The sequence below is a fragment of the Euleptes europaea genome, chromosome 14 (genome assembly GCF_029931775.1).
Source record: "Euleptes europaea isolate rEulEur1 chromosome 14, rEulEur1.hap1, whole genome shotgun sequence".
Lineage (NCBI taxonomy): Eukaryota > Metazoa > Chordata > Lepidosauria > Squamata > Sphaerodactylidae > Euleptes > Euleptes europaea.
The window spans coordinates 38,550,879-38,694,578 of record NC_079325.1 but is presented as its reverse complement, the minus strand read 5'-3'; the positions used below and the strand labels follow the sequence as shown (position 1 = coordinate 38,694,578).

The 143,700-nt window shown below is 45.3% G+C and overlaps 2 protein-coding genes across 10 annotated transcripts; one reads left to right on the top strand and one right to left on the bottom strand.

Moving 5' to 3' along the window:
* The first annotated feature begins 32,561 nt into the window (after positions 1–32,561).
* Positions 32,562–92,704, top strand: ZNF618 (zinc finger protein 618). 9 transcript variants are annotated; one of them, XM_056860637.1, is made up of 16 exons: positions 32,562–32,602; positions 34,933–35,052; positions 38,093–38,212; positions 42,529–42,794; positions 58,719–58,796; positions 59,883–59,921; positions 61,128–61,217; positions 64,239–64,343; positions 66,212–66,301; positions 70,378–70,566; positions 72,113–72,193; positions 76,976–77,020; positions 85,867–86,010; positions 87,735–87,812; positions 90,723–90,824; positions 91,179–92,704. In XM_056860637.1, exons 2-16 carry the CDS (start codon positions 34,994–34,996, stop codon positions 92,690–92,692), a joined length of 3,000 nt encoding a protein of 999 aa, XP_056716615.1. In that variant the 5' UTR covers positions 32,562–32,602; positions 34,933–34,993; the 3' UTR covers positions 92,693–92,704. The 9 variants fall into 9 exon arrangements, with proteins under 9 accessions (XP_056716615.1, XP_056716616.1, XP_056716617.1 ...); XM_056860638.1 differs by lacking the exon at positions 38,093–38,212 and adding an exon at positions 35,244–35,363 and having other exon boundaries at positions 42,529–42,785; XM_056860639.1 differs by lacking the exon at positions 38,093–38,212 and adding an exon at positions 35,244–35,363 and having other exon boundaries at positions 64,239–64,316.
* Positions 92,705–102,511: 9,807 nt separating this feature from the next.
* LOC130486826 (cholesterol 7-desaturase nvd-like) lies at positions 102,512–140,033 on the bottom strand. Its single transcript, XM_056860126.1, has 8 exons — positions 139,873–140,033; positions 130,755–131,371; positions 111,673–111,861; positions 110,942–111,120; positions 109,040–109,165; positions 105,449–105,568; positions 103,380–103,556; positions 102,512–102,712 (listed from the first exon to the last, which is right to left on the bottom strand). Exons 1-8 carry the CDS (start codon positions 140,031–140,033, stop codon positions 102,551–102,553), a joined length of 1,731 nt encoding a protein of 576 aa, XP_056716104.1. The 3' UTR covers positions 102,512–102,550.
* Between the last annotated feature and the right edge of the window lie 3,667 nt (positions 140,034–143,700).

The following is a 143,700-nucleotide window of genomic DNA, read 5'->3' as shown; positions in this document are numbered from 1 at the left end:
AATACACCTAAAGTGGCTTGAATGCTTATCTTAGACAGCCCTGTAAGGTAGGCCAGCATTATTTTTTGCTCGTTAAAAATTACCAGAATCAGCAATCTCTAGTCAACTAAAGTAAATGTCACATCTATTTCTTGAAAAGATTTAATTCCAAACTCTCCTTTTTTTTTTTTTTTTGCAATTAACACAGAATAATAATCTTTTGCCCAGTTGTCTGTTTTACTGGACGTTTGGATTTTGGGTGGTATTTTTATGCTTTTCTGTGATCTTCAAGCAAATGGATATTTCTGGCATTTTAGAATTCTGTTCTCCTTCCCTCCATGATAAGCAGAGCCCTGCTGGATTCAACATCCTGTTTCCCGCAGGGGCCAACCACATACCCCCAGAAGGCCTAAAACCATGGAGTTTCTTGTTGCCGAACAGCAACTGGTGTTCAGTGGTGCACTAGCACTGAGACCCAGGGTGCTTTTACACATGCCAAATAATGCACTTTCAATCCACTTTCAATGCACTTAGCAGCTGGATTTTACTGTGTGAAACGGCAAAACCCACTTGCAAATGATAGTCAAAGTGCATTGAAAGTGGATTGAAAGTGCATTATATGGCATGTGTGAAAGCGCCCCCAGTGTGGTACAGTGGTTAAAGTGTTGGTGCAGGACTTGGGAGAGCTGGGTTTGATTCCTTGCTCTGCCATGGAAGCTGACTGGGTAACCTTGGGACCATCAAAATATCTCAGCCTAGCCTGCCTCCCCAGAGGGTTGTTGGGATAAGGTGGAAGAGAATGTGATAAGCTGCATTGGGTCCCAATTAGGGAGAAAAGTGGAATGTAAATGAAATAAATAGTTCTGAACATGAGTTTCCATTTAGCCATGACAGCTACTGAAGCAATTGATGGTCCCGTCTCCTGTAAATTTGTCTAATCCCCTCACAATGCCACCTCGCTTTATTTGTCTTGGCTTCCAACACTGCTTATTTGTTCTCCTAGGAAATACTTCCCAATTTGCATGTGCAAGAGAATGGCCCCAGCACTGGCAAACGCCTTAGCCGCTGAGATCCATAACTGTTCCAAAAGAAAACCTCTGTCTCTTTACTAATGCATCAAATAGTATACTTGCCACGTGTAGGCACGTGGCGTGTTGTTTTGTTGTACTGAGGCTTGGTTTAGCTTTCCCCTTTGATGACAAAGTCTTATTGATCTGGGAGAGGAAAGGAAAACCTGTTCTGTTACCAGAATGTATGTAAATTTTGCTCCTCTGGAGTGGGCGAAATGTGTGTATTTTCCTCCTCTCTTTTAAATGTAACTTTTGTTAAAGAGTAAAAGCTGTTTGACCTTTGCGTAAGGAAAAAGACAAACCAGCTTACCCGAAGTGCTTTGAATTATTACTAGGAGGGGCAGAAAGGGGGAGATGAAGCATCTGCTTATATGCTCCATCCCCTCTTTCTGTCCCTCCCAGTAATAATTCGAGTTTAGAAAACTTGCAAATTGCAAGAAAGTTCACTAATCTATTTGCCTCATTTCTAACCAAAGAGAAGCAGGCAAGTGGCAGTTCCCATGACTGATGTCTAGAGAGTTTGTTTGGATCCTGCGAAATGTATGAAGCCGCCTTAATTAGGGTTGCCTGGGGAGAAAAGTTAAAAAGAAAACCAAGGCCTCACCAACTCACAGGAAGTTCTGACCTTAATGTTCCTGGTGATTCTTAGAGCTACCCAGAAGTGACAAAGAGTAGCTCTAGGAACTGTCTGAATTCTATGGCCATTTATGCATGGGAGGTTTTGCCCTGGATTTGCAGTTCTCTAGATGCACATTTCCCCCCATTGGAATTCTCAAAACTTTGCATGGGGGCTTATTTTTGAGTTCTGGGGATTCGGATGGGGAAAATGTGCATCTACAGAGCAGCAAATCCAAGTCAAAACCTCCCATGCAAAAATGACCTATGGTAACATTACCACTCTGGCAATTCCTAAAGCTACCCTTTGTCATTTCCAGGTAGCTCTAGGAATCACCAAGGACTCTATGGTAAGTAGATTAGGCCTTATTGTTCTTTTTAATATTTCTCCCCAGAACAATTGCACCCCACTGCTACCTGCTGACGAGGTGAGCAATGATGGGCAAAGGCTGCAATTACCTGGAGGTCTCTCCCTATAAATGCCTTGTACAGAGTTGGATCATCTAACTAAGTTTGTCTACTCTGTCTCTCAGAGGCCTTTCCTAGCTCCGCTATCAAAGGGCCAAATTAGATGTGGCTTCTGCCACTTATAGACATTACATTGGGGAGCTAGTGTTCCCAAGCACCCTGTGGCTTGATTTGGCTTGGGAGTGTGGCGTGGGGTAAGGAGGGGCTTTAGCCTCCCCCTGCATAATTTACTGAGCCAAAATGGCTGGTTGGTGGGCTTATTTGCCCCACTGTGGGGCTCCATGTGCTGCTGTCAATGCACATAGCTACCTGTGGCTACTTCAGTTTGTGAAAACAGTGCAGGGGGAAAGCCTGAAGGCCCTCCTTTCCCTGCGCTGTGGTCCTGAGCTGAATTGGACCCTGCACTTCAGAACATTAGTTCCTTGATGTAATATCTCATGGCAGACATCTCTTGTAGTTTGGCCCTAAGTTCCTTGAGCTGGAGATGCCACAGGTAGAATCTGTGTTCAAAGCATGTGCTCTAACAGGGAGCAATGCAAGTCAGACCATTTGGTCCACCTAGCTTGATATTCTTGATTCTGACCAGCTTTCCAAGTGCTGTCTTTCCCAGACCTGCAGCCTGAGGTCCGTTAACGACATGGCAGGGATTGAGCCGGAAACCTTTTTTCTTTCTAGGACAGCATGATGGTGCAGTCAGTGTGCAATGGACTTCTTGGCAGGGAGATGGTGTGAAGCCTCTAGATTGGCCTGGTCATGTATTATCTGCAGAACCTTTCCTTGTGTCCTAATCTGGTCAACGAAGCAGGACCTTCTTCCTGCAAGGGCCACCCTAGTCCTCACCTACATCTCGTGGCCATAGGGACTCATGGTTGGAGAGGACACAGTTCAAATATGGTTTGTCTGTTGCCAAAATCCAGCCTTGACCATGAGGCACTTGACCAGAGGGAACCTAAATGCAGCAGGCATCTTTCATTGTGTAAAATAACAATCAGTTGCAACATTTAATGGTTTTCAAATGGCGTCTTTGGTACAACAGAAGTGGTCATCCCAGGGCAGTTTCGATGCTTATTGGCACAATATCCTGCTATGCTAGTCTAAGGTTTTGTCTAAATCTTGCAGAGCTCCACTCTGCAAGGGGAGGGGTTGTGGCTCAGTGGTAGACCTTCTGCTTGGCATGCAGAAGGTCCCAGGTTCAATCCCCGGCATTTCCAGTTAAAGGGACCAGGCAAGTAAGTGATGTGAAGGACCTCTGCCTGAGACCCTGGAGAGCCACTGCCAGTCTGAGGAGACAATACTGACTTTGATGGATCGAGGGTCTGATTCAGTATGAGGCAGCTTCACGTGTTCATGTGTTCACTGCTGCTACGAATTAGTAGGCAGCCGATCTCCAGAAACAGCAACCAGAAGTCACGTTCAGCCCCCTTCCAGGGTCGAAGAGCCAACGATAATCTTCCGAGCTCCCAGGTCATCGCGGTTCCTCTCCGCATGCAGCTTGCAAAGGCCTTCTTCTGTCGGCCTAATGCAGCAGAAACGGATTTGCCGTTTTCCTCGTGGCGGTAATGAATAGGGAGCTGCGGCGTATTCATTAAGAGAAAGCAACTCTTCCCAAAGGTTAAGTGTTTTCATTTCAATGAGCTTAAATTAGAGTCGCTGGCAGAGGGGGGAGGAAGACGAGGCAAAGAACTCTCGCAGCAAACAAGTCAGGCTTAGATTAGGGGGCAAAGCGTTGGGAGAGGGACCCAAGGGTAGGGTGTAAAATCAGTCAACCCCAGCCGAGCCCGTCTTTGGATTTTCTGTGAGCCACAGCAGGATACTGGGATTCCTGACAAGTTAATCTTTTGGTAGTCAGGGTTTTTGGGGTGGGGTGAGGTAGGGATGAGAGGTGTATCTTCACCTGTGCAAGGTCTTCTGCGACTGAGTCTCTTCTTTCTTTGAAAGTGGCATAGTGGATAGGGCATGAGAGAGGGTTTTCTCCTTCATTCATAGGAGCTGTGTGGATGAGTACAGCCCTGAGCTTTTAAGAAATTCAAATTTTATGCACCGTGGGCAGGCAATTTCCTTACTAAGGAAACAGGTGTTTTTCTTACACAGCCTGCATGAAGGTAAAGGTGCAAGCACCGGGTCATTACTGACCCATGGGGTGACGTCGTATAATTCTGTTGTGGTTCTGCTAACCTGAAAGAGAAAAGGTTCCTTGGCATGGGGACTTGGGCACTTTTCTTTCTTGCAGGGCTGGAGGACCTTGCCAGGGAAGGTAGTTGTTGGTCTGCTCTTCAGCGCCACCACTTCAAATGGCCAGAATGTGTATTGCAGTTAATAGCTCTGCAGCAGTCAGGTGACACAGAGGCCGGTCAGGTTTCTTCGGAAGCTGCTGTTCAAATTCCAGCTTGCCTCCAGACTGCCAGTCTAACAGGGAGAGACAAGGCTCTGTAAGGGGTGTCCCACCCCCCGAGCTTTTAGTGGTGTGTAAGTTGCAGGCATTTCATTAGGCTGGGAGTGAATTGGAGCTTTATTGTTACTGAATGGCTTTTAATGATGTATTAGCCACTTTGAACCATGGGGAAAAGTTTAGTATCAATAAAATAATTTTTAAAATATTTTTATCTATTAAAAATATTTTTTATGATGCCTTTCCATGCAATTTTGTCCTTCAAAGCAGCGAACAGCTATAAAATATTACAAAACCAACTTCAAATAACAATAGGTAGGTATATATAAAGCAACAGTAAGGTGGTTCCCGAGCTCTGGAGTCCCAAACTCTTGACCCCCCCACTCCAAATTAGGCCCAACCCTATCCCTCCCCACTTCCCTTTCTATGCTCTTTGTGAACAACACATTAAGATATAAATCTGCAGTAAGGTAAGCTAAGCAAGAATTATGAAAAGTAAATTGCTGAAGATGTATACTCCGATAACAGTGAAACATCAGTACATCAGACAGCAGGAAACCAGGGGAGCCGTGGGACTTGTTCATTGCCTAAGGGGGTAAAAGAAGCAACGGGATGGGAGAGATTGGAGATGCAAAATGGATTTGTTTTGCATTGGCTGCTGCAAAACCTGTGGCAAAAGAGAGGTGATGAACCTACGAAGCAGCCTTGTTCCAGTAAGATCATTAGCCCATCGAGTCCAGCTGCTTTTCAGGATCTCAGGCAGAGAGAGGCCTTTCCCAGCAGTTGGGCCTTTAAATGGAGATGCCGGGGGTTGGGCAGGGGACCTTCTGCATGCAAAACATGCGTCCCTCTACTGAGCTACGAAGAAAGAGATGGCTTCAGAATTAATAGGCAATTAAAAATGAAAGTTCCTTAGGCTGGATGACATTTCTCTGGGAATTTGTGTGTAAAATTGCCAAACTGTTAGCCTGTAAACTCTTCCCCTTAAATTCAGCCTTCTTTCTAGAAGACTGGAAGGAGGTCACCATTTTTTTAAAAAAAGGATTCCAGTGGGGATTGCTAGGGACTCTCACGTGAGTGGAAAAAACAGCAGTTCTCTCCTTTTCCTCCCACCCTCTGACTTGCATGTTTTGTTTTATTATGGGCTGCGGTCTGCAGGGCTTGGCCCATGATCCATAATGCATGCATTCAGCATTGCTTCACAGAGGCATAGTGTGTCTGGTGTGCAAGAATATATTATTATTACTGGGGTTTTTTTTATAGTGCTGTAAACGTAACATGCCAGGCACTTTGCAGAGTACAACAAGATGAGTCCCCGCCCTGAGGAGCTTGCATTCTAAAACTTGACCCAGGGAGGCAACAGAAGGAAGGGGATGGGGATAAATGGGGGAAGAATCTGCTTTGATTCCAGCACTTAGGCTCGGGCTGCAGCCACACGATGACAGTTCTCTGTGGATTCATTGCTGCCGCAAGTGCCGAGACCTTTGTAGCAGCAGGGGAGCATCCACTGGTGTAGTGGTTAAGAGCGGTGGTTTGGAGCGGTGGACTCTAATCTGGAGAACTGGGTTTGATTTCCCACTCCTCCACATGAGCGGCAGATGCTAATCTGATGAACTGGGTTGGTTTCTGCACTCCTACGCATGAAGCCAGCTGGGTGACCTTAGGCTAGTCACAGCTCTCTTAGAGCTCTCTCAGCCTCTCCTAACTCATAGGATGTCTGTTGTGGGGAGGGGAAGGGGAGGCGATTGTAAGCTGGTTTGATTCTTCCTCAAGCGGTAGAGAAAGTTGGCATGTAAAAACCAACTCTTCTTCTAAAGGGCAACCAGGAAGGATGGGCTGAGGTATTTGAGGAAGCAGCCGAGCTGCGAATGGTAGCACTGGCAGAGGGCATTGAGACGTGAGACTGGAGAGGCAAGTGGAGGTGGGGCGTGGCAAGGACGAGGGCTTATGTGCCTCAAATTGATATGCTTGTGTTGGGTTGTCTGTGGTGTCCAGAGCTGATGTAGCATAGTGGCTCAGAGGCCTTGCTGTGAATTGGGAAAACCCTGTGTTCAAATCTTACCGCTGGTACAAGCTCGTTATAAGTGCAAGCCTTTCTCAGCCTTTCCATCTGCGCTGGCCTACCTTGCAGAGGGGTGGTTGTGAAGGTTACTGAAATAGTGTACGCGAAGCACTTTCAAATGTTCTAATGCCCTTTCCGAGTTGGTGCCATACACAACTGTGCGTGTGCATTTCTCAGCTTCTAAATGTGGTGCTTTTCTCTCCCCCCCCATCTTATCTAGGCTGCACAGGCTAGCCGATCCCCCAGATGGAAGGCTGCCTGTGGCTCTGGTTTCCAGTAGCACCCTGCATTCAGGGGTCAGGGCTAGCAACTGGAACTGGTTTCTTCTGGTGCAGAGGGCCAATATCTGGCCTCCTGTCAATTGTCAGAACATAAGAAAGGTACTGAAATTCAAGCAGCTGTTTCGTTTGAAGGAGAAATATGATTTCCCCCCCCCCTCTTTCCATCTTCTTTGGATACCTTCTGTTCTCCTGTAAAGCATTGTATTTATTTCCCCCCTCCGTTTTTGGCTTTGCTGACAACGTTCAGAGAGGGAAAAACAGGACAAACTGGTTTGTGGGGTAGAGCGTTTGTGCAACGTTTAAAGCCAAGCTAACAAAAGGTGGTTGCGCCTATTTTTTTTTTTTAATCTGTAAAAGTTGGAAGGAAATCCTCCAAAAATCATTTTAATAGCTAGTGAGAACTGGCTGGGGTAGGGAAAATAGTGTAACTGAGTTTTGTGTATCAGCTTTGTGAAGGACATAAGTTTGGAGAGCAATTTTCTTTTTTTCCTTTTTTAGGAAATAGAACTCAAATAATTACATATTGACATACCTGGTGCTTTTTATAGAGAAAGCCACAGGTTTCTGCCCCAAGGACCTTACATACTGAAGTAGACCTATAAGCAGATTATTTCTTACTCACCCGTGGGAGTTAAAGATCACCTCCAGGTGAGCAGGTAGGGAGGTTTGTATAAACTGGATGAAAATAGATTCTCCCGTGTTTGGGGGTAGGGGTGGAAGCTTAGTAAATACATTTTTTTTGTGTGGATTTGTAACTTCTATGGCGTAATCTCACTTCTATGGTGTGAATTGTTCAATTGCTGTGGAAAGGTTCAGCAAAAAGAACTCTGATCCCCCGATGAGGCTTAAATAGCAAAACGCATAGGGGCATGACAATAAAGCCATCACCAATCACCTAGCATCTTTTTCTCCTTTTTTGGTTTGTGAACCCAATGTATCTTTATTTGTGAATTAGTGAGAGTTCATAAAGGGAGGGGCCGTGGCTCAGTGGTAGAGCATCTGCTTGGCATGCAGAAGGTCCCAGGTTCAGTCCCCGGCATCTCCCATTAAAGGGACTAGGCAAGTAGATGATGTGAAAAACCTCAACCTGAGAACCGGGAGAGCTGCTGCTGGTCTGAGTACACAATACTGACTTTGATGGACCAAGGTTCTGATTCAGTATAAGGCAGCTTCTTGTGTTCATAAAGTCATACAGAAGTGACTGGGACTTTACTGTAGGAGAGCGAGGACTTTTCCCACAAGTGTCATACCTTGGAGGTAGACCACACACCTTGCATGCTGAAGGTCCCAGGTTCAGTCCCTGGTAACAGTGCTGACTCTGTCCAGTCAAAAGTAGAATGCCCTGGGCTTAATAGACCAATGATCCAACTTAGTATAAGAGAGCTTCCTGCCATCCTGTGAATGTTCTGGATTGGGTGTATGGCGTTTGCCCCACCCAGATGGTGACTTAACTCTGTAATATTGTGGGTTTACCTTTTATGAAGATTATAAAACATTTTGCATATAAAAGAACTATAAATTTGCTCTTTATAAATAGTTGTGGATAAGAACGGGTCAGTCAGGTGAGAAACCAAAGGTCTACCTAGCCCAGGGTCCTGCTTTCAGCAGTGGCCAGCCAGATGTTTCTGGGAATCTTGCAAGAAGGATATTAAGAGGGCAGCTTTCACGGAGAGCCAGTGTGGTATAGTGGTTAAAGTGCTGGACTAGGAGCTGGGAAACCTAGGTTCAAATCCCCTCTCCGCTGTGGAAACTTGCTGGGTGACCTTGGGCCAGTCACATACTCTCAGCCTAACCTACCTTACAGGGTTGTAGTGAGGATAAAACTGAGGAGAGGAGAATGATGTACGCTGCTTTGGATCCCCATTGGGGAGAAAAGTGGGATACAAATAAAGTAAATAAACTGTAGACGTATCCTGCCTCTGAATATGAAGGTTCCAGTTAGTTATCACTCATGACTGTTGATGATAGATAAGAACGTGAGTAGTCTTGCTAAATAATAGTAGAAGTCCAGCATCCTGTTTCCAACAATAGCCAGCCACTTACTTCCGAGAGAGCATGAGAGCAACAACCCCCTCCTGTTATGCTTTCCTAGCACTGTAAGATATACTTCCTCTGGAGGTGGAGGTTCTGCTCCAAGCTAACAGCCATTCACAGGCTAATTGATAATTTTGATCCTTTTAAAAGTCGATTTATTCTGGTGGCTTTTGACGTATTCCATACAAATGATATTCCATATGTTAATTATGCATTGTGTGTGTCCATCTTTAGAGAAACAATTTATTTCACATTTAGCAAATCCTTTTTTATAATGTTTTTCTTCCTTTACAATGTTTTTTTAAAGTCTGAAGCCAAAAATTGCCTCCTTTAAACAGTACCAAACTGTTTATATCAGATGCTTTGCCGTACCTAGGATATGGAGAAAAATTTGAAAACAGCATCTGCTCGCTCAGGCAATGTTTTCTTCCCACATTTCAAAAAATAATGTTTTCCTTCAAAAGGCACTCAAAATAGTCTTTATTCTTTTTTACCTAGAATTTGAGAAGATAACAAAAGATGACTTTTAATACCATTATTAACCCACTTTCCTTTGAGGAAGCCCGATTTAATAGACCCGGTTAGGATTTTGAGTAGACCTGCTAAGAATTGCTCTCTTAATTTGGTTACATACAACCTTTGGGTGCTTCTGTGTCCCCCCCCCCCCCCCCGTTCCTCGGTTTAAAGTTTTTTCTTTTTATCTGGGTAAATGACAAAAGCAAAAACATGACATTCTTCTCTGTGAGCTGGGTGGTGCTACCCTAACCACAACTTTCTGGAATTTTTCTGAGTCTTTTGCCCCCGCCCCCCATGCTGGGTCATACATACACTGCACCCTCATCAATACAATGATAAATTTCTCCCACCCCCCTCTGAATTCTGTGCCCCCAGCATGTTCTGATTCCATTGTCAATGCTAAGCAGGAAAATTGCTAAAAAACTGAAGAAACAGATTTTTTCCCAAGGCAAACATGCTAAATTTAGTTCAGGTTACTGTTCCCCCCCCCCCTTTTGCTGGCCACATATATATTTATCTGTTATAAACAGAAAAATGTGTATTGTCTAGGTTTACAGCCCTACCTGTCCAAGAACTTTCAGGCAGCTTTTAGAAATGAAAAATCTTACGGCCCATTTGTTGTCAAAAACTATGCAGGCTAGACAGTGAAACCACACAAATTAATTACACTTTCTGCTTGCTGCATATGTTTAAGAACATAAGAAGAGTTGTGCTAGATTAGACCAGTGGTCTCATCTAGTCCAGCATCCATTCTCATGCAGTGGCCAACCAGTTACTCTGTAGGGCCAACAACAGGGCATAGAGACGAAGGCCTTCCCTGATGTTGCCTCCTGGAACTGGGATTTGGAGGTTTACTGCCTCTGAATGTGGAGGTTCTCTTTAGTCACCATGGCAGACCTATGGTGACAGAAGAAGAAGAGTTGGTTTTTATATGCTGACTTTCTCTACCACTTAAGGAAGAATCAGACTGGCTTATAATCACCTTCCCTTCCCCTCCCCACAACAGACACCCTGTGAGGTAGGTAGGGCTGAGAGAGCTGTGACTAGCCCAAGGTCGGCTAGCTGGCTTCATATGTAGGAGTGGGGAAACAAATCCAGTTCACCAGATTAGCATCCACCACTCGTGGAGGAGTGGGGAATCAAACCCGGTTCTCCCAGATCAGAGTCCACCGCTCCAAACCACCGCTCTTAACCACTACACCACACTGGCAGAAATCATTGTGGACTGGAGACCACATCATTAGAAGACCCCATCAGAAATCCTTATTGAACTGAGTAGACTGTTATCCACAAAAACATCTGCTACAGTAAATGTTAGTTTTTTCAAAGTGTGTCAAAGCCCATTGCCTTTTTCTTTGTTTCCCACACTTAACAGGCAAGCACGAATCCTTCTCTGTAGATTCCTGAGGTAGATACCTGCCCTTTTCTCTGTCAAGAGCCAGGTGTGCTGTATATCATCTGTGTGCAGTGAAACTGTCATACAAAACAGTGAAAACAGCAGAGCAGCAGATTAGCACCCAGATAGTGGCAAACCACAGTTTGTCATATTGTCCCAGCTTGTTCTCTTCCCTCCAGGAACACGGTTTACTCTGGTTGGCCACAAAAGTGGAAATCTCTTATTTCCAAACCGTTGTGCGAGGGGAAGTTTTGTTTGGGAACAGGTGGAGGTGGGGAAACAGGAACACACTAAGAGCACATTCCTGAGCCTCGAGGGCGAAAGCCCTTAGGAGGCTGGGAAATGTGCTGCACCGGCGTTTGGGCCCCCTGCGCTGGCGCCTGGGCTACTTAGGCCGGCGTTAGTGGCCCCAGCACCGGCGTGGAGGCCCGGATGCCGGTCGCCACCGATCAGCGCTGCCCTGGAACGCCGTTGGGGCCTTCCACCGGCGTCCCACTGGCGTAAAGGCCCATGCCAGCGTTCCGGGGGAGTCCCGGTGTCCCGGGAGGCGTTCCCGGGGTGTTCCGGGGGGAGGAGCTGCCGTTAGGCAGCCTCCTGTCCCCTTTTGCCCCTGGGTACACCAGCGGCGAAAAGAGCGAGAGCCTCACTTTTCTCTATGGGGCAAAAAGCCCCATTTAAAATTTAAAAAGCCTTTAAAGAGCTTTTTTGGGGTTTTCGGTGCTAGGGAAATGGGTTAGGAGGCGCCACAGTGGCACTTCCTCCCTGCCATCCCCAAACACCAAACTCTCAGTAATGCTCTCTAAGCTGCCTTATATTGAGTCATATAATTGAGCTCAGTTTTGTCTACGGAGATGAGCAGTGGTTCTCCAGTATTTGGGGTAGAGAGAAGACATTCTCGTCACCTTCTGCCTGAGACCGTTTAGCTGGAGATGCCTGGGATTGAACCTGAACATTATGTATGCAAAACAGGTGCTCTGCCACGGAGTCTTTCCTCCAGCAAGATCTTATCTATTATATTTTTATCCTGCCTTTCCTCCAAGGAGTGTTTTAAGAGTTGAATGGCTTTTAATTGCCATGCAGTCACAATAAGCTCTTTACCCAGGCTTTTAATTGATGTTCCAATCGTCTTATGTGACCCGTTGTTTTTTCCTGTCATCAAACATTGCTGGTTTGATTTCTTAGATTTTTATACTTATTTGGGAGGTGCTATTTTTGTTCTGGTTGTTTGGGCTGTTATATTAGTGATGCTTTTGTATCAACTGTAATTTGATATTTTAATTGTGTATGGCATGCCACCTTGAGAGACCCCTTGGCTACGAATTCTAGAGTACAAGTTTGTTTGTTATAAATAAACAAATTAGTCTTCAGTTTCCTTTGGGAAAGGCGGGGTAAAAATCACACACACAAAGTTTGCTTTTTTTAAATAGTTAGGCAGTCTAAAAATTCATCTTTCATTCCCCCCCACTTTAACACATTTCTCATGTTTCCCCCTCATTTCACTATTAGAGGATGCAGACAAACCAGCCTTTCTTGACGTAAAAAGAATTCAGCATTTTTTTGTAAACTTGCTGTTTGTTTATTTTTATACCCGCTTGGGAAATTAATCGAGGTGTATTTATAGACTTTGTGGTTGGCCAACAGGGAATTAGTTTGCTACAAGAATTTCTAAGATTTCCACATTAAGCCTGCTTTTTTCCCCTTATTTTTTAAAAGACTGTCTTAGTCTTTCCTTCACTCTGTAATTATTGTTTCAGCTAAAAATTTAGGGGAGGAAAAAAATTGTTTTCCTTTATGGTCTGATTCGGGGATTGGTTTAATGGGTTACTCTGCCCCCTTCCTGTTAAAAAACAGAATACACACATACCAATTTATAGAATGAGCATTCTCAAGCTTCCAGTTCAACTGATTGGTCTCAAAGTAGCCCGCCCTTGGGAACATACAAGCAGGGTGAAATGGCTGTAGCTACCCCCCACCCCAATACTGTATTCACCAGTATGAAGCAGCATGCTGATCTGTACTAGACTGAAAGTGCAGCTTAGTGCCCCCCCCCCCAGCTGTGGCTGGACATCTCACCGACAAACCACCCTGCAGTTTCCCCTGTGAGGAGGAGAGAATTAGGGTGTTGGTTTTTTGTTTGTTTTTAGTTTCTCAGGCTCAAAAGAGGGGGGAAACAGGACCCACAAGAACTGTGCCTAGCTTGGGTATTGTGTCCTGCCGATCTCCTGTGGGAACTGTGAGAACTTCGTACTGTGCATGTGGAGAAAAGTCCTTGAGGGGATGCAGCCCTGGTTTAGAATAAGGTTGGATCTTCATACAGACACACATTAAAGCATTCAGTTATAATATCTTTAAAATGAATTGTGACTGTTTTATCAACCACATGGAGTTCATGGTACTTCTAATGGGGAAAACAGAGAAAGATTATTAGGCTTCTGATGTTTCACTGACACATTCGTTCATCCACTGTGTTTAACATAGTTGGATTCAAACTCTAGACCAGACTAGGAAGTCGCCAGAGGTGCTAAGATCCAGGTGATGCCATTTGGTATTTCACTGTCATCATCTCAGGATCCATGCTCTGCATTTAGTTCCCGAAGCTTGAATATTTATGGCACCACAATCAAAACAACCTAGACGTTTAACTTGCCATTTTATGGAGAAACACTCTTTGCCCAGTGACCCCCACCCTTTGCTTCTGGAACATTCTGTGCCTTTACAGCCCTGCGCGGTCCATGCTTGCTCGGAAATAAATCCCATGGACTGCTTCTGGACAAGCAGCAGTCCTTTTCAAATGTTGGCTTTCAAGTGAGTGATCTTGCTCGGTATCCATGCATGTATACAGAGACACCCAAGCAGGAATCTGTCCTTAGTCTCTAAGCAGGTAGAATTATGCATTGCATGTGGACTGCAGGACCAGGTCTTTTGGGTCACATTGCGTAAAGGCACTATTTGGCTACAATAATTTTTTATAGTGCCTGGTTCGTTTGCGTGCTTGTTCAGGAAATAATTGCATGCCAAAATGGGAAGATTTAACATTACCAAGAAGAGAGCCCAAAATTTAAATTGTGGTTTAAATTGTCCTGGTTAAGATCAGTACAGCTTGAAGAGTGTCTTATTGCAGAAGTTCCACATTTCCTTAGAAAAAGGGACTTAAAGGCTTTTTGGAAATTGGACTGTACAATGGCGTTTCTGTGATACAAGAGTTCCTTTTCGCCAAGTTCTGCTTGTTCTTCCTCAGCAAGACATTTTTTAAGTTATATTTGCCAATTCTGAACGCTCTTCTGCCAGTTTTATTTGGGAAAGAGATTAACAAGTCCAGAACTTCCTGAGTCATTTTTTTAAGTGGTGCTTAATTGGCTACCCTCCAAGTGTCTTTAATGGAGGATGGTTTTTGATGATAAGTTACATATTTTTAGTTAATAGTTCAGCAATTTCACATGGGACTTCTGTAAGAACTCCTGGGAGAATGCCACCTGGCCTCTGTGGCGTGTTACTTTTTAACTTGCCAGTTACATCGGAAACGTCATCCTTTTGTCAATTTTGTTTTGATAAAGTTTTTTTTTCTGGTGCTCTGCCAGGAAAAAGACATGGTTCGGGCGTGAATTTGCCTCCCAACATCTTGTGCAGGGAAGACAACCAGCCAAACGTTTGTTGAACTAATTTTTGTGTTCTTTTTCCATCTTCTTTTTACACCTTTGTCGTTTAATTGCTCCACTGTTTCTCTGGCACATTTCTTTTCTCTGTGTTACTTAAAAAGAAGTATTTGTTGATGGTTTGTGCATCTAGAGAAACGTGTTCCTCCAATTCTTCTTTCTCATGGTAAATTTATAGTTGAGCTGCACCGGAAGTTCTCGCTTATGTTCACATGGGAGAGCCAGCGTGGTGTAGTGGTTAAGAGTGGTGGACTCTAATCTGGAGGACTGGGTTGGTTTCCCCACTGCAATACATTTAGGCAGCGGGGTGTCCTTGGGCTAGTCACAGTTCTTTCAGAGCTCTCTCAGCCCCACCTGCCTCGCAGGGTGTCTGTTGTGAGAGGAAGGGAGAGGAAGGGAAGGAGATTGTAAGATGGTTTGATTCTCCTTAAAAGGTAGAGAAAGTTGGCATATAAAAACCATTTATTATTATTGTTATTATTATTTTCAAATTCATTTTTACACCTGCCAAATATTGATCTCTGTGTTTGGATTTGGTTGGGCAGGCAAAAAACAAACCAAAATAAAAACACCCCACCCTGCTACATTATAGGAACAGTGTGCTAAAACTGTTCCATTGAAAATAGGTGTGCCCTTACTTGGGGAGGGACTGTGACCCAGTGGTGGTGAGCTTCCATTGTGTTCAAATGAAACCTGGTTTAATCCCCAATATATCAGCTAGAATCTTGGGTGTTGTAAAAGTCTGTGTCTAAGACACTGGAGAGCTGCTGCCAGTCAGGGTAGACTGTTCTGAGCTAAATGGGTTAATGGTCTGACATAGTATAAGGCTACTTCATACATTCATGTTTAATGGTTATCTCCTGGAAAAGCACTTCTTAGCATACAGATCTAATGGGGCCAATACTCAGTGCAGCACCAATTGACATTTTGGCTTGCCAGGTTTTATGCTTATGCATTTCTTTGCTTGAGATAGACTGAGATATATTATTGCTTTTTGTCCATTTTAACCTTATAAGGATGCTGTTTAACTGCACCTTCTTGGTTCCTTTTCTAGTCCATGATATACACTTCGGTTAAGCATTTAATATGTTTTTTTAAAGATGATCTCCAAGTTCCTGAAGGAACATGGCCCTCTTAAATGGTATCTCTTAGGTTGCTTTTTGTTTGTTGCTAACCTTCTCAGTTTTCAAGATGTTCCCTGTTTGTTAATTAAATAGAACTATTAGAGTTTTGCATATATGTTGATTTTGATAAGGATGAAGTCATGGTTTCTGGCTAATTCAGCCATGTTTAAATCTTGCAGTGGATTTTTGGTGCTGTTTTAGCATTAAGCCATGTAACCTGTCCTCTTACAGTCACCCATAGTTCACTGCTCTGAGGCATGAGCATTTAATCGGACATTTTGCCTCTTCTGTGATGCAAATGTCTTTTGACCCTCAGCTAATCTGAGGATCCTTGCTTGTATTGCTTTTCTGTAGGGTTGTCACCGTAGTAAAAAAATGTCAGTTGATTTATCATGTGAATTTTAATCAAGTATATCTGCATAAATTTTCTTATGAATAAAATTGTTCTGCAAAGGAAAACATCCCTTTTTTAGGCAATATGTTTTATACTTCGAAATAGAAGTATTCCTTCTATTATTATTATGTTCTTGTGTGAGGGAAAGAAGGAATGCCTCTTCTGAGGTGGCTCAAAAGAAGCTTTCCCTGCTGTATAATAAGATATGAGGTGTCTCTTCTAAGGTGGCTTGAGCAACATGCATTATTTGTACAGATGGACTTTAACTGGAATTACTAGCATTTTAAAAAATGGCTGATTAAAAGCACATTTCAATTGTTCCTAGTTATTGAGCAGATTATAGAATCATAGAGTTGGAAGGAACCACCAGGGTCATCTGGTCTAACCCCCTGCACAATGCAGGAAATTCACAACTACCTCCCCCTACTATTGATGAGTTGTTTACATTAAATAGTACTGCTCTGCTTTGGGATTTCGATCTATCATGAATGTGTAGATTTTTAAAAAATGTAAGACTGCAAACTTTAATTGGTAGTCTAAGGAGCTATAGTTCTGGCTGATGAAAACTGGGGTCACCCTGAAGTGGTGATAGTGATTTTGCTGTTCCTGATTTTTTGAGGCTAATCTGGGTCCAGGGTGTTACTGTTACAGAAATGAAAAAGATGCACGTCCCTTGTCATACTGACGCTGGCTGAGCACAGATAGGAGCCTATTTGAGGACCTGCTATGTGGCTGTGAGGCTAGTGAAGAAATCTCCACAACACCTTCCAGCAAAACTCTGTAAAAGGCCTGTAAAACAGCCTGGCTGTAAGGATGAACTAGTTGGATCGACAGTCGCCCACTGTGTAGTATCGGACATTTGACTAGTCAGAAGAGGCTTGGTAAATCGACCAGTCAGATATGGTTAAATATCGTTGAAGTATTTTTGAAGCATTAATTTTGTTATCCCAACCAAAGAGATACTTTTAAGCATCAAGAGATTTAATATTTAGGCTCGTTACCAAAATAGATCAGATAACAGTTCTTGTGAAACATGTGTAATGAATTAGTTGTTGTTGTTGTTTTAAAGTAAATGTGTCCGACTGACTGTTCTCTTTGGCTGTTCTCCGGAAACACCCGGGTCACTGTGGTTGAAGAAAGGCAGTCTGTAAGGATTTTAATACATTTAATTATCTTACAGCTGCAAATTTTAAAAACTGAAATGAAGCAAAAGTAACTTCAGGTATTTTAAACAGTCAGTTTTTAAGTTCTAAGTAGGCCGTGTGCTAGTTCATCCTGGTTTGCTATGCAGCTAGGTTTGTTCCCTACTACTGCAGGGCTGAGAGCAAACACCCTTAACTCCTGGTGCTGGCATTGTTAGACAACAGAATGAAATTAACCAGGGGTACTGCCCCTGACTGCAACATTCTTGGCTTTAGAGAATATTTAACTGCAATCAAATAATGGGTGGTCAGCTGACAATATTTGATGTGTCTGTTGGTTGGTGTGCCAACCCTTTCTGTTACAGCACCTTTGCAGATAAAATTGCTCCCATTCATTCTGACATGCATGCGTCATTGAGTGTAGATTTTTTTGGCTGCAGTTGAATAGAAGGGTTAATTTTCATCTGAGGGTGTGGAGAGAGAACTTGGTTGACTACTTGTGCCCTTGATTCTTCCCTCAGAGGCTAGCTTTATGCAACCAGGTTGCTGCAGGAGGTGGTCAGGCTTAGTTCCTGTGCCCTTGAAGGAACCCTTTTTGGATCTCTTGAATCTGAGTAGTGTGGTGTAGTGGTTAAAGTGTTGCACTAGGATCTGAAAGGGCCCAAGTTCAAGCTCCCACTCTGCCATGGGTCTCACTGAGCGACTTTGGACCAGCCACTGTTATCTCAGCCTAACGTACCTAGCAGAGTGGTTGTGAGGATAAAATGAGGAAACGAGAACCATGAATGCCGCTCTGAATTCCTTGGAGCAAGAATAGGATAAAAAAAATTAGTAGGTAGAATAGGGCTGGCTTACCTATGAGGCAAGGTGAGATGTTCACCTCAGGCAGCAGATGATTGTGGGAAGGGTAACAACCTCCTTCACCACCACACCAGCCTTTATTCCTACTTTGCCTCTGTCTCAGTCAGGAGATGGAGGAGCTAATGCCTCTTCACTCGTGCACAGTTGCCAGGGTAGTTCAAGTGTTGGCTGAACTCTTTCAAGAATCTATGAGGATCTGGAATGTCTAGTAGGGTTTCACTTCTTGTTGTGCTGGTTTTAAAGGCTTGGGGGAACGAAGAGGCAAGAAACATCAGTTCATGAGGTAGAGGAGGAAGCTACAGCTGGGTTGAGGAGCAGGATGTTTCGAGCCACCAATGTGAATAATTATCCCCTAGACCAGTGGTCTCCATCCTGGTATCTGTTGGTTCCATGGTGACCGCTAGCACCCCTCTTGATGCCCACAAACTGTTTTTAGAAAGTGGGTGGGGCCAGCAGTGCTTTTGAGTGGCCACCAAAGACCTGATTGGCTGTGTAGATTAAAATAATGGCGCTTCAGCAGCAGCTGTCACCACAATTTGGGTCTTATTCTCTCTCACTCCTCTTTCCTAGTATATTTTAAAAATATCCCCTCTTCCCACCTGCACTTGGACTTCCTCTGCATGTGTAGCTCCACCTCTTGCAGCAGCCATTTTGTGGCTGGGCCTACCTCCTGAAGCAGTTGTTTTGTGGTTGCGCCCACCACCCTGTGTCAGAATTCCAGAGATGCTCACAGGCTCAAAAAGATTGGGAACCCGTGCCCTAGGCCCTGTCCTCAAACATTCCTGTGTAAGGTCAGACTGGCATGGTCACGAAGCAGTGCTTCTCCGGCTGAAGTTCTCTCCCACCTTCTTGGCTTTGTTCTCTTCTTCCAGAGGACAGTTAAAAACTTTCTGTTTTTCTGCAAATAAACTGTCGGTCCTTTTTAATGGATTGTTAGTTTCTGCTCCTCTTTGAGGTTATGCTATATGTTAGATTACCAGTCTGATTTTAGAGCCTGAGCTGTTACTGATAGTGTTTTAATTGAATGAATTGGTTTTAGCCAAGGCCGTCAGTGAACTGTGCTAGAGCACGTGCTTTGCAAGCAGAAGGTCCTGAGTTTAATCCTGGAGAAGGAACCCGTGCTGTGACTTTAGAGAGCTGTTGCCAGTCAGAGTTGACAGTACAAGGCTAGATGGGCCAGTGGTGTCTCTCTTAGGGGAAGGCAGTTTGATGTGTTTGTCAGCTGCGCAGAGGGGCCTGTGTGCACCGTATGATGGGGTATGCGCAAAAAAAAAAAAAAAGCATGATTGGATCGATCTGCCTTTTTGCAAACTAGCCAGTGTTCTTTAGTTGGTTGACAGACCTACATTCAAGGTTTTGGTCTTATTGGAATGTATGCCCTGTTTGTGCAATGGGGCTGTTCCTCTGGAATGCCTTTCCCTTGGCTGTTTTATGGATTTTTCTACCCAAAGGCAGCTGTATCCCATTGATTATGCAGTTGTGGAATGGATGGGGCAAAGGGGCTGCCTTTACAACAAGCGGGACCTCAGATGCAAGCTGTATTCATGCCTTGGGCCCGCTTAATAAGTGTGTAAAATAAATGCCTTGAAGCTGGCCCAGAATTTCAGACAATGGTACAAAATTAATTATTGCGACAGAAGTCTGGGATTCCCCCTCCACAATCCCTCCCACGAAATTCCTCACTGCAGTAAAACAGTCAATGTCAGCTCACTTTTACCCTTAACCCAGGGTGTGGATGAAGGGCAATGGACATTGTAGCCTTGCTGAAGGCAAACAGGGTTGGAGCTGGTCAGTGTGTTGCAAAGGAGGTGTCTGGCGAATCCTGAGCACACCACTGAAAAGGAATGATTATAAAAACAGTGAATAAAAATAAAGTTCGGTAATTAAACTACATGCAGAATGTCCTAGGTTCAATCTCTGGGTAAAAGGACCTTTTCATTTTGCTGGACATGTATACTAGACCTCTGTTAATACTTGGGTGTTCAGGGATAAAGTTGCCAGCTTTTGGTTTCAAAAACACCCGCCCCTGTGAGTTAGGGGGAACAGCCAAGGCAGAAGCTGGTAGGTCAGGGATGTAACTAGGACAGAATCCAGCTGAACAGGAGGCGGAGCCAGCAGGCATTGCCACAGGTCAGGAGGTGGAGTTTAGTGGATTATAGCAGGTCACGGGCCAAGTTTTGCAGTCATTGCCTTGCTTTTCAGCCCTTATATCTCATGGAGATTGCCTGGTTTTATTGGTCTAAGGCAATCTTATTCTGGGCAGATTTGTGCTGCTCCGGTGCAGGGGATCAGAGGTACCACAGCTTCTTTACGTCAGACCTTCTTAGGGTGTTCTTGCAACATGCTGGTGTGTCCAGTTGAGAATCTGCTGCCTTTGTTAGGTGTTCCACCAAATGAGAATGGTGGTGGAGTCGGGAAAACAATTGCTGCACCTTTAAGGAGCCAGCTTTGCCTCTGATCCAGCAGCCTATATGTTCCGGCTTGGCTTAGCAGCCGGCTTTTAATGGCTGCCTTCTGAATCTTTCGGCATGCTTAAGGAGATGGGCAGAGCCAATCTTTCAGTTCATACTGGACTTCAGAGGAAGACAACAGGAGCCTGAGTCCTTTTCTGTGTCCTCGCCAATGCCTGGTGCAAATATCCCCCACCCCCCACACTTCTGGCACAATGAAGCACATCTCTCTCCACTCTCTGGACATTGTGGAGGGGAAGGGATTTTGCGCTGTGTACTCAGGGCAGAGTAGAGTTGCCGACTCTGGGTTGGGAAATACCAGGAGACTTTGGGGGTGGAGCCTGAGGAGGGCGGGGTTTGGAGATGGGAGGCACTTCAATGCCATAGAGTCCAGTGGGCAAAGTGGCCATTTTCTTCAGGTGAACTGATCTCTATCAACTGGAGATCAGCTGTAATAGCGGGAGATCTCCAGCCGCCACCTGGAGGTTGGCAACCCGAGGGCAGAGGCATTCATCCTTGACTGGATCTATGGCAGGGTGGATAAAAATAAATGATTCTCCCCTGAGGCAAGGGCATCCTGAGCTGCGGGTTGTTTTCCCTCTCCATCCGGGTAGGCAGGACTAAAAGATTCTGACTTCCTGTGATACTTGGCGGGAAAACAGCCTGAGGAAGCCAGTTTCCGTCCTGCCTATCCGGGTGGAGCAGGCAACTCCGCATAGCTCTGTGCCTTTAGGCTTCATTTCTTTAGCTAGGAGTAGTTTCTTTCCCTTTCGTGTTACAGCTTACCTCTCAGTGTTCCGTGAGTCCTTAATCTTCGCCTTGATCCTTGTTTTTTGAGTGTTGGTCTGTCTTCTACCCCCCCCCTCCGTTTTTTCTTCCCTCCTTATTTCCTTAGCCAAGATGGCCGACGCCATTTTAGTTATGGAAGACGACCTTCTCTCTGAGAAGGACTATCAAAGGGGGTTGGTGCAGAGCAACCCCAAGGGCTCCGGTTCTCCCAACGGCCGCCCAGGCGGACCATTAGGGAGCAAAGAGGAACCGGGAGAGACCCAGACGCCTGATCCGGAGGCGCCTTTAGAAAAGCCTAAAAAGGCGCGCAAAATAGCGCCGCAGCTACCGGGCGCCCGGAGAAAAAGGCGCGGCGTTAAAGTTGGAGCAGGGGCGAAAGCCGGGCGCAAGTCACCCGCCTCTTCCCCAAAACCGGCTAAACCGCTCAACAAGCATCAGGGACGTTCGGATCCGATGGCAGCTGCATCCTCTGGTAACCCTGCGCAAACGGGAACGTTCCCGCCGGGAGTTGGCAGCCCCCCCCCCCTCCCAGGAGGTGGCAGGCGCACAATTTATTTCATGGCAAAATGCTGATGACCTTATTAATTATGCCCTCCAGCGTCAGTGGATGGCCTTTCAATCCTTTCAAACTCGCCTCCCTCCCCCTATGGGATTGGACCCCTCCCTTCCCCCTCCCAATCTCCCGCCTAATCCTTCCTTTTCCAACTGCACTTCTGCTGTAAATGAGGCAAAATCAAAGGTCGATGCTCCCTCTGCTGGCAGGAGTGGGTCATGGCCTACAAAAGCAGCAATGAAGGCTAAGCCATGTGAAACCAGGGAGAATCAAATGGATCTCTCTAAGTCTCCCATTTCTTCTGTAGATTATGAGGAGGAGGAGGAGTTAGAGGAGGGGGAATTCGATTCCGACGAAGACCCACCTCAACAAGTAGAACAGCATAACAGACTTTTTTCTGGGGAGGATTATCAGGCCCTTTTGGCAAAGGCTATCCTCGCCCTTGATCTCAATGAGGAATCAGATCAATCTGAAGAGCCAAAGTCTAAGTTAAAAAAAGGGGTCAAGGAATGCTTTCCAAGACCTAAGACAACAACCAATTCAGTACCCTTCCCAGAATTTTTCATTAACGCGGTCAGAGACGAATGGGAGCACCCAACTCCCAATAAACAACTCCCCACTAGTATTAAAAAATTATACAATCTGGCTCCACATGCCATGGAAATGCTTAAGGTTCCCTTAGTAGACGCCCCTGTGTTGGACCTCCAATCACCAGGTTTGATCCCAGAAGACGGGGTGGGCTCCCTGAGGGACCAGTTAGACAGAAAGTCAGACTACCTGGCGAGGAAGGCGCACGAGGCCTCAGCCATGGCCATTCAGACCAGCGCTACCACTTCCATCTTTGCTAGGGCCGCTTATTTATGGGTCAAGAAAATTATACAACTTGTACCAGATGATAGCCTCAGAGTTCTTGGTGGTCTTGACAGAGTACAAACTGCGTTGACCGTGATGGCGGATGCCTCACTAGATACCATGTCCTCAGTAGCGAGGTCAATGGCATCAGTCACCTCCATTAGAAGGGGTCTATGGCTCAGGTCCTGGCCAGCTGATTTTAAGGCCAAAGCTACACTGATGGCCTACCCAGTCAAAGAGGGGAGGCTTTTCGGAGAAAAGCTGGACAGTATCCTTGTTGAAACAAAGGATAAAAAACAGGTCCTTCCCATGCAGATCAAAAAAGACCAACGTTCTCCTCTGTATCATTCCTTTCGTTCCCCCAAATTCACTCCCAGATTCAGAACAGACTTCAGGAGAGGCTCTTGGGTGTCAAACCGGGGATCATGGAACAATACCAGATCCTTTCGCAGAGGGGGGAGATTCTCTAGGCCCCAAAACTTCCAGGCCAGGTCAGATAAGGGCGACCGATTACCCAAACACCCCCCTCAGTGACGCCGATCACACCTACGTGGGGGGGAGGTTACAAATGTTCACAGCAAGGTGGGCCTTGTCCAACCCGGACAAATGGGTCTCTCAGATCCTATCAAATGGATACCTACTGGAATTCACCTCCCGACCCCGGGATCTCTTCCTAAATTCCCCTATATCACTCAAAACAGAGAAACATTCAAGGACAATAACAGCAATTCAACACCTGCTATTCATCAAAGCCATAGAGCCAGTCCCCAGCTCTCAGAAGGGCCAGGGAGTATATTCCATATTTTTTACGGTGCCAAAGAAAAACGGCGACTGGAGGGCCATCCTCGACTTGAAGTACATCAACAAGAGGATGGCTCGAAGACACTTCCGCATGGAAACAGTCAAGTCAATAGTGGAATCTCTACTCCCTGGCACCTTTATGACGGCTGTGGATCTGACGGAGGCCTACCTCCATATTCCTATACATCCACTACACAGACCATTCCTCAGGTTCGCCTATGGACCCAACCATTACCAATTCAGAGCCCTCCCCTTCGGGTTGACATCCGCCCCGAGGGTCTTCACGAAGGTACTGGTAACAGTCATTGCTACACTCAGACAGGAAGGAGTCCAGGTACACCCGTACCTGGACGATATTCTGATCTGTGCTCCAACACCAAATCTCTCCCGCACCCATACAGATCACGTTATCCAGGTCCTCCAGGAACATGGATATCTCATAAATTTCGGCAAGAGTTCCTTACAACCTTCCCAAGTTATGACACACCTGGGAACCAGAATCAACTCAAAGACCAACTCTTTATCTCTATCCCAGGAGAGAATAAGCAAACTGAAAACCTTTGCTACCAAACTGACCAAATCAAAGTCCGCTATGCTAATGTCCCTTGCGGCTCTACTGGGCCTGATGGTGTCGTGCATAGCGATTGTCCCATGGGCACGCTTTCACTCACGCCCCCTTCAGTGGCTTCTACGTCCCCACCAATTAGATATAGCAAGAAAAAAGGTCAAGTCAGTGACAATCCCACACAGCGTCAGACACAGTCTTCTGTGGTGGACTGTTCCGTCGAACCTGCACAAAGCCACACAGTACATTCACGAAGACCCTGTTCAAGTCTTCACAGACGCCAGCCTTTTCGGATGGGGGGCCATATTGGGAGATCAGGTAGCCCAGGGTCGCTGGACCCACCAGGAATCACTGCTCCATATCAACCTGTTGGAGCTGAGAGCTGTCAAATTAGCTCTCTGGAAGTTCGCAGACATAATCAGGAACCATCATGTACTTATCAGAACGGACAATGTCGCTACAAAAGCGCACATCAACAAACAGGGGGGGTCCAGGTCCTCTTCCCTTCACAGAGAAGCAGTAGCAATTCTCACTTGGGCTCAAGCCAATCTTCCCTCGATCAGAGCGGAACATATCAAGGGAGACCTCAATTGCCAGGCCGACTGGTTAAGCCGGCAAAATTTAGACGAAGGAGAATGGGAGTTAGATCCAGGAACATTTCTTCAGATCACAGAAATATTTGGCACCCCCTTAGTAGATCTGTTTGCCTCCGAATCAAACCGCAAGGTACTCAGATTCTACTCCAGGTATTTTCACCCAAAGGCAGAAGGCACAGACGCCCTTCTCAGCCCGTGGCCCAGGGGACTGCTGTATGCTTTCCCCCCAATACCCATTCTACCAAAAGTCCTCCGCAAGATCCATCAATACAAAGCCAATGTGATATTAATAGCCCCTTACTGGCCTCGGAGGCCATGGTTTGTAACTCTGAAGAGCATGTCCTGCCAAGATCCATGGCAAATTCCAACGGAATCCAACACTCTCAGACAGGGAGCTATCCTTCACCCAGACCCTCATTGGTTCTGTTTGACCGCCTGGCACTTGAAAGGCGGTCACTGCTAGAGCTAGGCTATTCCGTCGAAGTGGTTAACACAATTTTGGAGGCCAGAAAGCCCTCCACTAGGCGCATTTACAACGCGTCGTGGAAGGCTTTCGTTCGCTGGGCCAGGAGAAAGCAAATGGACCCACTTCACCCTGACATTCCCGGCATCCTGGAATTTTTACAGGAAGGGGTTAGACAGAACCTGAAGGCTTCCACTTTAAGAAGACAATTGGCCGCCATTTCTACTGTTGTTCCTTTCACGGACGGACATCCCACGACACAGCATAGACACATCTCTGCCTTTCTAAAAGGGGTATCCCAAATTCAACCTCCTGCCTCTCACAGGTTCCCTACATGGAATCTTAATCTGGTTCTTAAGATTCTCATGGGTCCACCATTCGAACCTCTCAAAACGGTTCCGATGAGGTACCTTCGCATGAAGGTCCTCTTCCTTACAGCTATTACCTCAGCTAGGAGGGTATCGGAACTCAGAGCCCTTTCCATCAGAAAAGGCCTGTGTGTCTTCCATAAAGACAAGGTTGTCCTAACTCCAGACCCCACCTTCCGGCCTAAAATAAACTCCCATTTCCATAGATCTCAGGAAATAAACCTCCCATCGTTCTGCCCCAATCCATCAGGCACAACCGAAGCATTATGGCATACCTTAGACCTCAGGAGAGCCATCCGCACATTCATTAAGCGTACTGCAGAATTTAGAAAGTCAGACTTCCTATTTATAGGAATATCTAACCCCAGTAAAGGAAAAAAGATGTCAGCCGCTGCCATCAGTAACACAATCAAGGCATGCATAGCTGAAGCTTACAAGGTAGCTGGCAAGCCAGTGCCCGAGGGCATCACAGCTCATTCCCTTAGGAGTATGGCAACTACTGCCGCCTTTGACAAACAGGCCCCGCTGGAAGAAATTTGCCGGGCCGCAACCTGGTCCTCTGTTTCAACATTTATCAAGCATTATAAAATTCACACATGGTCCTCAGCGCAGGCGGCCTTCGGCCGCAGGGTCCTGCAGAATGTAGTCGAGTAAGTGTAGCTTATCCCACCCTTTTTTGGGGAGCTCTTATAAGTCCCGCAGCTCAGGATGCCCTTGCCTCAGGGGAGAATATAGCCTTGGATACTCACCGTGAGGGCTTATTCTCCTCTGAGGCGAAGGGCATCCTGCCCCTCCCTTATAACTTGTCTTACAATAAAAATTTTAACTGTTCAGTACTTGTCTCCTGCTTAGCACAGGAATGGCTCTATCTGTCTATCTGTTCATGTTGGGTTATATGCAATTGCAATTTACAGTTAGTTTATATAGCGAGTTCTTCCTACTGCTGTTAATGAAGCTAGTCTAGACGGTAACTGGCTTCCTCAGGCTGTTTTCCCGCCAAGTATCACAGGAAGTCAGAATCTTTTAGTCCTGCCTACCCGGATGGAGAGGGAAAACAACCCGCAGCTCAGGATGCCCTTCGCCTCAGAGGAGAATAAGCCCTCACAGTGAGTATCCAAGGCTATATTTTTAAAATCAAAATAATCAAATTTTATAAATTTTAATTGGATTTTTATAATTTAAATCAGATTTTTTAAAAATAATAATAAGAGTTGGTTTTTATATGCTGACTTTTTCTGCCACTTAAGGAAGAATCAAACCAGCTTACAATCACCTTCCCTTCCCCTCCCCACATTAGACACCCTATGAGGTAGGTGGGGCTGAGAGAGCTCTAAGACAGTGGTGGCGAACCTTTTAGAGACCGAGTGCCCAAACTGCAACCCAAAACCCACTTATTTATCGCAAAGTGCCAACATGGCAATTTAACCTGAATACTGAGGTTTTAGTTTAGAAAAAACAACACGTACATTAACATCTTTTGCCTTAAAAGAAAAACACAATAATAGAGCTTTCAATGATACAAACAACTTTTTATTGAAAGGTAAAAGTTTGCATTTGGCATGCTTTTGAACAATTAATGTTTGTTCAAAGCCCCTAAGCTGGGCGGCGGGGAGTCCAGGGAAGGCAGACGCGACGGCTGCTCAACTTACCCGCGCGTGCCCACAGAGAGGGTTCCGCGTGCCAAGTCCGGCACGCGTGCCATAGGTTCGCCAACACGGCTCTAAGAGAACTGTGGCTAGCCCAAGGTCACCAGCTGGCTTCGTGTGCAGGAGCGGGGAAACCCAGTTCACCAGATTAGCCTCATATGGAGGAGGGAGGAATCAAACCCAGTCCCCCAGATTAGAGTCCACCGCTCCAAAACACCGCTCTTAACCACTGCACCACGCCGGCTCTCAAAATGCTTTTTGAGAGGAAAAATCTATCTAAAGATACTTTTCTATTTAAGATACTTTTTAGCCCAAAGGTTATTCATCATGAAATAAGGATTAGTTTTTAATTACCATATTTTCCCGTCTATAAGAAACCCCCGTGTATAAGATGACCCCTATTATTTTAACCCAAGTTAAGAAAAAAATAGGGGCCGTCTTATACATGGGGGCGTGTTAGAGGGCGAAAGAGGCCCTTCGCGCTGGCCTGCCGGCGTCCGGCGTTCAAACCGGTCGCCACCCACCCGCCCGGTCGGGTGGGCGGCGACTGGTTTGAACGCTGGCCGCTGAGGGCAACAGGACTCTTTGGCCGCTCCCTCTCTTCCCCGCCCGTCAGCTGAATCTCACCATGCGGTATCTGGGTGCCCAATAGGGTTGCCAACCTCCAGGTACTAGCTGGAAATCTCCTGCTATTACAACTGATCTCTTGCCGATAGAGATCAGTTCATCTGGAGCAAATGGTCGCTTTGGCAATTGGACTCTATGGCATTGAAGTCCCTCCCCTCTCCAAACCCCGCCCTCTTCAGGTTCCACCCCAAAAACCTCCCGCTGGTGGAAAGAGGGACCTGGCAGCCCTAGTGCCCAATAATGAACCCGCATTTGCATGGCACAACTGCCAAATGTGTATGGGCCTGTTTAAGGGTGTCGTCGCCATTGATGAGCTGTGGTCTGTATCAACAGCACCAAGAACTACTCAGCAGCCATTTGGGATCCTGCCAGACTTTGTATTGCATGCTTCCTTTCTTTAATCAAAATTCTCTCCGGAATTTTAAATGCCATATTTGAACCCTTCCCCAAAATTCCTAGCTCAAAAACTGTGTTGCTAAAACCTTGGGGTTTTTTTTAGTAGCTGCTATAATTTTTATTCCTTTTTCTCCTCTTTAGAAAAGTTACTACACAGACCTTTCTCCCTCCGTTATTTAAAAAAATGTGTTCTGAATAAGAGAGTTTTCTCGAAAAACCACAATGTTATTTTGAACCCTGATTTTTTTTTTTTTTTTTCAGAATTTGCGTAAATGTACTTCAGGGGGCATCAGCTGCATTTCACATTTTTTTGCGTGAATGGCAGAAACCAGCCAATTCATGTGCTGTGGGGACTGCGGCTTCGATAAAATAAACCCCTTTTTTAATTTAAATGCTAATGCACTGAATTAAAATTTAATAACTGAGGAAATTGAAAAGCCAAGCAGGAATATTGGAAATAAATCCAAGCAGAAACAGCTGAAATTAAAAATTCTAGAGTGTAGGAAGATAGAAGCTAAGCTGTCTTATATGATTACATTTTTTTTTTTTCAGAATGAAGGGGGGGAAATCCTATCTCTGGCCAGCCTTAGGGCAGTAAATCGAAAGCTGGGTGATTTATTGTTCAATTTTCCTGAGGGAAAAAAGGCTCTCTTTCATGCTGAAATATTTCATAAATTTCAAGCCAGCATAAATTCTTAATTTAAAAGTTATGGAGGTCACATTTAGTGCGTTGGAGCAATTCTGCAATCTTAAAGGAATAGCAGCCCCAAAAACGGTGTTGGTGAGAAATTTCGGTTTTATTTATTATTTTCATTCATCACCGGAAACTTTGTGAGCAGAAATGTTTTGCTTGCAAACATCAGGGGCTGGAACATACACAGAGAAATATATTTTTTAATCACAACTTTGTTTTTCACCCCCACGGGGTTTTCCCCCCAACTTTTGTAACTCAGACGTATTTGTGAAAAAAGAAGAGCTGAAGGAGTAATTGCTTCTGTTGGTTCTCCAGTCTTTTTACAAGAGCTAATAAGTTCATTTGTTATACAGCTGTTAGGCTGCAGAAGGGCTATTGGGGTGCCCATAATTCAAATCAGTCAGTCAAAAATGAATGATTTGTTAAGCTTATACAGTGAGGATGAAGGGCTTTGGTGGGCTCGGGAAATTGGTCAGTTGCCTGTATCTCCTGGACATTCTGTGCAGTAGTAGATACCTGTAAAATAAAGCTGAGTGTATGTAATACTGGCCAGAAAACATGCAGGGGCAGAAACTGACAACAGGGAAGCAATAATGTATTCACACAGACAAAAGGAAGCTTCGTAAACGTTTGAATCTGCCTTATGCCAAGACAGATAATCTAACTCTGTATTCTCTACTCTGACTGGCAGTGGTTCTCTAGCAAAGAAACAGATTTCCCAACACCACCCCGGGGAGGGGGTTAATTCTTCTGCATGCAAAATGGCTGGTCTACCATTAGGGTTGCCAGCTCCGGGTTGGAAAATATCTGGAAATTTTGGGGGCAGAGCCTGAGGACGGTGGGGTTTGGAGAGGGGAGAGACTTCAGTGCCATAGAGTCTAATTGCCATTTTCTCCAGGTGAACTGATCTCTGTTGGCTGGATATCAGTTGTAATAGCAGGAGATCTCCAGCCGGCACCCGGAGGTTGGAAACCCTATCTACCATTGAGGCACCACCCCCTACCCATAAGAAAGCTGCCTGGCATAGACCGACCGTTGGTTCAGTATTTGCCCACCATTGGCCCAACTAGTTTAGCAAAGAAGGTGCTATAGCACTGAGCCAGTGCCCCCTTCCCAAGAACATGTTTTAAGCAATTGGCTTGGCTGCTCTGATACTGCAGAATGTTCATGAACTTGTTATATTGGGAAGGGGCAAGACTCAGTTCTGGATCGTTTGAAATTACAGCAGTGGTTTCGGTGGAATGTTAGAGAAAACCTCAGAGTAAAAGCGGTGGACTGGGGAGCAAAAGGAGGCAGAAGAGAAAAGCAAGAATTGAGGAGGCCTTTGGGGGCCTCATACAGAATCTCTGGATAGGGTAGCCAGTACACCTGGGGGGAAAGTGGGTTCGAGTCACAGGAGGAGAGTCCGCAGTGCCTTTTTCAACAGATGCCTCCACCTGGCATCTCTTTTGCCTACTAAGGAAGACAGCGCTCTGATTGCTGTGAGGAGCAAATACCAGCATTGCAAGGCTGTTGCCAAACTGCTGCTAGCAGAAATCTTGAGCCTGTCATTGCTTTTGGTACTCACTTTGACCTAAATAGCAAGCCAGGTCTGAAAGAAAATCTGCCTCACAGGTTTAGCATCATGGTGTTCAAACCCACAGCCTGGACTAAGCCAGAAAAAGGGGAGCCCTCGCTTAGTAAACTGACTGCAGGAAGAACTTTCAAAGTAGGGCAACACTGCTGGCAAGGCTGCGCTGGCGCCTGCGGTTCGCGCTGCCCCACTACTCTCCGGAGCAGACATTAGTGCCAGTTTAGCTGGCGCAAGTGGAACTAATGCTGGCGCTGGGGTCACACCAGCTCCTATCCCCTTCCCCCCACCCCACGGTTAAGATTCCACTCTCAGTGTCCCATGATATAGCTTGGGATGGTTTGTCTGCCAGCGGCTATTGTCATGATTGTTAAATGGAACCGCCATGTTCTGAGGAAGTATATCTCTGAACACCAATTGTTAGGGATAACAACAGTGGGAGGCTTTAGCCACTGTGGCCTGTTTGTAGGCTTTCTGGGAGTGTCTGGTGGACCACAATAAGAAATAGAATGGAACCATGGATACTCACCGTGATGGTTCCTTCTTCTCTGAGGTATGGAGGGCATCCCCGAGCAGTGGGCGGAAAACACCCAAGCTAGAAGATGCCCTCCTGCCTTAGAGAGTAAGATTCCTGTCTGTACCAACTGGAATCTTAGGTCTTAAAATCTCATCTCCCTTCAGTGCTTATGGATTTTGATATCTTGTGCCTGATAGTATCTGTGTGGGGTAGTGCATAGAATGCCTGTCTAGAATTGGAAGATGGGCCCTGACCTAATGTTCTCAAATAACCAAAAGGGATCTTGGTACTGTCACTCTCTGTCTGCCTAACTTACCTCAGAGGGTTTGTTGGGAGGGTAGAATGTGGGGAGGGGAAAAGGAGAACCATATATGCTCTCCTAAGCTCCTTCAAGAAAGGATAGGATAAAAACATGATAGTGGCTAGATTAATATAATTGTGTACTTTACATATTTATGCAGTATATGTATTCATAAAGAACAATGAAAATGATCGTTGTGACACTTCCTTTCATAGTTTCGGTCTCCCTTTCCCCTCCTATTTTTGGCCATTTTTCTTTGGTATCCTCAAAATACCACAAATTGGGCACGTGGGGAGTGAGCATCCTAATGGGTAATTATAATTTATTTATTTTTATCGAATATTTTGCAAATAAGTTCTGTGGAAGGCTCTGGGGAGAAACATGGCAAAAAATGATGTAACTGTATTTACTTAATTTTTTTTACACACTTCGGCAAACTGTGGAGAAGAGGGGCAAGAATGCTGAAGCCCCCCGCCCCAATATATATATATGTTTTGCTCACACCATACCATCCCCTCTTCTTCTATATGGGACTTATCCATATCTTTTCAGTAAGGCTTTGGCATGATTACAGTAGTTGGTTGGTCAGTTGAGTCTGCTTAATTTGCCTTCTGAGAAATTGGTTCGGAAGAAAAAGCATACTTTATATGTAGATGATGCATGCATGTGTTGCAGGAGGTAGCATCTTAAGAAGAGGTGTTCCCTATTCTCACATGTAGGAAGAAATAGCTTTCCTAGATGACCCTTCTCATCTACAGTATATATTAACTTTTTTTTTTAATGCTGATTGATTAACTGGAGACATCAGGTTGAATTCAACCACCTTTTCTAAAAAAAAAAAGTTAAAAAAAGGTGGGATTCCCTTTGATCACCAAAAAGGGAGATGCTTGGGACCAGTGTATACAAAATCCATGTGGGAGGAAGGCGATTATAAAGTAGGAACTTAGGCAAGATTGAATTTTAAAAGCTAGCTGGATCCCCAACCATGTTATAGTCTACCAGAATGTTTAAAGATCTATTTTAAATCTGACAAGAGATTCAGCCATAATTTTTAAACTTCTTGGCAACCAGAAGGGCTAGAACTCTGAACATATCCTAGTTCAAAATAAAAGTCAAAATCTCAAGATGGGGGATTCTGCTCTGGCTACAAGTTTCCCAGACTATATTTTTTCGTTAAAAAATAGCTTCTGTTGAGTCATATCCTGGCTTAATGACGCCTGTGCATTTAAACGTATGCTTGTGTTCTTGGTTATATTTCTAAACCTTTTTTAAAAAAGTGTTTTTAAGAGAAGGAAGCTATTAATTTTTGCACATTTGTGGCTTTATATATAGACGATGATAACAGCTCGCAAGAATTCTAATTTTTTTCTCATTCTCTCCCCTCAGACTGAAGGAGGCAGCAGTGTGGGGACGAGAGCATCCACAGGCAGGTGAGTAGCTGAGTGTCTCTGTGGTAGGTAACGCTTACTCACTCTGATACTTTAACAAATTGAGCTGAAATTTCCAATATTTGAGTCACACCAGAACAGTTTTAGAAGTGAGGAACAGGAAGGAAATCCCATGAGCTTTGCTGAGTGCCTCCGGTGTCTTGTAGAAAGTTGTTTGAAGACCGGTACTCAGCTACAAAGAGTTCTGGCCAGGCCTGTTGGGTCTCACTGAGTACTCCTGACATTCCCCTCAGGAGCTGCGTGTAGCAGATGAAAACCAATTAGTGGCAGGCAAGCTCTTGTCTTTCAAGAATTACTTTTTTCTATCAGAGTCCACAAATGTTGGATTGACTTAGTAAATAGGCATTGTTAGTAGTATAATTTATTGCGGTCCTTGACCGGTATTACAAAGTTAAAACATCATTAAAACAACAGTAGTTCAATACAACAGAAAAATAGCTACATGAACATTTGAGCTAGTCAAATGGGTTTAAAACTCTGCATCAGCTTTAATATCATTTCCCTGTTATCTTACATATCCCAAGACCGAATTTAGCTACTTGTTTGGATAACCAGTGGTTTCTATCAGACAACAGATATTCCAGTTTAGCCTCATCAGATTCATCAAGAAATCCAACTAACACTGGCTGGAGATATTTTGATCTGGCTTCCTTGTAATATGGACATCTCAGAAGCATGTGCTCTGTTGTTTACACGTCCCCCATTGAGCATAAACATAATAGGCATTATTTGCATTTGCCACTCGTTCTTCCCACAGCTCTGAGGACCAGGGAGGGAAAGGAGTATTGTCAAGTCTTTCTCAAGGGGATTAGAGAGGAGAGAGTGAGTCTCTGTGCTTCTGCTTTTTGCCATTCCTCCACAAAATGCCCCAAGAGCAGGATTGGGGGGGGGGGGTCTGAAAACGGGCACCAGTCACAGCCTCCTTTCACTCATTGTAATTTGAAGAGATAGGGGGAAAGAGAATAGGATCTTTGTGGTAGGCATCTGAGTTGAAGATGGTCGCTGGTATGAAAGTGGCAGTTACCACTGGCCATCTGGGAGCCAGATTTGCAGATCTCCATGAGCCAGCTGCTCTTAAATCAGGACCCCCTGATAAGGTTTCAAGGACCCCCTGATCTAGAGAGAGATTAGCACTTTAGTTGTGGAAGGATGGCAACTTTTCCTGTATATTCCAAAGGCTCATCTCTTGGGCTAGGCTTGGCAGTGCCCTTCGTCTTTGGCACAATGAGGGTTGGGCAAATGGAACAGCTGCCCTGGGCACGGCCTGCAAGGGTGTTCAAGCTGTGCTCCAGAGGAGCCCGAATGCCGCAGTGGCACAGCTTTAATTTGCTTTGATGTAAACATGCATGAGTCTTACTGGGCACAGAAACCAACTCACCTGGATGTACACAGAGGAAAGCCAGAAGTGACCGTGGGCTGATGTTAATAATTGGAGCGTCTTCACCACCAAACTGCAATTTGTGAAACCTGCTCTGGTGCTGCTCTTAAGTGTGAAAGGATTTAGCTGTGTTCCTGCTCCTGCTGAGTTAACTTTTAGCTCTTTTTGCATTTTTTAAATGCAAGCCTACCCGTGTGTGCGTGTGGACGTTTGGAAGCTGAAAATGGAAACTTGGAAGATTTTCTCTGTCTTTGTTTTTCCCTTGCTGTCTTTTGCCAGCTGTTTCTGCTGTTTTTCTCTGACTGGAATGCTGCTGTTTTTAGCATTTTGGGTTTTTTTTTAATTACTTGTTGGATGTTGCTGTTTTATTGCTGATAATTCTGGAAGCCTTCTCCAGAGGCAGGATAAAAATATTTCAAACGAAAAGGTTTGCCGGTACCTAGGAACCAAATTCCCCCCCCTCTCCAGCCTTGCATTTGAGCATCTATGAAATCTTAGATCTGTCAAGGAGGAAAATGATCTGTTGCTACCTCCCAAGAATTGTATGACAAATTATTCGTACCTGGAAGAAATGTCCTCTTAGAATTGGGTTCCCCCCTCTTTCATAAGGGAACAGTGTGGGATTTTAAACAGCTTTTAGTTCCTAATTTTATTATTTGTGCCATGCCGGTCTACATTTGGAAAATGCAAACTCCAGATGCGGCATTTGTTTCCAGCTACAACATGCAGTCCAGTCGGTCATTGTATCACAGTTGATTTCTGTTCCTCATTGGTGGGAGGAGCACAGAATAATTTCCAGCGAGCACTGAAACACATCTCTTAACGCTGATGCCAAGAACCGGATCTGAATTTCTTGCATCTGTAGATTAAATAAAAGAGCCGCATATATCAGTTTTTAAGAGCCTCTCTTCTGCTTCTTATATGGCTTTAATAGCATTGAGAAACAAAGCAACGGAGATGAAAAGGAGAACTTAACATCCCTTAATGCTGCCTGCATGCTTCCAACTGACTCAAGCTGTATACGTGAAAATGCATCAGATGTTACCGAAGCACCGTAAGTCTGCAGCTCAGTTTGCATTCCTCGTAGCTTGGAGGAATCCGGAATAGCTTCCGGTGAAAATTAAAGTATTTCTCTTAATGTAGGTGCTAAGAACCAGACTTTAATTTCCCATATCTGTAGATTGAATGACAGCCGCATAAATAAATATTAAAACCTTTCTTCTGCTTCTTACATGGCATTAATAGCATTCAGAAACAAAGCAACGGAGACGAAAAGGGGATCTTAGTGCCACATAGCACTACCTGCTTGCTTCCTACCTGCTCAACAGATATATCTGGAAAAACAACGGATATTACCGAAACACCGTAAGTCTCAAGTTCAATTTCCATTCCTCATAGTCAGGAGGAACCAGGAATAATTTTCCATCGAGGCTGAAATACTGATGCTAAGACACAGATCAGAGTTTTCCTCATCTTTAGTTTGAATGGGAGATCTGTAAGGAGCATTAAAAAAAAAAAAAGCTCTTCTGATTTTTTTATGGCATTAATAGCATTCACAAGTGACGCTGTTTTAGGCGTAAGCCACCTCTGATCCAGGCACAGGTAGCCTTCATAACTTGCTGCAGGATGGTAGCGATGAGTAGGTGCAAACCTGAATTAGGCACCAGATTTTATGCCCTATTCCAGAACCCTACATCACGTGCATGGGAGAAAAAAAATCTGGGATCTTACACACAAGATAATACGGATAGGCGTGTTCCTTTGACAGTTCTGTGCAGTTGCAAACATGATCTGTGCATGACAGGCTAAATGGCAAAACCTTTTAGCACTTACGAAATATAATCCACTTCTCCCCTCTCCCCTTGGCTAACCTTTTAATTGTTAGATGCATCTGTTCGTTTCCCCTTTCCACTCGGCACAGTGGCTTTCAAACTCTTGAGCTTCAAGGAACCTTTGCCATTGTCACATCTTCTGGGGAGGTCCCATAACGCTTGCTTGTGCCTTGCAGAAGATTGTGAGAGATGTTCCAGGATGCACACTCAGTCACAAAGAGTTCTGGTCAGGCCCACTGAGCTTCAATGTGTACCCCTGATATTCGTCCTAACAGCTGTATATTGTTTTTTTTAGGAAGAAAATTCTATAGGAGTCCACGAATGCTGCCTTGATTTAGCAATAAGCTATTATCTGTAATTGCCACTGACTCCTTTCCTTCCACAATTCCACTGATGTGCTTGGAAGACCAGTGAGGGAAAGGGGTATCATCAAGTCTTTCTCTAGGGGATCTGAGAGAAGCAGCATGATCCTTTGTGCTTGTGTTTTTGCTTTCTGTTGTTCCTCTACTCCATGCCCCGAGACTCGGAACACGGCAGAATTGGGGGTCTTGAAACTGGCAAAGTTCCCTTTCACTCAGTGTAATCTGAAGAGATGGCGGGAGAAGAGGGGATATGTTTGCTAGGCAGCCAAATCAATGGTGGCTGCTGATGAGAGTGGCAATTAACATTGGTGACCCAGGACCCACATGTGTGAAAACTCTATTTGTTCTTTGTTACTGACTTAATTCTCATGAAGGAACCCTGATAAGTTTTCAAGGAGCCCAGGGTTCCCCAGGAGACTCTTTGAGAAGTCCTTATCTAGAGAGAGGTTATCACTTTGGTTGTGGAAGGATCATAACTTTTCCTGTATACCCCAAAGGCCCATCTCTTGAGCCGTGCTCCATGTCTTTGGCGTAATGAGGGTTGGGCGAATGAAACAGTTGCCTTGGGTGCAGCCTGCAAGGGTGTTTCAAGCTGTACTCCAGAGGAGCCCAACTGCCACAGTGGCACAGCTTTAACTTGCTTTGATGTAAACATTTGTGAGCCTTACCGGGCACAGAAACTAACTCACCTGGATGTACACACAGGCAAGCCAGAAGCGACAGTGGGCTGATGTTATAATTGGAGCACCTTGATCACCAAACTGTAATTTGTGAAACCTGCTCTGGTGTAGCTCTAAGTGTGAAAGGATTTAGCTGTGTTCCTACTCCTGTTGAGTTAACTTTTAGCTCTCTTTTTTTTTTCATTTTTAAAATGCAAGTGTACCCGTATGTGTGTGGACATTTGGAGGCTGAAAATGGAAACATGGAAGATTTTTTGTCTCTGCTTTTCCCTTGCTGTCTTTTGCCAGCCGTTTCTGCTGTTTTTTCTCTGACTGGATCGCTGCTGTTTTTAGCATTTTGGTTTTTTAAATTATTCTTAGAGAAATGGTGTTCTGTTGTTGCTAATTCTGAAAGCCCTCTCCAGAGGCAGGATAAAAATGCAAATTCCTGTAAAATTAGATGCCAGTACCTAGGAACCTAAAATATTTTTCCCATCCAGCCTTGCATTTGAGCATCTGTGAAATCTAAGATCCATCAAGGAGGAAAATGAAGTGTGTGTACTTCTGTTGCTGTCTTTTGAGAATTGTACGACAAATTATTTCTGCCTGGGAAAAAAATGTCCTCTTATAATTGGGTTCCCCACTCTTTCATAAGGGAACAGTGTGTGTTGTTTTTAAACAGCCTTTAGTTCCTTGTTTTATTATTAATGCCTTGCTGGTCTACATCTGAAAAATGCAAACTCCAGATGCAATGCGTGTTTCCAACTGCAGTCTGGACCATTTGTTATGTCACAATTGATTTCCATTCCTCATTGGTGAGAGGAACGCAAAACCTTAACGCTGATAACGAGAACTGGATCTGAATTTCCCGCATCTGTATCAAAGAGCCACATAGATCAATTTTTAAAAGCCTCTCTTCTGCTTCTTATATGGCTTTAATAACATTGAGAAACCAAGCAAAGGATGTGAAAAGAGATTTTAGCATTACATAGTTCTATCTGCACGCTTCCTACCTGTTCAACCTGTATACGTGGAAATGCATCAGTTGTTACCAAAACACCTCAAGTCTTCAGCTCAGTTTGCATTCCTTGTAGCTTGGAAGAACCCGGAATAAGTTCCAGTGAACAATTAAAAATATTTCTCTTAACACAGATACTAAGAACCACATCTGTACACTGAATGAGACAGTTATGCAAACAAATTTTAAATCCTTTCTTCTACTTCTTATATGGTATTAATAGCATTCAGAAACAAAGCAACGGAGATGAAAAGGAGATCTTAGTGCCCCATAGCACTGCCAGCCCACTTCCCACCTGCTCAACCGATATGTCTGGCAACACAACGGATATTACAGAAACACCGTAAGTCTTCAGTTTGATTTCCCTTCATCGTAGTCAGGAGGAACCAGGAATAATTTTCCATGCACATTGAAATACTTCTCTTAAAATAGATGCCAAGAACCATATCAAAGTTTTCAACATTTGCAGACTGAATTGGAGAGCCACCTAGAGCGTTTTTTTAAAAAGGCTCTTCTCCTTTTTATATGGCATTAATAGCATCCAGAAGCAACACAATGCAGATGAAAAGAAGAGCCTAGTGTCAAATAGTGCTGCCTGCATGCCTTCTACCTGGACAAACTATATATTTGGAAATAAAACAGATGTTGAAGAAACATCATATTTCTCCACTACTGTATCAATGAAATAAAAGCTGGCCTTCAACGTTCTAGCTCCTATTGAAGCTGGGAATATGAAATAGTACTGTTAGCCTGGCCATTTGGATACTTTAAGTTAGAAAGCTCACAAATATTGGGGTGTTTCTGCTTGCTGTGCTTCATGTTTCAGTAGCTCTTACCTGCGGGGGATTTTTTAAGCGGTTATTCCAACCTACATAGCTAAGTGTATATTGAAAGCCGCCTTGAGTTACATCTAAATATTTTAAATAAATAATTGACTGTGTAAGTATTGAACAAAATGATCCTGCAGTCTGGGGGAGTGTGAGTATATGCACATGCACTCCCAGTATTTCCATTTGCTCTGCTAAATGATACCCTCCCCCCCGGGATAATAGGTATTCAAACCAGATTTCTAATAAGGGTTGAAAATTTCCAGAATTAAAAAAAGGAAAGAAAAGACAATCTGAAGGGTGTGTGTGTGGAATCTGGCAGAAACGGAAGCTGTTGTTGGACCACATGTATGACCTAATGAAGCTGCATTGGCCCATCTAGCTTGGCAGTAGCAGTGGCTCTTCAGGGACTCAAACAGAGAAAACCCTTTCCCAGCACTCAAGGCCATTTAAGTGGAGATGTCAGGGACTGAACATGCAAAGTAGGCCCTCAGTCAAAGAGCCATGATCCCTTGAGTAATAGGGCAGAAATCTAGTGAGGTGTACTGGTAAGAGTACTGGACTAGGATCTGGGAGACCCAGGTTCAAATCCCCACTCTTACATGGACGTTTGCTGGGTGACCTTGGGTTTAGTCAAACATTCTCACCCTAACCTATTTCACAGGGGTTTTGTGAGAACAATGTAAGCTGATTTGGGTCCCCAATGGGGAGAAAAAAAGTTTTGTAATGGACATGACCCCATGAATGGAAGTTTCTCCCCCTTCATTCTGTGGGCTTGGCTATGATCTGATTGTTTGCTATATATTCATAGCCAAGCAGGTTGACTGCTAACTAGGGTTGCAGACTCTGGTTCCTGGGTAGAGTCCAAAGCAGGTATCGGGGTGCAGCTGTGGGGAGGATGACCCTGGTGGGCTTTGCGCTGGGTGCCCAGGAGTTTTTGGCAAGTCCAGGGATAGTGGCCAGTGCAACAGCCTTTTTCCAATGGACAAAACAACTAGGTAGGTGGGTTGGAACATATTTTTGTCTCTTGCTGTTCTGGTAACCTGGCTGAAAGCTCTCTCAAACCTCGTGTGTGTTTCTGATTAATTGGCAACCTATTCCTAGTACCATGTGCCAAGGTGCTTTTTAATTCTGAAGCTGCCCAGCGCTGGGCTTTGTGCAGGTCTTGGGAGAGGCATAAATGCAACTAATGAGAGCCAGCGTGGAGTAGTAGTTAAGAACAGTGGTTTGGAGCGGTGGACTCTAATCTGGAGAACTGGGTTTGATTCCCCACTCCTCCACATGAGCAGCGGACGCTAATCTGGTGAATCAGGATGGTTTCTCCACTCCTGCACATGAAGTCTGCTGGATGACCTTGGGCTAGCCAAAGCTCTCTTAGAGCTCTCTCAGCCCCACCTACCTCACAGGGTGCCTGTTGTGGGGAGAGGAAGGTGATTGTAGGCTGGTTTGATTCTTCCTTAAGTGGTAGATAAAGCTGGCATATAAAAACCAACTCTTCTTTCTGTAAAAGGGATGCACAGGATCTCATTCATGTAATCAGTGCATTAGTAATTAAGCAGGAGATATTCCCAGTAGGTCTGAAAAGTTTTCTGATATGATATTGTCGAAGGCTTTTCTGATATGCTTAACCCTGTTGTTCTTTCTCCATATTGTCAAACTTACGGAAATTTGAACCTAAGGGGGGAATGTTTTTTCCCTGGAAACAAAACAAAAAAACAGAAATTTGGGGGAAATTGCAATATATGCAATACTTATTTCCTATCAAACCTAAACTAGTTTTAAAGATTTAACAACATACAATGAATCATTTATAACTCAGCATATAAGATTGTGCTATTTGGCATATTTATGGCATTTAAAATATAAATACCTTCATTTTCTCCCGGCAAAATTACAGGTATACTCAGTACTTGAGAAGGAGAGGCAAACTGCTGCACCCTTTGTTACCCTAGCACAGGGGGTCCTCAGTGTGGTGCCTGTGGGTTACATGGCACCAATCAACACCTTTCCCGGCACCCACCAAGTGTTTTCGGAAAGTGTGGTAAGCTTGGTGGGGCACTGCCCAGCACAGCTTCTGATAGGCTATTGGAGATCTGATTGGCAGTGCAGATTAAAAGGCATCCTGTTAAACAGAGCTTCTGCCTGAAATGCTGAAGAGGTACTATTAGAGTTACCTTTGACCATATGCCCTGACATTTTGTGGTTGGCTTCGTCTCCTGTGGCAGCCGTTTTGTGATTAGCTCTACCTCCTCTGGCAACTGTTTTTTGATTGTGTGTATTGCCTTATATCAGAATTCCAAAGGTGTCTGCTCAAAAAGGTTGGGGACCTCTGCTCTAGCACATGTATCTTTAATTTCAGTTTTCCTCAAAGGTAGGAAATAATAAAAGTTGAAGGTAGAAAACAGATTCTGTAGTAAATTAAAAAAATTATATAAGACAGACTCTCTCATGAAGTCACAATAGATAGGACTACCAACGTGTTTTGATATTTAAGCTAAACTTTATAACATTTAAAACATTGTCTAATAATCGAAAACGCATGGTCGCTTTATCCTCCTTTAATCCCTGTTTCAGACAGGATTCAGCCAGGATCGAATGCATGCGTTTCACCTAATGTGTGTTCGATCCTGGCTAAAACAGGGATTAAAGGAGGATAAAGCAACCATGCGTTTTCGCCCAATGTATGATCATTAAACACATAGCATATTAATGGGTCTTGTTGGCGGGGGGAGCTACTGTTCTTTAAATACTTTTAATTAATTAAAATATTTATATCCAGCCTTTTGAGGTCTCAACCCATATGTTGACTCAAAAATTAACTTAACGTTCACACTATCTGCTGAAACTGAATTACACTATTGCAGGGGGAAATTTACACTCTTATCCAGCAGCTACAAGAACAAACAGAGAACAGTATCAACCATTCTGGCGAAATGAGTTCATTTTACAGATTAGGGAGGCTCTGGGCTTGTGGTTTGACTGATGTTGTCTAAGGCATGTGTAGCTTCTCTTTTTTTTTTGAGAAAATCTTGTGTGTATTGCTGTAAGCCTCACAATTGTGAAATATGTTGTGTTATAAAAGATAGAATGGATGAACACATGAAGCTGCCTTCTACTGAATCAGACACTAGATCCATCCAAGTCAGTATTGTCTACTCAGACTGGCAGCGGCTCTCCAGGGTCTCAGGCAGCAGTCTTTCACATCACCTACCTGCCTAGTCCCTTTAACTGGAGATGCCAAGGGTTGAACCTGGGACCTTCTGCATGCCAAGAAGATGTTCTACCACTGAGCCACGGCCCCTCAGTGGGCTCAGCCACTTGCCTCAACTTCAGATAGGGGGTGCAGAAGTATATTAACTGTGAATTCAGTTGTATTGCAATAATAGAAACTTTGTGGGGGGGAAGTGTGGAGGAGGTAAGAAATAATTAATTCAGACGTTTAATTAGCTGAGATGGTTTCTGTCCTGGCTCACCAAAGAGTTCCATGTGGCTTAGAAACAAATCAACAACAAACAAAGTATCCTGTTAAAGAATTCTGCCAGCATATTCAACAGCCTTCAGTCACACAGCTGAAACAATATGGCAGGTCATATGAAGCAGCCTGTTGGTGTATCTTGTCTTCTTTGACTGAAAGCAGTCCTGATAGAAACAGGAAGTCTTCAGTTTCTGAGCTGTGAGAGGAAGAGCTGGAAGACTTCCTGGACCAAGCTGATTGCAGCCCTTGCCTCTGGTTAAAATTGTATTGGGTGCATTAAAGATGAGTGAGTTTGATACTGGTGACTCTGTATTGACCTGAGAACTCTTGTTTTCTCTACTTGCACCCCACCCCAAGGGAACGCTTAAAAAGGAGCCAGAAAAGCATGAAGGCGGAAGGCTCGGATTCTGCGGCATCCCATTCTTTGCCGAGCGAGGAAACCGCACCGTTGACCGAGGTGAAAGTGAAGACAGAGGTACCAGATGAATATGTTCAGGAAGTGATCTGGCAAGACGATGCCAAAGATTCTAAGAAGAGCCTGAAAGATGAGGCAGGAGAAGTTCCAGCCGAGATCTGTGTGGTGATTGGCGGGGTCCGTAACCAGCAGACGCTTGGTAAGCTAGGTCGGTGGACAATCGGTTTAACCTTTACCCAAAATGGGGGTGGGGTGTACAAAGGGGAATGGAAACAGCATATCTATAGGTTGAGGGGCAACTGACCTGTTGTGCAGTGGCTGTCTGAACACTCCCTTCAACAAGTAAATCAGCGTGAGGAGAGATGTTTTAAAAGTGGATATAAAATCCATTTGGTGTGAGTAAATGGGTTCTGACACATTTCGAGTGAGTGTGCTGTTCTCCAGTGGACTTACAAGAGGAATTTTAATATGGGAGCAAAGGTAGATATAATCCCCTGATTCGAGCATCCATTGTGTAATTTTGCCATTAAAAGCAACCATGGGGTAGGGTGGGATGAGGATTCTGGAATGGGAGGAGCTGTGATGCTGAGAACACATGAAGCTGTCTTATACTGAATCAGACCCTCGGTCCATCAAAATCAGTATTGTCTACTCAGACCAGCAGCGGCTCTCCAGGGTCTCAGGCAGAGGTCTTTCATATCACATATTTGCCTAGTCCCTTTAACTGGAAATGTCGCGGATTGAACCTGGGACCTTCTGCATGCCAACAAATGCTCTACCACTGAGCCGTGGCCCCTACCCTAAAGGGGAAGGGAGGTGTGTGTTAGCTCTTTGCCTTCCATGCCAATTCTGTGATGGAATTTAGGAAGGAATTAGATTCAAAGAGGATAGGTCCATCAATGGCTTATAGCTTTGTTGAGTAAAGAGGACTTCCATATGCAGAGGCAGCAAACCTCTGAATACCAGTGCTGGGAGGTAGCATCCAGGGCAAACTTAGGCCTTTATCCTCTGTTTGCTGCTCCTCTGTGGAAATTGGTTGCCTGCTATGTGAAACTGGCTGCTGGGCTAAATGGACCAGTGGTCTGATCCAGCAGGAGTGTTCTTATGTTCATATATTATTATGCCTGACAATGGATTTCCTGGTGCCTGCTTGCTTCACGGGCTTTGAATGGAGCAGAAAAATACAAGAAGCTTTAGGCCGTTCCCTACCAGCTGACTGACTAGCTCAGTTTCCTTATGTCTCTGGGCTGTGGCTATGCAGGGAGCAAGCCCTTCTCTTTCTCTGGAAACTGAAATCAGAGAGTGCCTCTTTGTATCCAAAGCAAAAAAAAATGCCTATTACAGTTGTTCTTCACCGTCTCAATGCAGGAAATGCTTCAGAAGAGTCCCAGAGGCCTTTGCGTCTTAGCTTTCCCCAGCATTTTCTGATTGGCCTGGCCCGTTGACATCTATTTTGTGATTAGCCCGACCACCACAGCCTCCATTTTAGAGTGGTACCCACTCTACCCTATCTTAGAATTCTGTTCCAGGAGGCTCAACAAGGTTGGGGATCCCTGCTTTAGAGTGTGAGGAAATGCATGTTAAAAAGCATCAGGTACGTTCTCCCCCTGCCCCGGTCCCAAAGCTCATTTTCTCTTCTCCCCCCATATGTACCTGCTTTCTCTTTGTCTGTATAACTAATTGCAGTTGTGTATTGGGGATGGTGGAAATTGATAACTTGTTGATATTGATAATTGAGTAACTTGGAAACCTAGGATATCTTTTGAGGTGCTGTTTGCTTATTTAAAGGGGAAGGAAATATGGTGCTTGAACTATGCTTATGGTTTTGCCAGCATGGTGTAGTGGTTAGGAGCAGTGGTTTGGAGCGGTGGAGTCTGATCTTGAGAACTGGGTTTGATAACCATCTTCAAATACTTGCATTGTGCAAGGGGTTGGACTAGATGACCCTGGTGGTCCCTTCCAACTCTATGATTCTATGAGCCATCGCAAGTAGGGAGCCAATTTTTCTTCAGTTGTTTGTCAGCATTGCGAGCTAGTTTAGTGGTTTTCTTTGCACGTATTTGTATTATACAGTGCAGTTGTCAGCATGTTACCTGTGCATTTCCTCTCACAGACCAGTAAGGTTCATAACCCCCTCCCCGACAGGACTGCTATGGCCGTGTGCTGCTCCATAGCCAGTTGTTTAAATAAAGAGTGAGCAAACCAGTCAGCTGGTAAACAAAGGCTGTTTCTTTTTTAATGTCTTGCCGTTTGCTGTTTATTTAAGTCTGTGTTATCAGTGGTAACGGCCACTGATTTGTTTGGGTTGACAGAATTTTGCAGTTGCTAATTGTTTGAATGAAAAGTGTGTGTGTGTGTGGGGGGGAAATCAGTCATTTATAAATAATTACTGTGTAAGCTTTTATTTAGAGGTCTGTTTTACACCAATAAAAGAGGAGTGACTCCCAGGCCATTGTCCACAACTGATTAGGAAAAAAGAATAAATGTGGCTGTTTCATAAGGGGGAATTGGCTCAAAGGAGAAACACTATCCAAGTCTTATTGCTTACACAGGCCTAGGATGTGAACAACTTTTCACGCATTACAAGCATATGTTTGTAGGGAGTGTAACAAAGTGCTTGTCATAAAGCTGAAGGCAGATTTTGCTCCTTTGCAGGTCTCACATAGTCTCCAAGACTGCCTCTGGAAATAGCCCATGATCACAAAACAAAATCATGACATGTGTAAATAAAACACCTTTGCATCCACTTTGAATCTGGGCCCTAAATACCTCCAAAACCATCACTCCCCCTCTCCCTGGACTAACAACGTGGGATTTGCATAGCCTCCCTTCTGTTTCTGAACAGAGGACTGGAAGTTTAGTTTAATTGTTGTGTGCATTCAAATAAACACAGTGTAACTTCAACAAAAAAAGTCTAAACAACTGGTGGTCATCTGCCACCGGCAGCGTTTCACACATGTGTATTTTGCACAGGCTGCTGGGAGTTGTCGTCTCCTCTTCCCGCACAACTTTTAAAAGATTTCCAAGTCACTATTAAAAATGAATAATTATTTGCACATTAAGAATCGTCCAGGTCAGGTGATTCTGCTGTGTGATCAACAGTCGACGGAGGATTTCTTTCCTATCAAGAGGAGCCTGGTGATTCCGAGGCAGCAGATTGCATCGTTTGCAAGGGCTAATGTGATCGGCTGCCTTCACGTGTTCTCTGTTTGGGTTGTAAAAAAGGGAGGCACAACGCCAAGAACGCCAGCCCAGGCGGGGATGGGACCGGCAACATCTGGACAAGGTTCCCATGGCTGCTGAAAGGCCGTGAGTCTGAGTCCTCCAGTGCCTCTGCCAGCAGCCCAGTCACAGCAGCTCGCATCAAGTGAGACAAGTAAGTGTTAATATCCTTAACTCTGAAATCCAAACTCTGCGAAGCCTCATTCTTTAACGTTAATGCTTCCCAGAAAAGCATGTGTGTTTTAAAAAGGTTTACAGGGCCGCCTGGGAGAGGGGCTTGTGGGGAGCACATTGCTTTTAAAACTTGCTTTCACCGTGCTCACAATTACAACTTAAGTTTACAATGTAAAATAGTGGCTATGCTGCTGCTGAATATTCTTCAGCTAGGTGGGTCTATGTCAGCATGGAATTTTTCAACTCAGTAACTTCCCCTCCTTTCTTTTTGTTCTTTTTGCTTTATCTTTAGTGGGCTCCAGCTTTCTCTGCTGGTGGCAAGAGCATTCCAACTATGTTTATGGGGAAAGAATGGAGGTCCTCTCCAGTCAGCGTTTAGGGTAGGGACAAGGATTTTCCCTTTGCAGACCCAGGAACACCTTTGAGTGTGTAAGCCATGCACAAATTTATACCTCGGTTGTTCATGATATAGTCCCCTTTGGCTTGTTGTTTGGATATTTCCTGAAAATCAGTGCAGCAGCCTTAATGTTTGTGCTGCTGTTAAATTTTATCCATATGGATATTGCTCAAAGGGGATCAGGAACTGTTGGGGAGCAGGGAGCAACCATAAGCAGCATGCCTGCTGGAGGGGAAGAGCCCCAAGAATCCCCCACACAGAGATGTTTCCAAAGGATAGGGGGAATAACTGCAAACACCCAATTCCCCCTCTCCCCATCATCGTGATAACTTACTGTATGGAGGTAACAGGCTGACAGTATAGCCCTAAGCAGAGTTTTACCACATTGACCACGAAGGACTTAGAATGGTGTAACTTTATTTAGGAATGCACTGTGACTTGTATGCTTCTGTTATGGGGTGTGATTGTGAAGCTGAGAGGAGAGAAGCTGCTAAACTGGAAAGGAAAACAGGCCTCCCTCAAACTATTGTTGCCCTCTCTTCCCTGTGTGTGTGTGTGTGTGTGTGTGTGTGTGTGTGTGTGTGTGTGTGTAAAGTGCTGTCAAGTTGCAGCCAACTGATGGCAACCCAGTAGGGTTTTAAAGGCAAGAGACTAACAGAAGTGGTTTGCCATTGCCTTCATCTGCATTGCAAGCCTGGTATTCCTTGGTGGCCTCCCATCAAGAACTAACCAGGGCTGACCCTGCTTAGCTTCTGAGATCTGATGAGATCAGGCTAGCCTGGGCCATCCAGGTCAGGGCCCTCTCTTCCCTAACAGCAATCAGTGACAATAGCTTATATCTACATAGAGTATTAGTGAAGTGACACTGTGATATATCTCTGTTTTGTTTCTCTCAACAGGTGGTTTACAGTCTGCTTAGACCAGATGAAGCTTCCTTTTCTTCTTACAAAAAAAACCAAAAACAAATACAGGATGTATCTAATTGCCCACGTGGCTTTTCTTTTGTTTGTTATATTTAAGCATTTTTGTTACATGTTATGTCTTTAAAAGTTTTAAGTTTTGTAATAAAACTCCCTATTTTGCTCATATCACATTGTCTATGATAGACTTATTTTTGTTTAACATTTTCTGCTACCTGCTCTGGTGATTTTTCCTACAAATCTTTACACCACAAAGCCAGCATAGCTTTCTTCAAACAAATATTTCATTTCTAAAAATATTCTATATTTATTTATTTTATTTATGATTCCTCCTTTCTCGCTTAGACTCAAGGCGGATTACAGGGTATAAAACCGTGCAGTCAGACATCATAAATCAACCACTGAACAATGCAATTGGTCTAGGATTACAGAATTATACAATAATGCAAACAACAAACTGTTGAAGGCAAGGTAATGCATTTGTCAAATGCTTTCAAAGAAAGACCAGAATAACCTGGCAGGGCTTGATTTACAGTCTTCCAATGGAGACGAATCAAGCAGTGAGTTCAAAGCCATGTTTACACTTTTTAAAAGCCTAAGAAAAACAAAGCAAATTTCTAAAAATGTTAGCTGGTTGATTGTGTGTGTGTGTGTGTGTAAAATCCTTGGACAGCATCACTCTTATTGACAGCCAATGTGGTGTAGTGGTTAAGGGTGGTGTTTTGGAGTGGTGGACTCTGATCTGGAGAACTGGGTTTGATTCCCCACTCCTCCACATGAGCAGCGGAGGCTAATCTGGTGAACTGGATTTGTTACCCCCACTCCTACACATGAAGCCAGCTGGGTGACCTTGGGCAAATCACTCTCTTTCAGCCCCACCTAACTCACAGGGTGTCTGTTGTGGGGAGGAGAAGGGAAGGTGATTGTAAGCCAGTTTGAGTCTCCCTTAAGTGGTAGAGAATGTCGGCATATAAAAACCAGCTCTTCTTCTTCCTCTTCCTCTTCTTCAGGTTATAAATAGGAAAATGTGCATGTTACACTCTAAGGAATGGGGTCTAAACACATACACTGCATGTGAAGGAATGTTGCATGCAATGTGGGAACAGGGCAAAGGACAATGATAAAACAACGCTAGAAAAAGAAGCCCTGACCTCCAGAGCCCCATCTAACCTGATCTCATCAGCCAAGCAGTGTCAGCCCTGGTTAGTATTTGGATAGGAGACCACCAAGGAAGGTCCGGGGTTACTACACAGAGGCAGGTGATGGCAAACCACCTCTGAACATCTCTTGCCTTGAAAACCCTAGGGGGTTGCCATAAATCAGCTGTGACTTGATGGCAAAAAAGAAAAGAAAAACATTTAGTATAAATTTCACAAGTGTCTGGCAGTTTGTATATGTAGTGTCTGCCAAAAAAAAACCCCTGCATTTAATCCAAAAGTACTTAAAAATAATAAGATCCATTTATTTAGGAACTGTGTGACCTGGATTTTAAAATTCACCATCTGCATATAGCACTAATTCGACTTTTGTTTCTCCTATCTTTATTCCCTTAATGTGCTTTGTCCTGGTATATTGTGCAAGCGAGTAGTTTAAGAGCAAGGTTAAACAGTAAGGAGGACAAGGAGCAACTGCCTGGTTCTGCTGCTAATTGCAAAAGGCTGCAATTTGTGGTGGTGATCACACGTGCCCTTAATTCTGTATAAAATACTTTTCTAACAGAGTGGTTCCTCAGTGGAAAAGCCTTCCTCGGGAGGTGGTAAGCTCTCCTTCCCTGGAGGTTTTTAAGAAGAGACTAGATGGCCATCTGTCAGCAATGCTGATTCTATGACCTTAGGCCATCTTCTGGGCATGGAGTAGGGGTCACTGGGGGTGTGTGGGGGAGATAGTTGTTAATTTTCTGCATTGTGCAGGGGGTTGGACTAGATGACCCTGGTGGTCCCTTCCAACTCTTATGATTCTATGGTCCTTTTACTATATTCCAGCGCTAGATCCATCATTTCTAATACAGAGTGTAGAAAATTCCAGTGAATTCTGTCAAAGGCCTTCTCCCTATCTTGTGATAAGAGTAAACGTGGGGGCAACCTCCCTTTGCTAGTTGGTATGCTATCGACCATCCTGCTTATGAAGAGGATAAAAGGGTAGAAGGATGGGCATTAAGACAATTTGCTAATGCTGCAGGGATTATTTTGACATTTATTTATTTAATTTAAAAAATTATACCCTGCCTTTCTGACCTTTTCTGGGCCACCAAGGCAGCTACCTGATTAGAAACACACACAATAAAAAACACATCTTAAAACCAAACAAAAACACATCATTAAGACAATTAAAACCATTTAAAATACACATACAATGCAATGAAATTCACATACATTAAAAAAATAATTAAAAACAGAGCAGGAAGGAGGGATCACTGAGGGAACTCCGGTCGAAACAAAGTCTTCACTCTCTGGTGGAAGACAACAGAAGGGGAAAGGTGAGTCAGTCTGGAAGGGAGTTCCAGAGTTTCAGTGCTGCCCCAGAGAAGGCCTTTCCCCAGGTTGCCTCCTGATGAATTTCAGAAGGCAGGGCAGCCAAAGCAGAACTTTAGAAGATGACCATAATGGATGGGCTGGTTTGTAAACGGCCCTTCTGGCCCTTCACTGGAATGTTGGTCCCAAGCCATGTTAGGGATTTAAAGGTCAAAACCCAGCACCTTGAATTGTGCTTGGAAACAGATGGGGAGCCAGTGTAGATGGGCCAGGACTAGAATGCTATGGTCCCTACGACCCACTCCAGCAGTAGGTCTGAGTCTAAGAGTCTTCACAGTCTATTAACCTGTTCTATCAAGGGGAGCCTGAACTGACCCTAGAAGCTAAAATGACTAAACTGCGGCTATCATATTTTGGTCCCGTCATGAGACGACAAGAGTCACTGGAAAAGATAGTCATGCTAGGAAAAATTGAGGGCAGCAGGAAAAGAGGAAGACCCAACAAGAGATGGATTGACTCAATAAAGGAAGCCACAGCCTTCAATTTGCAAGATCTGAGCAAGGCTGTCAAAGAGGACATTTTGGAGGACTTTCATTCATAGGGTCGCCATGAGTCAGAAGCGACTTGACGGCACTTAACACACACACACATCAAGGGGAGAGCAAACCCATCCAGAATGGGTGAAGTTCCGGGTTGGACTTTCCACTCACTTCCACCTTGTTGGTATTAAGCTTCAGTTTATTAGTGTTCACCCACCCCAGAACTGCCTCCAAGTGCTGATTCAGGGTTTCTATAGTCTCCCTGAGATAGGCTGATGCGTGAGACAGAGCTAAGCGTGTTGGTAATAATCCAGCCCAAATCTCCAGATGACCTCACCCAGTGGTTTCAAGTAGATATTAAAAAGCGTAGGGGACAAGATGGAACTTTGCGTGACTCCCAAAGGCCATGGGACTGAGTGAGTAACAGTCCCCCAGCACCACCTTCTGAAACCTACCATCCAAGCAGGACTGAAACCAACATAATTCAGTGCCTCCCAGCCCAGCAAGGCGGTCCAGAAGGATGCTGTGATTGGTAGCACTGAAAGCAGCTGAGATGTCCACATTGATAAGAAACATGGAGCAGTAATTTTCCCATTGTGATGGGTCTCTACCACATTTAGCAATAAGTCATATATTTGCTTTGTACATAGTTAGGAGAAATTCTAGGTAAAAGTCCCCTGTACAAGCACTGGGTCATTCCTGACCCATGGGGTGATGTCACATCCCAATGTTTCCTAGGCAGACTTTGTTTACGGGGTGGTTTGTCAGTGCCTTCCCCAGTCATCTTCCCTTTACCCCAGCAATCTGGGTACTCATTTTACCGACCTCGGAAGGATGGAAGGCTGAGTCGACCTTGAGCCGGCTACCTGAAACTGACTTCTGTCGGGAATGGACTCAGGTTGTGAGCAGAGCTTGGACTGCAGTACTGCAGCTTACCACTCTGCGCCACTGGGCTCATAGGAGTAATTCTACTCCTTCCTTTATTTTGCCAGCCATTTGACTGGACAGCCATCTGGTCCAGCCAGTAGTATCACCTACTACCTGATCATTTTAACTGGAGATACCAGGGATTGAATCTGGAGCCTTCTGCATGCCAAGCAGATGCTATGCCGCTGATCCATGGGTCTGTGCCTCTCAACATCAGATGTCTTGCATTAGGTGATAATCTCCTAAAATATCGTTTCCTTAAGCAGCTGTAGTTCCTTCTCGTCATTGGAAACCGAAGCTGGTGGAATGCTGGTGTTGCTTGGTGAACAGGCAGGTCAGGAAATCAATCAACATTTGAGGTGAGCTGCCATAACCTTGAAGATGATGCCCTGGAGGCTTCCCTACAGCCATACTGTAATACTCTCCTGTGGGCAAGATATGATTGAATTCTGCAGTGGGGAAAAAAGCTTCATAACAGGTTTGTCTCAAGGGGACTTGTGCTTGAAAATAAAGCTGTGTTACTTGACACTGGGTGCTGCCAGCTACTGACTGACAAGGTAAAGATGAGAGTACAAGAGAGGGCAAAGGATGAAGAGTGATGGTCACGAAGCAGCACCTCTAAGGGAAAAAAGGCAACAGCAAGAAAAATTGGATTCACTTCCTGTCTGAGTAGGAAGAGTACTGATGTAGCCCGTTCCTGGGCTGGCTTTGCCATCACACACAAACACCTGCACGATAAAAAGAATCTGTACATGAATCTGTAGCCAGAGTGGCTCATTCAAGGGCTGTTTCCTACTGCACATGTGTAAGAAGGTGCAAACTGATCTGTGTACTTCAAGGACATGACCCAGCAGTGAGCCTGGGGGAGAAGGATGCCCCCTGCCATGTAGGTGCCAGAGGAGGCCAGAGATCTTAAAGAAATGAAAGCTGGTAACCACAGTTACAACACAGCTGCAAAACTGATCAGGATGTTTCTTGACTCGAGGTGCATCCGAGGCTTGCCTCAAATGTGATCCTGACTGTTTAAAATGTCCATCTGCGTGAAGTTTTCAGCATCCTGTGTGTGCAGTGGCAGGGCCTTCAGGGAGGGAAGGGAGTAGGAGTGGATTCAGATGGACAGCCACGGTGGCTTTGTCACCCCTCACAGGGACTGTGTAGGCAGCAATTAGAGTAGACCCAGGATCACTGTGTACGGTGAAATGCATGAATACTGAGAAGCGGGGGGTCTGCAGCCTCCTGGCAGCAAAACAACAAAATACCTTTCAAAATTTAACAATTTATTTACTTCATGAATACTCTGTTTTCCTCCCCAAAATGGCTTTCAACATTCTCCCCTTCTCTGTTTTATGATGATGAGAGCTCAATGGGAGTAAAACCAAGCTGGAGACTGCATCGCATGATCAGACCATGTGCTGCAAATAAGTGAAATCGCGAGGCATGAATACATTAATGGCGAAGGGGAACATGTTTACAGGGGGTCGATCTATCATTGGCTAAAAAGCACCTTGTTGGCCAGAGGCAGCGCACTTCTGATTATGGCGGTTACCGCACTTGTATTCCCAGCGATGTATTAAGAGTTTGAAAATGTTATAAAAAATACTGTTCGCACTTTCTATGTATTCCCACCGATGTATTAAGAGTTTGAAAACGTTATAAAAAATACTGTTCGCACTTTGTTTGGCCCTTTAGCTGTGAAGACGTCTTCCAACCTGTTATAAGCCGTGGTATCCAAAAACCCTTTTAAAGCGATGTTTTTTATAACATTTTCAAACTCTTAATACATCGCTGGGAATACAAAGTGCGGTAACCCCCTATGGCATGCTGGGGACAGCTGTTCTTCTGAGTCCTACGGAAGGAGCAGGGCTAAAAAGTAAATAGTCTGCTTTGTGTTGTAAAGCTTGTCGTAGGGGGTTACCGCACTTTGTATTCCCAGCGATGTATTAAGAGTTTAAAAGTGTTGTAAAAAACATCGCTTTAAAAGGGTTTTTGGATACCATGGCTTATAAATGGTTGAAAGACGTCTTCACAGCTAAAGGGGCCAAACAAAGTGCGAACAGTATTTTTTATAACGTTTTCAAACTCTTAATACATTGCTGGGAATACAAGTGCGGTAACCCCCATAGAGTATATTGCTAAACAGAAAATAAAAATATAGTTTTCTTTAAATACAACACAACATAAAACATGTTAGTTGGCTGTATGGTTTGTCATCTCTTTAAATATATATTTATTGTTAGAAATTTAAACTACTGATGAGTAGTGCCCAATTCATCCAACATTTTTCAGTCAAGATAACAGCAATTGTGGGAGGAGCACCATTTGGCTTTTAAAATATCATTTAGGTGCCTTCCCTGCCATCCTTTAACGGTATAAGTCTAAGGAATGTTTTATACCCCAGACCTCATGCACTACAGCTACCTAAAATTTTGATGCTGGCAGCTAAAATTTCAAAGTTTCGCCTGGACTCTGTGATGGCCATTTGAAGAGATTGGGTGTATCTTTTGAGAGCACGTGCCTTGAGTTTCACTTGTCTTCGCTGTAAAGTGTAACTCCAAATTTTAAATTCATTAAATATATCAACTCCATGCACACAGGACAAATTCATGTAAGAAACTGAGCCGTTCATTTAAAAGCAACTCCTTCACAGCGTGTTTCCCTCAAGCATCAGATTTGCAGTCTGTTGCGTGGATAGCTAGAAAATTCTGGCAAGATTTAATAGTCACCTAGGCAAGATTTGCTAAATTTAGAAAAGCCACTTTGGTTTGTGTTTGTAAACAAGTCTTCCAGCTTTTGCGCAATGTGTGTACCTCTCGACAAACTCTGGAGGAAACATATGCTTTAGATTTCCAAATTTGGACTGTGTGGCAAATAGCGAAGGAAATTGTGCAATGGTGGTTTTGGTGACGGAGGAGCTAAGAAATAAAAGAGTTTTATCAATTCTATCTGTTTTATTTCATATGAAACTCATGGGGGACGGGGCCTTTAAATGGCTGAGCATTGGTGGTCGGGCAGTGCACAGAGGCTGCACGGTGAGGTAACTCTCGCAAGAGGCTGGAAGGTGGAAGGGGCAAGCATGGTTAGCCTCACACTCTTTAAAAGACCTTGGGACACAGGTGAGGAGAATGGTCTCTGCTGCGTATTCCAGACAGCACAGGAGGGGCTGTGGCTCAGTGGTGGAGCATTTGCTTGGCATGCAGAAGGTCCCAGGTTCAATCCCTGGCATCTCCAGTTAAAGGGACTAGGTGCGTAGGCAATGTGAAACACCTCTGCTTGAGAGTCTGGAGAGCCACTGCCGGTCTGAGTAGACAATACTGACTTGGATGGACCAAGGGTCTGATTCAGTAGAAGGCAGCTTCATGTGTTGATGAGGAGAGCCTTCTCAGGACTCAGTGGGGGAGAGCAAATGGGGGAGGGGGAGAGGAGGATAAGAGTACCCAGAAACCCCCTTTCTTCCTAATCTCAGGCTATGTGGCATGGCCCATGGGAAAAGGGAAGCAGGGCTCCAGCAAGGGAGCAAGGCCTGGTCACCCCCACCTCTGACAGATTCACGACACGTCAGAGGTGGAAAGTGCCATCGAGTCACAGCTAACTTACGGCAACCTCCATAGGGTTTTCAAGGCAAAAGACGTTGGGAGGTGGTTTGCCATTGCCTGCCTCCACATGGGTCGAGAGAGTTCTGAGATAACTGTGACTGGCCCAAGGTCTCCCAGCAGGCTTCATGTGGAGGAGTGGGGAATCGACCAGAATTACAACCTCATAAAAACAGCACCAGCAACACCGAAATATTTTAAAATCAGATCAGAGATTCCGCAGGGTCATACAACATGTCCCTTCTTCAAACACCTTCACTCTTTCTGTAGAAGAAAAGCATGCCTAACTAGGAGCGTTTTGCAAATTCTCCAGAATCTAAGCAGAGAGGAGTCTTTCCTCAGGGCTGCAGAGAGTAAATTCCAACAAGACCTCATTTTAAAACGTCTGGTTTCAAAATCTAGCTGTATGCTCAGTACGTTTTGGTACGATTGTAATTGGGCAAACTGAAGAATTATCAGTGGCCTTCAAAAGCTTGTCAGTTCCTGCTGTGAAGGAAACATTTGCAGCATGTAGACGGTGTGTATGTGTGTGCAAATTTTTATTAGAATCCAGAAACAAGTGCCTGTAGCATTAAGTGAAATCTTAAACTGTGGAACCGCTCTCCTCTGTAGCACCTTTGTAACAAGCAAGGTTGAATTTTATGGCATTTCTATTGAGGTGTTTGCACAGCATTTTAGCCTAGTAGTTACTCCCTCTCTCTCTCTCTCCCTCCCCCCAAACTGTATGTTTGTGGTTTTTTGTGTTTGTAATTTTAGCAACTGTTGTGGCTACTTTGCTAGAATTTTATCTCGCTAAAAGTTTGCAGAGGAAGACATGCTTGTGTCTGTGTGTGTGCGCGCGCAAACCCACGTGCATGCTGCAGGTCCCCACTTATCTGTGGCACTTCCACCTGAGGAGGTCCATAGGACAGTGCACTCCAAAGCTACATGGCAGCTTCCCTTTCTGGCCTGACCTTGTAGGCACAGAAATAGAGGCAATCAGGGTCCAGTGAATGCTGGGCAGCTCCCACCCTGTTAAGTCGGGGAGTGACTGACAGAGGGCAGCTGAGTCGGGGTACAGTGGGACTTGGCTATGGATGACAATTGTGGAACTCTCTGCCCCAGGATGTGGTGATAGCTGCCAACGTGGAAGATTTTAAGAGGGGATTGGACACGTTCATGGAGGAGAGGGTTAACATGGCTACTAGTAAAAATGAATACTAGTCATGATGCATACCTGTTCTCTCCAGGATCAGAGACGCATGCCTATTATATTAGGTGGTTTGGAACACAGGCAGGAGAATGCTGCTGCAGTCATCTTGTTTGTGGGCTTCCTAGAGGCACCTGGTTGGCCACTGTGTGAACAGATGGCTAGACTTGGTGGGCCTTGGTCTGATCCAGCATGGCCTTTCTTATGTTCTTATGACAATGACAAGATGTTGTTTGGGAGCAATATGTTGTTTCGTGCAATGGGCTTCTTTGTTGTGTAAAGGTAAAGGTCCCCTGTGCAAGCACCGGGTCATTCCTGACCCATGGGGTGACATCACACCCTGACATTTACTAGGAAGACTTTGTTTACAGGGTGGTTTGCCAGTTCCTTCCCCGGTCATCTTCCCTTTACCCCCAGCAAGCTGGGTACTCATTTTCCCGACCTTGGAAGGATGGAAGGCTGAGTCAACCTTGAGCTGGCTACCTGAAACCGACTCCCGTTGGGATCGAACTCAGGTCGTGAGCAGAGCTTGGACTGCAGTACTGCAGCTTACCACTCTGCACCACAGGGCTCTTTTTTGTGAAGGAAATACAAATTGTCGCTGCTAGATATCCTGAAGTGTGTCTTAGTCCATTTATTTAAAAAAGAGAATTGTGCCCGAGGCCTGATTCTGACCACTGTTTCTGCACTCTCTCGCTGATGATGCTGTGCATTCACTTTCTGTTTGAGGATATGTGAATGCACAAAGCTGCCTTATACCTCTGTTGCTGTGCACATTTGTCTTGTATCAGAGGTTTCTCCCCCTTCGTTGTTTATACCAAGTCATACCATTGGTCCATCTATCCCAATATCAACTGTTCCAAGCAGTGTCAAGTAGAGAACAGGTGCTTCCTAGCACCTGTTTCCTGAAACTCTTTAACTGGAGATGCTGGGAATTGAACCTGGAATGTTGTGTGTACAAAGTGGGTGCTCTACCTCTGAACTATGGCCTCATCTGTCTGGGGTACCATCCCATCTCCTCTGTTGCATGGGGTTGGCTTTCTTCATTTTATCTGCAAGCAGATTATGTGCCTTCCCACCTGGGGAGGGGTCATGGCTCAATGGTAGAGCATCTGCTTGGCATGCAGAAGGTCCTAGGTTCAATCCCCAGCATCTCCGGTTAAAGGGACTAGGCAGGTAGGTGATGTGAAAGACCCCTGCCTGAGAACCTGGAGAGCCGCTGCCGGTCTGAGTAGACAGTACTGACTTTGATGGACCAAGGGACTGCTTCAGTATAAGGCAGCTTCATGTGTTCATGTGGTGTTTTTGAAGGTGAATTGGTATTCTTCTGCCACATCTCTCTGGGGCATCACAGTAAAGCATGGGCATAATAAACAAATAAGCTTGGCAGTTGAGTTGGTAAGGGCATGCTGGCTAGCTAAAGCCCTGAAGGTTCTGGTCCTTCCATTTTTCAAAAGAATTACTGTGGAGCAGCCTAAACAATTTTACAAATGTTCCTAGAAAAGAGGGGAAACCATGATTATATCATCATAGAACCAGCAGTTAAGAATCTTCCTCCTCCCCCCCGTACTGATTCACTTTGATGCTGATAAAATCAATCCATAAACACATAATTGGTAATTAAAAAGCGAATTAATAAAACTGACAGCAATAAAATTAAAACAACAAAAAGCAGCAGTTTGAATTTAGAATTATTTCAATGAGAATAGATATAATCTTGCTGTGTTAAGTAAGGGTATAATTTAGCAGCGGATCAGAGGGTTTTGTGGCAGGCCTGACTGCCGGTTGCCTTTTCCATGGATTTGCCCTGGATCTGCACAGTTAGACTTGCATGGTGGGCCCAGGTACACGTGGGCCCAATATGGATTGGGACCACAAGGAGGAGGGGACTTAAGTTTTCCTTCCCTACTGCCATTTTCTTGAGGTGAACCAGTCCTGGGAAACCACAGTTTACCTCTTTTTGAGGAAGTACATATGCCTCTTATCTGTACGTGTGGTTTCTCTCACAGGGTAAATTGCATAAATAGGATCTCTGGTTTTGATCTGACCTGCAGCCAGTCAGGTGAATGTATAGCTTTATTTTGAATTGAATTATTTTATTATGTATATGTGGTTTTATCCCTCACTGCTGGTTTAGAAATAGATAAAAACATACACACACTCTTTCACACAAATGCTAGAGATAATCTCCTGGAAAACATTTAATTCCAACTTTGAAACTGCCAAGCTTGCCTAATATTGTTCTTTCAATGGCATCCATTCGTTCTTAGTAATTTTATGAATCTATGACTCTTTAGAAATGGAAATTTTCCCATGGAAAAATGAATCACTAGAAAAAAATTCTGCCCCACAACGCTAGCCGTTGGTCAAATATCATTGGCAGATGACTGATCAAAAATATTTCTATTGATATGTCAGCTTAATTCATTTAAATAATATGCTGTCTGTTTGGAGGACTTTTTCCCATCTGTAAAGACTAGCTATCAAGTCAAACATTCATCGCAGGACTGCCCTCTGCTGTTTGGAAGTATCTAAACAGGTAGGAATAGGATAGGCTCATATGCCAGCACTGAAAATTGTGTGTGTTTTCTTCCCCTGGTTTAAGCTTATAGTGTAAATATGCTGTCGGTTTGGGTGACTTGGGGATAGAACTTCTCATTTGGGGCCTGAGCTAATATATGGCTATACGTTTTTGTTTTTCAGGATCTTATGAATGTGGGATATGTGGGAAAAAATACAAGTATTACAACTGCTTCCAGACCCACGTGCGTGCACACACAGGTATCGGTCACCTACTTTCCAATCTTGCTATATTTGCATCCTCCACCAAATGTTCATTCATATGTTAAGGATTCAGAATGAACCCCAAGAGAGAACTTCTTGTGTCTGCTGACTCTATCAAGTCCGTCTTTGCAATCAAGATGTCTAAACGCTTAGTTTTGTATTTTTATTTAAAGAAAAGGGAAGCAGAGATTCCTGCAAAACTGAATTATGTGCCCAATTCCAGTATGGCATTTCTGGGATGTTTCAGCCACACATCCTTATCAGTTCACTGTCTTGAGTCAATTCTTCTATGGTTTTTCAATAGAGCTGTAAATGTCACCCACCGGAACTACCAACCTGGCTGTTTTATTCATTTTTGCGTATCTGCCATGATAAGAGAGCTTGGACGTGTGTATTCCAAGCTTTAAGAAATCTGGTTTTGTTAATCATAGAGAGGGGCTATGTGCCTCGCAGGGAGCTGCATCCCTCGCTGCTGGAAATATCACTGAGCCCATACTTTCAGTTGTCTAGATTTCATGATGATTAAGAGATGCTGGCTTGATTGAAAAAGAAGAAGGATTCTTGGGAAGCCGAATTCTGCACCCAGTTCCACATTCTGCACTTTTTCTGCTTACCTGCAGGAATGAGGCACAGACGCAGTTCTGGTCATGTGCCCTTAATATTTCCAGGGGATGATGACCTACTTTTTCTGTGGTGTGTGTGGCATAGGTAGGGGTAACAGAAGCCAAGTGCAGTTCCTAGGTCTTTAGACAGCTGTGTGCCACTAAGCCTTTAGCCTCAAAATAGCTCCAGGTGACTCTAGTTAGCTAGTAGCCCCAAAATAGCTCCAGGTGACTCTGGTTAGCGAGCTAAGCTGCGTGCAATAGGGGAACGCCTCGAGGGCCTTTGACTTGGTGGAAGATGCCTTCCAGCTTCACATTTTGAGCTGTTTATTGTGGGGTGGGTCGGTGCCTTTTCACCATGGAAGTCTGTGCAGCACACCAGGAGGAATCAGAAGCCAGGACACTGCGGGGCCCACTCTGCAGGGAATGTGCCTTTGAGGCTTGCAATGCGACTTCTAAGCTGGGCTTTCTCTTTGCGCAGACACTGAAGCTGCCTCGGGCGAAGGGGCCTCCCCAGGCAGTAAGTACAAACTTCCTGTATGTGTATCTGAGAGGGTGATGGGGCAGAACAGGATGGGGGGGTATGATGTGTGTGTGTGGGGGGGGGGGGGATGACGTCTACGGAGGTGAGCTATTCTATTCCCCTATCAGCCTATTGGCATAATTCATAGGTAGCCTGCACCATCTAGAAGGCTCCAGACTGGCTGTCTCGTTCGTTGCGCTGTACACTCTGATGGTGACGCACAAATGAAGTCGACAGGGTCACAGGGCGCAAAAGAGGCACCCAAGTCCCCTCCCCCGTGTGAGCAGCACCCCTTGCTGTGCTGCCACCACCTGCCAGACTGGCCTTCCCCTATCGCTGCTGCTGTTTTCGAGTCAGAGGAGTCAAACGTTTGTGGTGGTTGATCGTGTTCTTGATTGCCTTCACTTGAGTGCATGCTTGTTTTCTCCTTCTAGGTTTTAAAGGGATCAAACCTAAAAAAAAAAAAACCCCAGCTCTGTGTGTCTGTGTTCTTAGCAAGCAAAAGGGGATGGGGTGGTGGTGGACATCTTTCCCCGCTTGCTCTGTTACTGTTTGCATGAAGTGGACCCCGGCATTCAAAGCTGGGATCCATCCCCTGCACTCTGCAGCGATGCAGTCAGTTCCGCCACTTTGGGGTTATGACACCTTGTTCTCCTGCATGTGTGAATCTGGCCTTGGTAGTGAATATTTAGACTTTTATAAAGATGTATGTGTAGACACACACAGATTTGGGAGAATGGTGAAAGTGTGCGAGTTGGCAACTCTACTGAGGATTGCTCAAGCGATCTTGAGTACATGCCATCAAACTGGGGTGAGGAGAGCCTTTGCATCTCATGCCGTGAGAGGTTTCTGACAAGGGTCTGTATCCACCTGCTCGATCTTAGATTCCTAGGTATCAAGAATTGCAAAGTCTCTGCAAGCTTAGGGAAATGTCTAAAAATCCGTCGTTACCAGAATGAGATTTTTAGGGGGCTGTGAATTTCCTGGATCTCACTTTCGATTGTGTCCTTTGGAGATCATTTTACTACCTCGGTTTATCTTAAGATGTACCTGGATAGCATTGAAATAGGCTGTGAGGGAAGGGTGGGGGTGGGGAATAACACGGATATATGAAGGCTCCTTGTGATCTGGCAACATCTCTTGGAACGGTTGCGAACTTTGCCTTGGGCTTCTCAAGCCGTGTGCTCTTCTTCCTCCTCACAGACAATTTTCGGTACACCTGTGATATCTGTGGGAAAAAGTACAAATACTACAGCTGTTTCCAAGAACACCGAGACCTGCATGCTGTGGATGGTGAGTGCATTCTCCTCACTTGTCATTGCAAGTTGAGAGAAGCCGTAGAACCAGCCTCTGCTTGTCCGTAAAGTCTGTTGCCCTCTCATTGCTTTGGAGTGAGGTGAAAGCTGCCCTGGGTTGCCTTAAGGCTCCACCACGTCCTACCCCGGCAGTGACTGCGTTTGACTGACTTAGGTTGCAGTGTCGTTCAAAGAGGCAGGCTTGTGCATCTCCAGTTGCTGTGGCTCAGTGGTAAAGGATGTGCTTTGCAAGTGATAGGCCCCCAGTTCAATCCCTGGTATCTCTTGTCAAAGGGTCTCAAGTACTGGAAAAGATCTTTCTCTTTCTCTTTTTCTCCCTCTCCCATAATACTAGTGTTAGCCGAAATGCTCTGTGAATGGGGAAATTAGCGAGCAATCGGAAACTACAATATTTATAAAGCGGGAGCAACCTTTGTATACCAGAGCCAGTATTCTGTGACCTTTAAAATGACGACAGAGACAATGGAATTCGAATTAAGAGAGTTTATGTCGTTTCAAGCATTCAGTGGTGCCACACAAACATACAGAGATTCTCAGAAATAAAAGGTAGTAGAGTAAGGATGGATGCCAACGTGGCAGGAGATCGTTGGTTGGGAAATACTGCACCTTTTCTAGATGAGGAGTTCTCCAAGTTCCCGTAGACTAAGATAGTAGAAAATATAAAGAAGGCGAGGGCAAGGGGTTCCCGTGGGCTCGGCCAGCGAGGCGGGAGGGAGCGTGATCAGGCTGCGCAAACCCTTAACCAACAGAGTAACGGCAAAGATGCCAGGAAAGACCTAAGGTAACATAATGGGAGTGGGCAACCCCAGATATACTGTTTCTCTGGGGGCGGGGTGATAGGATTACCCCTTCCAGGTTCCCAGGTGACAAAAGGTGACAAAGGACTTAATGTCTGGCTGCCAGGGTGTGTATGTTGGAATTTGGAAATCTATTCTTATTCCAGTGGCTTGTGCAACCCGGGAGGAACCGAGAGATCCTTGCTGATGGGCTTAACGATCCTAAAACAAAAGGCGCAATCATAATAATGTCCAGAGATCGCGATCTCGCATAGCTGGCAGAGCTAGTCATGGAGCGGACATATTCATGGAGGAAAGGGGTATTCATGGCTATTAGTTAAAATGGATACTAGTCATGCTGCATACCTATTCTCTCTAGTATCAGAGGAGCATGCCTATTATTTTGGGTGCGGTGGAACACAGGCAGGATGCTGCTGCTGCACTCATCTTGTTGTGGCTTCCTAGAGGCACCTGGTTTGCCACTGTGTGAACAGACTGCTGGACTTGATGGGCCTTGGTCTGATCCAGCAGGGCCTTCCTTATGTTCTTATCTGAGTCCCTGGAGAGCTGCTGCCAATCAGAGTAGACAGCAGTGAGGTAGGTGGACCAATGATCTGATTCATCATAAGGCAGCTTTGTATACTTTTCAACTTCGATATACATGCGCAACATCAGTGTCATAACAAAAGCTCGATGTTCTAGGACGGTATATGCCAGATTATTTGCCATTTCCCTTTCTCCTGCCTGGGAAAACGAGAAAAGGAGGAGCTTTGATGGTGGTTGAGGAGTTCTGCAGAGCTGTCATGCAGGAGTTTAATTTCTCTGTTTCTTCTTCCCCGCCCCTTTCATCTATTCTGTGTTAGATTTTAGTGTGGAAGTGGGCTCCAGAAATCCAGGCAGGAAAGCTGCAATACTTTGCATCAAGATTGTACTGGATTAAGGAAATGGGTGAGGGATACCCACCTTGATGGATTGGATTGGAATGTGGTTCAGACTTGTGTCTGCCAGTTTTAATCGGCATGGGGCAATTTCAGTTGGCAGGGCACAGACTTTCATTCCTCATATCCTTGTACTAGGAAATGAAAGGAAACCTGAAGATGACCTAACAGTGCCTGATGTCTTCTGTGTACTGTATTGTATTTGTAAACTCTGTCATACTTCCTTCAATATTCTCCCCCTCCCCAAAATTCATTGTGCAAACACTGTTAAATTGAATCAGTACAAATCATAGAACCATAAAGTTGGAAGGGGCCATACAGGCCATCTAGTCCAACTCCCTGCTCAATACAGAATCAGCCTAGAGCATCCCTGACAAGTGTTTGTCTAGCCACTGTTTAAAGACTTCCAGTGAGGGGGAGCTCACCACCTCCCCAGCCAGCTGATTCCACTGTTGAACAACTCCTACTGTAAAAAAAAATTCCCTGATATCCAGCCGGTACCTTTCTGCCTGTAATTTAAAGCCATTATTGTGATGCAGCCTGACCAGAATATTGTTTCAAGTCCAGCGGGATTATGACATCTTGCGATTTGAATGTTATGCCTCTGTTGATACAAGATTGCATTAGCCTTTTTTGTCGCTGCATCACACTGGCTGGTCATATTTAACTTATGGTCCACCCATACTCCAAGATCTTGTTCACGCACACTGCTACCCAGAAGTGTATCCCCCATCCAGTATATGTGTTCCTAGTATCCTTTGCTGGTAATATGCCAATGTATTTAAACTGAGTTGTTCATTCATTAGATAAAATATTTTGATTATAAGTACTTAGTTCAAAGGAGCTTAGAAACAAGAAGGGGAAAATGGGCTGCATATGGGAACAAGAATTAGTTTGGAAAATACCTCTGCTTTTATAGTTTAATCATTAGTGGAATTAATACTACAGGGTGAGAGTATTAGAGATTTGAATTAGAAAGAAAGAAAATGGGAGAGTTTATTAGTGGTTAGAATCTCAGATGAGGAGCTGAGGGACCCAGGTTCGAATCCCCATTCTGCCCTACAAGTTCACTGGGTGACCTTGGGCCAATCAGTCTCTCTCAGTCTAACCTACCTCACAGGGCAAGTGGTTGGAAGAATAAAATAGAGAAGGGGGCAGAATGATGTTGTAATCCACTGTTGATCCCCACTGGAATTTAAGGGTGCGCCTGGCTGCACTCGCTTGCCGATCGCTCTGGGTCATGGGGACTTTGCCAGACCGTGGCTGCTTCTTTTCTCTTTCCAGACCCCTACGACCAAACGATCATAGCCAAGGATGAGGTGAAGGAAGAGGAGCCTGAGCCGTTTCAGAAGATTGGTCCAAGTATGACTTACCGAGTTTGCAACTTAAGTAATTAACCAGCTTTCGAAGTATACAGTGTGGGTTATGTGAGGCCTGGCCACTAGATGCTTAGCAAAAGTTTGATCTGTTGGCCAGGATTTTAGATGCTGTGGCCAAGTGAAGGATGTGCATTGAATTCCTTGGGGGGGGTAATGAGCTGGGCGTATTCATCTCTTGTAAACCCCCACATCTCTTGGCCCCAGTATTCATTGAAAAGGGGAAAGGGGGAGGCGGCCTCTGAAATCTCAGAGGTGCCTGAGAAAGTCTGAGCCAGACTTCCAGAATGTGTGCAGGGCTAAGACACCTCACAGCGTGCTGCAACTGTAGCTTGTTCCTCCTTTCTCTGGTCTCCGGGGCAGCTCTCTCCTTCTGAGATTTTGTCAAAGATGGCCCCATGGAAAATCGAAACTGAAGTAATGCAAAAAGGGTGGATAATCTTGCAATTCCAAATTTGGACAAGAATCTCTGCAAACAGGAGCTAGCCCTTCTCAATGTTACAGCAGTCATGTCGACCCTACTAAATTCCCAGCTCTACTGACTAGACTAATGAGGGTGGGCACAGTCTTGGGGTGGGACCATAGCTCACTGCCCCGGCATCTGCTTTATGGGCAGAAGGTCCCTCATCCAATCCTGGCAACTCCAGTTAAAGGATCTGAGATAAAAGGGCTTGGTATTGCCTGAGATCTTGGTGAGCCACTGCTAGTCGCAAAGGATGCTACTGCCTGACTTGTTTTAAGGCAGTATGGTCATATGAGTTACGCTCAATCAAGGCACCCCGTGCCTTTTGTCTGGCTGCATCTCAATCTTTTGTTTTCCCTCCTCCAGGAAAGGGGTTCTCTGCTGTTTGCAGACAGGTGTCCTTTCTGCAGGAGCAGAGAAATACGTTTTGCATCCAAGAATGCCCTGCAGCTGCTCCCGGGTGGCTGTAGCGTAGATCAAGGGGCCTGTTCACACAACCTTGTTCCTAATTTGGTGGTTGCAGCACTGAGTGCTGTGTATGAATGAGATCAAGCACTATGGATGGAGCTTTCTTTGACCTTGCACCCTCTCAGAACTCAGTGGTGCTAGTCTGTATATGCTGCTGGCAGCTGTTGAATGCAGGGCATTTTGGGGCAAACTTAACGCTAAGCTTCAGTTTAGCAACAGCAATAAAAGACAAGGGGAGGGATGGGTTTATAAAATTATGCAGAGTGTGATGGAAGTGGATAGAGATAACTTTGTCTCCTTTAATTTTTGGGGTCAGCCGATGCAGGCTGATGTGCAATAGATTCCTTTCCTTTTTCACTTAGAAGCTCCTTGATCCATTGATCTTGAGCAGCGTAATTTTAAATCTAATGTATGAGGGATATAAGGACTGAAATAAATCTTGCCACTGACAATGTAGCCTTGGGATCCCTGTCACTTAATTAAAAAGGCATTATGTCAAACACAGAGGCATTAGATTTATATATTAAAAGGGGAGAGATATAACATGATGTGCAATAGATTCAGAACAGACAAATGGGTATATTACTGCACATAATGCCTAACTTGCTTCATGGAACTCACCGCCACAAGATATACTGATGGTCCCCTAGCATAGATGGCTTCCTAGAGGTTAGGTCCATCAATGGCTTTCAGTTGTGACAGGCAAATGGAACCTCCATGTTCAGAGGCAGTGTATCTCTGAATACCAATTTTTGAGGGGGGGCAGAGAAAAAACTGGGGGAGGCTTTGGCCTCTGTCTCCCAGATTGTGATCCTTCTGGGCTATCAGATTGGTCACAATGGGTAACAGGATGCTGGACTAGGTAGACTTTTTGGTCTGATCCAGCAGGGCTTTTCTTGTAGCTGCCCTCGTTTCTCACAGAGTGTTTTTCTTTTTTCTCCCGTTCCCAGAAACTGGCAACTACACGTGTGAATTCTGTGGCAAACAGTACAAGTACTACACTCCCTACCAGGAGCACGTGGCTCTTCACGCCCCGATCAGTGAGTATCTCGTTGAGACATGTGATGTGTTGTGGGTTCTGCTTGCTGCCTGTGGGAGGAAGGGCTGGGTTGTGAGTAGGCGCTCCCGCAGTTGCTTCATGGCAGCAAGGGGGCTGGGAAGTGGCCGCCACGGACGAGGAGGCAGCAGCTGAGAAAGGGACGATAAGCGAAATAAAAAAAGACAGAGTTTGCCCTTTGGGGATGGGGCAACAGCAGTTTCTGCATTGGGGTGGGGGGGTTATTTAATATTTGTGCTTCTGTGTATTTATAGACCCAAAAGGGAAGGGCACCAAAAAAAGAGGAAAAACAGTCAAGACGCCTGAAGCAGCCCTAACCTCTTTGTGTACAGTGGGGCTTAAGGGTGGGTGGAGTCAATGTGGCGTGGTGGGAATTAAAACAAAATTTCTGCTGTGTTCCGAAATTCTTCTCCATGGGATTTTTTTAAAAAAAGGATCAGACTCAGTTGTGTAATGAGTGACGTGGCATGTAATAAGTGAAGTGGCATGTTTCGCCAGCATGGTATAGTGGTTAACAGCAGTGGTTTGGAGTGTCGGATACTAATCTGGAGAACTGGGTTTGATTTCTCTACTCCTTCACTTGAGGCCAGCTGGGCGACCTAGGGCTTGTCACAGCTCTCTTAGCCCCACCTACCTCACAGGGTGTCTGTTGTGAGGAAGGGAAGAGAAGGTGATTGTAAGCTGGTTTAATTCTTCCTTAAGTGGTAAGAAAGTCGGCATACAAAAACCAACTCCTCATCTTCTTAAAAAGATCTGACTGCACATCATCATTGGCTTTGTGTTCTTTTCCTGTACTTTATGCCCAAAGTCACCTCTTTATTATTGGCTGCAGTTATAGGGTTGGATCCTATCAGTTTGTCCAGTGGCAAAAGCCCCTTTTGACCAGGGAAAAAGCTATGGCAGGAAGTGTGGGACCTTCATGGGGGAGGGACCATGTGGAGTAGGGGTTGCAGTGAGGAGGGGAATCAAATGATATCAAGCAGAAAAGCTAGCAGGACCCTCCAGATCCTAATTTTCTGTCCTTGTGGCATCAACTTCCTCGACTATTGTTGAGATCATGACCCTGCTTTTTTACTCTCAAGGTGTTCAGAGTTCCTTAGGACGAAAATTAAAAGCAACCAATATGTGTTTTTCAGTTTGTTTATTTATTTCATTTATACCCAACGTTTCTCCCCAGCGGGGACACAAAGTGGCTTGCAACATTCTCCCCTCCTCCCATTTTATCTTCATAACAACAACCCTGTGAGGTAGGTTCGGCTAGGAAAGAGTGACTGGCCCAAGGTCGCCCAGAGCTCTTCAATGACAGAGTGTGGATTTGAACCTGAGTCTCCCAGATCCTAGTCCAACATTCTAACCACTAAACTAAGCTGTGTTTCTTTAGAATCCTCAGAGGGTCTGGTGGCATTTTAAAAACTGATTTGTTGTGGCATCAGTGTTTGTGGATTTTAAAGCCAACTTCCTCAGGTGCATACAATGACTCCTTAGTCAGCAGAGTATGTTCAGTAAAATCACAATGAAGCATTAAAAGCACATAATAAAATCCACTAAAATCACTGCACAAAATCAGTAAAAGCAGCAAAAATGGAGAGGCATATAGGTGTTGTCTTGTTTGAGGGACATCTTTTGGCTTCAGGGAGGTCTAGAGATGGCTGGTCAAGTTATGTTCAGGTATACTTTGTGTCCAATTCTTGCCGCTGGGATTGGGGACTGCTTAGAGAAGTAAACATTTCTGTTGGGGAAATGGGGGGTATTGAGGGGGGAAACGGGTGGGAGCCTTGTTCGCCAAAAAAATTCCCTGTCAATCTCGAACCCACTTCTTCCTTAAGAGTGTCAAAAGGAGTAGCCTGTCTGTAGAGCAGTTGTGATATTCTAATTCTCTCAACTTCATGAGTCTCTGTTGCTCCTTCCTTTGTAGCTCAAGTGGCTCTGCTTTGTCTAATGGCACTATGAGATGAGGTTTCTTCGTGACATTTTTGTCTGATTTGTGTGTGTGTGTGTGTGTTCAGGGAGGGAGAGTCCAGCACAGCCAGACAAGTCCCCCCACCCTCAGTGTCCAGGCAGATCTCAAGCGATTCTTCAGGCTTAATTCCTCTGAAGGAGATCAGTCTGGGGTGTATCCAAGGCAGGGCTGGAACCATATCTGTGGGAAAGAAGCATGTTGGAGGAACAGATTGTTGCTCATTGGTTCGAGCATTAAAATCCTGTTCAATTCAATATTTGGATCCAGAAAGCTGCACGTGTGGTGGTCTCTTTAGAAACCAAGAAGCGTCGAGCAGGCTCTTGGCAAATCTGAGAGGTCACAGAGAGATGAGGAAGAAGGGAGTGAGGTGTCCCGTACGTTAACAAACCAGATCTTGGAATTTTGCCCAGATGGTGACAGGGGAAGCATTTTCTGGATTCGGATTTTTTGTCTGGAAGGCTTTTTGTTTCAGTTTGGCAAATCCGAATGCACACGTGGCAAATCCTAATGCCCTTACATGGCAGTCTGACTACTGTAAAAGCTAGATAGTGTGTGTGTAAAGTGCCGTCAAGTCGCAGCCGACTTATGGCGACCCCTTTTGGGGTTTTCATGGCAAGAGACTAACAGAGGTGGTTTGCCAGTGCCTTCCTCTGCACAGCAACCCTGGACTTCCTTGGTGGTCTCCCATCCAAATACTAACCAGGGCTGACCCTGCTTAGCTTCCGAGATCTGACGAGATCAGGCTAGCCTGGGCCATCCAGGTCAGGGCCAAATAGAGGGGATTGTATTACTCTGGTGCTGAAAGATCTGGGCTGGTGGCACATTGGATTGTGGGCCCAATTCAAACTGCCGCTTCTTACCATTGACGTTCTAAATGGCTTAGGGCCAGGGTACTTGAAGGACCCTCTCCTCCCATATTGTTTAGACTGTCAGTTAAGCTCTGCCTGACAAACCCTGCTCTTTGTGCCCCCACCTTCAGAGGTGAGGTGGGTGGCAACCAGAGACAGGGTTATTTTAGGAGTGGCCCTCGTCTGTGGATTGCCCTTCCCCCTGATGGTCACCTGGCGCCTAGGGGACTTTCTTTTAGGCACTAGGCCAGAAGGCTTTTGTTTATCCAGGCTTTTAATTAAGGGGGTTAATTTTCTAAAATTATTTTATAGAGTTCTTTTAGTCTGAAAACTGTTAAATTCATTTTAAGCTGCTCAGTTATTTGTTTTTTATTCTGTGGCTGGGGTTTTTTAAATGTTGGGTTTTAATTTATAAATTTAATGTTATGTTTTATTATATCCTGGGGAAGGCACTGGCAAACCACCCCGTAAACTAAGTCTGCCTAGTAAACTTTGGGATGTGACGTCACCCCATGGGTCAGGAATGACCTGGTGCTTGCTTTTTTATTATATCATTTTGTAAGAGGAGACCAATGTAAGCCACTTTGGGGTGTAATGTAAGGTCCCCATTGGGGAGAAAAGTGGGGTATAAATGAAGCAAATAAATAAATCGTGTTGCGTCTTGTAAGTTCCCGAAGAGAGGCTGCATAAAAATCCCTTAAATAAATAAACTGGGCCTTCCTCAGCTGGCATGACTCGATTTAGACGGGACCTAAGGAATGCAAGTTAGCAAAAAGTATTTGTATCAAGATTGTAGGATAATTTTATCTCTCTGCACCCCCGCACCCCTGTTTTTGAAGGCTAGTTCAAGGTAGTCCTGGTTATTTCCAAGACTAGGGAGCATCATAAGAGACCCAAAATGTGAGAAAATAAGACTGCCCCATGGGTATCTCCAATGACCCTTTCTGTTTGCTCAGAGATTGTAATTCAGCGCACCCCGCAACCAGCCAGTGTTTTTGCAGATGCCCCGAGGTCTTGAATGTATGCAGTGTGTTGGATGTGGAAAGTGCGGAATCTAGGTGGGATCTAGATCTGTAGGGTGAGTGGGGGAATTCTAATGTGTTGGGTGGTTTCGGAGACGTTTACAGTTGTGCAAGGAGGGGTGTCCCAGAAGGTTAAAGGGATTTGGAGAGCACAAATCTTACCAGGCGGGCACAGATTCTGGGAATTGATTTGTCTATCCCGGCACTAGTTCTGAATGTTCATATCCAGAATATTCTCGATCTCCACTCTTCGTGGCAGTGAAGACAGAAGCGAGTCCTTCAGGCAAAAAAACGCCAGCTTCCATTATCCGCTGCTCCACCCTCTTCCACCGCACTCCCTCCGGTGTCCCGCCGGCATCCCAGTCCCAGATGTTTCGTGCTCCAAATTCTGGATCCCCGGGAAGCAAAGCCACCACAGGTACGGTTCCGCTTTCTCCTGTCAGCTGCTCTCAGTTGCATGGCTGCTGTAATCCCCTCCACCCCTCCCAAGCCAGTGGGGAGGCTATTTCATCACTAAAGTGTGTGTGTATGGGGGGGGGTTACCCCAGAATATTATATCAAGCATTAAAATAAGCAAGAAGCTGGTAAAACTCCTTTCCTCTCCAAAGTATAACAGACCTTGTAAGTGAAACTTATAGAAAATATTTTAAATTAGATTCTTCTCTCCTTACCCACCTATCCCCCCCACACTTGATGCCAGAGAGAGCCAGCATGCCATAGTGGGTAAGAGCCACAGACTCTGATCTGGAGAACTGAGTTTGATTCCCCATTCCTCCACATGGAGCCTGCTGGGGGACCTTGGGCTAGTCACAGTTCTCTCAGAGCTCTCTCAGCCTCACCTGTCTCACAAGGTGCCTGTTGTGGGGAGGGGAAGGTGATTGTAAGCCACTTTGAGACTCCTTAAAGATAGAGAAAATTGGGGTATACAAACCAACTCTTCTTCTACTTCTGGTTCAAAAGTGATGTCAGAAACTCCAGCCTGACTCTTGTTTGGTGGAGCGAATGAGGAGTTTAAGCTCAGAGTGTTAATAGTAAAAACCAGGTGCTTATGTGCATGGGAAGTGAAGCAAAGTATGGCCTACACAGCATGCATAGGCTTTGTGTGTGGGGGGGGGGGCTGAGCCCAGCCTTAGAATGCTGGTCACAAGAGACACAGCATTGGGTGTCCTCTTTTGCAACCATAAGAAGAAAGAAAACGAGTACAGTGGTCCATGGAAACAAGAATTAGGCATGAGATGCAGTTAGTTGTCTGATTTCCATGGGCCTGGTTCATCCAACGCTGGACTCTGGGCTTTTTACAGCTCATAGAAACATAGAGCTGGTAGGTACCTCAAGAGTCATCTAGTCCAACCCCCTGCACAATGCAGGAAATTCTCAAATACCTCCCCCCTGCTCCCCCAGTGACCCCTGTTCTGTGCCCAGAGGAAGGCAAAAAACCTCCAGGATCCCTGGCCAATCTGGCCTGGAGGAAAATTCCTTCCTGATCCCAAAGTGGCGCTTGGCATTATCCTGGGCATGTAAAAAAAGCCAGAGCTTGAGGTCCAAGGAAGGTCATCTGCACCGTGGTCTGGATCTTGCCATGCAGCAGACTGAAGTTGTGTAGCCCATTATGCCATCTTAAAATCGTGCCATGTCAGATAGCAAGGTGGCAAGAGATCTATTTTTACAGTTGCTCACATAAAAAAAGCTTTCCTACGAGGAGAAAACTGGCACAGGAACCTTTTTTCCTTGCTGGGGTAATTTTCTCCTTGCAGGGAGAAAAACAGAGCTGAGCAGATTTTTTATTTTACTTTTATTAAACATGGGGAGTCATTTTAAAAAGAATGCTTTTCAGTGCCTGAGTGGGCGCCTGAGTGGGCGCACTCCGTTCCTGCTCCGTTCTGAGTGCCCAAAAGATCTGCTCAGCTCTGTTCTGGATCAGCACTCACCCGGCCCCTTGTCTCCCCTATTCTCCCTCCCTGCAGAAAGTGCTTTCAGCCGCAGAGTGGAAAGTAAAACGCAAAACAACTTTGAAGAAACAAACAGCAGCTCCCAAAACTCGAGTGGTAAGTACGCTCATTCCTCTGCCACTTCTCTTTTGCAATACCACTCTCCCCCCTCCCCTTTAAATAAGCAATGGGCTGACCTGAGTTACTTGGTTGTTGCTTGAAGTGGGAATGGGGCGTGGACGACCTGACCCTTTAATTTACCAGGAAGGTTCCTGGGGGGCTGCTGTCACTGTGGGCATCTGGCAGCCAGGAGCAAACTGAGCATTGCTGTGAGGGGGGGGCACGTGGCTCAGCTTGCTCTCGGGGTGGTTTGCCTTCTCACTTTGCACGGAGTTGGCGGGGGGGGGGGCACAGCCATGGCCATATCCTGTTGTTTTCTCTTGCTCCTTTCCACCTTGTGAATTTATCTCACTTGGCAGCATCTGAGCCTTTTGCCTCTGAACCAGGCAGGGCCTCTGCAGGTTTAAGCAAGAAAAGCTACCGATTGGGTAGCCTCAAGAGGTGGGGCAGAATTTCTGTTTGGCAGAGGAAGCCTTTTTGCCCAAAGCATGCTTCTTCCTGTGCAGATTTTCCTGAACTGAGCTCCAACGGTGAAGTGGGCGAGACCGTTAACGTGCCAATTTAGTGTGTGCTTACCTAGAACTGGAATTCTACACATTCTGAAATAGCCTCATGATTTAATTTGCTTCGTATTGTAACCATTTCAGAATGTAGTGGGGGGGGGGAGGTTGCTGGTTTGAGTACTCCTAATTTAAGAGCCAAGCTTCCTGCAAGACAGAAACTTAGCATGTCAAGGAAAAGGCTATGATAGAACTCTTCTCACTAGATTTCTATCTGCAGGGAGATTTTTGACATGAAGAAACAGTCACTCGCTCTGCCCGTGTTCCCAGGAAAGTTGAATGTTCTTTCTTTTTTAAAAAAAATTATTATATAGAAAGGGGTACAGAAGGAAAAAGGGGGAAATAGGGATATCAGCAATACAATTATTAAACAAAAAAGCAAAGACAGAGCTAGCAGACTGTATTGCCATACTTTTCATCGCCATTGTACCATCAATTGGTGGCTCAAGTATGTTCTTGTTCAGAATGTACAGAGTTTCCATGCATGTAAAATCAACCTACACGGGTCTTGTTGTATTGGATTAAAGCAATAGGTGTGGTGGGTGGAGGATATTATGGGGGAAAGAAACGGTCCTTCAGATCAGGGTACACTAAAATAGCTTGGTGTACATGAATTTTTGACTTTGTACCATGTTGGGAGGGCCCTGCCTCAGTGGACGAGCACCTGCTTTGCACGCAGAATGTCCAAGGTTCAGTCTTTAAAGGGCGAGTGCTGGAAAAGACCTTTCTCTGCTTGAGACCCTGGGGAGCTGCTGCTTACAATTCTGAGCTGGATGTGCTCAGTATAATGATATAAATGCTACCATATGGTGGGAGGTAAGGTTCCAGTAATACCTCTGTCACATTGCCCATCTGAGTAGCAAAAGGAGAAAGGGAGAAGTGGGGGGCAGGAGTGGTGTGGAGGGAAGAACGGCTGTTTTAGGAAGTTTAAGCTTGGGAAACGAAATAGGGGAAGTATGTTTACCTCCCCTATCTTTCTGTGTGTGTGTGTGTGTGTGTGTGTGTGAAAGAGAGAGAGAGACCTGTGAAGCTGGGCACGCAACCCATCAAAATAGCCTGGCCCATCCCTGTTAATAGCTACATGAGAGAGAGACACAGAGAGAGCTTCATATGAACTGTAAAATTGTCTTAACAAGTCACCGTCGGGGCATGCAAGCAAAGACTCCAAAGGACATGAGTCGGTCAAGTGAGAAATGATTGCTATTCATATATCTCTAGATAACTAGGTCCCCCCCTCCGCAACACTCACAGTGACCATGTACTCCCTTTCCCCTGCTGCAGAAGTTAGAGTTGAGGTGGTACAATTAGATTTCAAGAGGTATCTGTGCAAATACCTGAAGATGACCTTGTGTAAGTGTGTTAAGTACGGTCAAGTCACTTCCGACTCATGGCCACCCTATGAATCAATGTCCTCCAGAACGTCTTATCTTTAACAGCCTTGCTCAGATCTTGCAAATTGAGGGCTGTGGCTTCCTTGATAGAGTCAGTCCATCTCTTGTTGGGTCTTCCTCTTTTCCTGCTGCCCTCAACTTTTCCTAGCATGATTGTCTTTTCCAGTGACTCTCGTCTTCTCACAGTGTGACCAAAGTACGACAGCCTCAGTTTAGTCATTTTAGTTTCTAGGGACAGTTCAGGCTTGATTTACTTTACAACCCACTGATTTGTTCTTTTGGCAGTCCACCGTATCCGTAACAAGATGGCCTTAAGCATCTTTTAAAAAACCGACATGGCCTTAAAATCACTTGACTGACAGAGTACAAGACGGACAACCCCTGCACTGAGGAGCTCACAGCCTAAATCTGTCTGTCCCTTTTTAGGTGCTTAGGCTTTGTTTCAGCAGGGAAGAGGGGGAGATCTGTGCCTTTCTGGAAAAGAGGGGTTTAAAGAAATGCAAGTGAGGAGTCATCATGCAACTTCTTACCATGACTGTTAAAGTGGAGTGGTGGCATTTTTTGTAAAAGAACTACACCTTAAGAACCTGCTGAAATTGTTATTCCAGTGTGTGCAGGTTCTGCGCTCAGCCTTCTATAGGCCTTGGATATCTCTCTTGGCATTTTTTGTGCGCTTTGCATGTATTCACAATGTGGTTTGCGATACAAATGTAGGTAGGAGGTTGTGAGCAGGTGTGGGCTTTTTAATTTTACTTTATTTTGTGGATTGGTAACTTTCTGTTGCGGCGGTGTTCTTGATATATCAACTTCTGTTTATAAGTGTGAGCTTTTGCCATGTCAATTTAAAACAGATCGGGGATTCCAGTTTAAAAAGAAAAGCGTATTACACAAAGCTTGAAGTCTGCTTACACCTGGTTTTGATTGACCTCCATTTGTTCACTTCTGTTGAGGGTGTGGACAATGTGGGTGTGTGGAAGTCCCTTCCCAGAGTTTAAAAATACTGAAGGCGAACTTGGGGGGGGGGGGGAAGGACCTTGGTTTTGTAGTGGAGCAGATGCAGAAGGTTTGATACCCATCTGAAAGGTGTTGGGAACATGTGCAGGGAATAATGACCTCTCAGTGTTTGAAACCCTGGGCAGCTCAGCTCAGTCTTGTGATAGAGGGATGGATGGTTTGACCTCCATATAAGGCAGCTTCTCATGTGGGAAGCAAGGACTACATAAGAGCCATAGCATGCAGAAAGAATTTCTTTTGGGGATCTTGCCTGACTTTGCAGATCTTGGTAGTAGCAAGAGTGTGATTCTATCCATCCGTGCCTCTTCTTTTCCTCCCCACCACATAAGCAGATCTGGAAGGTCTCCACATTAAAAGCATTTCCATCCCTTCAAATCAAATCAAATCAAAAACCCCTTCAGACGTACCCTTGTGGCAGTCACTCTGCTATGTAAAAATTTCTCCTTGCTAGCCTTGCTGTTCTGCTTGTGATCATTACGATACCCAGCCTAGTCTGAAGCCTTGAGCAAAATGGCCAGTGGCAGCAAACCTCAGCTCTCCTCCATGTTATCTGCACAACAACACTGTGAGGGAGGCTAGCCTGAGAGTATGTGACTGCCCCAACGTCAACCAGCAAACTTCCATGGCAGAGTGGAGGTTTGCGTCTGGAGTCTCCCAGATCCTAGTAGGACACTGTAACCACTTCACCACATCACCAGATTGTCCTAAATAAGCCCTTTGTGCTAATCCTGCTGCATGTATTCTCCCCACAAACACATACCAACACTGACAATGACCATGTACTCCCCCGCCCTGGGTTTTAGACTGCTGCAGAAGTGGGAGCTGAGGTGGCAGAGGTAGAGCAATTAAATTTCAAGGTGAATCCTTGAAAATACCTGAAGATACCTTAAAATTATTTGACAGTGGAATAAATTTTTTTCCACATTTAATATGCAGGCTCAAAAAAGAAAAGGAAACCATGGCAGCCAGTTCTATAAAATTGAGTTGGATTCAGAGAGTGACGAGTGAGACCTTGTTTCGGTGCACAGAGCACCTGCTTTGCATGCAGAAGATCCCAGGATCCATCCCTACCATCTCCAGTTAAAGGATAAGTGTTGGGAAGTGCCTTTGTTTGTCCAAGGCCCCTGGAGAGCTGCTGCCTCTAACCAAGGTGGCTCAATGGCCTGACACCATAAGGCAGCCTGACATCAAGGAGGGGCCCATGGTTCAGGGGCCCCATGTTCAATCCTTGGCAAGGATCTTTGGTGTATGGAAAGCCTTTCCTTTGCCTGAGCTCCTGGAGAGCTCCTTCCAGTCAGTAGAGTCAATACAAAGCTAGATGGACCAGTGGTTTGACTTGGCATAAAAAGGTAACGGTCCCCTATGCAAGCACCAGGCCATTCCTGACCCATGGTGTGACGTCACATCCCGACGTTTACTAGGCAGACTTTATTTACAGGGTGGTTTGCCAGTGCCTTCCCCAGTCATCTTCCCTTTACCCCCAGCAAGCTGGGTACTCATTTTACCGACCTCAGAAGGATGGAAGGCTGAGTCAACCTTGAGCCAGCTACCTGAAACCAACTTCCGTCAGGATCAAACTCAGGTCGTGAGCAGAGCTTGAACTGCAGTACTGCAGCTTACCACTCTGCGCCACAGGGCAAGGAAGTCCTTATTGGCCTTAGTAGATTTATTAGGGTAGCAAATGATGTTTTAGTTATCATCCTCAGGAACTGGTTTTGCAGCCCACACATCAGTGAGCAGATCCCAAGCTGTGTTGGATGGATGGCGTAGGCTCTCTCTCAGTCTCAATATCTGAATCTCTTTCTTTCTTTCAGAAACCGCAAGTCCCCTGGTTTCAAATCCTTTTCCGCTTTTGCAAAGTAAGTGCGATGGATGCATGTGGCGCTACGCTTAGGTGGCTCTTTCCATCCAGTTTCCCCTCAAACTTGGCCCAGCTAGCTTTTCTCCATAAGTGTTTTACTGCTCCACATTTATGCAATGAGGAGGAGGAGGAGCGTAAAGGAAGAAGCCCCCTCTTGGCACTTATCCGTTTGAATTATTTAGACCCAACTTCTCCAGAATCTGTTTGAGAAAGCAAATTTAAAACAATACAGGGTGCAATGGGTTTAAAAAGACCTCCCTCCCCAGCCCTGCAACCATCTCATAGACCAGTGGTCCCCAACCTTTTTCGAGTCACGACCCCCTTTTACAATTGCCAAGTAACCTGCAACCCCCGCCACATTTGCATAAAGCCATAAAATGATATTTCAGGTTCAGCTTATTTAGCTGGTCTAAGATGTCTGGACATAAGTCTGACATCAGAAACCACAACCACAACATTTAAAAACCAGTGGGGGGACATTTTAACCTTCCAGGACACTGAATTGCTGATTTAAGAGTAACAGTTATCTTACAAAGTGATTTTAAAGGGAGATTAAAAAGACAGACTGCTGAATTACAACTAATAATGAAGCTTAAGACAATGCATTCTCCTGGACTGAATAGAGATCTAGGATTCCTGTCTCATTGCCAATGCTGATATCTCCATGCCTACTTAACCTCTGCATATCACCCCTAAACCAATCATGCTTGCTAATATCATCCACCCCAAAATCTGGATGTGATGTAAGTGTGCTGGGCAATGCTCTGGCCATCCCCAAAAATTCCACAGTACGAACGCCTGGTAAACAAAGGGAGATGGCAGGGGGGGAAGGAAGCAGCAAAAAAAAAGAGAGAGAGGAGCCGAGCGCAAGGAGCAAGCTTGGCCGGCTCTCCCCCGGCCGCAGCGATTGTCCGTGTTAGGGAGTCGGCTCGCCCGGAGGCGCGAGGCCCAGTGGGGGCCGAACAAAAGCGGCGCTTCTTTCCCACGCTCGCACCCGGTCCCCTCGCCGCCGTCGTCCCCCTTTCCCAACGGCCAGCGAAAGCACAGCCTCCGCTGGGCCCTTCTGTCGCTTCCCCCCGCCTTCCAGGCCAGGGCCTGCACCTCGGCTTCCTGCTCGCGCGGCCCAGAGAATCCATTCACTCCCTCCTTTTCCCTCTCTCTGCCTTTCCCTCACCATGCCGAGGCCTGCACGGGGCACCCAGGCAAGCTACGCAGTCTAGAGCGTGGCAGGGGGAGAACGGGTTAAAAAAAAGCTCCCACCCCGAGGTAAGCGGCCGTGCGTCGCCGTTGCTTTAAGTCCTCCCGGCTGCCGCCATCACGCTGCCGCCGCCACTGAGTACAACCTCCTCCACCTCCCTCGTCTGATGGAAACCCCGTGGCGATGACCCCCCAGAAAACACTTCGCGACCCCCAAGGGCGTCGCGACCCACAGGTTGGGAACCACTGTCATAGACCTTCAAACAAGCAGTCTGTTGACAAAATCAGTAGCGTAAAACAGGCAAAGGATAAAAACAGGCTACAAAAGCATCCCATAAAAAGCTTCAGCAGGTGAAAAGAGAGGCCAGACTAAAACAACACAGCAGTTGAATGAAAGCTTAGATAAAAACCTGGATGCCTAAATGTTAATAAAATAGGTGTCAGGTAAACCTCAAGAGAGGCCATTCTATAGATGGGCAGCTGCCCCTGAGTATACCCTCTCTCTGGTCAGCACCTACCTTATTTCTGTGACATAGAGAGCAGAGCTTGAGATGAGATCTTTATAAAGAACAGTTTTGCTAAAGCATTGTAGATTACTGTGCTGAGGATCATATTAAGCTCTTCTCAGGCATTATCTTCATAGAATCATCACTATAGCCGTCTAAAGTAGGCCAGTGGAGTAGCACCCTGTATGCAAATGGATTGTTAAGATGGATGAAGCAGAGAGAGTAGTCTGCTGAAGGTGAGAGTCAAACTAGGCATTTCCTAATGGCACACTTTGTTCTTCTGTTCTCATTTTCACACCTGCTGTTTATTTAAATAATATTACAGCCAACAGTTTATGCCAGTTGAAACATGCAGTTGATCAAAACTCCTAATAAAGCAACGGTCAGAAGTTGGCAACAGTCAGAAGTTGGCAGCAGCAAAGACAAGAGCCTCTGAATCCTGGCTCCAGCAGCAGAATTTCCCTTGGGAGGGATTTCCTGAGGCCCTATTCTACATGGCCCTGCCCTGTGGGGCTTCATATTGGGGCAGGTGGTCATTTAGGTATCTGTTCAAGGCTTTAAAAGTTAAAACCAGAACTTTAAATTGGGCCCAGAAACCACCTGGGAAGATAACGGCATTGGTTTAAAATCGGCATAATATGAGATGAATCTATGAAGTTCCTTTATACAGAGCCCTGGATCAATATGTTGACTGGCAGCCACCCTCCAGGGTCTTGTGTAGAGAAAGGCTCTGCTCTGCTGGAAATTCTTCTCCTGGAGAGGCCAATCCCAGAGATTGAATCTGGCCATTCTGAATGCAAAGCAGATGCCCCATGGCTGCTGTATATCATTGGTCTGTCCAGCTCAGTATTGTTTCCTCTAACTCTTGAGGGTTGCTAAGGCTTCCTTTCAGTTAGCTGATGTACAATAACCAAAATAAAGAATACTCTTACGCTGTTCCAATATGACATGAAAAGAGTTACAGCATATATTTTAAACAGTACAAATGGTTATTAAGACACATTAAATATATATAGGCATATAACATACACACACATATACACACACAACATACAATATATAATGTCTGTTTAACAAATCTTAGGTCCAAGTGAATATAAAGTGAAGAAAGAAGAATCACTTTATATTCACTTACAGACTTAAGATTTGTTAAAGACATTATATATTGTATGTTAAGTGTATATGTGTGTGTGTATATGTTATATATCTATATATATTTAATGATAGGAAACCAGTGTAGGGAACTAAAGAGGGGACCCACTTAATAAAGTGCAAACTTTGTACACGCAAGGCAAATGTGAGTCATCGAAGTGGGTTTGGGAAGAAAAACAGATTCCAGTCCTGGAATCCAAAATTGAGAAAGCATTTGTGAAGAATAATGCTAAGCAGAATTGAATAGGCGATTGGAGCTGAATGGGTGATTGGAGCTGCTCTTGAAAGATGAGCAAGGCGAGGGAGGAGCGGGACAGTCGTGCTGCCTAGAATCTCTCATCGCTGCTAGCTTGGAAGTAGAAAGACAACTCGGAGCATCTCATCATACAGACATGGAGCTAGTCCTCACTGAGGCAGCCAACCTGCGTAGGTTAGTGGAATGCTAGTGATGCTAGTGGAAAGTGCCATCAAGTCAGAGCCGATTTATGGCAACCCCTAATGAGGTTTTCAAGGCAGGAGACATTTAGAGGTGATATGCCGTTGCCTGCCTCTGTGCCGTGACCCTGGACTTCTTCGATGGTTTCCCATCCAAATACAAACCAGGGCCGATCCTGCTTAGCTTCTGAGATCTGATGAGATCAGGCTAGCCTGTGCCATCCAGGTCAAGGCAGTTGTGTATAGGCTGTACCAACTCAAACAGAAGGTTGGGGATCATACAAATAAACACTCTTATGAACCTGGAAAAAAAAAGCTTACCTGCACATAAGCAGTTAGTATGTCATAGATAAAAGCCTAATGTTCTACCTGCTGTCCCAATTTTCTGTGTGAAATTCGACCCCCATGAAGGACCATTCAGTCACGTGAGCCCCCAACTCACATGAGCCTTGGAGTGGGGGGGACCTCATGTCTAAGCAGAGTGCTTCACAAACATTACCTTGCGGTTAATTCTTTTCATTCTGACAGCCAATTAGGTGCAGGGTATTATCCCCATCCTGGGTGGGGGGGAGGGAGGACAGAGCAGAGGCTGAGAGGCAGCAGCTTACCTAAAGCCACCTTCCAAAGTTCACAGCAGATGAGATACTAACCAGGGGCTTCTGGGGTTGAAGGTGCTCAGACACAGACACAGTTTTCCTCTCTCGTAGAACTAGACCGTGGTACTAAGGGTTAGGTTTTGGGTCTCAGAATTGTCTTCAGAAGGCCCAACTAAATGTCATGGTGTCCCTGGCCACAATCTGGGGATGCCACAGTCATTTATCCTCAGGATTTCTGTTGCTTTAAAAATGCCGTGTGGGGCATGAGCCTACTTGGGACCACAGTGCAGGAGGGAGAGGCTCCTCCCCCCCCCCCCGGGGTGCTATTTTTCAAGAGCCTAAACCTCTGGGGCATTTGGGCTTTTGGAAAACAGGGTGGGGGAGAGGAGCTGGGAGCCTCTCCTTCCTACACCAAGCAGGATTGGGCTCCTGTGGCATTTCTAAAGCAACAAATCCTGAGATAAAATGGCTATGGTTGTTCCCGGGGACACTGTATTGTCTAGTTGTGCCCTGAGCTTTCTCAAGGCCCAACACTCCCTTTCATGACCCTTACTGTGACTGAGCCTCTAGAGCATATGGACCGCAGTGATCAGTGCACTGTATGTGGTCTGCACAATCTGCACTGCGCATCCTGATATCAGGGGTGAATTTACTGCAAAAATTATTTTTTAACGGGACCATTTAAAGGATACTCTTTGATCTAATCCCTTATTTATACTTTGTATTAATTATTATATTAGGTATTGATTTAATAATGTTGGATATGACAAGAATAGGTTAATTAAAATAATATTGGGATTAGCTCCGTTAGCAAAAGTTTATACAATTTATTTTTAGATGGAAGAGGGAGAGGGGGAAGTAATTTTATTGTTAAATTAGAGATATTACTTGTTTTTCTTTTTAATATTACTATTATATTGTTTTTGTTGATATATTAAATGAAGAAAATAAAAATTATTATAACTGATATCAGGGGTGCCACCTTCTTATCAGGAAGGAAGCAGATGCTGTAAGCCTTCAAACGGGTTGAAATTGAATCAGAAGAGTTTCCGTCTAGACATTAGGAAGAATTTTCTAACAGAGTGGTTCCTCAGTGGAACAGGCTTCCTCGGGAGGCGGTGAGCTCTCCTTCCCTGGAGGTTTTTAAGCAGAGGCTAGATGGCCATCTGTCAGCAATGCTGATTCTGTAACCTTAGGCAGATCATGAGAGGGGAGGGCATCTTGGCCATCTTCTGAGCATGGAGTAGGGGTCACGGGGGGAGGTAGTTGTGAATTCCCTGCATTGTGCAGGGGGTTGGACTAGATGACCCTGGTGGTCCCTTCCAGCTCCATGATTCTATGAGAGGTGCGCTTTCCCAGAACTGCTGAGCTGATGCTTGTTTGTCTAGAGATGAACTATGTCCTCTTCTGAAATCCATGGCAGATCTTCCTCAGTATCTTCAATCTTCTAATAGCTGCTGAGCAAGGAAAGCTGCAGATTCTCTGTTTCCATTTCTCCTGTGCTTCATGCTTGGACTCCTTAAAACACTGAGTATCGCGCTCGTTTGAGGTTCCTTTAGGGTGGAAGCTAATCAAGAGAAAGTGTATGGAGAGCCAATTTCCGCAAAAAAAATTGGGCATCCTGAGCGGCATTGTGAGCCGGTCACACAGTGAAGCCATTGTATGACAGACCTCATGTCGAGGTCTAAGGAGGTCAGGCCCATTCACATTTTCCATTTGTGTAGGCTGACCAAAGGAGGAGGAGTGACTGTCTAACCATGTCTTTGTGAGGTTGGTAAACGGTGTACTTCAGAGTAGTTCACCTGCATGACTCTTTGCAGCAGCTCCGTCAGTTAGGCCCTGCATTGCAGGTGAGGGCTGAGGCTGAGAGAGGCTAGTTTAAGGCTACCATGTGAGTTTGTGACAGAAGGAGGATTTGAACAGAGGGGCCCCACGATTACACAAGCCTGCAGTTTATATTGTAAAAGGTAAAGGTCCCCGGTGCAAGCACCGGGTCATTCCTGACCCATGGAGTGACGTCACATCCCAACGTTTCCTAGGCAGACTTTGTTTATGGGGTGGTTTGCCAGGGCCTTCCCCAGTCATCATTTTACCGACCTCGGAAGGATGGAAGGCTGAGTCAACCTTGAGCCGGCTACCTGAAACCAACTTCCCTTGGGATCGAACGCAGGTCTTGAGCAGAGCTTGGGCTGCAGTACTGCAAATTTACCACTCTGCGCCACGGGGCTCTTTTTTGCAGTTTACACTGAGCCCTAACTAAATCTATTTATTTTTATTTAAAACACTTATTAGCTGACTTTCTCCCTTGCAGAACTCATGGCGGCTTACAATATGAATAAAACATATTTTAAAAAACCAACTTATTATAAAACTCATAAAAGTCACAATATAAAAACTCCAATTAGGACTGCAAATAATAAAAGCGAAATCAATCAAAGTACCTCCTGAGGATTGACAACGAGGGTTTCAGGCACACTTCTCTGGGGAGGTTGTTCCATAATTGTGGGGTGCCACGGAAAAGGCCCTCTCTCCTGTACCCACCAACCTGGCATCTTTAATTGGTGGGACAGTCAGGAGGGCTTCTCCCCACAAACTTAATTCCTTGGCAGGAACAAACAGGAGAAGATGGTCCCAACCCATGTAGGGCTTTAAAGGACAAAACCAACACTTTGAATTGGGCTCAGGAACTATCAGAAGCCAGTATAATTGCTGTAGTATTGGGGACATATGCTCCCAATAGCTGGCCCCAACCAGCAGTCTAGCTGTGGCATTCTGCACTAGCTGCAGCATCCAAACACTCTTCAAGGTTAGCCCCAAGTAGAGCACATTGCAGTGGTCCAGTCTAGATCACTGTGGCTAGATCTAACTGACCCAGGAACGGACGCAGTTGATGCACCAGTTGGAGCTGGGGAAATGCATTCTGAGACACAGCAGCCACCTAGTTTTCTAAGGCAACCGCTGTGCCAACCAGCAGTCCCAAGCTGTGAACCTGAATTTCAAGGGGAGTATAGCCCCAGGAGAGATCTGAAGTCCCTGGTCTGCCATTCTACTAACCAAGAGAACTTCTGTCGTGTTAGGATAAAGTTTCAGCTTGTTCACCCTCATCCAGCCCCTTACTGATTCCAAGGAGCAAGAGTCCAGTAGCACCTTAAAGACTAACAAAAATATTTTCTGGCAGGGTATGAGCTTTCGTGAGCCACAGCTTACTTCTTCAGATAGCTGAAGAAGTGAGCTGTGGCTCACGATAGCACATACCCTGCCAGAAAATATTTTTGTTAGTCTTTAAGGTGCTACTGGACTCTTGCTCTTTTCTACTACTGCAGACAGACTAACACGGCTACCCACTGTGAATTGATTCCAAGGAGTGGTTCAGAACATTGAGAGCATCCTTGGAATAAGGTGGGAAAGAAAGGCAGAGCTGGATATCATCTGCATCTTGGTGACATCGCAGCGCATACCTCGTGATGACCTTTCCCAGTGGCTTCATATAGATACTAAATAGCATGGGGGGTGATGGCACCCTATTGCACCCCACAGGTCAGCGGACGTGGGGCAGAGCAGGAATCCCCCAACACCGTCTTTGGAGACCAACCCACCAGGGCCCCTTGGGCCGTTTATGCTTGATAATTAGCAGCATTCCAGGCTGAAGTGCCCCACATATTTGTTTGATTTCTTCACTCTGAACCACTGCGAAGCACATACCTGCTTTGCATTTCTTATCGGGACCTTTTGTATTTGCTCCACCCCCACCTCAAAGCATTTACATGAAGAATCACAGCCTCAGCTTAGCTATGCGAACCATCAGTTGCTAATGGCTATGCAAACGAAGGAATGAAGGAGCTGGCGAGTGGGGTGTGTGGAATTTGTTTGACTTTCTCCTCTTGCATTGTGAATAGTCATTTTAAAGGTCGGATTTTAAAAAGGAGCTTTGAGCGAGCATCAGAATCGACCCTGCATAAATGGCCTTATTGTCTGTGCTGAGAGGTGGCTCAGTACAATACGATGGTCAATAGTATCGAAGCCCTCTGTGAGATCCAGCAAAACTAGCAGGGTCACATTCTCCCTGTCTAGTTCTTGATAGAGGTTATCAACCGAGGCACCCAAAGCAGTCTCTGTCCCAAATCCTTGCCTGAAGCCAGGTTGAAATGGGTCCAGAAAAACAGTCTCTTCCAAGTACTCCTGGAGCTGAGAGGCCACAACCCACTCTAGCACCTTGCCCAAGAATGAAAGATTGGAGACTGGCCAGAAATTTTCTAACATAGTAGGGCTTGGGGCTGTTTCCCCCCCAAAACATGTCTAATCACTGCCTCCTTGGTCACAGGCAGCACAACTCCCACTCTTGAGGAAGCATTTCCCACTTCCCCTACCAGTCAGTCCCCCGTCATCCCAGAACGGGCAAGGGTCAAGAGCACCGGAAGTAGATCTCACCCTGTCCAAAGATCTTGTCCACATCCTTGGGATGCACAAGCTGAAAAGTATCCGTATAAATTGGACAAGCAGATGCCAAAGGTATATCATCTGGGTTAGATGCTGGCATCCATGCCAGCATCTAACCTAGAGTGGGTGTGAGTGATTTTGTCTGCAAAGTAGGTGACAAATTGATTACAGCGGGCTGTCATATGGTCAGAGTCCAGATCCTTCAGGCTCTGATGTAAAAGTCCCTGAACCACGCAAAACAGCTCAGCTGGACGATTATGTGCAGACACAACGGTGGTGGAGAAATGTTGCCTTTTCACTGCCATCAGCGGCACAGAATAGGCTCTAAGATGGGCCCTCTATCCCACGTTTGCTCAGTCTCGCTGTGAATTTTCTGCCAGTGGCGCTTTAGCCATCGCCCCTCCTGTTCCATTGCCATCAGCTCCCCAGTGAACCAGGGAGATTGTTTGGCTCTGTCGGGAGGGGGGAGAAGGCGCTTAGGGGCGATTGTGTCAACAGCCCAAGCCATCTCCCTATTCCAGAGAGCGGTCAGAGCCTCGACAGAATCGTCAGCAGCCAAGGTGGGAAAATCCCCAAGCGCCGACAGGAACCCATCAGGATCCATCAGGCGCCTGGGGCGGACCATCTTAATGGGTCCAGCACCCCCGCGGAGGAAAGAGGAAGCAGTAAGTCTGATCTCTTATCAGGTAATGATCTGTCTATGACAAGGGAGTAAGCTTTAGCTCCCCCACCCTCCAGATCGTCGTCCCCAGCAGCGTAATGGACCAAATCCAGTAGGTGCCCTTCGAAGTGTGTGGGGCCGGTGGTCACTTGGGAGAGACCCATGGTTGTTATGGAGGGCATGAACGCCTGTGCCACGCTTGACAGCCTGGCCTTGGCATGGATGTTAAAGTCACCCAGGACCACCAGTCTTGGGGTTTCCATTAGCATGTCCGAGACCAGATTGGCTAGCACAGGAAGAGAGATGCAGCGGGTTTGATAGTATACCAAGAGAATCCCTACCCTGCCCCGGTCACCCAACTTCAGCAGCACACACTCCAAACTGGCACTGCTTGATGAGGCACCTCAATAGGATGGAATCCCGGCAGACCACTGTGACCCCCTTCCCCATTCCCCTGGCCAATGCTTACTGCTGTACAGAGAAACCTGGAGGACAGAGCTGGGTCAGATTTACACCCCCCTGCCTCACCCAAACAGGTTATACTTGCCAGGTCAGCCTGCTCATCCAGGATTGAACCCTGAATGCTGATAATTTTTCCACAAACTGACCTGGCATTCAGTAGTAGGATCTTAAGGCCAAAGGCCTCCACCTTGGTGCAACCAGGTCTCCATTGGCTTGGAGGTAGAATTGAAGGAGGAGTGGCCAACTAGAGGCCCAGCCTCCTTGAACACATGAAGCTGCCTTATACTGAATCAGACCCTTGGTCCATCAGAGTCAGTATTGTCTATTCAGACCGGCAGCGGCTCTCCAGGGTCTCAGGCAAAGGTCTTTCACATCACATTCTTGCCTAGTCCCTTTAATTGGAGATGCCAAGTATTGAACCTGGGACCTTCTGCATGCCAAGCAGATGCTCCAACACTGAGCCACAGCCCCTCCCCAAAGCTTTGTGGCAGGGGTGGGATTCAAACCCATGCCCCTGAAGAGACTGGAGCCTTAATCCAGCGCCTTAGACAAGTGGTCTATGCTACCATACTTACTCCTTCTCCTAGACTCTACGAGCAGCCGGTCTGTGTCCCACCACTGTATCTCCCTCTACCCAGGATCCCAGGGGATGGCAGCCCCCTCCCCAATGCACAAACCTGTTGGCTATCTCCCCAATAAGGAGGCAGTTGCAAACTAGGATTCCCACCCACCCCCAACATGAGTCCCCTTTAGCCCTCTCAGTACCTCTGGTCAATAAACAAGGACGCAGGCCCTCTTGACCCCGTCAGCGCTGCTTCCCCAAAGTTGCCCTCCCTTGGAGTTGCCCCTTTGGTGGCCCCCCAGGAGTCCAGGCTTTATCACAGAAGCTATGGGGAAGAATATGCTGCACTCCTGTCTCCTGAGCAGATACTTCTAACTCAGGGTCCTGCTCCAGCAAAGAGGTATAGACTTCAAGCAGGTGTCCCACTGGTGAAGTTCTAGGCAGCAACAGCCGGCAGCTGGATGGTTTTGCTTTGCCTTCCCCTTCCAGGCAGGTAGATTCTGGACTCCCTCTCTTGGGTCGGGTGTGGAGTACTTAACTGTAATTTCTTTGGGCAGTTCTACACGTCCCAGTTCCTGATGCCCAAACCTGAGTCGACTGCAGGGAGCTGCCGTTAGCCACGAGATTCTTTGGACTTTGTGGAGGTGTGGGTAAGCTGTATCCTGGCGGAGTCTAACTCTCCCCTTCTCACCTTCCTCTTTCAGAACCATATACCTGTGGGGCCTGCGGGATCCAATTCCAGTTCTACAACAATCTCCTGGAACACATGCAATCCCACGCTGGTAAGCCTGCTAAATCACTTCTATCAGTCCACAAAAATGAGTTCAGGTTCCGTGGTGCTTTCTGACCCAGCCGATGTTTCCTTTCGTTGGGAGTGCTTGTGGAACAGTTCCCGCAGAACACGAAGGAAACTGCTTTAGACTTAAAATCTGTATGGATGTATTTCCCCTGGGAAATCAAGTCTGTGTTTTTGTCTTGGGCAGCATCCAGAAATGCTGTTTTGATAGACACTTTTTGTTTTTTTAATGAACACAAACGGAAGGAAGACCATAAGGAGCCATTCTGGATTGGACCCTAAGGTTTCCCACACAGCAGTCTGCCATATGCTTCTGGGGATGGGGGGAGTCCACAAGCTGGGCTTGAAGGCAGTTTGTCCCTAAGTGTGGGGGGAAAGGTGACTGTTTGCTAATATACTGGCTAGATGTGGCCGATAAGGAGAGAGCAACAGGCAGAGCCAAGACCAAGCTTGAGCAACATGAAAATTACAACTTTAAACAATGAATAATGTCACTGGGCTCCTCTTGCTTTTCCATTCTCTCCCTGCATTTCTCCTTGCTTTGTGTGTAAATGTAGAATTGGTAAGGGCTGGCAGTTTGGGGTGGGGGTCAGCGGGAGTGGATAGTGATTCGATATGGAAATTACCTTTGGAATTGTATCATTCTGGGGGGGAAAAGAAAGGCACCTTCAGTGGATGTGAGGAGACATAATAGAGGATGCGGGCCCCTTACGTACACTGCAGGGTTTTGGATGTGGACTTGGTCTCGTGTTAGGATGGGGTGTGTCATTTACCTCTGAAGAGCCAGGAGGATGTCCGACTACTGTCTGGAAGACCTGCGTTCAAATCCCCACTCATGCCATGGAAGCTTGCTGGGTTACCTTGGGCCAGAGTCACACTCTCTGCCATCTTAACCTACATCACAGGGTTGCTGTGAGGATAAAATGGAGGAGAGGGGAATGAGATAAAATGCCTGGGGTCCCCGTTGGGGAGAAAGGTGGGGTACAAATGAATGAAATAATTAAGTTTGCAAGCAAGTGTGTTATGCCTGGTTCTTTCCATCATGGATGCCAGAGGTGGTAGCCTTGGGGACAGGGACAAAGGCCAGCTTGGTCTGGGATCTTCTCCTGGAGGCATTCTTGGGGATTGTTGGGTAATTAAGATAGCACCCAGCAGAGATCTGTGTGAGGGGAACAAGAAATTAGAATACAAATGGGAGATCCGGATTGGAACATCGTTCTCTGCCAGGCCCTTTACCTTGTGGATTATCCACTACAGTATCATTATGCAGTCCAGGAGATGACTCTAAGGTCCACCAGGGTATTATGTTCTGGTCTGATGATACTGCTACAGTGTCATTTTGGCAGTTTACCACAAATGTACACAAAGGACCAGCTAGACAGAAGATAATTTAAGGGATTTGGAGCAAAATAGAAAAATTGTGCTCAGTCCAGCTCCTGTAGAGTTTTGAGAACCCAGATTTGCAGCCAAGAAGATGAAACTGAAACTCTTTAATCTTATTAACTGTTCATGGCTTGCCGAGCGATGGCGTTTCACTGGAAGAGGAGCTATAATCTCATGCAAGTCTGGGAGTGGATTCAACCCTTCAATTTCCCAGGGAAGTTGCAAGTGAATCGTTGGCCTGGGGGCCAGCAGCAAGCCTTAGGTCAGCAGTCACAAATAACAGCATCTATTTGTGCAGGCAGTAATGTCTAAAGAAGGGACTTTGGGGGCAGCATATTGGTCCATTTTAACATCTGAGTCTGTTCCTCTATGGTCTTTTATGCATGGGTGTTTCACTCAGCGTCACCCCTCCAATGACTTCAGGTCTATGCTTGGATTATGCATGCCGTGTCCAACCATCAGAGGTCGCCTCACTCTCCCCCTGCATTTCCCCACATTTTGCCCACATTTTCAAATTCAAGATAAAAGGGGTCCCTGAAAACCCTGGCAAAATGCAAGGAAATGAAGAAGAGCGAGGCGACCTCTGATGGTGGGAAAGGGCATGCAGAATCGAAACAAAGACCTGAAGTCGTCAGAGGAGTGACTGCGAGGGAAACAGCCATACATAAAAAAAGAGGAGAAGAAGAAGAGTTGGTTTTTATAAGCCGATTTTCTCTACCTTTTAAGGAGAATCAAAGCGGCTTACAATCTCCTTCCTTTCCTCTCCCTGCAACAGACACTTTGTGAGGTAGGTGAGGCCCAGAGAGTTTGAAAAGAACTGTGGCTATCCCAAGGTCACCCAGCTGGCTTTATGTGTAGGAGTGGGGAAACCAACCTGGTTCTCCAGATTAGAGTCCACCACTCTTAACCGCCAAACCACACTGGAGTCCTCTCTTCAGGTATTATAATGCTTGCACAAGTTGATCCCATGATTCGTCAACTGTAGCTGAGTGTTGTCTGAACTAATGCTGAGAAAAGACAGTGGCATTTCTACCATTGGGGACATACTATTATTCCAGTATACCATAGTATAGAGAAGAAGAAGAGTTGGTTTTTATATGCCGACTTTCTCTACCACTTAAGGGAGACTCAAACTGGCTTACAATCACCTTCCCTTCCCCTCCCCACAACAGACACCCTGTGAGGTAGGTGGGGCTGAGAGAGCCCTAACAGAGCTGTAACTTGCGCAAGGTCACCCAGCTGGATCCATGTGTAAGTGGGGAATAAAACCCAGTTCACCAGATTAGAGTCTGCCACTCATGTGGAGGAGTGGGGAATCAAACCTGGTTCTCCAGATCAGAGTCCACCACTCCAAACCACCGCTATTAACCACTACACCACGCTACACCACACTACACCAGAGGCAGTCTCTGTTGGGTAAGTGGCTAGTAGAACTTTGAGTCTTGTTTGGGTTTTGTTTTTTAAGTTGAAAGTAAACTGTAGATTCCCGTGCCTCCTTTGTTGTGCCCCATAGCTGACAACGAGAACAGCCTCGCCTCCAACCACCCCAGGTCACCTCCAGCAGTGGTGGAAGAAAAGTGGAAACCACACCTCCAAAGAAACAACGCTAACAACAGTATGTACCGACGAGTGTTGTTTTGTGTTCAGGTGCACCAGAGTAGGGATCAGCCGCCGGTGGCCCAGGGTCCTTCTGCATGCAAAGCAGGAGCTCTGCCGCTGAGCCTCAACTCTTCTCCTCCCCAAGACCAGAGGCCACATTACTGGGAAGGTTTGCGGGACCAGCGACCCACTCAGCACATAGCCAATGCTATGCTAGGACTGGCCCATACTTAGAATGTTGAGGACGCCTGCTGGCTTCTTGCTGTGTGGTCAGTAAAGCGGCTGAGGCTGTTTTTTAATCATTCCGCTGCAAGGTCTCACTTCTTGCGGCTGAAGGTTTGTCCTCCACCCCCCCTACCCTTTCCTACAGCATCAGCCAGCAGCTCGCTGACAAACAGTGCGATCCCTGAGAAGGAGCGGCAGACCATCGCCGAGAGGCTGCTGCGGGTGATGTGTGCTGACCTGGGGACGCTGAGCGTGGTGAGCGGCAAGGAGTTCATCAAGCTGGCTCAAACCCTCGTCGACAGCGGTGCCCGCTACGGGGCCTTCTCAGTCACAGAGATCCTGGGCAACTTTAACACGCTGGCTCTGAAGCATTTGCCTCGGATGTACAACCAGGTGAAGGTGAAGGTGACGTGTGCCCTGGGCAGCAACGCTTGCTTGGGCATAGGTGTCACCTGTCACTCACAGAGCGTCGGCCCCGATTCGTGCTACATCTTGACTGCTTACCAGGCAGAAGGCAATAGCATCAAGAGCTATGTCTTGGGGATCAAGGGGGTAGATCTTAGAGACAACGGGGACTTGGTCCACCACTGGGTGCAGAACGTGCTGTCTGAGTTTGTGATGTCTGAGATCAGAACAGTGTACGTCACAGACTGCAAGGTGAGTTCCTCCGCTTTCTCCAAGGCAGGCATGTGCCTGCGTTGCTCGGCGTGTGCCTTGAACTCAGTCGTGCAGAGCGTGCTGAACAAGCGGACTCTTCAGGCTCGCAACATGCACGAAGTCATTGAGCTGCTGAATGTCTGTGAGGATCTGGCGGGTTCTACGGGGATCTCTAAGGAGACTTTTGGCTCCCTTGAGGAGACGTCACCCCCACCCTGCTGGAATTCTGTGACGGACTCCCTGCTGCTCGTCCATGAGCGCTACGAGCAGATCTGCGAATTCTACAGCAGAGCCAAGAAGATGAATCTCATCCAGAACCTTAACAAGCACTTGCTCAGCAACCTGGCTGCCATTTTGGCTCCAGTGAAGCAAGCCGTCATCGAACTGAGCAACGAGAGCCGGCCCACCTTACAGCTGGTGCTGCCCACCTACGTGAAATTGGAGAAGCTCTTCACCTCCAAAGCCAACGACGCGGGCATCGTCAGCAAACTGTGCCACCTCTTTCTGGAAGCGCTGAAGGAAAACTTCAAAGTTCACTCGGCCCACAAGGTCGCCATGATTCTGGACCCGCAGCAGAAGCTGCGCCCGGTCCCACCATATCAACACGAGGAGATCATCGGCAAAGTCTGCGAGCTGATCAATGAAGTGAAAGAGTCTTGGGCAGAGGAGCCAGAGTTTGAGCCTTCCACCAAAAAACCACGGACCTCAAGCGAAAGCTCGCCAACTCAGGAAGACGACCGGTCGGGCAAAAACGAAGTCTATGACTACCTGCAGGAGCCCCTCTTCCAAGCCACACCCGACCTCTTTCAGTACTGGTCCTGCGTTACTCAGAAGCATACTAAACTAGCCAAGTTGGCCTTTTGGCTCCTAGCAGTGCCCGCGGTGGGTGCCAGAAGCAACTGTGTAAATATGTGTGAGCAGGCCCTCTTGATCAAGAGGAGACGGCTGCTCAGTCCAGAAGATATGAACAAGCTCATGTTCTTGAAGTCCAATATGCTTTAAAACTCAGTGGGAGGGAGGGGGGAGGGGAGGGAGATGGGGGCGAAGTTACCCTCCGACACTACCCTCAACACATAACAAAACACTGTTCCAAACAAAGAATCCCATTTAAGTTCTGAACACTGTGGACCTCATTTCTGATTGCCCTGGGAAACAAAATGGCTTTTTATATATATATATATATATTTAATGTGTGTATAAAAAGCTAGGATGGAAAGGAATGCTGGGGTGTGTGCCAGAGCCATACCTCTGCTAAGAACACACTCCTTCCTTGCGAGTGTGTGTGTGTGTGTGTGTGTGTGTGTGCGCGCGTGCGAACTTGATAAACATACTTACACTGCTGAGGGGGGGCAGACCAATTGGATACTTATACTCTTCTGGCAGACAGCACTCTTCTGTCTTCTGGCAGCTGAGTTCTAGTGACTTGAATTGTTATTGGTTTTTCTCTTTCTTTCTCCTTTCCTGCTGTTCTGTTTCACACACACCCCACCATCTCATGGGCCCTCCTGCCAGGGGGAACCACACCTGCTTTTTCGGATCCACACTGGACTTTGCTCCTAAAGAGAACTGTGTATCACGAAGGCGTCTCGCCTCGGCCTTCTGAGCGTAACAGTGCAAGTTCACAAGGGCAGCTGTGTTTCCAAAACACCAATTATCTCTAGTAATCAGGAAGGGAGACTTGAAGGATTTTTTAAAAATTAATTAATTATTATTAAGAGTTTTTTTTTAATGAAAGAAAAATAACTACTCTGTCTCCGCTCTCAATTTCTGAGTTTGATAGCTTAGCAATTTTACCTTTTGAAAAGATTTCAAGTTAGACCCGAGATAATTTATTGTGGCAAAGAATGTCTGTAACAAACTTGGTTTTTTTTTCTATAGGTGTTTCTATTTTTTTATATACACAATAATGACCTCCTCCCCTCCCCAATAAAATTCCAGGAAACACCGGCTCCTTGCACTGGTGTATCACAAAAAGGTCTCTGTGCGGATTCTAGCATTGAGAGAGAGAGATGGTTCTTTGGTGCAGGATTCTTGCTCATGGTGAAATACCGTTAGCAGCTAACCTACACCCGAGTCTGTCCGAACCCCTTTCCTTCTCTGCCCTCTCCAAAAATTACTGTGAGTTTAAGATCTTTCGCGCACCTGTGCCCACGAGCCTTCCCTCTGGGATACCCACATTCAAAGCAATAGTTGACCTCGGCGCAGTGTATTGTCCTTTACGGAAGCGCTGGTTTTGCTCACCTTGGGCAGAAGGCAAGATGAACCTGCCGGCCTGAAGGCCGCCGCTTGCGTAGACCTGCTCGCTTCCCCCAAGCCATCTCATCCCTGAATATGTCCCTTTCCTTTCTACAGCGTAGGCACGTAGAGAGGCCGGTGGTTTAATACTGACTTAGGCAGCTGCTCAGCCTGTCACAGTTGCTGTAAAAAACCTTACAGGAGGACACTTTGCCAACCAAAGCAGTTGCCACCCAGACACCTCTTCCTGCAGGCCTGGGCTGGGCCAGAAGGAGTGTCCGTGGGAGAAGATCTCACCATGCAGTATGAAGCCCTTCAGTGTCGAAGTGCTGGTTCTTTTCCAGAACAGTTGGAAGCTTGGTACAAAGTGAGTCCAGGTTTCTCCTTCCTCTCCAGACCCGTGCCATGTACCTGTTTGTTCCCTGAACTGTAATACCTGCTGAGTTCTTACTGCTTTATGTGGGAGGTGGCCCATTGTGGCGCAGCTGTGTGTGTGTGTGTGGGGGGGGGAGCTTGCAGCTGGCGCGCCTGCATGTCCTGTAGGCAGCAGCTGGGTGTGTCGGTATAGTGGTCTCCTCCGGTGCATGGATGTTGCAGGTGTAGGTTTGGGGAGGGGGATTAGGAGATGAGGCGCACAGCTTGGGCCTGCCATCACCTGGTACTTGCTCCTGTGGGGACAGAGATACAGGCTTCCCAGAGCAACTCTGAATAGCCTCAGGCTGGATTATCACAGTCTTGTAGCTGCTCCCTCAAAACCAGGCACATTGCCACAAGGGCTACCTCAAACCATACCCTCAGTGGTGTTTCAGGGTCGGTGGGCTTTTACTTTTCTCCTTAACCCTACCCCTTTTAAAAAAAATACATAAGTGCCAATTTCATTTTAAAAGGTTTTGTTTGGCACTTGTGGTGTGGTTGGGAAACAGCCAAGTCTGCCCTTGCTCCCTGCAGAGAGATGAGTCTGTCTTATCCTACCTTGGATTTTGGTGGACCAGGTAAACTTCTTGGTTACACAGCAGAAGAGAAGAAAAGTGTAGTGGCTTGGGCCACCTTGCCTGATATTTGGCCCAATTCTGCAAGTGGTGCTCTTCCCCATTAGAGAAAAGTCTGTTTTTGGAAAATGGCGGCCTCCGACTTCCTGGGCACTCTGTAGACCAGGGGTCCCCAACATGGTGCCTGTGGGCACCATGCAACCCACTGACATCTTTCCTGGTACCTGCCAAGTGCTTTTAGAAAGTGGGTAGGGCAAAGTGAGGGTTTTGACTGGCAAGGGTTCTGTTTGGACATTGGAGATTTGACGGTGCAGATTTTTAAAAACGTTGCTTTGGCACCAGCCACCACCACAACACAAAGATCTTCACTGTGTGTAAGCCATGACAGCCTTTTTTGTGGCTGGCTCCGCCCCCTGCAGCAGCCATTTTGTGCCTGAGCCCACCACACTATTAGAATTCCAAAGGTGCCCATAGGCTCAAAAAGGTTGGGGACCCCTGCTGTAGAGGGGGGGGGGAACCTGTTCTATCACCCCAACCTAGCGCAAAGCTAGAGCCTGCCGGTAGTCTGAGAAAGGATCCGCTTCTCCAAGCATACGTACAGACCTCTCATTGTTTCCCCTACCAGCAAAACATCTTTTTGAAATCTTATGAAAACCTCCCAGATCTGTAGAGCAAAGACAAAAGCGGCCCCATACTTCCTTGATGCCACTGCTCGCCCACGTTAAGGCGTGATGATCACAGGCAAGACAGCCAAAGGTAGAGGGGTTCTTTTCTTGCAGGCCAGTATTTTTCTTGCTTGGAGGCCCGTAAAGCAAAGGGCAAGCAGTTGATTGCTGCTGCCTTAGGTTGAACAAAATGGCTTTACAGTTAAGGGTGGCAGTGGAAGGGTCAGCTGGTGTAGGTTGTTGCTGCTTTGTGCGGGAATTCATAGCGCCGGGCGGAGATGGGAAAGATAGCTGACGTGTAAAAGGGAGCAATACGAGCAAGGGATCCACATGGCTCTGGGAAAGCCCCTCTGATTTAAGCTTAGTAAAACCCGAGCAAGGCCTTCCTGTATTTATTGACAGGGATCCCAAGGCTACATTGTCAGTGGCAAGATTTATTTTGGTCGTTATATCCCTCAAACATCAGATTTAAAATTACGCTACTCAAGATCAGTGGATCAAGGAGCTTCTAAGGGATAAAGGCAAGGAAAGGCCTTCATGTTAAAAAGATGTTCATGGCTACCAACTGTTCCCCCCTCGTCCCGCACACCTTATCTTAATATTGAACCCTGTGAAGCAACTACGGGGTGAGTGGGGGAGATTGGTCCACCCGTGACCACTGCAAAAACACCTGTTTTTATCTAGGTGCTACAAGCTTCAGCAATGGGCAGTTAAGGTCAGCGGCCTCTGGAGATTTAAAGCTATGTTTAGGGTCTAGGTATAAGTGGAAATCAACTGGTTTTAAACTGTTATAAATCAAGAAAAGACATTGTACCAAACAACCTCTGATAAGCCAAAGCATTTCCCACTGCTATAAATGCTGGACTATATCCTCTTGATTTTAAAGGAGTTAGGGGTAGGATGGGAAAGATTGAGACCCTGGAGAGCCACTGCCAGTCAGTGTAGACAATACTGACTTTGCTAAACCAGTGGCCTGATGTATTGTAAGACGTGTTGAACACATGAAACTGCCTTATACTGAATCAAACCCTTGGTCCATCAGTCAGTATTGTCTACTCAGACCGGCAGCAGCTCTCCAGGGTCTCAGGCAGGGGTCTTTCTCATCACTTACTTGCCTAGTCCCTTTAATCCCTTTAACTGGAGATGCTGGGGATTGAACCTGGGGCCTTCTGCTTGCCAAGCAGATGCTCTACAATTGAGCCACAGTTCCTGGGAGCTTATGCTGGGCTGGCTGGGGACAGAGAACTGGGGAAAGAGGCAATTTGCCTTGACTTCCTGGGCCCTTAAGCGAGCAGCAGCACCATGCCCAGGAAAAATAGCTCATCCTGAGGAAAAATAGCTCCCACTATCTAACCCCAGCCTGAAAAGCATGCCTGCAGAACTGTTTACAGTACAGCCCATGCCCCACCAGAACACTTCTTGCCTGTAGCCCTCACGGTGGGGTTATCATCCTCTACAGGTCGCAGGAAAAAGAGCTCCTAGTGCAGCAGGTAACAGCTCCGAAGCAGCCAGTACTGATGAGACAGGCCTGATAGCCAGGGAAAATGAAATCCGTTTTACAATTACTCAGTTACCTTTTATCGTTTGCACAGTATGAATAAAATAATATGCTGTCTTCAGATGATGCAGGCATGGGCCACCATGGGTAGCCTCGTGAAAGAAATTAATTGCCTTTCCTCTCATGGCACCTACCACTCACTCCTCGATCTCTTCCACAGCAGTGTTTTGGTGCAGCTTGGGTGCTATTTTGAAGTGTGTGTGTGGGGGGGGGTGTTGCCCACTTCCACACAGCATGCCGCGTTCATGCACTGACTGGCTTTTCCTGTGATCTTTCCGAAACGATGTTCTTTTTTGAAAGATCTCAGGAAGGCCAGGGGTGGCTGCTGTATGGATGGGCAAGTGTGGATCTTGCCTAGCCCTGCCCACACTGGCACTCCAGTGGTCACATCCCCCCCACACCTCAAGAATTTTTTTTTGGGGGGTGTCCCCAACTGGTAATTGATAATAGCATTATGTCTATTACCAGTTAAGAAAAAGGTGCACTAAAACTTACTTTGTGGAAGCCCGTTGCTGCTGCGTTTGGCAGCTGCCACAACGAACCTCAGAACCATCACTGTGGGGAAGACTCTAAAGTATTGTGTGCAACATTTATGCTTCCTGCTTTTATCTTACTCTGAAGCCAGCATTGTCTAATCCCGCCCTGCACTATTGGGGATGAGAAGACGCCAACTTGACTGGTAATGTCCCTGCTCCTATGCTCAGTTCATACACATCACATAAAAGCCCTGTGACACTGATCCATAGCTACAGGATATGTTAAGCTATGGTCTGAAGCCCTAGCACAACGCTGGTTCAGATACCAACGGCACCACTGTAGGCAAAAAAGCAAAGGCAATTGAACCAATGTGTTACAAGGCAAGCCAGGATTTGGAGGATCATCTGCGAGCCAAATCCTGACTTCAAACCACCAAAAGATACAATAAACCATTATCACATTTTATCTGAACTGAATCCTATTATGGGTGGTAGGAATTCAGCTAAGAGGAAGGGGAGGAAGTATCTGGGTTTTTTGTTTGTTTGTTTGTAAAAACCAATTACCTTTCTGCCCCTGCCTTCTCTACCTGCAGTGAAGTATGTACTTTTCCTTTGTCGTAGATTAATGTTCCAGGCAATACCAGAGATGCAGTAACCTGCGTCTCTCTACCTGAGAGTTACAGAAAACTAACATCTTTAAAAGAGAAAGATTACAGAAAAAAAAGTTTAAAAATATTAAAAAAAATATTTTTAGGCCAGAGTTTTCTACAGGTATTAATGAATATTTTTCTTAATCCTTATAAGTTTTACTGTGTTTAATATTTCTTAATACCGGTAGCATTAATTTATACTTTTGTAGCAACACACTATTTTTATAAAGATCGCCACCACTGGCTTGTCTTCATGATTGGGGGGGAGGGGTTGTGGGGAACTGGTCAAGGGCAGCCGACCCTCCTGTCAAAACATGTACTGTATTTAAAAAAAAAAAGGTTATCTACTGTCACGCTTGCTGTGTGTTAAATAAAGAAAGACTCTTGTTCAAAGTCTCCTGTATGGTTGGTGTTCAAGAATGGTCTCCCAAGTGCATTTTTCGGCACAAACTCCGTAGCTGACTTTGCTTTCTGTGAAGAAACATTTGAAACCGTTAAGCGTTCTCAGGTTTTGCCTGGGGGCGGGGGGAGGAAAGGGTGGGCAGATAGGAGAATTAAATACAAAGCTAACTGATTCCCTGCTGTTTTGACATGGGGCGGTTTCAGTGTGGAACGCTATTAATAAGCCACACAAGCCCCCTTTAACAATAATTGCTACTTGTAATCAACCTGAACGGAGGGACTCATGCCCAAAGATGAATGAAGCCAACTAGCTTCCCAGCAGTAGCACAGAAGAAACTCTAAAGCAGGGCTGTGTGTATAGTTCCAGTGGGGTAGCTGGTAGCAAAATAAAACAGAAGTTCTGCAACACCTTAAAGAATACGACATTCCAGTAAGATTTTCTTGAGACAGGGCTTATTTTTTCAGAGACAAATGTGTGCATAGGCCACAGTAGTACAGAATACTGCAAGTGCAAAATTCGGCTTCATAAACTCAGCTTGCATTTAGATCAAATTTATTAATATGGTCAACTGACCAATCACATGCCAGCATATCAAAATTTCCAGACTAAATAGTTTTGCACTGCAGAAGCATTTAGATCAATTTTGCTGGGCCATAGGAGGCAGAGATTGAAAATGTGTGTTGAATTAGCAGATTTAAAATTAGTTTGGGGGGGGGCTTCGTCTTTGGCCCACCCATAGTAGCCTTTGTGGGGTTTCTAGCTAAATTTAAGCAAAACAGAAGAAAAACCTACATTTTTTAAAACCCACTCAATTTGTACAAGAAAAAGGGGTTTTCTTAGCACAAACGTTGTTACCAGAATAGACACAGCCCTACTCTGAAGTTACTTGGAAGGTTCCTAAAGACAGATTTTTTCCCAAGTTAAATGCCCGGGTGGAATACATAAAATAAGAGCCTGTACCTCTAATAAGCTGTTTCTTGGGAGATTCATGTCAAGTGTTGTATTTATGATTTTACAATAAAACAGTCTTTGGAAAACAGAATGTCTCCTCTCCCCATTTTCATCCCTCTTGAGAATAGACTGAAGTCCAACCAAGGATGCCAAATGTTCCCCACAGACCCAAACAACCAAAAATGACTTAAAACCCAAAATGACTTTATTTATTTTTATAACCACCGTTTGTTTTTTTAAGTTAGTTAATATCCAGGACAAGCACATTAGCCAGGTAACCATAGTTTGACCCTAGGCTGGAACTGGGTCAACCGCCGATTCTCAAAGCTTTAGGAGCAGATTTTGCTGTCTCCTTCAGATGGGAAAAGAGTTAAGCTGAATGTGCCGCAGCACCGAGGAAACCAGGAAATAAAATGGCCTCGGTCGGTTTAGCAGCTTGTCTACATGGCTCAAATCTAGTGATCAGATGCTGTTGTCATAAAAAAGGCAATCCTGGCCAAACGCCCAGTAATGCCATGACAGGAGGCTTCCTGCTCCATGCAACAGAAAAGGGGGCCAGCACCTACGTTTTTCAGGGCTGCTTCTGGCAGTCTGCCCCTGAACCGGTTACACGTCAGACTGCTCTGGAAACCTGTGCTAAGTCCCAAGGGACGCAAGCCAAAATTCACCAATACTGTACAGTGAATACTAAGCAAAATTAACAGTAAGAGGCTCAAAGATGCATATTATAACGAACAATTCAAACAAAACATACAATTGTGTCACAAAGTGATTTACTATGAAACGACAACCAACTCAACTACTGTGTAGTGTGAAACACGTACCCTTTCTGTGTTTTTACAAAAGAACATACAGACATACATGAACAAAATCTTAAAGGTAAGCATTAACAAAATCTTCATATACTTTCTTCGCAGGAATCTTCACATGTCAAATGATAATGATGGAAAAATTCTCTGTTGTGTTCTATTGGATGAGAATTTTTCCATCAATATCATTTGACACATGAAGATACCTGCGAAGAAAGTATATGAAGATTTTGTAAATACCTACCTTTAAGAAGATTTTGTTCATGTATGTCAGTATGTTTTGTAAAAACACGGTACGTGTTTCACACTACACAGTTGTTGAGTTGGTTGTCGTTTCATAGTAAATCACTTTGTGACACAATTGTATGTTTTGTTTGAATTGTTCGTTATAATATGCTTTGAGCCTCTCACTGTAAGTCACAAGAGAAGGCAGAAAAACTTTCCTTTGGTGCAGCGAAATCTTTGTCTATCATCCAAGCTTGGGGATCATCAGGTAGTCGAGCTGTTTTCTGACCTGAAAGACACAGACGCTCCATTCCAAGCACCATCTGATAGCCTTCACTGCCTTCTTGAAGATTAGTTTCACGCAAACCTGCTGCAAAGAGGATAAGAGGGTTGGCCTCCATTTGAAAAAGGCAGGTTTGGTGGGCCCAGATTTCAGTGAAATGTTGGAGCTAACAGCCCAGGTCGCATGCACACCAGAAGCACCTTACTGCCCAAGGGTATCCCTCTTGAGCCCTAGGAACGTAAGAGGTAAGTACACAGCTGGGAAACTGCATGCCTGGGGCCACCAGGTCTAGGTCACGAAAAACCTAATTTGTCAGGAGGGAATTGGAAGAAGAAAGGTTGTCACAATGTTCTAGTTGGATACTTGACAACGGCAGCCAGATTAGTATTGGCAGGTCTTTGGAAACGAGGACATTTCTGATTTGGAAAAGTGGCAACAGAAAATGGAAGAATTTGCGGTGATGGACAGATTAACCAACATGATGAAAGAAAAGCCGATGGAAGAAACACGGAAGAAATGGCAATGTTATTTTGAATATGTTAAATGGAAAGAATAGGTTAAAATTTCATAAATAGAGATAATATAGATGTTTAGATTATATAGATACAGGATTTATTAAGTATATTGTATAACACTGAAATAATCATATAAGAAGTATTAGATATAAGAAGAAATCTATTCCCCGAAAGAACAGAATCTGTGTGATTGTATATGTATGTGTGTGTTTTTTTCTTGTTAAAAAATTAATAAAATATCGGGGGGGAAAACAATGTTCTTCTAGAATCCTGTCTCATTACCGCATTTTATTAATTCTTAGCTCAGTATATCAACCCTTAGCTCAGGCTTTCATCTACTTGCAAAAGAAGAAGAGCTGGTTTTTATACGCCGCCTTTCTCTACCACTTAAGGGAGACTCAAACCGTCTTACAATCACCTTCCCTTTCCCTCCCCACAGACACCCTGTGAGGTAAGTGGGGCTGAGAGAGCTCTTAATTGAACTGTACTTGCCCAAGGTCACCCAGCTGGCTTTATGTGTAGGAGCGGGGAAACAAATCCAGTTCACCAGATTAGCGCCCACCACTCATGTGGAGGAGTGGGGAATCAAACCCGGTTCTCCAGATCAGAGTCCACCGCTCCAAACCACCGCTCTTAACCACACCACGCGTTTTCACTCAGTGTTTTTATTAACCCTTAGCTCAGGCCCACAACAAGCCAAGGGTGATAGGTTGGGAGACCAGGCTGCTCCTTTGGAAGGCGTCTGCTGGCGCTGCTTAAGTGTGGGGCTTCCCAGCCCCCTCATGCAAGTGCCACAGGAATGGAACTGGGAGAAGCATCTTCAGCAGAACATGGCCAAAGGGGCTTTTCATTTTCATATGGTCTTCCAAGGGCTACAAGTAGGACTGTGGCTGCTCCATGCGTTAGCTTAGGAAAGCAAAGTTTCTGTTCCATCCAGACAGCAAAAAGGCTGAGGTGCCAACAACATTTAATATAACATTCCTTAACTGCACCCCTCTCCCCCGAGACTGAGGGAGTCCACGGCACCTTTTCACCCAGCTCTGACCTTAGCTGGAGGAAAAAAGGGCTCCGATGGCATTGCACAGCAAGCTGGCATTGCAGTCACCAGTCTAGCCCATTGTTCTGACTTGTGAACGTTGGACTATGGGCACTGTAGAATTGGGAGTACCAACGCCGGTGCCTCTGGATGGCAGCGTCCTCCTTCACCAGCAGCGGCTTTGAGATGTACTGCTTGTTATTCCAGATCATGATGTCCCGCTCAAACTGGAGAGAAGACAAGGTTACAAGCACCTATTTATTAGAAAAGCCAAGCAACCAAGATGCCAAAGGCTGAGTGTGCTCAATGCAAATTAAGCAGATCAACATTTGCTTTCCTTATATCATTTAGTTAGATTGATAACAGCAAGGGCCAGAAGCCCTAGCCTTTTGACATCAAAGTGTGTGTATCTGGCCCTTATTGTTGCTATGCTGAGGATCTCAGTGGTAGAGCCTTTGCTTGGCATGCAGAAGGTCCCAGGTTCAATCCCCAGCATCTCCAGTTAAAGGGACTAGGCAAGTAGGTGAGGTGAAAAACCTGCCTGAGACCCTGGAGAGTCGCTGCCGGTCTAAGTAGACAATACTGACTTGGATGGACCAAGGGTCTGATTCAGTAGAAGGCAGCTTCATGTGACATCTTCCACCCCACCAAGTTTATGTATGAGCAGCGCTTGGCATTATCTCATGCAATGAAGACAGGCTGGCAAGAGGCACCCTGGGGAAGAGAAGCTCGCACTGCTGCAACACACGCTGCTGCTTGCTGCCCTCACTGAAGTGTGCAAGGGAGGTTCCAGCTGGCCATTCCTCAGCCCCTCTACAAACATCCTGCCCCAGTCTCCCAGGTCTCCTTTCAAAGAATGCAACAACCTGCATGGGCACACAGAAACTCGCTCACCTGGATGCTTTCTGCCCACAAGATGAACTTGGGGATAAAGCCAGGTATGCTTTTCTGGTAGTAAATCCGATGGATCACATGCTGCAGAAGAGGTTCCACAGGTGTTACGCTATGGATCATGACCCCCTGGCCTAGGAAAGAATGCTTAAAATGCAGGAATACCAAGCCAGGCCCAATCTGGCAAGAGAGAGAGAGAGTCACGTTAAGTCGGCCAGTGGGGATGATTTACTGATTCAACACAATGCAAAACTGACTCGTGAAATTCACTGCCACAAGTTATGGTGAAATCAATTAACTGAAATAGAAGAATAAGAGTTGGTTTTTATATGCTGACTTTCTTTGCCACTTAAGGGAGAATCAAACTGGCTAACAATCACTGTCCCTTCCCCTCCCCACAACAGACACCCTGTGAGGTGGGAGGGGCTGAGAGAGCGGTGACTAGCCCAAGGTCACCCAGCTGGTTTCGTGTGTAGGAGTGGAGAAACAAATCCAGTTCACCAGATTAGCCTCTGTCGCTTATGTGGAGGAGTGGGGAATCAAACCCGGTTCTCCAGAGCAGACTCTGCTGCTCCAAACCACCGCTCTTAACCACTACACCACACTGGCTCTCTGAATAGCTTCTTCAAATCATGTTTTCTGGATTTTAAGCTGCTCCCACATAGGGATTTTTCCCCACATGGAAAGCAGGAAGCCCTCGCATTAAAGGGGCACATCCACACAACAGCCTGCCTACTCCAAGCATGATTCATGCCATTCCTGAGACTTTCCCCTTTAGGACTGAGGAATTTTTCTGTGATTCAGAGTGGAATCAGTAGAGTGGCTAAAAGGGAGCATCTCTGGGGTGGACAGAGCTTCAAAATGATGCTCAACTGTAGCATTTGATGGATCTGTAAAAGAGAGCGTGTGTAAAGTGCCGTCAAGTCATAGCTGACATATGGGGTTTTCAAGGCAAGAGACTAACAGGTGCCTTCCTCTGCATAGCGACCCCGGTATTCCTTGGTGGTCTCTGCACAGCAACCCTGCTATTCCTTGGTGGTCTCCCATCCAAGTACTAACCAGGGCCAACCCTGCTTAGCTTTCCAAGATCTGACGAGATCAGACTAGCCTAGGCCATCCAGGTCAGGGCATAAATGAGAGAGGTGATTCTAAATTGGAAGCAATGGAAGAACACCTTCCTTGGTTCAGACACAGCATGTAGAAGGTTCTTTAATTTCCAGTCTTGGGCCAAGCTGGGATACTTGCCAATCAAACTCTGAGTCCAAATCAGCCACATTCTGCAGCTAGTTTTGCATAAATTTAATCCTAGTGGCAGAATTCACCTTGTTTCACATAATTTATTCTGCTTTTGCCAAGTCTGAAGGAAGGAAGAGGGCACCGAAACTCCACCTCCGCATCCCGATTTAACCTTTTAATTAAATTGTTCCTTTCTTTAATTAATATCGGTGGCCATCTCCACATCTTCCAGCTATTGGAAATCCTTATAGGGAAGCTCTTCCACCTTCCAAAATTTCAAACCACATATTTTCAAGCATCTCAGCAGCCAGAAGGATGAGACAAATGTAGGAATAACACACACAGCAGCCATCATCAGGACATGCTGTTGTGGGCATACTGCCCATTTCTGCCTTTGGGCATAGGATAAGAATATGCTCAGCTATCTGGGTAGGGCCCTGACCTGGATGGCCCAGGCTAGCCTGATGTCGTCAGATCTCAGAAGCTAAGCAGGGTCAGCCCTGGTTAGTATTTGGATGGGAGACCACCAAGGAATACCAGGGTTGCTGTGCAGAGGAAGGCACTGGCAAACCACCTCTGTTAGTCTCTTGCCATGAAAACCCCCTAAAGGGGTCGCCATAATTCAGCTACGACGGCACGTTACACACACACATCTGGGTAGGCACTTCTGGTTTTGGCTAGTAACCAATGCCGGAAAGTTTTCTAGTTAAGGGGAGCTGAGCTAATTACCTTTCCTAGCCTCTTTTCTGTACAGCCTAAAGCAAAAGCTAGAAGTTGCATCATTTCCCCACTGGACACAGCAGAGGACCTTTAGCCCTGGTGGCCGAGTGCCATACCTGCCTGGCTGAAACCATCAAATCCAGCAAGGAGAGGTGCTTGCCAAAAATGGTTACGCTGTGTTTCACAATCAAGCAGGAACAGTGTGTCTCTGGCTCTGGATCCGGCTGCCATTCCGCCTAGGAGAGAGACAGCAAGAAGCAGCTTACAAATGAGGACTTCAAACTCTGGCCACGTTTGTCACAAGAAACTAAAACAAACAGCGTGGGTGGGGGGGTGTCAGGAAGCAGTGTCAGAATCAAGTCTGAGTACAGGACATTTTTATTTTTTAAAATATTTCTAGCTCACTTGTTAAAGAAAATACCCTCCAGGGCCCAGTGTGCTATAAGGATTAAAGTCAGCCTGAGATGGCCACACACACTACCAGGTTAACATCATGCCAAATTAGAAGCCATTGGCAGGGGGTGGGGAAACAGGGCCAAGAGGAAAGTCACTCAGTTCCCAATCTCAACAGCTTTCACATGCAGAGGACCCACACTGAAGTCAGATACACACTGCATAGCGGAACCACCACACTGCAGGCAGAAACCAGCTTCACAGCCATTCTCTTTGGAATTAATCTGGGGTTCTGACAAGACTATGCAAATCTTTCTTTTCTGTGAATCCAATGGCTTACGTCATAGAAAAGGTGTTCCAACCCCTTAATAATCATGAATTCCCTTTTTTGTACTTTTTCCAGCTCTGGATGACTTGGAGGCAGGCAATGGCAAACCACCTCTGAACGTCTCTTGCCTTGAAAACCCTACAGGGTCACCATAAATTGGCTGTGACTTGACAGCAAAAATTTTTTAACTTGCCCTGACTTGGATAGCTCAGGCGATTCTGATCTTGTTAAATCTCAGAAGCTAAGCAGGACTGGCCCTGGTTAGTACTTGGATGGGAGACCACCAAGGAAATCTGGGGTTGCTATGCAGAGGCAGGCAATGGCAAACTGCCTCTGAACATCTCTTGCTTTGAAAACCCTATGGCATTGCCGTAAGTCGGCTGTGACTTGATGGGACTTTCCATCAATTAATAACTTACTCTTCTTTTGCAGACCCTGTGGCTCCTTTCATTTCCTTGGGATGGAACTTTCATTTTTTTAAAGAATCCTTTTTGTCTTTTATGGCTTTCTTGACTTATGTTGTTAACCAGGCAGGCATCCTTTTAGACTTGGCAGTACCTTTCCTAACTTGGAGAATGCATTCTATCTGGGCTTGAATTAGCGTGTTTTTAAATAGTGAATCCAAGCATCCTCTAGGAATCTGACTCTTGAGTTTCCCTTTTAACTTTCTTCTAACTGTGTGTGTGTGTAAAGTGCCTTCAAGTCGCAGCCAACTTATGGCGACCCCTTTTTGGGGGGGTTTCATGGCAAGAGACTAACATCTAACTAGTTCCCTCATTTTTGTAAAGTTGCCTCTTTTGAAAACAAATGTTTCTGTTTTGGACTTTAGGATTAGCCTTCCATTGACAAGAATGCTGAACCTAATAGTCCTTGCTCCCAAATGAAACAACAACTTTTACATCTCACACCAAGTCTTGGGCCTCACTCAGAACCAAGTGCAAGATCACTACCCCTCTGGTTGGCTCTGTAACCAACCATTCCAGTGCACAATAATTTATGGTGACTAGAAATCCCATTTCTACAGTTCACCCAGGTTCACCCAGCCAATGTGAGGGTAGGTTTTATGATACCTTAAATCAGGCCTTGACAAAGGTTCTTTGGATTTAGGAGCTGGGCTCAATACAGTATAGCTGCCATTAAAGCAGAATTCAAATTGTCCTTAGATGTGGGTGGTTTTTGGTGCAATTCTAAGCAGAGCTTTACCCTGCTAAGGGCCGCTAGACTGCAGGTAATGGTGGCCATGGGTCTATCTTGTGGCCTCCAAAACCATTTTAGAAGCATTTGTAGTTCTTTAAAAATTGCTGTGAAGACCAGTGGCCACCATCAGTTGTAGTATGATCCAAGTCTGTTGACTTCAGGAAGCATGAAACTCTGTTTAGGATCGCACTATTTGTCCACTAAATGCCTAGCAAATTGATCACAATGAGGTTGCAGAAGGTTCCACTGATTGCTGCCAGGGCTAGCTTGTACCACCTGTTACCTGACCCTTTTAACAGAAGCTGGGCTGTGTTCAAAGAAAAGAGTTACAAACCAGTCACTTCTATTTAATATTTTATGTAAGCCAAATTCTTTCTGATCTGCACAGTTCCCAAACACAAAGGCACCTGGAAGACTGGAATACCTTCCAACCACTCTGTAAAGTTCCCCAATTTTGCTATTTTTTACTTGAAAATGACCCTGTGCTGTTTTCACCCTTAACAAAGAGAGTTATAAACTCTGCATTTTTATGTTTTCAAAGAGAGACTCAATTTTATTACATTACTTTAATACATTACAATAAAGGTGTCTGGACAGGGAAAACGTGAATCTAGAGAGCGGCAAATCCAGGGCAAAACCTCCCGTGCCTCAATGGCCGGACTGTGAAGAAATGCACCTCGGATGCTCCCCCCCCAATAACACCCAACGCTGGCATTTTGCAATGCTTTGCAATGCCAAACTCCAACCCTGGCAAGCCCGGCGTGTGGAAGGAACCCTTCGCCAAGCTTCACACCAGCCCCCCACCCCTCGCCCCACCCGGCGCGCGCCAAGCCCCTGCGCTCGGAGGGGCAGCCTTGGCAAAGTCCCGCGCCATGCCGCCACTTGCAGCCGCAGCTCAGCTGAGAGAGGGGGGGGGCCTAGACGCCGACCGGGGAGGCCTTTTGGAGCCCCGGAAGTGCAGGACGGGAGGCTCGGGAGGGGGTGGACGTTGCTGCCGTGCGCCGGCCCTCCCACACAACCGCAGCGAGCCACTCCAAGGCAGACCCGCGCGTGCCCACAGAGAGGGCTCCGCGTGCCAACTCAGGCACGCGTGCCATAGGTTCGCCAACATGGCTATAGACCTTATACTCAAGGATGACTGTGTCCCATTGATTTCTCCCATTCCGCCACATTTCTGAAACATCCACTATGACTAAATTATCATTTTGAAGCAGCTATTCCAGCTCTCCCTGTCTTGGCTGGGAGGCTTCTAGCATTGGTGTGTGTGTATATTGATTGATTGACTGATTGCCATGCAGTCACAGCTGACTTATGGTGACCCTGAACGTTTTCAAGGCAAGAGACATTTAGAGGTTGTTTGCCATTGCCTGCCTCCAGTTCACAACCCTGGTGTTCCTTGGAGGTCTCCCATCCAAATACTTGCCAGGATCGAGGCTGAGTGTGTGACTGGCCCAAGGTCACCCAGCAAGTTTCCATGGCAGAGTGGGGATTCGAACCTGGGTCTGACACCTTAACCACCACACCATGCTAGTTCTCATTCTAGCATTGGCATATAGACATCTATAATGCATTTCACTCTCCCACCACCCTCGCCTCCCTGGGCTCTTTTGTCTCCACACATGACCCTCTTTTGCCATCCTACTCTCACTCCCAGGTTCTATTCTCCTTCTACCAATTTTACCCTGAGTGTTTACACTATCGCCTTTGGACTGAGTTGTCCCAGTCTTCTTTTCCCAGTGAAGCTGCTCTGAAAGCTCAGTGCCTTCCTCCAGGAACAGACCCCAGTTACCTTCCAATGATGTTTGATGAACTTCCAGAATTTCGAATCTCTGTGACGCAGGTCTACTCCATTCATAATACAGGATTCATGGAGAAAGGACAGGTGGGCGATGTCTGCAGCATTCTCAGGAATTTCCTGGCACAGCAGGAAAAGAAGTTTATCATCAGCAGAATCTCAAAAGCAGCTGCCTTATTCTGGATCAGACCATTGCTTAGTATTACTAAGACTAGCAATAGATCTCCAAGGTCTCAGGCAGAGAAATGTCTCTTTAATTACTGCAGAAGCCAAACTGAACCTGGGACCATCTGTATGCAATTAAATGGAAAGGGTACAAAAGACCAAGGATCAAGGGGACAACCGATTGTCTCACACAGCTTATCCTATCCAAATGGTCTTCGCTGGGGGGCACGATCTGGCGGGGGGCGGCGCACAAAGGCTGACCGGCTGGAAGGAGGCGCGGTGAGTGGGGGCAGGGGGAGATCTGGGGTGGGGGGGCTGCAGGAGGTCACCGCCAGACCCTCCCCTCTCCTCCCCTCCCGGTCTGGGATCAGGATCAAGGGGGGTGGCAGGAGAGGACGGAGGGCAGCCAGACCCCCAACCCTTGGCCTGGGGGGTCTCCCGGAGGGAGTTTGGCGTCGGGCGCAGTTGGCTGCCAAGTTTCGGGGGTTTGGGAAAGTTTTGTTTGAATGCGTTAAGGGCGCGGTGGGGGGGGGACACGGGGAAGACTCCTCCCTGAGTGAAAGTGTGGGAGAAATGACATCCCAGAGGTTGGACGCCCTGGGTTTTATTGACAGCTTTACACGTTGGAGGGGCTTTTGCAAATGCAGGTCTCCCTCCCTTTTTAAAATTTACATCCTGCTTGGCTCCCCCCCCCCCCCCAAGTTGGGACTCCCAGCGGCTTTAGAACATTGTTCTGGAGAGCCGCTGCCAGTCTGAGTAGGCAATACTGACTTAGATGGACCAAATGTCTGATTCAGTATAAGGCAGCTTCGTGTGTTCTCTTTAAGACAAACGTGCCCCAGCAAAGGCTCAAGAAGGGAATAAATTAATTCAGTGCATTGTATAATTCCCAGCCAAGTACAACTATCTACAGCTACCTTGAAGTCTGTGCTCTATCTCACTGATCCTTGGCCAAGAACCCAGTCTTCATCTAAAACATGTATAAACACATCTGCACATTCACCTCCTGCTATCCTCTCTTCTTTTGCACACACACCCCCGATTTTAGGATAAGTCTCTTGGGGAAGAGAGCCTTTTCCTTTATCCCTTAGAGCTCCTTGATCCATTGATCTTGAGCAGCATGTATCTAATGTTTGAGGGATACAAGGACTGAAACAAATCTTGCCACTGACAATGTAGCCTTGGGATCCCTGTCACTTAATTAAAAAGGCATTATGTCAGAGGTAGAGGCATTAGATTTATATGTTAAAAGGGGAGAGAGATAACGTGATCGAAGTTCCTCATAAAAGCGGCATTCCAAGAGGGTATGAGCTAATGAATCGATAGAGCCAGAAAAGCAAGGACAGGTCCTGTCTGGGTATGGTATATTCAAAATCCTGCCCTGCATAACCATAGAGGGGTTAGCATTCAGTCTAGCTAAACAGAAGGCTCTAGAAAGACGAGGAGTTGTCAAATAATAAGTATAAGCAGGCAAACCACGTGGTGGTGGTATTCCAAAGAACTGGGATGGACAAACACTGCGAGCACGAAAAGTAGTACTTTTATAATCAAGCTCTTTAAGCTACTTTTTAATTTTGTTGAAAGCTTCAGTTTTCCCAAGATCTAATAACATATCCTGCGAGAAGCCCAACAATGACAATTTCTCATCTAAGATTTTTTGCCATGAGGAAATGGGGGGGGGGAAGAGATCTTGCCAAATTTCCTGAGCACACCATAAGCTACATGGAATACCTCAATATGCGCACTGACAAAATGATCGGTGATGCCATGAAAGGTCCATGCTCCGGAAGCCACCTCCTCCAGCTCCGGGACTTGCCATGTTGGGTTGACACCATCACAGTGATACCAGACGAGGATCACACCGCCAACCTCGCACGATGGCCAAACCTTGATCTTGGCAAATTCGGGCACTGGAGAAATGGGGAGGGGGGGAGGGAATTAGAAGTGTCAGAGTTGTAGAGAAGAAGGCTAGCTTTGCAACTTCCCGGTGGCAAGCTGCAGATTGTAGCCGCATCAACACACACACACCCCACTCTGGAGGTGACAGTGGACGGGTGTAAAACTTAATTAATTCAGCATATTTTGTACCACTCTTAGTTGATTCAGCATATTTTGTAACACTCTTAGTTGATTCAGCATATTTTGTACCACTCTCCCTGCTCTCATTTTATGGAGAGAGGGAGAGAGCAACATTAAGGATGTGCACAAAGAGCTCAGATTCTTGTGAAGTCTGAGAGACAAAAGAAAACTGGTTTGTGATTTGTATGTTAGGTGCCTGGGTAATTTAATGTATAATGTAATTTAAAGTATAATGATTTTACGATTTTATAGGGCTATTTTAAAACGTTTTAATGCTTTTATTGATTAATATGACTTTTATATTCTGTAAGCCGCTCTTGGCTTTGGCCGGAAGAGCGGGGTAACAAATGGAAATAATAAATAAATAAATAAATGCAACTCGCCTTTTTCAGCATATGGGATTCTGGTGCACTTGCCATCTTTGCCACTGAATTGCCAGCCATGGAAGGGGCACTCGATGCAGCTGCCCACCACGTGGCCGCCTACAGACAGGTTGGCACCAAGATGTGGACAGTAGGCATCTACCACATAAGATTTCCCATTGGGATCTCTGAAGACTGCAAACTGTTGCCCTGCAATGTAGAGGACAGAACAATTTGAACATTGCGTCAGAGTTAACCAGCAGATGAAAATATCTCTTCAAGGCACTGGCAACAGCCTCCACAAATGGAAGAATCAAGCCTAAGCTGTTTGGAATGAGCAGTGAGCTACTAATCAAGACTCGGGATAGTAGATTCAGGGGGGCAGAAGTACCTGGCATGTTGCTAGTTATTCTCAACAAGCATCTAACCAACTAGCGGCCGCTAGATGTCACCCAAGTTACAGCTAGAGGCATTTAGAGAACACAGCATGAATACAGAACTTTTGTAGAGTGGGGCTCTTAGTCCCAAGGAAACGTCTGCAGCGTGAACAGCTCTTTCAGAGAGCATCCCACCACCTTCGCAAAGCCATTCCAGGCTGCTGGAGCTCTCAGTCAAGCAAGATGCCTGTTATGTCTAACATCAACCTCACAGCATTACCCTGAATCAATACATTTGTGGCCTCTTTTCCACAGTTCTATCAAAATCGGTTCTGTATCTTTCTTCCCTCTGATCTCTTATATAGGTTCAGTGGGTTAGTGCAGGGATTCCAAATTGGAACTTAGAAGGTGCACCAACGTTGTCTCAGCTCTCAGTGCTCAATGAAGTAAGGTTTCTGGTCACTGGGTGTGTGTGTGTGGGGGGGGAGGTGTGAATTTCCTGCATTGTGCAGGGGGTTGGACTAGATGACCCTGGTGGTCCCTTCCAACTCTATGATTCTAACTCTGTGTGTTATTTATCTACAGCATTCTTTGGAGGCCTGGGTATATCATCTGAAGAAGAAGAAAAAGAAGAAGAGTTGGGCTTTATATGCCAACTTGCTTTACCACTTAAGGAAGAATCAAACCGGTTTACAATCACCTTCCCTTCCTCTCCCCACAACAAATACCCTATGAGATGGGTGGAGCTGAGAGAGCTCTAAGAGAGCTGTGACTAGCCCAAGGTCACCCATCAGGCTTCATGTCTAGGAGTGGCGAAACCAATCCGATTCACCAGATTAGAGTCCGCTGCTCACCTGGAGGAGTGGGGAATCAAACCTGGTTCTCCACATTAGAGTCCACCTCTCCAAATCACCGCTCTTAATCACTACACCATGCTGGCTCCCAGTCTAAGGAGAAAGGTCCCAGTCTATCCCACCTCCCTCCATACCCCACAAAAATATTTGATGGCCTTCAGTGTGCCATAAGACTCTTGGTTGTTGTAGCTGCAACAGACTGACACAGCTACACTTTTGTCAATTTGTCTTTAAGCTAAAAAGTGGTGGCATGTGACTTCTGACTTGGCTGGCTCAGGCCTGACCCTAGGCTGGAATTTCAAACCTTCCCCTGTCAAAAGACTCTGCAAGAAGTTGGAAGTTTGGGTGGGTATCCAGAATATACTGTCTGTTTTAAGCAAAGTTTTATTTACATTGGGAGAGACTTGGAGGCAGGTTAGCCAGGATAGACACAGGCTAGAGGTGAAGCAGCTACTAAGTGAGAAAAAAGATCTTACGAAACTTTCTCAGAATCATGCCAAGAGCATTTGCTAACTTTCTGGTCGATTTGCTTTGTAACCCAAAGGCAGAAACCCATCTTTGCTTCTAAGTATTTGCCTCATCACATCATCTGGCCAAGAGGAAATTCTCTGAATAACAAACAAGAGTTAGCTGTACCAATTGTAGGTTCTGTGGGACTCTCCTAGATAGCGAGCCACGTGTCTACAGGGAAGGCGGACCAAATATCAAGGCTACAAAACCATTCATTCCCTCTTCTCCACAGCAGGAACACAAAGAAGCTGTTAAATGACAGCATCTCAGGCTGTTTTTAGAGGAACCATGTGAGGAAGAGGGGGAGAAGCAACCATCAGACACTTTTGTGGAAGTTGGGCTGCTGTGGCCAGTTTCTACCTGCAGTTGACACTGTACAGCTGTTTTCAGAACCAAAGTTAAGCATCTTGAATAGACCATGTAAAATTGCCAACAAAAAAGAGACAGCCTATACAAACGAAACGGCTAATCAGCAACAAAAGAAACAAAATACTTTTCATCAAGTTGAACTAAAACAATCAAAACCATGCGTAACCTTTCAAGTTCTCCTGAACAATGAGCTCTGAACAACTCCAAAGCTTGCACACATTTTGTGACATTTGTTTTGTCTTAATAAAAGGTATTCAATTACATGGCTTTTGTTTTGGGATTGTTCTTTGGACCAACAGGGTTAGTACAGGTCCACATAGTACAGATGTTGGATTAGGATCTGGGAGAGCTGGCTTCAGCTTACTTGCCCCAGAATATGAAAGCTCCTACAAGAGAGAGTAAGCAGGTTGTGGCCCAGATTACCTCTAGGGAAATTAAATGTCGAAACCCGTCTTCATGATAACATGCTTATGGAAGCAGTGAGGCAACACAACATGATCCAAGAGAGCACACCTGGTTTCAAACCATCTTCCGTAATAAGTTGACAAATGCATTCCACCTCCCACAAACAAGACACTTGGTATATTAATTATGAACACATGAAGCTGCCTTCTACTGAATCAGACCCTTGGTCCATCAGTCAGTATTGTCTACTCAGACCAGCAGCTGCTCTCCAGGGTCTCAGGCAGAGGTCTTCCACATCACTTACTTGCCTAGTCCCTTTAACTGGAGATGCCGGGGATTGAACCTGGGACCTTCTACATGCCATCCATTGTTCATCAGGTAGCCTGCTTTTCAGGCTACTGCCTATAGCATTCTACTTCTTTTAGAAACCCTACCTTTTGACCAGCCTCCCCCACCCCCCTCTCCCCCATCAGCTTCTTCCGTGCTGAGGTTTCTTTAAAGAGCCAGTTCTGATTAGCTCAGGATGGTCTGATTCCCTTCAGGTTTCCTACTGCTTTGGTTTTGATTTGAGAGCCAGTGTGGCACAGAGGTTAAGAGTGTCGGACAAGTATCTAAGAGGCCTGGATTAAAATCCCCACTCATGCCATGGACGATCTCGGGCCAGCCTAACCTACCTCACAGAATTGTTGTGAGGATAAAATGGAGAGGAGAATGACATAAACCGCTTTGAGTCCCCATTAAGAAGAAAGCCAGGATACAAATGAATTAAATAAAATGAATAAAATGAATTATTATAAAACCAGTTCCTTTCTCCTTATCTTGCTTGGGGGAGATAATCCTTCCACCCCTGAGGAATGAAGCCTCTGACAAACCAGATAGCTTAATAACCAACAACAGCTAGTCGCAGTTGATGTACTTTGGTATTTTCCTTCCTAGGGGTTTAACCTAGATCTAATACTTCTGGATTCATTTATAGCACCGTGGATAACAACACTCAAAAGGAAATTAGGATTTTATGGTCCCTCACAACATATGCTCATTCCCCATGGATATGAATGGGCAAAATAATTGGTTAAGCAGGGAGTATTGGAGGTGGAAAGGCAGCTTTAAAAATCCATTGTCTGATGTCTCTGTTCTAAATAAACTGTTACCGATGCCTTACCTTCTCAACCTAAGTAATTCAGAATGTAGGAGAGCTTTCACCTTAATGCGATATAATGCTCTCCTGTCGGCACTGATAGAAGATAAATATGAATTGAAAAACCTTTAATGGCATAAGTTATATTACAATTGTTACAGAAGGTACATAAAATATGCAGTCATTAAGATAAAAACATAGGCCAGTAAATTCCAATAATAGAAATTACAAACTTTGGGCTTTTTGAACTTTCATCACATCTACTAGAAAATTGGCAACATCTACAGTAACCTCCAGATCGGAATCATTCAATAAAAATTGATGTTTTACTTGGGTAGGTAGGTGATATTTGGAAAGAAGCCAATTTTTTAACCATTTCCCACAGGGTGTTTCATATAGAGGGCAGACCAACAGAATATGGTCAGTTGAGTCCAGGGAATAGGTATCACAGGGACAAATACTTTCCTGGATTGGTATTTGTTGATACCTTCCATATAGCATCCTTGAAGGAAAGGCATTAACCCTAGCGAGAGAGAAGGCTCTGCGGAGGGGTGAGATGTCCAGAGTATGAAAATAATGGGGAATATTGTCAGTTAAATTCTTGAGACCCAACATTGCTGGGGAGCAGACCAAGGGTTGGATGGGGAGTAACTTCTGACACTCCATATCCAAGAAACTCTGTTTAACAATTTTAAAAATATGGCCCTCAGTAGTTAAAGCCAGGTCTTCCACAGAGATTCCAGATGATCTTATTTTGGACAGAATTAGACAATCCCAGGAGGTATTAGAAGGTAAATATAAAAAGATCCCCTTCCAGGAGGAACGCATGTGTATCTGCCAGGATGGTAGTATAGAGACAACAGAACATGCAATATTTGATTGCAGGATTTACAATCAAAGTCGGCAAGAATTGATACTACCCATTTTGGCTAGCCTTTCAACCAGTCAAAGATCCATCCAATTAATGAAAATACTTTCAGACTGGAATAATGAGGTAACTTATAAAGTCACCAAATACGCAAGGCTAGGTATTAAGCATAGAAGCACTTGGTCTATTTCTGATAAAGGAAGTGGAATATATATCACTGAATGGGTAATATTAATATTTAATTTTATTGTAAACATTTAATCCTAGTGTTTTATGAACAGGTGTATTGCTATATTTTATCCTTTTTATCATGTTAATTCTTTTGAATAATTGCTTTGCTGGTCATTGACTGCAATAAATCAAATTGATTGACGCACTTCGATAATTTAACGGTAACATGGCCGTTAATCCTGGGGAGCAGCTGTTTGTCTCTGCTGAGGAAAAACAACGTAACCTTCAGTGACACCTGGTTGGATCTCTGTCTTTTTAAAATAACTGAACACTAGTTGTCATTTAATGAACTTGACTTAATGCTGGCTTTCACTGTGGTTCTGACGTAGCTAGGGGAAGCAGCCAGTGTGGCTTCTACCTTTTAGAAGATTGCCAATGTGGAGGGCTTCCGGGATTCTCTCATAACATCCAGCACCAGCTCGGAGAAGACTGGAGACTCAAGTTGATGTTCCGAGCCACTAGGCAGAGCAATGGAATGTCATGATGGAGAATGTCGTTGCACAAAATTATTTCAGTGTGCGGAGGCAGATGGACATACTAGTCTTGGACCGGAGTGGAGAGTATGGAACCAAGGCTGCCTTGGCCAGAAAAGAGGAATTGGAATACAGCGTGCATCATCTGCACATAATTTGCAGACAGTGTGGCCAATTAAGGGTGGAAAAGCACAGAACTGGGCACCGCTCCACTGTCTTTGGAATGCTTCCTGCAGGGAATGAGGGCCCTGCTGGGAGCAGGAGAGGCACTATGTGCTGCAGTATGTGGCAACAGATGTTTGTGGTTGACTTCAAGGACTGAAAACGTTGGAAAGAGATTTTTTCCTAACACCCACTTGTGATTGCTCTTTCCTGAGCTCCTGGGTGAATCTGCCCAAACGTTTTCTGCACTGGCAATATGAATAGCCTGTAGCCAGCACTGATGCCACATTGCCCCATCCCGGATTTGCACAGCTTCCACACACAGGGTAGGGGAGATGGTGCTGCCTTGCTTGCTTATACGGAACATAGCTGTTGTGTTGTCTATCACAGTTTTAATAACGGGAACATGAGGAGGTGCTCCAAAGGAAGCAAGAGCATGTTTAACTCCTTGAAGCTCTAGAAGATTAATATGCAACGTGGTTTCTCGGTGAGACCAAGTGGCACTCTCTAAACAGCCCTCACAATGTGCCTTCCCCCATCCTGGAACGGAAGCATCAGGGGTGACTGTGATACCCAAAAAACAGTAGCCAAAACTCATGTTCTGGGATGATCCACTACGCCAAGGGCTGCAAACCCCTTCTAGGGACATTGAAGTGTTTCCTCCCTTTTATTCCTTTATTTCATTCTTTACGCTCGTGGACCAACAGGTCAACAGAAAAAAACACTTATAGATGTGTCTAATATTAGTGCAGACCAGTGCTAACAAAAAGTTCAATGTCTGGCACCACAGAAAGATGGACAACAAAACCACATAAACCCAAGAATTGCTGCACACGATCAGACTGTTTCCAACAGTGGCCAATTGCACACAAGCTGGGTAGGAGGGAGAAAATGGGCCTTTCCCCCATTTGACCCCTGCATCTGGTACTCAACGATATACTACTTCTGAACATGGAAGTTCAAGGTTCTATAACCTCATAGAAATCCTGCCTGTTTTTGCAATTTATCCTGCTGGTCACAGGGAGGGGAGCCGAACCTTCTAGAGGGTGAAAAATGGAGAAACTTTCTCAAGTGTAATAGAAGGGTTTCTATTTCCCCAGGCACTGTTGATGCAGTTACCATTTTTTTGCACAAGGTTTTTGTAACAGACTCAAAAGCAGCAATTCACCAGGCATTTCCTGAGGAATCTGATCGCACATCCCAACAAGTGTAGATGTGGCTATAGTAATAATTTAAAAATGGGTTGCCTTGTCTACACAGCTTAACCCAGTTGTAAATTACTGGATGACAAAGTGAGAAACTTGTGGGAGCAGCTATCCCATTTCCACCACCTTTGCTTCCTCCCCTCTCCCCCTACTTCTCTCAAGTCTCTCATTCTTTCCCCCTCCTGCCACCCTTTTTCTTACTCTTTCTCCTCCATGCCTGTCACTTTCTCTCCTTTACTGCCCTTGTTCTTTCTCTGCCCCACCTCATCACTTTCTCTTTCTGCCCCCATCACCCTCCCAGTCTCCCCCCTGCTTCCTCCCCCACCATACAGAAACAATGGAGGTAGCTTCCAGAATCACAATGGATCTCCTAACTACAGAGATCACTTCCCCCTTAGAGTTGCCAGCTCCAGGTTGGGAAATTCCTGATTTGGGGGTAGAGTCTTGGGAGGGTGAGGTCTGGGGAGGGAAGTGATCTCAGCAGGGCATAATGCCAAAGAGTCCACCTTCCAAAGCAGCCATTTTCTCCAGGGGAACTAATTTCTGTCATCTGGAGATCAAGAATTGCATAATCTTGGGGGATAAATTGCCTTCATAAAATGAACATGTGAAGAAGAATTTCAAAACTTGCTTTGGCATCTGCAGTGTCAGTTCTAAGAAAAGTTATGAAAAGCAATTTCCTGAGCAAGTGAGCTGCGCAGGAAAGTTTCTTTGCCAGGTCACTGTGTCCTCTCTACCCAGCTCCTTCTAGTTGACCTTGCAAGCATTTCTTAAGGTGAGCCCGTATGGTTTTGGCATGTGCCCGAATCTGTACTTGGCAGAGGATTGGAGGTTGTTTGTTTCCTGTAAAACCCAAAGGAGACAGACGTCTTTGCACCCTGGTCTCGGAAGCTCCTTAGTTAGATGCTTTTGAAAGGAAGGCCATGATGTGCACAATAATCTGCAGTTTCTTTAAATGCGAATGCAAAAGCATTAAGATGATTCAAGACTTCATGTATGAAGCTATGCAATACTGGGCAAAGTGCTTTGTGTTCTCAGTAACACCTGCAACAACCTTTTAAAATAGGGCGGTAATGCCCCTCTCCAGCTTCTAATGAAAAATCTGTTTTTTTCACTAGTTATTGCAGCCTAAACTGGCGACTGAAAAAGGTCACACCCCCTTCTCTGGGCAGTAACTCGACTGAAAAGGGTCACACCCCCTTCTCTGGGCAGTAACTCATCTTGGCGATCATGTCAAGACGTTTCCAATACTAGAGAGGAAGCAACTTTTTATACTCAGGATATGAATCATAATTTGGAGATGAAGGCATTTCAGTGGCATCCCCTCAACCTTGCCTAATCTAAACAGAAATACAATCACTAGGGACCTACAGATTTGTTTTGCTAATGCTGACACATCCTTTGTGTGGGATAAAAGGAGTACCCTTCACAGAACTGCTGGATCCAATAGGATTAAATAACCATATCAAAGTTCAACTTCATATTGATTGTACTGAGGTACACTGTGTTCGAGTCTTTATGCCAATGTTCCACTTTCTAGGTTCACAACCAGAATGTTTTGAACGGTGCCCCTAATTCCAGGTTTCTGAGTGGCCAGAACATGTGAAGCTTTCATATACTGACTCAGACCACTGATCCATCTAGCTCAGTAATCCCACTCCTACCCCCCACCAGGACTACTGTCATACCTGGGCAGGTGCAGCAGACAGGCCTGGGGCGGGTGTCAACCCTGTGCCACCCCAAGACCCAGCTACCGCTGAGGCTGGCTGCCACACAGCAGCCAATGTATACACCCGTGTGTGTATGTGCGTGTGTGTGTGTGTGTGCATTAAGTGATGTCAAGTGGCTTTCAACTTCTGGCGATCCTGTGAATCAATGCCCTCCAAAATATCCTATCATTAACAGCCTTGCTCAGGTCTTGCAGACGGAGGGCTGCAGCTTCCTTGATTGAGTCAATCCATCTCATGTGGGTCTTCCTCTTTTCCTGCTGCCTTCAACTTTCCTAGCATTATTGTCTTTTCCAGTGACTCTTGTCTTCTCATACTGCGACCAAAGTACAACAGCTTCAGTTTGGTCCTTTTAGCTTCTAGGAAGAATTCAGGCTGAATTTGATCTAGAATTCATTTATTTGTCTTCTTTGAGGTCCACAATATCTGTAAAACTCTCCTCCAAGCTGTGGCTCAGTGGTAGAGCATCTGCTTGGCATACAGAAGGTCCCAGGTTCAATCCTCGACATCTCCAGTTAAAGGGACTAGGCAAGTTAGTGATGTGAAAAACCTCTACCTGAGACCCTGGAGAGCTGCTGCCAGTCTGAGTAGACAATACTGACTCTGACGGACCAAGGGTCTGATTCAGTATAAGGCAGCTTCATGGGTTCACATTTCATAGGAATAAACTTTCATCCAGTCAGTTTTCTTCATTGTCCAACTTTCACTCACATACATAGTAATGGGGCATACACCCATGTAGCATAACCTCATTTCGCTGCCCCTCCAGGGACTGCCTACCTCCAGCTGGCTTAGCCCTCCCTCAGAAGCACAGCCACGCCCCAGACAGCAGAGACCACCTACCACATGGAGGATATCCAGCCTGGCAGGGGAGGTCCAAGGCCCCAACCTCTTCCCAGGGCCCCTGGGCTGTCCCAAGCCACAACCATGGAATCCACCCACCCTGGGATCCTATGGGTGGATGCCACTGTACTGCCGGTTCTGTTTCCTTTCCAGGGGCAAGCTCTCCAGTAATCTGTCCATGTGCCACCCAGCAGCTGGCATCTGAAAGTGCCCATAGCAGTGGCAAGACCAGTACAGCCCCCCCACACACACACACACACCAGGCGCTTGGGCTCTCTCCCCCCAACAGATGGCCCTGCCCCACACTTGTGTTGAGCCAAGGAAGCAGAGAAAGGCTGGGGCAAGGACAGCCAAAGACCACACCAACACGCTGTCAGGTTGTCACCAGCCCTGCTGCCATATGCTTTCCCAGACCCTCTCCTTCTCAGCTAGGGTATCCAGGTCCCTCCTGACCACTGGTGGGGGGTAGGGTTGACAACTCCAGATTGGGAAACTCCTGGAGGTTTGGGGGTAGAGCATGGGGAGGACACGGACCTCAGTGGGGTACAATGCCACAGAGTCCAACCTCCAAAGCATCCCTTTTCTCCAGGGGAACTGATCTCTGTAGCCTGGAGATGAGCTGTAATTCCACGGGATCCCCAGGTCCCACTCAGCATCCCTATCCTCAGCAGCACCCTGAGCCACTGTTGTGGCTCTCACAGGTCCTCCCCCACCCAGCCCCAGTTGGTGTAGCAGCAGCAGCTGGACAGCCATTCATGAAGTTAGGAAGGTGCGACACTATAGGGCCAGAAAAGAGAAGCTGCTATCAATCTGAAAGATTTGGTGCTTTCATGGCCTAAAGCCACACATCATTGGATAATGTCCTTTTGTTGTGCTACAGCAATAATCTGCAACTCAACTTTCGAACGTGGGCAATGTTGTAAATAATAGCCAAGCTGTCCACACACGGCTGGATTTACAAGCGTGGTGCAGTGGTTAAGAACGGTGGTTTGGAGAGGTGGAGTGTGATCTGGAGAACCAGGTTTGATTCCCCACTCTTCAGCATGAGCGGTGGAGGCTAATCTGGTGAACTGGGTTTGTTTCCCCACTCTTCCACATGAAGCCAGCCGGGTGACCTTGGGCTAGTCACAGCTCTCTCCGAACTCTCTCAGCCCCATCTACCTTACAGGGTGTCTGTTGTGGCGAGGGGAAGGGAAGGTGATTGTAAGCCGCCTTGAGACTCCTTCAAGGTAGAGAAAAAGTTTCTAGTTTTGTTTGTTTTTTGCAAAAGATCAAAAAAGCTCACAAATAGACTCTGGATAACGGCTGATAAAAGTTAGTGCAGCAACAAAAACAGCCGCTTGTCCAATTTTGAGGCTGAACACAACTGACCTTGCTCACTTGCAACCCAGAGCGCTCCATAGCAGCTACTGAAACCCTTGGCTATTCTGTTGCCTGGAACTGATATTAGAATCAACTACCATATAGAAATTGGGAGTCTAGATTTGGACTCCCTGCATCCCTGTGTAGTGAAAAGTCACAAATCTAATTCTCCAGCAGACGTAGTCCGTGCCAACAAGGCATACTTTGTAACAGGTTATGGGAAATGAGACAAACCCCGATGCAAGTTATTAACCAATATGATCCGGAATAACTACTACCAATTGCAAAATCCCTATACTTCTTCCTGCGTTCAACAAGAAAGATCCGGTAATTGCTGCCTTGAAAAAGGCATTCTCTCTATGTGAAAAGAGAAATACCTCTTCAGTAGCTTGCGCTGACCCTAGAAGCTAAAATGACTAAACTGGGGCACATTATGAGAAGACAAGAGTCAATAGAAAAGACAATTATGCTAGGAAAAGCTGAAGGCAGCAGGAAAAGAGGAAGACCCAACAAGAGATGAATTGATTCTACAAAGGAAGCCACGGCCCTCAATTTGCAAGATCTGAGCAAGGCTGTCAAAGATAGGACATTTTGGAGGACTTTGATTCATAGGGTCGCCATGAGTCGGACGCGATTTGAGGCACTTAACACACAGCTTGCACTGTGGCTTTTGCAAGCTGTTTTAAAATATGATAACCGAACCCTATTAACTAGCAGCTCTATTAACTTACGGCATACTTTCATTTTTTATGAGTAAAATGGCAACTTTACTATCACTGCATGCACAAAAATTGCCACCAGCTTTGTACATGCATCATAAACCAGTTTAAGTGCAAAGCAATTCAAGCAACCTCTCCCCATGCAGGCTTTTGTCTAGCTGGATTCCCATTTCTCAGCATTCTCCACTACTGGAGCCAAACCAGATCACCATGGCAAATGGTGCTGACAGCAGACTGACTTCCTGGTGTAGTCTTAGGCTGAGCCAACATGGTGTAGTGGTTAAGTACGGTGGACTCTAACCTGGATGTCAGGCCTTTGCCTTTTAGCTGGAGTAAAGGCTCTTGACTTAAGTTAGGCCAGGTTCTGGCTACACGTCAAGTCCTTGGTTCTCATGCCTGTGAACGTCTGTGTACAGTTTCACTCATCCTGTTTTCTGCAGCTGAAGTAATGTTAAGTCTGTCTTCCTGGGAACCGCTTATCTCGGGGTTGCCTAGCAATGTTTACCTTTTCAGTCCGTAGTGTCTTAAGCATGCAACTTGCCTGTGTTCAGACATTACCAGCCTTACCTACCTGAGGGTAGTCAGTTCTTTAATCTGTCTTTTGCTCCTAATAAAGTCTAACTGCTTCAGATCTACCTGTCTGGATGAGTTTGCTTATGGGATGCTAGGGACAGACACCTGATCCTGACATTGGAGAACCGGGTTTGATTCCCCACTCCTCCACATGAAGCCTGCTGGGTGACCTTGGGCTAGTCACAGTTCTCTCCGAACTCTCTCATCTCTGTGGCTATAGCCCCTCATACCCAGCATCCCTGGCACACATAGACTGGACTATAGTGCAGGACTGGACTAGGACTATGCAGAAGGCATGCAGCGCAGGACTGGAACAGAACCACACAGCAAACACACAGTGCGGTGAACTCAGGAACGGAAGTGGCCCGAACTCCATCTTGGATGCAGCTGCAAACCCCTGGGAGAATGTTTCCAGCCCCACCTGCAACCCCCTGAGCCATGGAAGAGTGGTGTCTCTCCAGACAAAAGAAAGAACACTGTGACCTTTGCATAACTATCAATGTGACCGATCTATCAAGATCACGCCAGAAGACCAGAGCCAGAGATCACATCCTGACATTCCTTTCTGGGACAGCCTGGGAACGGGCTAACCCCACCTTTTAGTTCTTTGCCTTGCCTCACCCACCTGCACATGGCAGACTCCTGATACCAATCATTGCCCGATACTTGCCAGTCATCAAGCATCTATTATTCTTTGGATTGTCTAGCTCCTGTCCTTTTCTCCCTGTAATGCTTCAATACTTGAGAAGCAATCTTACCTTTGTGCACCCATTCTGGTGAAGTCACCCTGCCTTAGGGCAGAATTTTAGTATAAATATAGCCACCCTCACAGTGGTACCTCTGTACTCGTTTTCCTGGATCCAAACGATTGCCCCGTGCCATAGCACAGTCTCCTTATCATGAAGCGCTGGTCGCTGATCGATTCCGTTGCTGCGGCCTCTCTCCTTGGAACTTCTCACAAGGCCTCTAAAGGCAGCTATAACTTTCAATTACCCTATCCCTATTAGGAATCTGTGTGTGGTAGTGTTGTATTATTGTGTTATTTCTCTCTCTGTGTGTGTACCCCCCTTTAGTCCCCTAAATAAAGAATACCTGTTTCCCTGTTTACAAAAAAAATATCACAAAATCACACAAGGTTGGAAGAGACCACAAGGGCAATCCAGTCCAACCCCCTGCCATGCAGGATCCCACAATCAAAGCGCTCCAGCCAGATGGCCATCCAACCTCTGCTTAAAGACCTCCAAAGACAGGGACTCCACCCCCCCACCCGAGGCAGCGCATTCCACCGTCGAACCGCCCTCACAGTCAGAAAGTTCTTCCAAATGTTTAGGTGGAATCGCTTTTCTCTTAGTTTAAATTATTTCACGTCAGTTGTATTCCTCCCGATTTGCTCATCTCCCGTATACACAGGTGAAAGACCTCACTTTAAATCAAGCCTCTCATTAGAGCTCTAAATTCAGTCTCCAATACTTCCCTGTATGCTGTGGCAGCAAAGAAAATAAGGTCCAATACGGTTGCTAAGAGAGCTGAACCTTCGGGTTGATTTTAATGGTTGCTAGGTCCCATTGGCTGATTGGGACACCACCACAATTTTTACTTATTATTTCTCTGAAAGTTTTATTATGTATATTTTAGCATAGTTTTATTATATTTATTATCAATCTAGAATTTTATTAACCTTGTATTTCCTTTATTATGTATCTGTGGTATCCTTGACATGTTTGTAATAGCCTATGGCTAAATGCAAATAAAACCATTCATTCCAATAGATTTGCAGGGCAGTCTCCAATAAGCTAATTTCTCCATCTAAATATTGGAGACCCCCAGCATTTCCCATAACATCTCCACCTATCTCACAAGGAAAGGTGATTGTAAGCCACTTTGAGACTCCTTACAGGTAGAGAAAAGCGAGGTATAAAAACCAACTCTTCTTCTTCTTAGCTTATTGTGGATTCTTCTGTGGCCATCCTAGGTATGGGCAGCTCTTGGGTGCCACTCCCTAGGGGAGCTATTCACTGGCTTTGACCCTTTCTCCATTTCCTTCCTCCCAAGTGACTGAGCAAGAAAAGATGGTTAGATAAATATGTTACAACAGCCAAGACCATAAAAATCTTAGAGTGCAATCTCCATTCATTCTGTTTTACATATTCTGCAGAATGATAGGAACTGTTCTATATGATGACAAGTTAGAATGTTAAGTAATCCAATGCATAGGTGTGGATAGTCGTGACCCAAGGGACAGGTAGGAGCCTGCAAGCATAGGGATATTTCTCAGACAGCCAAATTTTTCCATAAAATGACATCACAGTTTTAAGGTATCACTGTTTTTGTGTGTTTTAAGTGCCGTCAAGTCGCTTCCGACTCATGCCGACCCTATGAATCAATGTCCTCCAAAATGTCCTATCTTTGACAGCCTTGCTCAGAACTTGCAAATTGAGGGCAGTGGCTTCCTTTATTGAATCAATCTATCTCTTGTTGGGTCTTCCTCTTTTCCTGCTGCCCTCATCTTTTCCTAGCATGATTGTCTTTTCCAGTGACTCTTGTCTTCTCACGGTTTATACCCTGCCAAAGCACATCTACTGTCCACAGCACTTGTCAAAGTTTCTGTATCAGTGGTGCCTACTTAAAGGGATATGGGTCATCCATGGAACCGACTTGCCAAGGAACTCCCACTGTTTAGAATTGCATGGGCAAATCATGATCAATTGACGTTTTTACATGTCAATATCTATTTTTAAGAGATCAAACTCTTCACATCCACAGTGCTGTTTTTCTCCAAAAGCCACTTTTGGTACGGTAAGTAGGTCACTGTAGTAGTTTCACCAAAACATGTTTATACAAATTTCCTGGTGGAGAGAAAGGGGATAAATAGAACTTTCCTCTTCTGTCAATATATTCCTACTTGGGGGCACCCAATGAAGCTGATGAGCAGTAGGTTCAGAACAGACAAGACAAAGTGCTTCTTCACACAATGCACAGTTAATTTTTGGAACTTACTACCACAGGATATAGTGGTAGCAAGTAACTTAGATTGTTTTAAAGAGGGATATGATGAATTAATGAAGGACAGGTCCATCAACTGCTATTAGCTATGATGGCTTCACAGAACCTCCATATTCAGAGGCCGAACCCCTGATAACCAATTATCAAAGGGCAACAACCAGGGGGCCTTAGCCTGTGTCATTGCTTGTGGGTCTTCAGAGAGGCATCTGGTTAGCATCTATGGGAAACAGGGATGCTGGACTAGATGGACCTTTGGTTTGAATCAGCTAAGCTCGTGTTATTCTTTTAGTTAAGTCAACCTGTGTATGTAATGAATAAAGCAAAAAATATATTAATCCTGGCTCACCTATGTCAAAAACTGACCACAATGCCTTTAATCAGAGCATCCCCAACCAACACTGAGGAAATCTGACAAATCCACAATAAAACACAACATGGGCCTTTGCTCCCCCAGCCAGTCCTAGGGGGTTACCGCATTATGTATTCCCAGCGATGTTTTTTATAGCATTTTCAAACTCTTAATACATCGCTTTAAAAGGGTTTTTGGATGCCACGGCTAAAAAATGGTTGGAAGACTTCTTCACAGCCAAAGGGGCCAAACAAAGTGCGAACAGAATTTTTTATAACATTTCCAAACTCTTGATACATCGCTGTGAATACCTAGTGCGGTAACAGCCTTAGAGTGACCTAATCACATGGGCACCCCATTGCCAAGTTAGTTCAAAGCAGCTCATTTACGTTACTCAAGAGCCAATTTGTCAGAAACCTCCCTCCAAGACTTGAGTCATTCTGCTAGGTCACTTTGACTTCTTGCATTTCAACTGGCTTCACAAAGACACTACCGTATATACTCGAGTATAAGCCGAGTTTTTTAGCCATGATTTTTGGCTTAAAAAACTCACCTCGGCTTATACTCGGGTCAATACGGTAATTCGCCTGCTGGGCCCTCTCCCAGCATGCTCCCGCCGGCCAGCTGATGGGCGGGCTGTCCCGCCTTCTCCCCCCACCCCACCCGATTGCGCCTTCCCCCCCCCATCACGCCTTCTGCGCGGCGGCTTCTCCCCCCCACCCGATCGTGCCTTTTGAGCGGCGGCGCGAACTTGCCCAAGGTCACCCAGCTGGCTTTGTGTGCAGGAGCAGGGAAACAAATCCCATTCACCAGATTAGCCTCCGCCGCTCATGTGGAGGACTGGGGAATCAAACCCGGTTCTCCAGATCAGAGTCCACCACCCCAACACCCTGAAAGCTATTCAACAGCCCCCCAGATCCAAAGAAAGCTAAACTCAAATGATTACTGCAACATCACTATAACATATTCAAGCTAACATAAACTTTCCCCAAAGACCCCAGGGAATGTTGACACTGAAAGATTCCTTATTAGACCCAGGAAGTGGTTTCCAACTCTTCCTCCACTGCATATTAGACAATACAACAGAGTTGAACCTGGTTTTAAGTTTGCCCTGTAGATGTGCCTTTCATTGAACAGCCAAAGAGGAATGATTTCAAAAAGCTTCTCTGTTTAACAGACTATGGGGGTTACCACACTTGTATTCCCAGCAATGTATTAAGAGTCTGAAAATGTTATAAAAAATACTGTTCGCACTTCCTATGTATTCCCACCAATGTATTAAGAGTTTGAAAACGTTATAAAAAATATTGTTCGCACTTTGTTTGGCCCCTTTAGCTGTGAAGACGTCTTCCAACCATTTATAAGCCATGGTATCCAAAAACCCTTTTAAAGCGATGTTTTTGATAACATTTTCAAACTCTTAATACATCATTGGGAATACAAAGTGCGGTAACCCCCACACTCTCTACAAAGGGAAGCTGTTCACTGCAGGAATAATTCTCAAAGGGCCTGCTTAATAGTTGGCAAACTTGGGTTAGCTCTTTCCTATGCAAAAACAAGCGCCCAGGAACAATGGCCAGCTTTTGTTTGACATTCCAAAGCATCTCTAAGGCCACTGCCAGAAGAAAAGATGCTGACTTCTGTGTGTAGACAAACCAGTTTCCATTGCGAAGGGCAGACAAGGGGAGCTGGAAAAGATAGGTCAGAATTCTACAGTGCAGCCAAACAAAGAACTGTGACAACCAGGCAACAGTGAGCTTGTACCATCAGGTATGGCATACCTGCATCAGGTTTAACACAGCAGAGAAGCACCTTTACAATAACCTATATAGAGAGTGAGAACCTCCAAGCTCTGCCTCCATTGCGACAAAAGCCTAGATCTAATGTAAGCAGTCAGTTTATGCTTCAACATGCCAGACACTCTGCCTTTTTTCTGAAAAACAGGGCAAGACAGCACAATGATGCAAGGAGAGAGACTAGAGGCTCTGGGGTAAAGTACACATGGATTCCAGCCAGGGTGCCCAATTCAGCTTTAAAAAGCAATTGTGGGGGACGGGGGGGGGGGACACAGATGTAGGGAATGAATCATAACTGCTGTGCAGGAGGGGGAGGAGGTAAGGTTACCTTTCTCAGCCATTTCCACTATTTTTACTGCCAGGCTGCTTAAGCAACTGGAAGGGGGGAAGGGAGACCAATACAGGTTCCCTATTCTTCTAATTCCTTGGGCTTAAAGCAGCCTATCATGATATGGAAAGGAAAAGTTAGGCCCCCAGCTCCAATTGATGTGGTTGGGGGCTGCAACTAAAAAACCTGTCTCACCTGGAGATCTGAGCATGGATCCCTAGCGTCATGTATGCTTTGTTCCTTTTATAAAGGAATAAACAGAAAATCCAATGATGGTGTTTAAAAGATCCCATAACCTCTGGCTTTAAAAGGTACACTTTGAAAAAGTTATAAACAATCTGAATCCACTAGCATTCTAGAAACCACATCTTAGGTGTTCAGACTTCATACCTGAAATCTGCCTTTGAAGTATACGTTTGAAACCAAAAGCTTGTCATAGTGACTGCAATTTAACTATTTGCTCACTAGAACCATTACTCCACACCTTGTTTTTTTCCCCCTTCATCTATATACAGCAATCTTTTAAGTATGGGGGGGGCATTCCATCACACCCACTCCCAGCAACCCAGACATGGTTTAGTACCTGCCAACTAGCCCCACATCAGCTTGTAGGGATGGGAACAGTTTGAGAAAACCTCTCAAAGGGCTTTCTAACCTTCAGCTCAAGCTTTTTGTGCTCATAAACCCAATTTTCATGTAACTCAATCCAATGCACATTACTTAGAAGGAGCAAATTCTGTTCCAGTTCGGCTGCAATCCTGACCGTCTTGACTAGAGCTGAATAGTTTAGTTGCACATGTGCATCCCACTTTAGCACCAAATCCAGATCTACCATCACAGGCAAATCACATCCACAAACTGAACTTTTGTGGGGGAGAAGATGTGTTCTTAAGGCAAAGTGCTAAAAAGTTCAGTATAGTAGTTTGGGTGTATGCATTCAGCACGTACTCAACAACCCTCTTATTAGAATGTCCAAAGCACTGGAAAAAACCGTTGCTACACAGCGCTGAGCTCCTAGGTGCAGTTGTGTGAAGCAAAGTAAGGGTGTTATGTGCACGTGTATGCACCCACACACAGAAAGGTCAGCCTTAAAAAACACACTATTAGAAGAAACCATGGCACTTTCACACAGCCCAAACAAGGCACTTTCAATGCACCTTAACGATCATTTGAAAGTGGATTTTGCCAGTTCACACAGTAAAATCCACCTTCAAAGTGCATTGAAAGTGCATTATTTGGGCTGTGTGAAAGGGCCCCATGATGTGTGCTTTAGTCTAGGAAATAGGGAGGGCATCTTGGCGGGGGGGGGGGGTAGTTGTGAATTTCCTGCATTGTGCAGGGGGTTGGACTTGATGACCCTGGTGGTCCCTTCCAACTCTATGATTCTATGGAAGTACATTCTGTATATGTTCAGAGGCATCAAGGCCGAGCAGAAGCCCTCCACACACATATGGATGGGTCAGTTATGCAGGCCACTTTCTTCTCTCTTCTATTCCAAATCAACATTCCAGCTCAGAAGAGCGGGAGGCGGTTTCTGCACCCTCGTCTTCTGCTCCTTAGTTCATGAGAGGGGGGGCACCTTGGCCATCTCCTGGGCACGGAGTAGGGGTCACTGGGGGTGCGGGGAGGGGAGGCAGTTGTGAAATGCCTGCACTGTGCAGGGGGCTGGACTAGATGACCCTGGCGGCCCCTTCCAACTCGACGACTCGTCCCCAAAGCGCCTGGGCGGTACAAGCGAGGCGCCCCGCGCGCGTCCGGGAGTCCGCCCCGAGAGGCCCTCTCGCTGCCGCCCAGGCCCGCCTCTCACTCACCGAGCGCGGCCACCCCGCGCACCTCTCCGCGGCGCAGGCGGGCCGACTCCAGGAGGCAGAACCAGCCGTTGGGGTAGACGGGAGGCAGCTGGCCGGTGCGGCGGCCGCGGCGCACTCGCCGGGCCACCTGCGCGCGGCTCCAGCCGGCCTCGCCCAAGTAGCCCGCCGCCTCCGGGCCGCGCCAGAGCCGCAGGGGCCGGCGGGCCAGCCACGCCGCGCCCCCCAGCGCCGCCAGCAGCGCCAGACCCCAGGGCGTCGCCGCGGGGAGCAGCGCCAGCGCGCCCCACGCCCAATCCATCCCACCGCGGCGCTCGCCTCCTGCCAACAGCCGCGCGGCTCTTATAGGCGCCACCTGGCCGGCTGGCTGGGGGCGGGCCAGGCCGGGCCGGGGCAGGGCTCCCGCCCGGCTGGGCCCTCCGGCGGCCAAGGGCCCGGCCGCGCAAGCTGGACGCGCGGCCCTCTCGCGTCTTCCTTTGCACGGAGCCCGCCCCAGGGGCTTCGTCCGGCTCTCGGGAGGCCGAGCGCGCGCGCAGCGCCCCGGCCCGTCCGGGACCGGGACGCCCGAAGCTCCGCTTTTCTGCCGGTGGGAAGCTGCCTCCGGGCTCCAAAACGATCGCCTTTGATCGCGGGAGACGGAAGGTTACGAGAAAGGAGGAGTCGAGTCGGAAGGCTAACAAAAGGGAGGAGGGACAGAGTCGAAACCTTCTCCGCCAGTGGTTCTCAACCTTTTTTTGCGCCGTTCCGCCCTCTCGCCATTGTTCGGAATAGAATTCCCCCCTTCCCAAGATAGTCATCAACTTTATTGAATGTGGCAGATTAAATTAAAAACAAACTACAATTTTACAATATATTGTCGAAGGCTTTCACGGTCAGAGTTCATTGGTTCTTGTAGGCTATCCGGGCTGTGTGACCGTGGTCTTGGTATTTTCTTTCCTGACGTTTCGCCAGCAGCTGTGGCCGGCGTCTTCAGAGGAGTCACACTGAAGGACAGGGTCTCTCAGTGTCTATCTTCCTACACACTTGACACTGAGAGACACTGTCCTTCAGTGTGACTCCTCTGAAGATGCCTGCCACAGTTGCTGGCGAAACGTCAGGAAAGAAAATTCCAAGACCACGGTTACACAGCCCGGATAACCTACAAGATACAATTTTACAGATTGTATATAATCTACAGGACATCACGCTTTGCTGAATAGTGGTCCCAATCCCCGCCCCGCCCCCCGAACCCTAAAATCCCACCCCTTGTTGAGAACCCATGTTCTACATTTAGGGTTGCCAGGTCCCTCTTCACCACCAGCGGGAGGTTTTGGGGGCGGAGCCTGAGGAGGGTGGGGTTTGGGGAGGGGAGGGATTCCAATGCCATAGAGTCCAGTGGCCAAGGCGGCTATTTTCTCCAGGTGAACTGATCTCTGTCGGCTGGAGATCAGTTATAATAAATAGCAGGAGATCTCCAGTCCCTACCTGGAGGTTAAGCAATCTTAAAAATTTAACCTGTGCCAGTATTAGGAATACTTAAGTCTCAACGTGTTTAATTTCCTATTATGGGCTGTTGATTTATGAGCCTTCATACTACCTGGAGGTTTGCAACCCTATCTACATTAGGGTTGTCAGCTCTGGGTTGGGAAATACCTGGAGATTTTGTGGGGTGGAGCCTGAGGAGGGTGGACTGGACTCTAGGGTAGTTAGGTGGATAAAGAACTGGTTGCAGAATCGCACTCAAAGAGCATTTCATTTGAATGGAGAGAGGTGTCCAATGGGGTGCCACGGGGTTCGGTTCTGGGCCCGGTACTTTTCAATATTTTTATAAATGATCTGGATGAGGGTGTGGAGGGACTACTCATTAAATTTGCAGATGACACCAAACTTGGAGGAGCAGTAAATATGCCAAAAGATAGAGATAGAATTCAATGAGATCTGAACACACTAGAAAAGTGGGCGGATGTGAACAGGATGCAAGTCAACAAGGATAAGTGCCAAGTGCTACATCTGGGTAACAGAAATGAGGGACATGCATACTGGATGGGGGATACCCTTCCGGGCAGCAGTGTGTGAGAACAGAATCTTGGTGTACAAGTTAAATAGTAAGTTAAATATGAGCAGCCAGTGTGATGCAGCAACAAAAAAAAAGCCAATGCGATCTTGGGGTGCATCCACAGAGGCATAACATCCAAATCACAAGATGTCATAGTTCCGCTGTACACTGCATTGGTCAGGCTATACCTGGAGTATTGTGTGCAGTTCTGGAGGCCTCACTTCAAAAAGGATGTGGACAGAATCGAGTGGGTGCAGAGGAGAGCGACGAGGATGATCAGGGGCCTGGAGATCAAGCCCTATGAGGAAAGGCTGAGGGAGCTGGGAATGTTTAGTCTGGAGAAGAGGAGGTTGGGGGGTGGGCATGATTGCTCTTTAAGTATTTGAAGGGCTGTCACTTAGAGGAGGGCAGGGAGCTGTTCCTGTTGGCAGCAGAGGATAGGACCCGCAATAATGGGTTTAAATTGCGGGAGGAAAGGTACCAGCTGGATATTAGGAAAAAAAAGAGTTGTTCAACAGTGGAATCAGCCACCTAGGGAGGTGTTGAGCTCCCCCTCACTGGCAATCTTTAAGCAGAGGCTGGACAAACACTTGTCAGGGATGCTCTAGGCTGATCCTGCATTAAACGGGGTTGGACTAGATGGCCTGTATGGACCCTTCCAACTCTATGATTCTAGGGTGGTGTTTGGGGAGGGGAGGGGTTTCAATGGGGTATAATGCCATAGAGACCACCTTCCAAGGTGGCAATTTTCTCCAGGGAACTGATCTCTGCCCCCTGGAGATCAGTTGTAATCCCAGGAGATCTCCAGCCACCACCTGAAGGTTGGCATCCCTACTCCACATTAATTGAAGCCCCAAAAGCATACATACCTCAGATTAGGGGAGGTACTGCCAGATCTAAAAGGGCAATAGCCTTGCTAATGTCCCATGTTAAGGAAGTCATAAAAGGCAAGGTTTCCTTTTAAAAGTGGAAGACTTCCTGGAACAAGGTGAACAAAAAAGAATGCAGGTTCCAACAAACACATATAAGTTGGCAATAAAACAAGCAAAAAGAGAATTTGAGGAACAGATTGTTAAAAACATTGAGGCCATTTTTGCATGGTAATTAGCAGCGCATTCCAGGCTGAATTGCCCCAGATGAACTGAGTCAAAAAAAGAGGTGAAGTTCAAGGATTAATGGACAAATTAAAAATGAGTACATCTGGGGGGCGGACGTGGAATGGTATAGTACAGCCTGATCTCTTTAGATCGTGGAAGCTAAACAGGGTTGGTACTTGGATGGGAGACCACCAAGGAAGACGTTGCAGAGGAAGGCAATGGCAAACCACCTCTGCTTAATCAACTGCCTTGAAAATTGTATGGGGTCGCCATAAGTGAGCTGTGACTTGACAGCACTTTACATATACACACTTGTGGGTCCAGATGGCCTACACCAAAGGGTTCTTGTGGAACTCAAATGTGAAACTGGTGATTTTCGAACTAGTGTTATGTATTTTGTTGCTAATATCAGCCTTCCTATCAGAGTACTGGAAAGTAGCCAATATTACACCAATTTTTATAAAGTAGGGAAGATCCAAGAAATTATAGGCCAGTTAGTTTAACCTAACCAGATAAAGTAATATAAACTTTTATTACAGTTAGAAATTTTAAGCACATGCAGGACCAAAGTCTGCTGAGGAAAAATCTTTATGACTTCTAAGTTCTGCCTCACTAAGCTCAGGTATCTTTGAGAAGCTTAACAAGCATGAGGGTGACTATGTAGATATTGTATAATTGAACTTCCAAAACACTTTTGACATGGCCCCTCACCAAAGACTACTTCATTTATACTCTGCCTCTCTCTCCTCTGGGGACCCAAAGCTGCATACACATCATTCCCCTTCTCCTCCACTTTGTCCTCACAACAGCCTTGTGAGGTAGGTGAGACCGAGAGTGTAAGGCTAAGCCCTTCCCTGTTGCATATTGACTCAAGTGTGTGGCTGGCCCTCGGTCACCCAGACAGCTTTCATGGCAGAGTAAGGATTCTACCCTGGCTCTCCCACATTCCACTCTGACAGCTACACCATGCTGGCTCAGTTTATTAGAATATATATTACCTAACCTATTGTAAGTAAAATATGAACTCTGGTATTAGAAAAAAGTTTGGAGCCTCAAGTCTGGCTCAAATTAAACCCTGCAGGTTACCTTGTGAAATAATTGAGAGTACCTCTAAGACAGTGCAGAATACATTTCACTTACCAATGAAAATTCACAGCCTACCCTCATATCTGTACAATTATGACAGAAATCCTTGCTTGGGAACTAGTGAAGCAGGTCAGTGCCTTTCAGTGACTATGCTCTTAGAATTTTTTTTTTATATATAAATTTTATTGGGTTTTATGATAGAAATTTTCCATTGCATTAAACAACATCTATAACAATATCGAATTTCAATTCTAACCTAAAGTTGTTATAATTCCATATCATATAATTAAAAAGAGAAAAGAAAAAAGAAAAAAAGAAATGGAAAATTTTTGACTTCCCCATCACCTCTATCTGCCTCTTAATAAAAAGTTCCTCCCGTCATAGGTAATCTAATCTTGATAAAATATCAATACCATATATAAAAAACCATAATCTGTTAGTAAATATAATTATGCTTATTCAATATAAAAAAAAAATCAAAAATAATCCTCTGGATCAGATTAGAAAATATTCTTCCATTCTTCCCAATTTTAACTCATATTCACAATAATGCATCCACGCCCCCCATTCCCCCAAAAACCGAACGTCATTTTCTTCATTTAGAATAGCTGTGAGTTTTGCCATTTCTGCCACTTCAAACATTTTAACAATCCAGTCTTTTTTCTCTGGAGTTTCTAGCCCTTTCCATTTCGCTGCATAAAGCAGTCTCGCAGCTGTTGTGGCATATATCAAAAAGGTTCTTTGTGTTGCTAAGTCGTCTGGAATCATACTCAATAACATCATTTCTGGTGTTTTGGATATATTCTTTTGTAGTATTAATCTCAGTTCGTTATAAATCATGTCCCAGAAGTCTTTGGCTTTGTCACAGGTCCACCACATGTGATAAAAGGAACCAATTTCTTTGTTACATTTCCAACAAGTAGGGGACATCGTTTTATAAATCTTTGCAATTTTCTTGGGTGTTAGATACCATCTATACATCATTTTATAGATGTTTTCTCGCACTGACTGTGCTTTTATTCCTTTTAAATCTTTAGACCATAATCTTTCCCATTTATTTAAAACAATATCATGTCCCACATTTTGAGCCCAATCGATCATAGTTGGTTTAATCGTGTCCTGCTCACAGTATATTGTTAAAAGGAGATTATACATTTTAGAAATCAGCTTTGTATTATTGTCTAGTAGAATCCTTTGAAAAGGAGATTTTTCTTTAGAGAAACCTTTTTTTGCATCTTGTACAAAAACTGATTTGATTTGGTAATATTGAAGCCATTGTAAATCATCCTTGACTATGCTCTTAGAATTGATCCCTTCCTGAGAAGTGATATGTTATCTTATACAGTTATAGCCCATTCCTGAGCTGAGGCATACGGGGATGACGGGGAAGAGGTGCAGCAGCGCCTCTTCCTAAGCCAATTCCCATACACCGTTAAACAAAAAAAAAAGCCGTTTCACGACTTTTTTTTGTTTAACGGGCCTTTTGCCCCATAGGGAACAGCTAGGCTGCACCTGCTAAAAAGCAGCACCGGCACTGGCGGAAGGGGCCAAAAGGGGGTAGGCGGCTCCTCCCCCTGGCCCACCCCCTTGCACCGGCGCAGCCTCTCTACAACGTTGCCGGCGCCACAGAGAGGCCACGCCAGCAGAGGGGTGAGGCGTGGTCCCGCAACACTCACCCGCCAGTAGACTGGCCTCGCCGCCAGCGTAAGTACGTGTAATCGCTTGATTACACGTACTTACGCTGGCAGTGAGGTCACACCGCCTCCTAAAGGTTTCAGCCCAATTCTCAGGAATGGGCTGTTAGTCACCTAATAAGCAGGACACAACTTAATTTACTTACAAATGTAAGTCTTTTTATTGTATAACTTCAATGTAATATATGTGTATATGTATGTATTTTAAAGTCTTAAAAGAATATACAAGAATACAAGCAAGTTCTACATACTAAGTAATCTTAAAATCCAAAATTTAGAATATAACAGTTAAAGAAGTCTGATTTAGTTAAAAGAATCTGATTTACACTATCTAGAATAACATATAAGTAAATAGTTCATACATACCAAGCCAGTATCTTCTGAGATTCTCCTAGTCCGAAGACTTAGAGAGATCTAACTTTCCTAGCTTTCAGCACTCATATATCATGTCTCCAGTATTAATTAAATAACAGGAGAACAGAGAATCTTGCTACTTTTCCCATCTCTAAAGTAGTCAAGTATCCATGGAGATTTAGTACTCAAGATTACTGCTATCCTTGAGCTATCTAGTTGAGGCTTCCTACACTTCCATATAAGAACTTCCTCTTCCAGCCAAGGAAGTTTGTGGCTAACTTGAAGCCATCCACTATTGGCATTAACAATTACTATTGTCTTTAACAGTATAATATCAACATCAAATAATCATAAATAGTAATCATAGTATCATATACTTGTAGAGATTCTAATCTCGGGATCATTCATCTTTATACAAAATACATAGCATTTCTATAAGCATGCTTTACCATGTTTCTTCTCTTAAACAATAAAAAACTTAAAAAAGGATAAAGTTACATATCTTACATAGCACTGTTCATTTTCTAGCTTTGTTTATGTATTGGGTTTATTTAACTGTATTTAATACTTATAGTTTATAAATCCAATATCATTGCATTATTCTCAATGAGACATTCTTTAGACACTTTTCACTGTACTGTAAATTGAGACATAACCTTGTGATTGAAAAGAGCTTGACCTTGAAGATAAAACAGGCAACATTTTAGGCTGGAAAATGTAACAGCTGTAGTCTAGTTACCAGCCTAGTTACCGAGACTTTCCTGGATGCTAAATTTTAAAGCACTTTAACACTTGGAAAGTGTTCAAGGTCTCTGCAAGGAATGTAGGCATTCTTTGCTCTCCAGCCTTGCTATAGAAAGAGGCATAATTTTGTCAACTAGTTTCTACTAGGGAGAGAAAAATCCTTGAATGGTTTTCAATGAAAGTTCAATAGGAAAATTCTGTTTATGTACAACCTTTACATAACATACATATGTTATGTAACACCCTCTCCTTTTACATTGCACAATTTTTCTATGCAAAGCAAATAATACAGATCACTTTATTAATACACAAATAAAAAAGCATAACTTCTTTAAATTTGCTGAACTATAGAAAAAAATTATTTATATGGTCACTGACCAGCAAAAACAAACAAGCAAACAAACTATGGAATCTATCCAGTTTTCTTGAGTCCAATCACTATCAATAGTAAATAGTCCATCTGATAATTGAAGATCTTCTTCTATGTTAACATTTCGGCCATCATAATATGGGTGTGCTGGAATATCAGTTTGTGTTGCAAAAGTCTTTGGGCGAAAACGCATGGTCGCTTTATCCTCCTTTAATCCCTGTTTCAGCCAGGATTCAGCCTGGATCGAACGCATGCGTTTCGCCTAATGTGCGTTTGATCCTGGCCAAAACAGGGATTAAAGGATAAAGCGACCATGCATTTTCGCCCTTTGTTGCTTTAGACATAAGCACATCAGATCTCATCATATCATTTGTAGTCATGGATACAGTTTGTAGGTTATGTAAACCATGTTGTTGCTATAAATGTCTACTCAAACATGTCCATGCATTATTCCTTTTCTTTTTCTTTTCAGGAATGTATAAATCTGGATAAGTTTTTGTAAAACTGATAGGTCCATTAATTATTTTAAGACAATATCAACGAGTATACTTTAATCTCCACAAACCTAATCTAGTTTGGTAACAATGACACATATAATTATTAGCAATAATCTGTTTAGTTTCAGAAGAATATATGCAACTCATAAAACTAAGTGTTCTTATAGGATATTTGTTAGGCTTGCAGTTTTTCCACCTTAGAACAGAACTTCCCTTAGGTTCTTCTGTATTGTTATCATTCATTGATCGATGTTCTTGAGCTTGAGACGTAACCATGAAGATAATTTCACCATTAAGATCAAAATTATAATTATGACAACAGCAATTAATATTTACTTTAAATATGACATAGAATCCAGAGCCCTGTTGACTCTACCTAGTATTTCACTTATAAAATCTCTTAACTGAAGTAAAAACCGTAACCAAAGTCGAGAATAAAGATTCTAATGTTCTCACCAGATGTCCAACATTTACCACTGTCCAATCGATATCATATATTGTCCTTGAGACAATCAATTCTAAATATAAAGCTTTATAATTAGTTAATGATGCTTTTGAATGAATGCAAGTTTTTCCATCTATTCAGTTAAAAGATTCAATTCATGCTGAAGCTATGAAGTATTAATTACTCATCATGCTGCTCCAAAGGAAGCCATCTGCATAGTGGCATATGCTTGAAGTCTTTTTTGCTTGAAGTCTTGCTCAAAGTCTTTCTCGCTTTTCATCGTAGTCAGAAGTCACAATATAAAGTATTTTTTTATAATAGTTTCATATAACTTGATCCGTATATCTTATTTACCTTGCATCTGGTAATGGGTACTGATCCACAATGAGCTCTTAAGTGGGTCATCTGCAAACTGGTTTTCCATGAAACCAGGTAGCAATGTCCAAAATTCTCATAACATTGTCCCGTTATAAAGTCTTTGCTCCGGATCAAAAGGTAAGTTAAAGTTCATATGGACATCTTGAAGTTTAGGCATGCAAAGAAATGATGTCCTGAACCCAAGCAATCAGAAGTCCATCAAGTAGGAATACTTGAGATATTCCAAGTACCCTCTCCCTAGTCACGATTGAATGAGGATAAGGTTCCCAAACCGTGCTCGTTCAGAAGAATAGTCATATATTGCATGCTACTGATGAGATGTCTATTTTCATTACATCCATGAAATCACTGAATTCAATACTCCAAGAATCAAAAGAAACATTATACATGCAAATATGATCAAAAACATATTTGAACTGACCTGATACATATCAGGTAGGCCCTCTTTTTCCATGTAGAGGTTTGTGGCAAAGAAGCAGAAGCACTTACATCATTGATGATAGTGGAGTCATGCTGTGATGGTCTCTGAACTTCGTTCTGATCCAGCTGCTGATCTAGTTGCTGATCCACTGCTGAGACCATGCTGATGACTAGTAATCTTGATGTTGTCCACTGACAATTTTCTTTCCTGGCTGTTGGTGTCCAAAATTGTAATAGTCCTGGGATTCAAAACTGTATGTATCGGAGTAGGCTTTTTCCACTGAGGTCTTAGCTGAGGTGGACTATTTACCCTCTCTGGACGAGAAGGCCTGGATAAAGAAACAAAGTGTCTGGAACAGAAGCATCATGAGCTAAAGATAAGCGTAATTTTTGAACCAAAGCCAGTTGTTCATCTCTGGATACTGTAGTATCAGTAGAGGTGAAAGGAGATAAAGGTGGGACACCATATAATAGTCCAAAAGGCGATTTAGCATTTGTTGAACTGGTATAAGAATTCAAACCAAACATTACAAAAGGAATTAACTTGGCCCATCGCTTAGGTCTACCAAGCAGGAGCTTAGTCAAAGCGCGTTTTACCTCTGCATTTTTTCGCTCCACCTTCCCACTACTTTGGGGTGATAAACACTACTGTATTCCAAAGTAATGCCCAGAGCTTTGGCCCAGTCCTTGAACTGGCCAGCAGTAAAAGAGGGACCCTGGTCTGTGAGCAAAATCTTTGGAATAGCTGTAGAAACGAAAGCATTGAGTGCTTTGATGGTTGCTTCAACCGTTTGGATCCTAGTGGGATATAACCAAGTAAACCCTGTACAACCATCAACAAATACAAGAATGTTTACCATACTGTCTGAAGGAGATAATGGTCCAATATAATCCATAAACACCTTCTCAAATGGCATGCTGGGACGTTGCTGTTCAATGAAAGGAACTTGAACAGTGTTAGTACTGTTTACAACTTGACCAGCTGTACATTGACTTAAAATAGAAACAACATCCTTTTTCATATTAGGCCACCAATATTTTCCCTTCAAACACGTTAAAGTGGCATCTCTTCCCCCATGCAGTCCCCCCAAACCAGTATGTGCTGTTTGAACAAGTATAGGACGTTTAGCACGTGGAGGTAAGATAAATTTACCATCAGGTTTACATACAATTACATCACCTTGCTCATTTCTGATGTAAGAATATGTTGTTGGATATCCAGGTGGATTAGGTCTGGATACATCTAGACAAGGAGCCCCATGGCACAGAGTGGTAAGCTGCAGTATTGCAATCAAAAGCTCTGCTCACGACCTGAGTTCAATCCCGACGGAAGTCGGTTTAAGGTAGCCAGCTCAAGGTTGACTCAGCCTTCCATCCTTCCGAGGTCGGTAAAATGAGAACCCAGCTTGTTGGGGGTAAAGGGAAGATGACTGGGGAAGGCACTGGCAAACCATCCCGTAAACAAAGTCTGCCTAGTAAACGTCAGGATGTGACGTCACCCCATGGGTCAGGAATGACCCGGTGCATGCACAGGGGACCTTTACCTTTATTTTTATTTTTTACATCTAGACAGTGAATCAGATGTAAATCAGTAACTGGCTTGGTATGTACAGCAGTATGTATAGAATGGCTTGCTTGTTGAGCTAACATGTCAGCTGTTATGTTTCCCTGTGTATGTAGGGAAGATCCCATTAGTCTATGCCTTGGCTCATGTATCACTTGGATATCTGGGCAGCTTTTAGCAATGTGTGCAATAGTTTTCCATCTACCAGTGTGTTGTAGAGGTTTCTTCTTATTGTTCATGAATCCATTAGAAATTCATGTGTCCATGTCCTCATTGAAACATCTAGCTAAATAATTACTGTCAGTAACTATGCTTGTAACCAATGCCTGTAAGTGTTCCTCTTCAGTGGACAAAAATAAATGTCATCAACATATACAAATACATTAGGAACTTCACGTAAAGTTTCAATGACATCCCCAGAAAACAACGCAGGTGAATTAAAAAACCCTTGAGGAAGGCGTGTGGATGCATATTGTTTACTTTCCCAAGTGAAAGCCGTTATGCAATAGCTATCTGGAGAGATTGGACACGACCAAAAAACATTACTTAAGTCCAAAGTAGTCTTAAACTTGTGTCGAATTAAGTTGTGTAACATTCCAGTTAAATGGCTATTCTGTGCTGCAACTACAGGTGTAACTTTATTTACTTCTCTGTAATCAACAACCATTTGCCTTCTTCCATCAGGTTTAGGTACAGGATACACTGGAGAATTCATTGGACTGCTTCTTGGAATTAAAACTCCTTGAGTCAATAAATCATTAATAACAACTTGAATGTCTGGTCTGCCTTTTTGATTAATATAATATTGTTTTTTGAGCTTTAGGCAATGTTGTACCTGTAGCAATATGAAATTGTAAGTCTTTCACATGACCTGTTTGATTTTCCCATTTCTGAAAAACTTTATCATATTGATGAAAAAGATGTTTCAATTGTAAGCATCCTTTTTCAGACAACTGAGAATCTTGAATTATTTTTTCCTGATATTGTTCTATTGGTAACTTAATAGTCAATGTTAAACTTGAATTCATCCTCCAAGGAACATCTTTAATGGAAACTATAACTTGTATTCCTTCATAAAACATTACTTCAGTTTGTATTTTTCTTCCATCTAAAGTTAAAATGAAAAAATACAAATCTTAGTCCTTACCGCCATTAATGGTGGTTACCGTGGTCACCTCCACTGGAGTCTCCTGTTACGTCCTCCAACTGGTGGGCAGACATGTTATTGTAGCTTGAGTGTCTCGGACCACCCTCATTTGATGATTGTTGTACTGGACGAGAATTTCCATGTTGAACTTGTTGAACTCTGTGCTCTTGTTGTGGCTGTGGTTGCCCTACAGGAGCCTACCTCTCTTCAACAGGTGGAATAGAAGGTTTCCCACGTCTATATGGATTTGGGGTTCTCCGTTCTTGATTTCCATACCAATCCGGTCGTTTAACATTTTGTCTCAGGCTATATCCTTTTGGTCCCTCTTGACCTCCTGGTAAACTTTTCTCACTTCCAGGATCTGTTTTCTTATTATATTGAGGTCTGGGAAAGGAAGGTTGAGTTTGTTGTTTAATAAATGTCTGACCTTGTTGTTCTGATCGTTGTGAACCTCTTTCATCTATGGGTGGTGTTCTCTGCTGGAAAATCCAGATCTGCTGTCTCAAAGTACTTCCTGTCCTTCTCGCTCCTCTTTTGGTAAGAGTCTCTGGATGTCAAGCTGCCTCTCAACACGCTGGTCGACCTGTAGAATCTAAACTCAGACTCTCATAGACAGAAGTTACTATGTGCGAAAATTGTAGTCTTCTAACATTGTCATTTGGAAGAACAGACAAGGCAGTCTGAATTGAAGCAAGTACAGTAAGACCTGTACAGCTTGGTTTCAAAATACCCCACCCCAAGGCAAAGTCTTCTTTCAACATCATTCCTAGTGGTTTTTATGTATTTTATTATGATTTACAATGTAAGCTATCTTGAGTTCCTATAATGTAGAAAGGCAAATAATAAATAAATAAATCAAGAAACAGGCTATGACTTCTGTATTTGTACTCTCCCCACTGTGAGGATGCAGTTTGGGTAGAGGTAAAATAAGGTAAGGTAAGGTTAAACACATCCAGTGCTGCTTCTCTGATCAAATGTGGAGCCCCTGAACCTGTATTTTTTCCCCATCAAGTGTTGTGATCACAGGTTTCCAGTGTGACATGTAGTTTGCCCCCCTTCTTGGCATCTCCTCAGAGAGGGCATTTAGTAACCCTGGAACCACAGCCAGAAGGGAAAAA

What these genes read in the sequence shown, in the direction of transcription:
- ZNF618 (XM_056860637.1), top strand. Translation starts at nt 34,994, where the DNA reads ATGCTTCCAACTGACTCAAGCTGTATACGTGAAAATGCATCAGATGTT. An exon ending in CCACGTGCGTGCACACACAG is followed by an intron (nt 58,797 to 59,882) that starts GTATCGGTCACC and finishes CTCTTTGCGCAG; the next exon opens with ACACTGAAGCTGCCTCGGGC. An exon ending in CGCGGAGGAAAGAGGAAGCA is followed by an intron (nt 86,011 to 87,734) that starts GTAAGTCTGATC and finishes TTCCTCTTTCAG; the next exon opens with AACCATATACCTGTGGGGCC.
- LOC130486826 (XM_056860126.1), bottom strand. Translation starts at nt 140,033, where the DNA reads ATGGTCTCAGCAGTGGATCAGCAACTAGATCAGCAGCTGGATCAGAAC. An exon ending in GCCTACCTGATATGTATCAG is followed by an intron (nt 131,372 to 139,872) that starts GTCAGTTCAAAT and finishes CCGCGATCAAAG; the next exon opens with GCGATCGTTTTGGAGCCCGG. An exon ending in TGATGGTTTCAGCCAGGCAG is followed by an intron (nt 103,557 to 105,448) that starts GTATGGCACTCG and finishes CTCTCTTGCCAG; the next exon opens with ATTGGGCCTGGCTTGGTATT.